The following is a 132005-nucleotide window of genomic DNA, read 5'->3' on the forward strand; positions in this document are numbered from 1 at the left end:
CTAACACCCTTTATACAATAGCAAACCTCTGGTGTGGCTTGAGATAGCAATTTTATCAGTGTTTGCCACGGGCATTTCTGCAGTACAGACGTTTGAGTAGGATCTTTCAGTGCTCACTACCTTTGATGTATTTCAGTGTGCTGACTTCCTTCTAACCTCCCATGGGTGTGGAGGGTAGTCAGCCTGCCCAGGCATCTGGTGTCCCATTGATACTGATGTTATGTACGAGCAGGCTGCAGACAACCTATTGTCTCCCCTTCCCAAGCTCCTTCTTCCTGATGAATTATGTCACCCATGTTTTACGGCTTGAAGGAAACCTAGGAGCCCTCAAGTTCAATTCTGGTATTTGAATAAACTGAGAAGATTCTGAGAGAATGGGTGCCTTAGTAAGCAGGTCAAAAGTCACTTAATAGAAGGATTTATTTTCCCTTTTTGGCAGCCAGGGAAGCTTAATAAGATCAGTGGTTGGGGGCAGGGAGCTATGAAATGTAAGCTAATCTACACCTAACACTTTGTAAAGACGGTTTGGGCTTGGTTCTCTCTATTTTGGATATCATTTTGTATCTAGCTAGTCACCTGTGCACATTTTCATGTGTTTATGACTGTGGCTAAAACAACACTCCTCTGTTAGTTAAACATAATATACCTCCCAAAATCTTCATGCAAAATTAATTTCAAAAGGACATCTTGTGTCTATTCTATAGTTACTGGTAATGAAGAGCAAACTATTGCAAACCCCAGTGGGTGGGGAATGAGAGAGTAGGGTGGGATGGTGGTACCCTCTAGTGAGTAGTGACATGGCAAAAATGACGAAGATTTGCGACAGGCAGGGACACCCAGCAGAGTGTGTACCTGTGTACACATGCGAGTGTGTGTCAGAGACGGGGTTAAAGTGAGGTTGGGCAAGATAGTGAAGACAAGACGCATCTCTCTCCATCTTTGACATTTCGCTAAGCTCTGGGCCTGGAATCCCAGAATAGATTGAGGCATGTCCTCATCTAGGTCACGGCTTCCCTCAGGGCCAAGACATATTGAGTGCAATTTGACCCAAGTGTGACTCAATAGCTAAATGATAATCATCAGCAACCTTGAAAGATTTCTATCTGTTCAAGAGCCAGAACAGAGAGTAGGGAAGAAGTGGGGCCATGAGAAAGATAAGAGCAGAGACTGGGAGGTAGCAGAAAGTTCAGATTGTCAGCCCCAGGCAAAAGTGGTCACCAGTATCCCTTCTCTCTCTGTCCACTCTTTGCGATAGACTCTCCCAAGTCCCAGCTGGCCACATGGCTACCCAGAATATAGCTGACATTCTCCCCTTCCCTTGCTGGCAGGTGGGGCTGTGTCATCAAGTTCTGACCAATGGGATGAAAGTAGAAATGTCGAATGACAGCTTCCGGGAACTTTCTTTAAGAAGCCCCAGTGCACACACCTTTCCTTTCCTCTTCTGTGCTAATGACCCATAAGGGGGAATGATGGCCAGAGTGAGAACTGCCGTGTGGGGCTATGAGGCAACCCTGGGAAGAGCAGGACGAAAAGAAATTACTGATCCCCGAGAACTCTGTAGAGCCAAGTCTACCATACCAGTCTCGAACCGCTTGTCTCACTTTTGTGTGCTAAAGTAATAAACTTACAGTTTATGTCCCTGTTATTTTGAATCTTTGTAGCTCATGGAAAACATGTTCCTCAGTGATGCGGTGGTTTCTTCAGGGTGGGCACATGACTCAAACTAAATCCATCACGATGGCTTGCCCTGCTGTGGATGCTCGCACGGACGGGGAAGAAATAAATGAGTTGCTCTCCCTTTAAGAGGTCAATCTATGGTCCACAGCCCTCATTGATTTCTTTCCTCAGAGATCTGTCTTGGAATGGAATAAACACAGAGAAGGAGAGGGAGAACCGGAGAACGCTGAGCTTCTGAACCAGCTGTACCTGAGGGTGGGCCAATCTAGTATCTTTTCCAATCACGTGAGCTGAGAAATGTCCATCCTTGCTTAAACTAGTTGGAGCTGTGGTTCTGTTCCCTGTAGCAGGGAGCCTTAACTGGGTCTACTGCTGCGGCACATCAGTGGCTCGTCTGCAGGGGAAATAATGAGATACATTTAAGGATGAAAGGATACTTTGTATTACATACGATTACCAAAGCTGAACTGAGATGCACACACTGGGGAGTTCGCCAGGCTCACTCATTTTTTAAAAGTGATTTATTGTCCCCTTCTGGCTCCTTTCAAAGACTCCTAACTTTGAATTGAATGCAAAAATGTGGGTGGTATACGTATTGTGATTCCGAATAGAGATTGTGTTTAAATCTGGATTCTGTGATAGAACATAATAATGGATAAGTTCATTCAATAATTATTGTGGGCTTTTATAAGGATAACTCTTCACAACAACCTATATCATTTTTATCCCCTTTTATGTTGTGGAAATTGAGTCACAAGAGAGTTACTTCATCCAAGGTCACAAAACAAGAAGTAGTGGACCAACAATTGGAAAGCACGAGGTCTGGCTCCAGAACCCACACTCCTAACCTCTTCTATAGCCTCACCAACTGGCTGTCAATCAATATTAAAGACAGCTCAATGAGCCCGCCCCTGCAAAGTGAAGCAGAGACTCCAAGCAATTCAAGTAGCCGATGAGCTGCTGCTTCAGTCCTCATATCACAAGAGAAATCACAAAGCAGCCAAGTTTATTGGCACAAACATCTCAATTCTCCACTTGTGTTTAAACATAGCCTTAGAAATACTTTGTTTCTGGGAAATCATATTTTCCTCCTTTGTGTCTAAATGACATCCAACAGTCTGAGAATACTTGCTAGATCTCTGGCAAGAACAATAATAACACTACCAGCGATTAGAACCTCATGGAAGCTCATTTGGATGAAGACTAAAGATGAAAATGACATGTACGACCAAGCTGCTCCATTTGGGGAGTCAAGTAGGTGGCCCATGTGAGGTCTGCTTTCCATAAAGCAACGCAGCAGGAGTCCTTTCATGCTCCATCAGAGACGAGAAAAGGAAGTGGGCTGACTCCACAGTTCGCCCAGAACACGGACCGTTATGTTCTGGGCTGCCCTAGGAGAAATTATAAAGCGAGGTTAAAATTGGAGATGATGTAACTTCTCCACCCTTTCTGTCACCACTGTTCTCCCTCTGTGATTTTGTGTACTTGGAACCCCACCCCTGCCCCCCAGGAGTCTCTATGCGTCAGGTGGCATAGAGAAGCCGTAGAGCGAGGTGGTGACGTGCACCTGTTCCTGGTCAGACACTCTGTGTTCAGCACCTGGCTCTACCACGCTGGAGCTGTGTGACCTTGGGCAAGTCATTCACTGCTCTGTGCTTAGTTTATTCATCTGTAAAATGAAGAGAAAAGGGAAATTTACTCAACCTGGGTTTGCTGTAAGGCTTAAACGAGATTATATACGTGAAGAGCTGAGGACAGTGTCAAGCATGAGGTAAGGACACTGTAAGTGGCAGTAAACATAGTTGGACAGTTATCAGCCATTTTCACTGGAGGGTCAATTGCATCTTATTTACCGTGTCCCTGTCCCAGAAGTTTTTGCATGTTAAGCCCCATCACACTTAGAGCTTTTATTTTCTATTTGAGCAGCAATTTTCAACCTTTTTTATCTGATGGCACACATTACCACGTTACTAAAGTTCTGTAGCACACTGAAAAATTTATATATTTTTTCCCAGTGTGACAAAACATAGGTATACTTTTGATTCATTTACACCAAACAGCTATTGTTGTGTTGGCTGTTGTTGGGTTTTTTTATTTGACACTCTAAAGGGAAAGAGGTCAGTGCCCCTGGCTAAATAGTCAGGTATTGCCTGTTTTAAAAATTCTTGCAGCACACTGGTGTGCCTCTCACGGCACATTAAAAAATCACTGTGTTAGAATGAATGTCCAACATAAGGCAAAAGGTGTGAGGGAGACTTTGCGGGCTGTGAGCAATGTCCTAAGGCACAAGACATTCTCCCACAGTGAGAAGCTGGCTGCATGCCACACATTACACAAGGCCAGGTCAGCTTGTGCCTCTGCCCGCTGGCCGGCCCTCCCCGCAGTTGGTGCTGTTTACTTCTCCTGGGGCTTCTTGGATCACACTTTGGTTGGCATGAGTGTCCCAAGGCCAGACTTAGCAGCTGGCCTCAGCTGCGAGCTGGTGTGTCAGATGCCCCGGGACAGCGGTGGATTCAACGCGGATTGCAAAAGAAAACCCAGCCCAGCAGTAGTTCTCTACGGGCGAATGGGAAAAGGAAGCAGGCCATCCTACTTGCTCCTTTCGAAGGTGCACTGAGGGATGGAAAAAGTGTGGAAGTCCTGTGAGACACAGAAGGCATCCGTTTCCTTAAACTACCTTCCTGACCCCTGTCTGGAAAGGGGGTCAGGTGATTTTCGCAGCTGCTTTTAGCTTTGCCTTTGGTTCCATTAATAAGACTCAGTCAGTGAGGGAGGAAAGAGACAGGGGGAGGGAGCTCGTGTGTCTGCTGTACCTCAGAAGTGGACACGTGCCTGGACATCTATCTTGTTCATGGAAACTGTGACTGAAATGCCTGCCTGCCCCATACCTCTAAACTCCCTTTCTGATTTCCTTTTCTCCTGCCAGGAACATAGTGTAAAAGGGTTAAGAGGTGGGGAGTGAGAGTGATTCTTTCATTCCTGGTTTTGATCATCTAAAGGCCTTGAGTCCACCTTCACTCTGTTCATGCCCCCGAAATTACTTCTCTGCACGTTTCCCATTGGGCAAGTCATCCTTGGGCCTAACGAACGCTGCTGTGTGCCTTTGAGGTTCTACCCAGGCTGACTCAAAGGAGGCGCCTCCTCTTAATGACCACTAGGTGGCGATCAAGCCTCAGGAGAAGCCAGAGGATGTCGAGTCTCAGCACCAGAGGCCAGCTGTCACTCATTAGCCCAGCTGGAGATTCCTGGCGAGGACCACTCTGACTAGGACAGCTGTGGCGGTGGGAAACGCTCTCAGTTCCAGAAGAGCAGTAAATGCATGTTCGATTTTCCTCGGTTAATCAAAATCAAACACTTCTTTCCACCACTACTGGGGGTGGGGGCTGTTTGGCAGGGTGGAGGACAGAGGATGGGACTAATCAAAACCGGTTACAAAAAAGGCCCAAGGTCATCCTTGGGTTCCGTTGTTGAACGTCGGAAGTGGGCTGTGACTGCAGTCTTCCCATGACTTCCCCAATCAGTTCCTGTTGCTTTTCATGCTGAGAAAAAGCCTTTTTTCTGGACTCCTGGCTTTGTCTGTTTAGATTTGAATCGTCACCAGCATAGTTGTTTGGGACTTGGCTCTGCATTAAAGAACAAAACCCTGGGGTGTGAAAGGGCTCACGTCTCCCGGCCCATGGCAGTTTGTGCAGAGGGCACACTCGTGACTTTTGAACTCTTCATCTCAAAGTGTTCGGGTAAAAGGGAACGGACAGACTCTAGAAAATCATGTTTAAAACACACAAGAGCACTGTATCTGAATCATAGGAGACCATGCCCAGCCCACACAGGAAAAGGGTATCTGGAGGTAAATTCCAGGGCTCTGGGCACAGGGCGGGCTCAGGCACTGTGCCCGTCTTCCTCCTTTCTTTCTGTCTGCTCCACGTGCACTGAAAGACTTAAGGGAATTGTTTCCTCTCTAGAGTGTGCTTCAGGACAAATTTAGATATCCATCCATATAGGACAGAAGGAAAGACTGGGGGAGGTGGAAGCCTAGCCTTTTGAGATTGGGGATGGGACGTCCCAAGTGTTTCATGGTGGCCTCCTGCCTTCGGTACCACTAACAGGCACAGAGGAAGGGTGGGTCCATCACCGCTCAGCCCAAGGGCCAATTTCACGCTCTTATTTGGGCCCACTGCCTGGCATCTGCAGGGATGAGTCTCCTGGGGGGCCGGGTGGGGTGTAAATGATGCTGCTGGCTGTCTCAGGAGGAAATGGGCCCCTGGGATCTGCCATGTGGACTCATTTGGTGCTGGGGAGGCATCACTCAGAGCAGACCTCCCCAGGAAACCCACTAATCCCAATTGTGAGACTTTCCCCCTCCCCCACACTTTCATCCTTTGTGGCCGTCTGTTCTCCAGGCATGAACTTGAAGGACGCTGAAGTAGTTGCAGCCAGAAGTTGATCTCCAGGGGCTCCCTGTCCTCAGACGGCTTCTGAAGGCACCTGGTGTGTGGGACCGGCCTGGGCCTCTGGCAGGCCTTCTTCTGTCATTGGGCAATCGGCATCTGATACGTGCCCCGGGGGCAGTGCAGCTAGAAGCTGAGTCATGCCCCATGACTCAGCATTCTGAGGCAAGGAAGAGGGGCTGGACTCTTCTGGGAAGCACCAAAGATCCGGGTGAAGGAGAGTCTTTGGGTCACAGTATTAAAACTCTGCCAATTTACAGATGTGCTTTGGGGCCTTGTAAGAAAAGTCATTTTGTCACATATAGAATTAGCTTGAAGGGCGTCTTCAAAGTCAACAATTTTTCCAGCGCTACCTCATTCCCTCGTGGATACCTGATGAATCATCCCACCCTCCCTGATCTAGGGCCCTACTGGAGACCCCAAGAGGCAGCAGTCCGGGGCTTAAAATGACCCCTGGAATCTTATTAGAGTCATGGGGGCTTAATGCCCCTTCCTCATAGCTCCCCCGGGGTCACCTCTCTGCTTTCAAAGAGATATGGAAATAAATTTTCATTTGCACACTATTTGATAGTTTACAAAACATGCTTGTATAAACTATGCGTATTGAGCTTGCCAACAGCCTTGAGGGTGAGTAGAACGATCCTCATTTTTCAGGTGAGCACACGGAGGGCCAGAGGAGCTTAGTGAAGGGCCCAGATGAGTGAGGAAAGGCATCTGCCCTGTCCAGGAGTCTTGCTCCTTCTGCCTCGCCACACGAATGACACAGCCAGTGGGCCCTCCAGGACAGAGAGTCTACAGGGATCCCCAGGCACCTCCTCCTTCCTGGGGAAGATGTGGGGCTGTGATTTTCTGGGGCCAGTGTGTGCCAGCAGTCTCTGAGGGGCGCCGCTATCAGTGCGCCTGCAGGCCCCTCAGAGGGCAGGGCTGCTGTGTACAGAGCCCCCACGCATCCCAGCCCAGATGGCGAGGGCTGCAAAGTAGAGCCCCCACGTACCCTAGCCCGGATGACGAGGTGCTGGCCTTGCTTTAACTTTATGTTCCTACCCTGCTGTCAGGGCAGAGAAGGCAGCAGAAGTGAGTAGCAGGGAGCCTTTGTCTCTGGTTCGTGCCCTAAGCTGTGTTGTCTGATGCACTGGCCTCTGCCTACCTGTGGCTATGAAGCAGTGGGAATGGGCGGTGACCACCGAGGTGTGCTGTAAGTGTGAAGTACACTCCAGATACACTACAAAACATGCAAAACATCTCACTAAGTGCACATGAATCACCTCTTGGCATAATGATTTGGGTATACTGGGTTGAATAAAATGCATTATTAAAATGAGTTTTACCTACTTTTTAAAACTGTGGCTACTAAAAAAATTAAAATACACGTGACTCACGTTATAGTTCTATTAGATAGGGCGGCTCTCCAGGCCTTCCCGAATAGTTCAAAGAAGGCTGCATTCACGTTCGTATAAAGTATCCATAGGAAGAAGGCTTTCCTCCCTGTTTATATACTTCAGGGGAAAATTTCTTCCCAAAACAAAAATACACATCTTCCTTAAGATATAAGATTATTACATAGAAAAAAAAAACAGCTCAAATGAGCAGAAAACTCCAGACAGGCAGCTGTGACCCAAGCAAACATAGGGTGGCAGAGGTTTAACCCCACGAGAGATCCATGGCCTACTGAGATATGAAGACTCTGCAGTTGTGGGCATGACATGCAGGCTGCAGGTGGCAGCATTTCAGGGAGAAGTGCCCGGTGTGAGAGGGGCATTTTGGCTTTGTTTTTAAGGACTGGTAGGTCAGATGCACAAAAGCTCAGAGGCCTGGCTGGCACCCAGGAGCTTGGGTCTCTAATCTGTTGGCCTCAGGGTCAAGGGCACATCATTAGGCCTTGGGCTCACTCTCCCTGGCACACCAGACACACGCCACCCTGGGGAAGGTTGTCAATCCGGAGCCACCGGTCTCTTTTCATCTGGGTGAATCGAACTTTTCCAAACAGCGCCCTCTCCCTGGATTTGCGCGCAGCGGGATGCCCTCCCCGGAAGACAGGCGACTTCCTTCCCATCTGCATGCTCAGCAGACAGAATATTCGCAGCAGGAGAGCTTGATTACGGACACTGCCAGAGGGACCCTTCTCAGTGTGATTACCACCACTGCACAGGAATATTTACCAGCCACATTGCCACAGCTAAGGCCTCGCCCAGATTCGGCAGAGCAGGGGTGGGCCCCTGCCTTTGCGCTTTGTTAAAACGCTGTGATGAACTCTCCTGTGTAATCTCCTCCCCTGGACTGTGGGCAGGACCGGGAACTCCTAGATCACTCCCAAGAGTAGATTACGTTAAATGGCACAGGTGAAGGGATTTTGCAGCTGTGATTAAGGTCCCTAATTACCTGACTTTGCATTAATCACAAGGGCCAGGTCCTTCCCTCGTAATTAAGGCAAAGTCAGGTAATTAGGGACCTTAATCCTTTCAAAGAGAGTCTAGAGATCAGAGACTGAGGAAGTCAGAGGGATTCCTATTGGCACAGTTCTCCTACTGACTTGAAAGAAGCAAATTGTCATATTGTGGGTGGGACCCATGGCAGGGGACAGCAAGACACCCCTGGGAGCTGAAGGCCTCAGTCCCACAACCACAAGGAATGAAATTCTGCCAAAAAACAGTGAGCTTGGAGAAGGACCCCCTGAGCAGATGATCCAGTTAAGCCATGCCCAGACTTCTGACCTACAGACACTGCGCAACAACAAGTGAGTGTTGTTTTAAGCCTCTAAGATTGTGGCCGTATCAGCAATAGAAAATGAATACAGGAGGTATGAGGCCGTGTTGCAGAAGTGTGTATGGCTAACAACTCCTGGGGTGCTGTTTTCCGCTGTCCGTAAGAATTCCAGCCAAGCCACGCACAGTGCCAGGACAAACATTTGTTGGTTTCCCAGAAAGTTAGGTCCTAAAAAGCTTTACTTCAAGGACCCCTGTTTAAACCCTCTGCAAGCTTCTGGGCTCCACATGCTGAGTGGGAATGTGGATGGCGTGAGGAGAGGCATCAGCGCTGTCGGTCACCTGAGTTCAGCTGTGAGCTTCTGGCACATCGCAACCCCCACACACACCCGCCCCACTGCGTGCCTGGAGAATGGAAGGGGTCATTCACTGTTTGGATCATGGAGTTAAATTGTGGTTGACATGGGGGAAGCCTGAGACAGCAATAGTAGCAGATTGCAAAAGAGCAGACAATTTATATATTTTACCAGATCTTATAAAATATTTTATTGTTATAAACATGAAAAAGAAACATAGTTGTACACTGGCATACTAAGACATGATTTTCAATCCTAAATTCTAATTTTAGAAACCTGTGGCATCTCATTTCAACGCCAACGTCTCTGAAATGATGACACACTATGTTCACTGACTTTTAAAAATACACAAGAAAGAAATATCTACCAGACGCCCCTCTTTTATTGTGCACCCTCAGGGAACCAAGCTCCCGTTGGCCTGAGCCACCGGCTTGCTTTCCGGGATGCAGCAGCCCCGTTTGACATTATCATCACCCGTCACAAGTAAAATGCATTCCTCTTCCATGGCATTCTACGGCCACCCTCACTTCCCCTTGTCTTCTCAGTGATTGTGGCTTCCCATTCCACTCCCCTCAGAATAATTCCACTCCCTGTTCTGCACTTACTGGTTGCTATAATCTCCCTCATCTCTATGTAACTTTTTCTTTAACCTTCCTAACACAGACCCCTCTGAAGTTTTCTACACAAACCACCAAACGCTGTGACTTCCCCCAGTGTTTCTTCATTTTTTGTCCTGAGCAACCTGCAGCCCCCAAAATCCGTGAATCTTTATTACCCGCTTTGTCCACACAAACAGTAAGACACAGGGAGGAGGATGGGAGACACAAGACCCACTGGGGAGCTGACGTGTCCCGCTGGACTCACAGTCTTCCCAGAGAACATTTCTGTAGTGCATATGAATTGCTCCCTTGTGGACACCTCGACCTCACAACCTCTGAAGCATTAGCGTGGGTGCCTTTGTAAGAAACTGACTTAATGGATGGTCCCTTCACGCAAGAAAATTTTATCCAATGGAACTGACTTTACCCACTGAGAGACGTGAGACCCATGGGGAAGCACGGGGCACTTTATGAGCGAAGCAGAAGACACATCTCACTTTGCACCGACCTGAGAGCCGACACTCCCCGTTCCTCCTCCTTCCCTCAGAAACCTGCCACTACAGCTGTGTAACCATGGCTGGTTGAGCACTGGTGGCCTCAGGGCCAGGAGAGGCTCCTGCTTTCACAACATTTACAGAGTCCTGGATGGTCTCCCTTACAGTTTTGAACTCTACTGCTTCATTTAGGAATATTCTTGGCAAGGAGCAGAGGTTGAACTATGTATCTTGTGGGTGGGCAGACAACCAACAAGTATTTCTTCAATTTTTTTTTGTTTTCATAGCTTTTCTGGAATTCGCATCCAGTGGTGTGGCTCATAAAGTGGGAGGCGCATGCGTGCCTCTGTGCATGTGTGTGTGCAGTGAGGGAACGTGCCCCCATTAACGGACGTGGGCAGAGGGCCAGGTCCACACTCTATGGAACTCTGCCGAAGGTTCCTGCCTTTGCAGGGGTTCCTTTCACAACGTCCAACACAATGATTCCCGAAGGACCCTTTCAGAAGTGAGTGGAAGTTTAGTGTTTTTTGTCCCATTGTGCTTTTGGACAGGAGAACCATAGCCTCCTCCTGAGTACTGTGCTTTCCTTGGCCAAGCTAACATTGTGCTGCAACCCTGCCTCCGTTCTTCCTGATACAAGCCCAGGAACCAGATCGGGCACAGCCAACCTGTCCCTGATGTCTAATTCTACTTCAGCGGGTTCTCCAAGTTCTCAGGACTAAGCTCTGCCCAAAGTGGTCATGCCCTGGAGAACTTCACAGCCCGATGACCATTTCCTTCAGGGACTTTAAACAATGGACTCTTCAGTGAGAATAGCGAAGTGACAATTTTCAGGCGAACGTGGGCATCTGTGTCTCTGTCTACATCATTCTGACTTTGCAGAAATAAAGAGTTCATTTACTTGACGCATTACCGATATTTCTATCTGCTCTACCTCCCCCACCTCCCCATGAAGAAAAGAAAGCCAGGGCAGAATTTAGAATTAAAAATAAAAGGAAGAGATTTTTAAAGATTTAAAATATTAAAAGAAAACCCCTCCGCATGTCAATAAATTAATGGTTGTTGAATTTCAGCCTCTTTTATCCTACTTTCTTGATGGGTCGGCTCTCCGCCCTTACAGAGCGTGCGGGGTGCACACTTCCCGAGTGGCCCCCCGTTTTTATTGTCTTGTTGACTTTGGTTTGGAACGTATGGCTGCTGGAGCTGCAGCACCTGGTCAACTTTAATATGGAGGCAATTTTAATAAATATTTGTATTTGTATGAAAGGCACACACACACATAAATCACAAATAATCAAAATCTTGGGAAAACCTCCACCATCTGTTCATCAAGAGAAAGTGTCACTGTGAGCAGAGACGAGCCAGCTGTGGCACTGCCTTCTGGGAGATCTCCAAGTGGCTGCAATCAACACAGGTTGGACTGTACAAAACTCTAATGTATATTGGTCTGGGAACTTACAGACAGAAAGAGCTGATACACAGAGAGCTCTACAACACACCGAGGCCCACTAACTCCACAGCAATAGACAATGCCATAAATTATTTAAGTCCATTCTATAATGCATAGAGAGGTACCTGGTTAAAGCTGTTACATATAATATAGATAGTTGGGGTCTGTTTTCAGTGCAATATATCACATTTGACAATGAATGGATATAAAAATATGTATTTTTTGCTTTTCAATGTAGAACAAACGAAAACGTAAGGCTTTTCTGATACACTCTCAAAACATAATCAGCGGTTGGGTTTGCTTGGATCTGATAAAGGATAGTGATCACACTTCCTCTGCATATTCACCCTGCTTAGCTCACACCTTATATGCAAAAAATGTGTGTGTGTGTTTAACGTCAGCAGAACCACGTCTCCTTCCATGCATTTCTTGTAAATATTATTACCCATTTTAAAGCATCCTGATGATGTTATTTTCTCCCTATTTTTTTTTCACAGACTTTTCCCGCTTTCTTTGCTGAGAAAATACCAGGAAGATATTGAACTTTCCCCATGGCTTGCTTTCAGTTTCTACTTTTGAGCCACTTTTTAATTCTCAATGTTGCATTATCTGAGTAGTTAGATCATGAATGTGGGAATCTTAAAATGTGGCCCTTAATACTGTTTACCTCTATTTTCCCCTTCCGTCCTCCCTTCCTTCCTTTCCTTCCTTCTTGAATTCACTGAAGTATTTCCTAGGTACTAGCCTTTTCCTTATTATTTTAATCAAAGCTTGTCCTTGTGCCCAACGTGTGAAAAGTGAAAATGTCTCTTTGGAATTCTATTTTACAATATAGACAGATAAGTTGGGCCTTGGGAAACGGGAGTTTCACTTAAATACTATACACATTTGGTATCACACAAAGGGTGGGGGTAGGGCAGCAAAATAAATGGAACAATAACTTTGAGTCTATCTTTACAAAAGAAAGCCTCTTTCCTAATGAAAAAGTCTCTTCAGCATCGCTCCCAGAAGGCTGCGGGAAGAAGTATTTTACCCAGGGCTTGGACGGGATCTCTTTTTCACAGCACATCCACTGCTCCCCAAGAGTCACACGGGTTGGGTTTTCCTGTTTTCAGTTGAGCAACGAATAAGCACTGGAAGTGTTTTCCATGGATGTGCTGGTTGTTTCTGGGGTAGACACATTGTACGTTCCTGAAAAACAGAAGCGCAGCTTAGCCTGAGGGACCAGCTCGCATGCTCACCGGGGTGGGAATCTCTCCTAAAGGTGTAGGGGGCGCTCTAGTCCAAGAGCCAGGTAAGCTTGCCATGCCCAGAGTCAAACCCACGCCCGCCCTCTGCCCGAGACCCACAGGTGCCGGAGAACAAACAGAGCTGTCCTCAAGCATGCGTGGCAGCCGACAAGACAAGCACTAACTACTTCCCATCAAACCAGCAGCCAGATTTCTACAAAGGACAGAGGGATCTCAACATGGACAGCACTCCACATGCCACCCCATGCATGGTCCTGGAGACATCCACACGAGGGAACCTCCCTGGTCCCCTTGGGTTGAGGTGACTTGGGGAAGCTCTTGGGAAGGGCCTGGAAGCTGAGCTGAAGGCGAGGAGGGAAACGGAGAGATGGAAAGAAAAGAGAAAACTACAGGGGAAGAAGAGGCCGAAGTGAAGCGGAAGTAAGGAGATGCCAACAAAAGTGCTGAGAGCTAGGGCGGTGGGAGGGCAGCCTCGGGGCCACCATACAGGCTGCGTCAGCAGGAAGGCGGGGACTGAGCACAGGCACCAGAGGGAATATGTGTCGAGCAAGGGAAGGGACACAGCGGCCGCCCTACCATCAGATTGGTGAACTGCCACTGCTAACAAGGTTTCCATCATGGCCTGGGGAGCCCTGGGGGGCTGCTGACAACACAAACCAAAGTTGCAGTGATTATGGAACCCTCGAATAGGCCAGCGTGGAGCTGCATTAATGAGCCTGAGAGGATACCAAGTGGCGATGACCGGGAATTTCAGGCCCTGGGACATCGGAAACAGAGCCCCAACTCCAACTTATATCTGATTCAGAAATGAGAAACACCTTTCCTTGGCTTTGCAAAATGTGTATAATCATTTCATACATTTTCCACTATTTTCGCTTTGACACAAGTGGCAAATACATCCCAGTGATAGTGATGGTCAAGTGTAATAGGTCTAATACACCCTGAAGATCTCATCGTTTCACAGCAGGTCCAATTAGTGACTTTCAAAATCAAAAGCCACGTCCTCCAGGGTAATGCATCAGACTGAAGCCCAGAACGCCAAGTCCTCTGGAGTTTTGATAACAAAGAGGCGTTTTTAAAACCTTTGGTCCAGAACATTGACATGTTTCTAGATTCCACATTTGTGAGATCTGTTTGGTTTCAAGAGGCTGAAAGGAATTGTGGAGTTTATTTTCCTGGAGCTGACAGTGGCATGGGACAGGGGTTTCGACCAGAATGGCTGGGACTCATTGCCCAAAGACATTAATGTTATTTATTTTGTATGCCCAAGGTAGACATTTTAACAGTCCGTGTTAATCATAGAATAGCTACGTGGGCAATCCCTCATATGTGTATGCGTAATTTTAGAAATGTCAACATGTAACACAAGCATGCTCCAAAAAATGAAAAAGGAAAGAAAAAAAGGGGAGGAAAACCCCCCAGACCATGGCTCCTAGAGCATGCTCTTTTAAAGATATTTTTTGCTGCACCATAACCCAAAAGTGTGACCCACCTAGTCACATTTCACATGAACAGAAAGAGCTCTGTGTTCAACAAGGCCAGCAGTTTACAGTTTCCGTTTTTATGGTTAACAGACAGCTCTCTGCAGGTTTTTCTAGATTCTCTAAATCTTCTTCTTCCTAAGTTATTAGTTGTCCACTGGAGGCAGTTACCCTCTGTACCAGCCTCTTGGTGGTTTGGGAAAATATAAGCAAGTTCCTGCATTTAACCTCTTCCCCCAATCAGGCCATCAAGTGGGGACTGACTGGGGAAAGTGGGGTTTTGAGACTCCCCATTAGAGCAATTTGCTTAGGTCAACACAGGGAGTGCCTGGTGGTCACTACGTACCTGTTTTTCCAAACAAATTGTTAAATCTTCTTGATATTGGAGAACTCATGGAAAATACGGGTGTAGATGAACCTAGGGATGTTGACTAGAAAAGAGGCAAAAAAGGACATTTAGGTGCTAAACTGTTAGACAAGGCCCTGCTTTATCTCTAGTAGGATTTTATTTGCCACCCCCTAGTGGTCATGGTCTGACTATTTCTCAATCACACTTCAAGGTGAGAGCCTGGCCAAGCAAGAATTTCTACTTCAAACAAATCAAGGAGGAGCACCTTGAAACACTGGAATCTCATCATCAGTATTAGGAAAATAACTTGCAAATATCTTTTTACTGTTATAGAGTTTAGTATCTTCCGACATGTGAAAACAGTGAAATATATTTGAGTGCAATAGTTATTTTCCAAAATAAACTACAGAAAATTGTATTCATAGTTATTTCTCAAATTGTGTTCTCTACTGCCTTGTGTTACATCAGAAAACTTCTGTTTATTTCTCACTGAAATTTTATCTTAACCTCCAGTTGACATTATCTGTGCTTTTTGACCCTGTTTAAAGATGTGGCGACAGCTCGTTTTTAAAAAAATTATATATTATTGATTATGTTATTACAGCTGTCCCCATTTTCCCTCTTTGCCCCCCTCCACCCAGTACCCCCTTTCCCTCCAGCAATCCCCTCCTTAGTCCATGAGCATGGATTGTGTATATAAGTTCTTTGGCTTCTCCATTTCCTATACTATTCTTAACCTCCCCCTGTCTATTTTGTACCTACCAATTATGCTTCTTATTCCCTATACCTTCCCCCCCATTCTCCTCCTTCTCCATCCCAGCTTACAACCCTCCAAATGATCTCCATACCTATGATTCTGTTCCTATTCTGGTTGTTTGCTTAGTGTTTTTTTTTTTTTAGATTCAGTTGTTGATAGTTATGAATTTGTTGCCCTTTTAATGTTCATAGTTTTGATCTTCTTTTTCTTAAATAAGTCCCTTTAACATTTCATATAATAATGGCTTGGTAGTGATGAACTCCTTTTATCTTGTCTGGGAAGCACTTTATCTGCCCTTTCCTTCTAAATGGTAGCTCTGCTGGATAGAGTTAAACTATGTTGTAGGTCCTTGCTTTTCATCACTATGAGTACTTCTCGCCAGTCCCTTCTAGCCTGCAAAGTTTCTTTTGAGAAATCAGCTGATAGTCTTACGGGAACTCCTTTGTAGGTAGCTCTCTGTTTTCTCTTACTGATTTGAGGATTCTCTCTTTTTCTTCAACCTTTGGCATTTTAATTATGATGTGTCTTGGTGTGGTCCTCTTTGGGTCCAACTTGCTTGGTACTATCTGTGCTTATTGGACTTGTACGTCTATTTCCTTTGCCAAATTAGGAAAGTTTTCTTTCATTATTTTTTCAAATAAGTTTTCAATTTCTTACTCTTACTCTTCTTTTTCTGGCATCCTTGATTCAGAGGTTGGCATGTTTGGAGATGCCCCAGAGGCTTCTTATACTATCCTCATTTTTTATTTTTATTTTTTAATTCTTATTTCTTCTTTCTGTTCTCTTTAAATGTTTATTTCTTCATCATGTTCCAAATCATTGATTTGAATCCCAGCTTTTTCCCCTTCACTGTTGGTTCCCTGTAGATTTTTCTTTATTTCACCTAGTGTAACCTTCATTTCTTCCTATACGCTGTTGCTCATACTTAGTGAGTTCTCTGAGCATCCTGATCACCAGTGTTTTGAACTCTGCATCTGATAGGTTGGCTATCTCCATTTCATTTAGGTTTTTTTCTGGGGTTTGTTCTGTTCTTTCATTTGGGCCATTTTTCTTTGTCTCCTCAATTTGACAGCCTCCCTGTGTTTCTTTCTGTGTCTTAGGTAGAGCTGCTTTGACTCCCTATTAAAGGCACCTGTAAATTTTGTGGGGCGGAGCCTCTGGTAATCTCGCGTGTAGGGCAACCTGCTTCACCAATTTGTGGCTCTGTGGTTCGGAGAGGGGACTGTGCTGCTTCCTGCCTTACGAGTGGTTGCTCAGCACTTGTCCTGTTTCCAGTCATTTCACCGACTCTCCATATGCAACTGGCACCCTTCCAGCTGTTGCCCTGGTGTTAAATCTTAGCATGGGTCGATTTGCATGTGTTTTAAGACTGTGTGGGCCCTTTAAGAGGAGTTGCCTGAAAATCCAGCAGTTTCTTCCACCACCCCAGCCCCCACTGGTTTTTACAGACAGAAGTTTTGGGAATTTATCTTCCCAGCACTGGTACCCTGGGTGGTATGGTCTAGCCTGGGGATTGGATTGCTCACTCCCAAGGTATCCCTCCTGATTTTTATCCACCACTTGTGTTGTGGGACCACCTGTGCCCATTCCACAGCTGCCACTGCTTCTCTGCACCACACCGAATTTCCTCACCTCTCTGCATCTCAACCCCTCCTACCCATCTGGATGAATGTAGCTTCTTTAAAGCCTTGTCTGTTGAACTTCCACATAGTTTGATTTTCTGACAGTTCTGGGTGTTATTTGTTTTGAGATTTGGTTGCAATTCTTTTTGTGGTTGTGCAAGGAGGCAAAGCGTGTCTATCGACACCTCCATCTTGACCAGCAGTGGGGACAGCATCTTAATAACAGTTCCATAACTGTGTTTAATAAGCCAGCTCATATGAGAAGCAAAAACACTGGAATAATCTATGCTAAAACTGGTATATAGAGAGAGGTTTTTCAAAAGTCTCTGCAAAGGGAATAGGTACCTTTGAGTGCTGCGAGGACCATCTTGACAGTGAAAACTTTTTCAGCAAAGCTTCCTGTACCTGCATTGTTTTAAAAAAAACATATAAATTCAACATGCTGCAAGCACTTCAGACTTTTCCAGGACCATAAAACTGTCATGTTCTTACCTTCTGATCCCAGAGGCATCCAAAGAGTAAAATGAATAATCCCTGGAAAAAAGAATGGGGAAGAGGTACATTTAACCATATTCTATTGTCCAGCAAAAAGGAAGTTTATTAACCTGTCATTGAATTTGTACTACCTCTTGCCACATCTGTGTTTATAGAATGAGTCCAGCAGATAATAATGTTAAAAGGGATGCAGTAGGTCCACACCAAGGACTTTAAATGTTGGAATGTTATAAGGATATTTTCTATTTCCCTATTTCCCTCCAGTTGTGAAGTGGAGGTCCTGCTGGTTGTGCTAATAGACATACCTCTTATGCCTACAGTAGCCCTCACATAGTTGTGATGAGGATCTGGGCCATGGGGTGGAATGATCAGTCCATTTTAGTCAAAGCATATTAAAAATGTCATAAGACATGGGCCCTCCTTATGATTTGGAGCCACATGGGCCCAATAGCAGAAATTAGAATTTGCATGGTCTGTGTGGGAGCATCCAGGGGGCTATGAATGTCTCAGCTTCACCTCTAGACCCCCTGCCTCCTCACCACCTCATGGGGAAGCCTGTGTTTTCTACCTACCCACCGGTTGAATCAAAATTAAGCATTTCCTTCCTGTGCTCCAAAGCCTTGTTGTCTGTACCTCGGCTGAAGCATTTCTAATGAATCAACTTATGTTATAATGAGTTATGTGCTGCAGGAGAGCAAGGAGGGTGTCTTTTCCATTTTAGTGTAATAATACATCAGAATGTGTACCTTACACAGGACATTCATGCTTTCATTCTTCAGCAAATGCTTTCAGAGAACATACTATGTGGTGCACAGCATTCATTTCATCCATCAATGGTTATTGAGCACCTACTGTGTGCCAAGGTTACATTTAGGCACTAGTGATAAATAAGACAGATGCTGTCCTTGACCTCTCAGAGACAGAGCTCATTTAATGCTTGTGGAAATTAACTGGAGAGATTACTTGGCTTAATAGGTGGCATCAAGATAATGTTGGGTACATAGCAAATTCAGTGTTGGGAAGGGACTTTCCTCCTACTTGGATTATCAGGGCATTTAGAAGGGAGTTGCATGTGCAATTAAATTATGGTGCAGGTGATAAGGGGAATGAGATTCCATGGGAGCAGAGGAAGGTGTCCTTTCTACCTCATTGAGTTACTGTGATTACTGCTGTTTAGGGCTAGGTCCTCCTCTGAACTAAAATCCTTCCCCATTCCCACTCCTGTTTGTGTTTCTATCATTAATTTGTCCCACCTGCGTAGATACTTCCTGCGAGACTGGCACTACAGAACTTACCTGGAAGGCATTAAGGAGGGTAAATACAATATGGAACACAGCATTGCTTCCCTGGAACACAGTGGCAAGACCAAAACCCCAGGTGAGCCCCAAGAGTGGTGTGAGGACCCCGATGCTCTTGCTAATCTGAAATAGGCTGCTCTTCTCCTGCTTATTGGGCTTGTCTCCAATGGAAGGTCTCAAGATCTTGGTGATGACCACAACTGTGATGGTCACATTCACCACCACGATGATCAATGCTGGGATGACGAAGGCTAGTAGGGCCTTGGTGTCCTCCCAGTTGAGCCAACAGGCATTCTTCCTTGTGTAGACTTCCCGGGGCTGGGTGACCCCCACTGTGATGACTGAGATGATGAGAGGGCAGCCATAGCCAAGGGAAAAAGCAATAGCCTTCTGAAAGGACTTGCTTGCATCATGCAGGATGAAAACCAGGCGGTAGAAGAGCATGAGACCCAGAGTCAGCATCCAGAAAAAGACACTGAGGTAGAAGAAGTGGATGAAGAAGGTGGCAGCCACGCAGGCTGTCTCATTGAGTACATAGTGATGGTCCCGGATGGTGGAGGCTACAATGAACCAAATGTCAGCAACCAGAAGGGAGGCAGCAATGTTCACTATGCAGATGTGACGCATATAGGAAGTCCGATTCTTGGTCACTGACTTCCATACCATAGCTTCCACAACTAGACAGGCTGCTAAACTCAGAATGGAAAAGCACAACCCAATGTAGGAAATGATATCCAGCAGTATTTTCAGGAGAGAATCAGGGTCTGGGGAGTCAGGAGACATGAGGATGGAGAATGACGTTAGGTGGTCACAGCTGCAAAAGACACTGTCCCCATCGACTTGTGTATAGCACCCACTACTATCCCACTCCCCTGTGTGGTTGGCAAGGCTGAAGTTCCAGAAGACACATTGTGGTTTCCCACCTAAGGACTTGTTGTTCTTAAAAACCATTGAAATCCTGAATGGCATGGTTATTTTGTGGCTGACAGTGGTTGTCATCACTAGGCTGTTTGCAAAATTCTTTCTGTGAGCATCCTGGGCAAGTATGGTTTTGAGAGTTGGGAATGCCATGGTGACGATAGATGCACCTGGCTGCAGGTGTCCCAGATGATACTCAGCAATAGTCACATTACCGCAGAGGTCAGAGTCTGAGAAAATGAAGATCTGCTTGTAGGGTTTTGGGGAGCCAGGTTTTATGACCATGGTCTTCATCTGTACATTAGTTTGGGAGAAGGACAGAACGGTGCTGTCTTCTGACTGTAATGCTCGGGAAAACCTTTCCACTGAATCCAGTAGCTGTGAGCTGTGATTGGCCTGTTGCTGTTGTAACACCTTCCACGTATTCAGGACAGGCTTGTCGAGGATGGCATTAACCGTAGAGAGAACGTTCTGTAATTGACATAACATGGGATCAATCCAAACAAATTCTTCTGATCATAAAAGAGAAAAAATAACAACTCCCTGGAAACTGGTTGAGTGGGTACAGGTAAGAGGAAAAGAGAAGAGAAAAAGGAGGCATCCCAGGCTGTGAGGACTTGGGACCCACCATCTTATGGCAGGGGGTTAGCAGAGGATGGGTTGGTCCCCAAGACAGTGAGACTTCGTTAAATGTTTAGCAATAGTGCCAATGAGAACCACTCACAATCACTCACTAAGGCCAACTCAGCAGGCTGGCCAAGATCTTCATCAATTGTTTTATTTTACTTTTAATCCCAAGCTTGTAAAGGCTTTTTGGTGGCTGGTACTTCAGCCACAAGGTAGCCACAGAAGGCCCTCTCACATACCGGACATCAAATGAGCAATGCCATTGTTGTCAGAAAGCATCTTTCTTTTTTGCTAACCATTTTGATTTTCTCTCTCACAAACTTGGGCTTGTCATTTTCCATTTTGGGTCTTTCATTGATATAATTTCTCTACCCTTTTTTGCCTTGTTTTGTTCTCTGAAACTATGAGCCCTGTAGTTCCTTGAATGGTGGCTCCCCAAAATGGCATGTTCTATACACAGACCCTGAGAATGTAACCTTACTTGGAGGAAGGGTTTTTGCAGGTGCAATTACGTTGAGGATCTGGAAGGGAAATCATCCCAGATCACCCAGGTGAGCCCTAAATCCAATGATAAGTATCCTTAAAAGATACAGAAAAAGAGAAGGTAAATGGAGCAGAGAAGGACTTGTGAAGACAAAGTCAGAGATTGGAATGAGGCAGCCACGAGCCAAAGAAAGCCTGGAGCTAACGGAATCCAGAAGAGGCAAGGAAAGTTTCTCCCCTGGAGCCTTCTGAGGAAAAATGGCCTGGCAGACACCTTGAGTCTGGACTCCTAGCCTTGAGAACTACGGAAAATACATTTCTCATTGTCAGCCACCCAGCCTATGGCAACTTGTTACAGCAGACCTAGGAAATCTATGTAACATCCTTAGACTCTTATTGCCCAAAGTTTTTGCCAGCTGGCCTCTGGTTGTGTTTGGCCAATGGAAGACATTGATAGGGGATGGGATGGTGGGAGAAGAAAAGAGCTGAAACGTACTGTTCTACTACCCACCATACCCCACTCCCTCCTCTACACTCTCGGAGTACATCTTTGGCAACAGCTATGATCCCTCTTCCAAGGATTCAGCTTCCAGTCAGCTGTGGGTACACGATTTCCTCTCCTTTTCCCTTTACTCCCAGGGGTAGTAATGGCTCTTAAATTTTCTGGTCTCTGAATGTCTCACCATATATATATATATTTTAATACCGGCTTTCTGTCTTTAAGCATCCTTTTAGTAAAGTCTCTTCCTCAGTATTCTTGCAGGTGAATTCTCTTTCCTTCCAGAACCCTGACTGCTTCACAGTTCATGTTTAGTGCCAGACCACTGAGAATCCTATTCTGAAAACCTTTAATTTCTATTTTTCCTAGAAAGAAGATAACAACTCATTGTACTTTGACAAAGAAACTAAAGCAGAGATTCACTAAAACAAACAAACAAACAAACAAACTCCTTAAGGCCCCAAAATGACTATTGGAAACACTCCCTGATATCCTAAAGGCCATAGATGGTGAGTCATGTTATGTGACTCATATACCTAGGGCATCGCTCTGAAAATGACAGAGAGGAAGCTATATCGGGGAGGCGCTATCTTCCTTGACCACAGGTCCTGAGGGATGAAGGGGCAAGATCCCCAAACTCCTGTGAGTCTTAAACAAACTCACCTTCATCATTTCTGGATTCACATGGTCTGGAATTGTTGAGAACAAATCAAGGATGTTAACAATGGCTCCCAGGTTCCCAGAAGATGAACTGCCTTCATGTACCACTTTCTCTGTGCTCTCAGAAAGATTCTTCAGGTATGTTGGCAGCTTCCTGTCCTGAGAGGGGCTCTTGATCAAAGCCTAGTAACACAAAAGCCAACACAAAGAAAAAACTCGCCGATCAGTCCAGTGATCAAATACTGCTGATCCATCCATGACAAAAACCTTTCATATCTGTAGTTTCCTGCCTTTATCCATTTCCATACGTATATCCCATAAAATAACTTACTTTTCTGTTAAACTGTGTATGCCCTTCAGAATGTAATATTACGCAATACCTCACCCACTGGAAAACAGGAAAACATATGTCAACCTAATGACTAATTTTTTTTTTTAAACAAAGGAAAAGTCGATGTGATTGCTGGAGAGCTAGATTGGAGTTGAGTAAAACTGACACTGGAATGGTCTGTATGGAAGCATATTTGCTCCTTTTTCCTTTTGATTATTTACTTTTTTGGGCATTAGGGTGACTGTCCCAATTTGATTTGATTGAAAATGATTTCCCAATTTTCCTGGGATAGTCCTGGCATATATCTGCTGTCCCTGTGCAATTAACTGTACCCTCTTTTATTGTCAAAAAGTACCCTGGCTTTGATGATAAATGATATTGTCATCCTATCTATAATGATCACACTTGTGTTTTCTAACTCATGGCTAAATTAAAGAATGAACTCTAGTTCGATCTTCTCTATGAAGAACTTTGATGAGTGTTCCAACCCAAGGGAATTTATCCCTCTGAATGCCTAAGTATTCATTTTACTTAGTATACTTCACATCTATAATATTTCTACCAATGTCATCTTGTGTCCTAATTTAAATGCCTCAAATTAAATTACAAGTTCCTTAGTAATGCGAACCATGTGTTATATTTCCTTCCATTTTCTCATATCCCATAGTACCTAACAGAGTACAAGTCATCTAACTTGGCACATAGTAAGTGTTGAACAGTATATGTTGAACGGATAAATCAAACAAGGCATAATAGGCCAGCATGCCTCTCTTCTATTGAAAATGTATATAGGTATCTAGCCCTAGCTTGTGTGGCTCAGTGGATTGAGTGCCAACCTGCGAACCAAAGGCTGCTGGTTTGATTCCCAGTCAGGGCACATGCCTTGGTTGCAGGCCAGGTCCCCAGTAAGGTCACATGGGAAGCAACCACACATTGATGTTTCTCTCCCTCCCTTCCCCTCTGTCTATAAATAAATAAATAAATAATTTTGTTTTTTAAAAAGAAAATGTATATAGATATTTAGACTTGGGACCATGACCCACCATTGAGTTAAATTATAATTTCTATCTTTCTCAATTAGGATAATTTATATCTTGAATGCTTTGTCCATTATGGTCCAACTCAGATGCCATATTTTTCAAGCAGAACTTCCTGATTATCCTAGCCAAAATTAAGGCATATTTAACATCTACATTTTCTATCAAATTGGATTTGGCCTCTTTACCCTGATAACACCTCTAATAATGCTTTGCACATAGTAGGTATTTTTAATGAATTTGGTATGAGACAAGAGGAGAGACAGGAGAAAACTAGGTAAGACACAAATTCAATATCACTCCTATTCCTCAGTTCTTTCTCCAAGGATGAGAGGATTTGGAGCCAGTTGTTCGAAGATGTCACCAGCTGCTTTAACCCCGTTAAGTTGCCTTATCGGTATTTACTTATTGTAACTCATGGAATTCTAGGAGTCTCTAACTGTATATGACTTAAGGATGAGATAGCATTTATTTATTTTGGTGGAAAGAAAGGAATTTTTCCTTACCACAAGGCGGTAACCTCGATTCTAGGTAAGAGAGGCAGCGAGTCCCTTCTTCCGTAAGGTTACCTCTAAGGATTGAGAAATCTCAGACTATAAAAGCATAAAGCCCAACTTTTTTTTGCACTGAACTTTATTTTTTATGTTGCTTCTTTTCCTGAAAAGATTAGAGCTATATGCTTGATATGAAAATTAGTCAAAGGAGAGCAGGTAGAGAGGGTGATACTACCTACCCCTTCTAAGGAATGGATACAAGATACTGAGAAGACAAAGTAAAGGTATACAGCTGGTTTTACAGCAGAACATGTATTTTGTTATCACCATATTTGTATTTGAGCAATTTTTAAAACATTTCTAGGACTGTATTCATTTTGGAAATAAACAAATAAAAGTAGTTTTGAGAGCAACACAAACCAGCTCAAGGCCCTTTCCTAAGTGCTGAGAAGTATGGTGAGCTAGACAGATTACCCCACCAAGAGCACAGAGTCGAAGGTTTAACAATCACCTTGGCCTGCTGGAGCAGATTGTTTATTGGTGCAGAGATGCAGTCATTTCTCTGCAGCTGCCATTGGGAGCCTACACATTTGTAAGTCATGATGCCGCCCATGGGACTTCCAGGGCTGCTGGGCAGGTGTGAGAACTGGCAGAGCTTCTGAATGACTTTTCCAGGCTCCCCAGCACCTATGATGGGATCTTGGCATGTGACGTTCTCTCCTGCATTGGAAACATGGGAACAAAAAGGATAAGTGAAAGGAGGAGAACAGGTAGTGGAAATGGGGTCTGGCTGAGGTAGAATTTTGATGTTTGAACTCATCTTTCCCTTTATTTTCAGTGACCATTCTGGAGGTAGCTGATTTCTTCATTTTTGCCCCTGGTTCTCCAAAGCCTCTTATTGCTTTTCATACATATATATTACTTTAATCTAGACTTGCTTTTTCTAACAGAATTTATATCCCACCTCCAAACCCCAGGAATCTTCTCTCTGCTGCCTGGAATATCTGAGCCATGGAAAATAATGAGCTTAATATGTGCTTGTCCAAAAAAGCGATATCCAGGTTTCCAGGAGTCTTAGGGACATAATGCTTCATTCAAGGGTTCTCAACTCTGGCCTGTGAGAATCACCTGGGGCGCTGGGACGAGACCCACGTCCAGGCTCACTCCAGCCCAAGTACATCTGAACCTCTTGGGCCAGAATTCAGGCATCAGCAGTTTTCAAAGCTTCCCCAGTGATTCCAATGTGCAGCCAAGGTTGGGGAGCATGTGCTTGATCCAAAGATACAGTTAGTAGCAAATGTTTCAGGCCCCACGGCCTGAATATTTTGGCAATATTTGTGAGCGTTTGTTTCTTCTGGTCTCCCGTAGGGTGACTCGATTTCACTTCTACTCAAGACCGGACGTGACTGGGAAAATGGCATTTGTCACAGAAGCTTTCATCTCCAGGGGACCCTGATTCTCTACTGAGCAGATCTTTGTCCCACCAACTTTTAAATTTATCATTAATGGAGTTTGCAACCATTGTATAAAATCATGAAATACATGAGTAATGTTCTACTCAAGAAAGAAAGTGATATCAGACTGGGTATGAAGAAGGAGGCAAAGAACAAAGATAAGTGGAGAAACCAGGGCGAGGTCTGGGCTAAGCTGGGAGCAGGGAAGAGACTTTGGATGCCCCTGGAAGAGGTGTGCTCGGAAGGGTCGGAGGACTGTGACTCAGAGAGATAGGGGACTCGAAGTTGCTTCCTGCTTTGGTTCCAGGGCTCAGTCAGCAACGCATGTGAGAATAACCACAAATCACTCACGGAACACAAATGAGCTTGGTAATAGAGACATGGAACCTTCTCCCGTTAGGGGTCCTGTTACAGAGGAGATTTCTGAGGAAGGGAATTTCTGGGGCAGGAAGCCCAGGACCATCAGTTATCCACTTGTTCCTCTGCCACTACAGAGGACAGCTCTTCGGCATGGGCTGTTATGAAGTGGTTCCACAAATCATGGCCTTTTACACTGCAAATATTAAGTGAGGGGGTACTGACCAAGTGAGGACAAAGGATGGGAAAGATAGTTACCTACCTATTTTCAATTGATTCTTTTCATGTAGCCCAGTCTTAGGGAGACAGTACTAGTATGGACACCTCTCCTTTGCTGAAACCTCAAGGGGGTCTTATCTCCACACAGACACTGCCCACTCTAGTCCACCTGGTGCAATTCGTAGCCTCTAGGACTCAGTTGAATGATGACTTCATCCACAAGGCTCTCTTGGTCCCTTCCTCCCCACCTATCTATACCCCTCAGGGTTAAACCAGGCAGCCTCTGCTGGCCACCCACAAAGTTTAGCACTGACACCATTGTATGTGATAACATTCTTTACCACACCTATCTCTTCCCTAGCCTGGAGACAGGAAACATGGCTTATTTCTTTTCAAATCCCCGTGCTTAGCCTAATGGATACCGCAGGAAGGTGCTGAATGTATATTATTGACTAGATGAATGAGGGAGTGAATGAATAAATAAATTCCTGCTCATGATTACAACATTTTTAAATAATTGAGAACACTCTCACCAGGCACCAGATGCAGCTTCATAGACGGACTGTGGACTGAATTATCAGCAGCGTTGGTAAAGCGACAGGACACGTCAACATTTTTTGGACACCAGGAAGCTGAGTTTGCTGTGTAATTGAATTTGTAGCACACTTGCTTTCCATTAACTTCCTTGGCTAAAACAAAATTATTGGGAGAATTGAGTCACAACATGAGTATCTGAAGCACAGATTTTGTTAAAATGATCCACTATGGATACCCTCGTCCAACCTTTCCCAGGAATATGCCACACTCATTTTTTAATGTGGTTTTAAAAATGCTTCCAGCCTAGTAGTAAGCCCACATTTGCATGCATCCTAGCCAAAACGTCACCATTCATGACTCCGAATCTTTGCCTACACAGGTTTGAACAATTAGGTCCTGTGCATTTATCCCGTATTGCCTTCACCACATTGTTTTGAGTCACCTTGTTATGGGTCTGTCCCTCCACTAGATCACAAGGTCTTGGAGAGAAGGTAGCCGGTCTCCTTTATCTTTCCATCACCCACTGTCTAACGCAGTGTTTGGCACATCGAGAGAGCACTGAATATATGCATGCTGGATACAGAATGTTGAAAGGTTTGAGTGTTTCAATATCCAGACTGATACCATGCAATTCTCTCTAAACTTTCCAGACTTTCTGGGTCCCTACTTTTCTGACTTTCATGTTCTTTTGAACTGTATCGCTCATTTTGGATATTTAATGTTATATGCAGCATCTTTTATGACATGAGCCCATCTACCTATTAATATATGTGCCCTACTTCCTTTTTCTCCTTTTCATTACCTACTTCTGGTGTTTTGCATTGAGTAGGTCCTCAAGAATAGTTCATGAAAAAAATGAATAAGCATGTAAATTGCTTATGACTGTGTCTGTGTTTTGACATTTGGGGATGTGAGCTCATATTTGGTTGACCTTATTCTGTAGGAACCTGAAGAATCTGGACTGATGCTACATTCTACCAGAGAGGAGTTGATTTTTTTCTTTTTCACCAACTGCCATAAGGTGCTACCAATGGACCACTTTACCTCTCAGTTTGAAGTTCCTGGACCACGTAAGTAGTACAAATTCAAACCCCAAACCTGAGTGAGGACAGGACAGTTATAATTCTTAGGGAAAATTTTTGCCCACCCAGAGTCAAGGCCAAGCTCCTAACCTGGCAGGTTAGGTGAATTTTGCTTTTCTAGTCTATTTTTAAAATGAGCATTCCACCTTTCGAGAATCCTGACAGTGTGCTGGTGGGTGGGGTTGCCTTGGCTACTGCATAGGAGGCAAGATGTTTACCTCCATGGACTTCAGCTCCTTAAAACCCAAGGGTTTGGGTTCCTTATATTGGCAGGTGGCCTCAAAGAAGCCCTAGCATTAGCTAAAACATTATGTCTATTTTTCTTTTCCTCTATGTTTGGTGCTTGGTTATTTCTCTTACTTTCTTGCATGTTCAGCTGTTAATTTAAGAGGATTTTTGTGGTACTTTCATAGTATGTTGATTCATAGCTTGGAGGGAGGGCCTATCAGAATATGTAGTCAACTACACTGAGGAAGTGGAAGGCCTGTAAAGGTATCTTAACACTGTCTTCATCAGCGCCCACCAAAACCAATGGGCTCCACCCTCACAGACTCTCAAGATTTTGCCACAAGCCAAATAACGTAAAATAGAAGGTAATAATGGCTTATGGGATTCACTCTGTTATGCTCTGTCTCTGATTAAATCTCTATGTGTACTTTAAGAGCAAATTTTTAGACTCATAGTATTTCTACATGTAGGAAATACCATGTCCTATCGATTCAGCACTTGGCATCTTACCAGCAGGAAAGGACAGGGAATCCACTTGGAAAGTTACTCTGTAGTCTTCGTCTTCCTCGATGCAGCACTTGAGGGGGTGGGAACCTTCGCATGGAATCGCAGCTTCCAAAGGATCGACCATGATGTTCGGCTCTAGAGGCAGCGGGTGGACAGTGACGTCTTTGGTTGCGACACTGTACGAATCCTTATATCTAAACATGCAGTGATACGTTCCTGAGTGGAAGGAAGCAAAAAATGAAATAGAATTAAATCATCATGCCACAAAGGCATTTGCTGGGAAGGTTAAGAAGAGGCTCAGTTGTCCCTGTTAAGCTTTCACAAGGGCACACCTGATCTTCCTGGACAGTAGGTGAGATAATGCTTGATGATTCCCCTCCCAGGTGTTCTACATATTAAAGAGACTAACCAAGAGCCACCTACATACTCACTTACTTTCAGATAAAATTAAGTGGATTACCCAAAGTCATGCAGTCTGTTAGGGTGGAATCGGGTTTCAAAACAGTTTTCCAATACCTGCTCTAAGGCCCTTCCATTAACCAGGGTAGAAATGGGAACCTTTCAGTGTGTGCTGGGATGGCAAGTTCTTTGAAGAGCGTTGTCACCCAGGTGGAACATTGTAATGCTGTGATGTCCCCTCTTTCCATCTCTAAGTGAGTAGGCTCCTCACTTTCCAGGACACCATGGCACCAGAAAGGAGTGTATGGGGGGAGGGAGAGAGAGAGACACAGAGAGAGAGGACCCTTGGGAGAGCTCGACCTGTGGACCCTGGAATTAGATGTCTGATGTCTCACTCTTATCTAGAAAAGTCTAAAGAGGCTGACCGATCTTGCTGGAGTAGGAGGGAAGGCAGCAGCAGGGGTAGCCCACGTGCCCAGCGCTGGGTGAGGTGGAGTGGACTATGGAAAGTCCTTGAGCTGAGCTTCTTGAAAGGACCTTTTCTGAATGAGTGTGATGCCAGGGCCCATCAGAGAGTGAGCCACCATTTGAGCCCCTGCCATGGGGACAGTGTAGGAATTCCTGCCACATAGGAATATGATAACAGCACCTACAATTTATTAAGACACTTTGATTGTTGGGAGGTTTTTTGGGGTTTTTTTTTTCACATTTCTTTTCTTTGCCCTGAATCCGGAAAAGCCAGAGCAGCAGCTAGCCAAAGGAAAATCAGGGAAAACAAAGGAAAATCAGGAAACAAAAACAGAGAAGAGACTCCTTTCAATTCTGTTGGGAGGGAAGAAAAATTTAAATTTAACACAAAGTCAAAGTGTAGTTGATTTAGATGAGATTCTAGTACGTGGGTAGGAGAATGTTTAGTAGGTGAATGTGATGGGAAAAGCTATGGCTCCTCCTAAGTTGCTGCCCAGTGGAAGGAAAGGGCAATTTGGACAGAGCTACGTGTGATTTCAGCACGGGAGAAAATACTCTCATTTCTTGAGTTTTTACTACCAAGGCCAGCCAAACAGTGACTAGTTCTTTCTACAACGTTGCCTGGTCTTCTTATGAAAAAAGGAAGAAGACCTGGGCCTCACAGAATCTGGACTGATTAACCTTACAGCTAATGAGAGACCTCAGGGTGGAGTGGGTCAGGGGTGTCCACAGAGCCAGGCAGGCTCAGTTGCACCCTGCCGCTGTCATTTATAAGATGTACAATCTTGGGAAATGTACTTAACCTCCCTGAGCCTCAGCTTCCTCATCTGCAAAATGGGAATGATAATAGCATTATCCTCTCATTTATTTTTTTCAAATGAATTAACGAACAATACTTAACACAGCGTCTATCACATAGGAAAGGCTCAAGAAATGTCAGCTATTATTGCAGTGGTCCAATCAAACTCTCCTCCCCAAAAAGATCTGTATTTCTTCCAAACATGGATAACATACAGAAATAAATACAAAGTAAAAATGTTTCTTTCTTTGGAACCAGGCACATAAACCCTTTACCTAGTTTACCTTGATACTACAATTGGGCGAAACACTCCCAAAGGTCTGGTAAAAGTACCTTTAATAAAAATCCTCTTAAATTCCTGGCAAGAACACAGGCTCTGGAATAAGAGAGACAAGGTCCAGTTCTGCAACTCAAGGTGTAGAAGCTTAGGTGTATTTATTATGCTCTCGGAGCCTCAGTTTCCACACCTATAAAATGGGTGTAATGACATCTTGCCTGAAAGGGCTGTTGCATGAAACGGGATGACATATTAAATGTAAAGTGGCTGGCACAGACAGGTCCCAGGACAGGCCTGCCATGGATGGTAATGGCAGGTGTTTCCAGGGCTCCGGACAGCAGGGAAGGGTACTGGCCTTTCACTCACCATTCCACTCCCTCGTCGAGGTCCTCACTGTCAGCACCGACTCTGCTCCGTCAGGATACCTCCTTGTGGTGTAAAACCTTTGGTATATTTTAATTCCAGCAGAAGTTTTCCAATACACCTCATCATAGTTACTCACATCACTGATGCACTTTATAGAAAAGTTTTGTCCCTCAGAAACAGAAATTGGGTCCGGGGTTATTGTTAGGTTGGCTGAAAGAATGCAAACAAAACAGACAAAAGAAAACCGACAACAAGTACAGCGTTTAGTCTTTCTGGTGCCATCGACACACGAGGGAAATTTAAGACAGAGACAGAAAGTGTGCGCCATCCTGACTGCTTGTGTCAACACGGGATTGGTACCTTGCTGCTCCTGGGCTTTACTTGTTTCTAGGCTGTTCCCGGTGGTGCTCTGAACTGTACTCATTTCCATCACATGCCTTAGGAGCTCGTGCGCTTCCCCTTTGTGGCTGGGTTTATGTCCTGATGATCAGCAGAGCAAGAGGTTGCAAACTTAGGGATGTCGACTTAACCCAAGCTCCCCTCCAACCTCTCCTGTGACACCTCGGGGGACACTAAGTGGCTCAGTTTTTAGAACACTTCGTTCTTTAGTTTTTGAAAATACTTTTTAAAAATCACACCACATTGTATTTTAATTTCTCTCTTTCTATATGTCTCCTCCATAAAAATGTGAGCCCCTCAAGCACAGGGCTCTCTCTTCTGTGGCTTTGCATCCCCAGAACTTAGCACCAGGGTGTGGAACCCAGTCAGTGCTTACTAGGCAGGAGTGATTTCTGGAGCTACATTTGACGTCGGGGGATCACAGAGTTTACTGCTCAAATACGGACTGGGCCGTAGAGGCACCCCAGCTATGTCTCCCTATGTTTACTCATCTTTCTGAGAGTTTCCACATGGGTTCACGAGGACGTATTCACCGAGAATGTTAACAAGCCCTCTACAGATATAAAAACTTAGATGAACGTGCCACTATTTTTGCCTCTAGATCTTGGAGCATGTCTTTCACACAGCTGACATTTCAAAATGCCATTCACTTGTGTCTTCTACCAGGGAACGCGTTCATGCCTTGAGCCACTGAGGCTGGCCTGCTCCTCCAATCAGTGTAAAATCTTATCTTTGGTCATAACCAGAAAAAATCAGGGTTTTCCATAGTGCCCTGGGAGGGCAGAAGCTGGGATTCAAATGCTCACATCCAGCTCCAAAGTCACACAAGCATGGATTACAGCACCCCTTGCGTCGCCCTTACTGGCTGCAGGGACCGTGAGCTGGCGATCGAAGGTTTAGTGAATTCTGAGAGAGAAAAGGAAAAGGCTCCTGGACTCACGAATCCTGTTCTTTTGCTTCTCGGATGAGGTCCAAACTACCAAGAAAGCTACACATGTCCCTAAGACAACTGAAGGCCCATAAGGGACACAGCTCTTGAGTAAGGACGTGCCGTGTACAACTGCGTTCACTACTGTCAGCTGTGAGCTCCTCAAAAGATCTGTGGTCCTTCGATCAGAGTGTTTGCAGATAAACCTACTTGCTCTTGGTAAAAATGCCAAGTCCCGAGAATATAAAATGTGAGTAAGAGCAAAGAGTATATTTATATCAGTCTTTTCTCAAAATTGTTTAGGTGATGGGGGGTCTTATGACTTATTGTAACAGTTCATTTTTGTAAGATAGGTGGAAAAACAAGTTTGACTGCTCTGTTTGCAGATAGAGTTGAAGCTATAACACCTTACGATATGAGAAGAAATGCTATTTTTAAGGGGCATAAATAAGCTGAATGAATGGAAATATTTAAAAAACTTGTTATAACTGTAAAATAACCACAAAGTATCAGATTGCTAGAGCTTTCTGCAGCATTCTTCCTAGAATAGGTGAAAGGGGAGAGGAGGGATGGCAGGGAGGGGTGAAGGGTGATGAGGACTGAGCTACTGTAATTCAAGGGAGAAAGAATAAAATTATGGGAGGAAAGGGGGAAAATTAGGAGCATTGCTCTCATTGTAAACTCATGATTAAATAGGGCTAATCTGAGTGTGAAACTTCTCCCCGTCCACTTCCTGCCTCACAGCACAGGCCGGCTGTTCCTTTCCTGAAGTCAGATTCCCATCCCACCCCTCCCCTATTTTAAAGACTTCATTTGAACTTACATGGCACAGAGGGAAATCCTCTACTGTTTCCCCTTTTGTGACTCACCCCAACCACACTCCCACCGCCAGGGAAGGCCCTGCTTGATCGGCTCATGGATACTCCCTATTGACTGGCAGCCCTTGGTTTGAGGTGCAATGCTGAAAACCCTAGTGAGAGTCCTTACCCACAGAGGTGAATGTCACTTCTATGTCCTTACTGCCTCGAGCTCCGTGGGCGCTGATGAACTCACACGTGTAGACAACTGTCTTTCCGGCTGACCCGCTGGGACACTGGGTTCCATCGGCCTTGAGGGTGTACCTGCTACAGCTGGAATCTGATTCTGTTTCAGAGCTTCCTGCAGAGACACAGCAGTTCTTTTGCTGTCACAGTTGGCTGACTCTCTGAGTTAGTGGCAGAGAGGCCAAATTATGGAACACTAATGAAATTAGTTTTCTTCTCTTTGAAAGAAGAGGTGGCGGGATGTGTAGTGGTTAGGTCTGCGGACTCAGGAGCCAGGTTTCCTGGCCCCAAACTCGAACAATAGCTGGCAGGGCATTGTTGAGAAAGTCACCAACCTGCTCTGTGCTTCAGTTTCTTCAGATGTAAAATAAGGAGAAATAACAGTAACTACAGCCCAGGACTATAGTCAGGCAAAACGGGTTGCTACATAAAAACACTTAAGACAGCACCTGGCCGGGCCCTGCCCCATTAGTGATGGTCACTAGAACGTAGAAAATAAAGAAAGAGAAGCCAGGTCTTTGGACATGATTTCCACTAGATAGAAAAAAATGTTAGGTGATTTAGACTATTATTATTATTATTGAAAGGAGAAAGAAACAAGACTGAACATCTGACATTCATGTCATTTGAGAAATGTTTGCATAACTTGTTCCCTCTTATTAGCCCATATGATTTTTTTTGGAAGCTTCAACTTCATGCGTTCTCAGGCTACCAGCTGTTTCCCCTTCAAAATAGCTCCTCTTCAACACCTTGCTTCTCAGTTCCCAGATGCCATGCCCTCCAAGCCATCTTTACTTCTTGCCTATGGCTCTGTACCACCTACCTGGTGAGTGTTTTCTACTCCGGTCCATTAACAATAAAATATTTTTTAATAATAAAATAATAAAAATAAATCTTACCCTTGCCTTCAAAATAAACTAAAATCTCCTTAGTGGGGTATATGCAACTATTCACAATATGATTTCAATCTGCTTCTGTACTCTTTATCTCATTCTCTATCATTCTTAAAAACTAGGTCAAGTCCTTCAACGTGCCTTGTAGCTTCATACCCTGTGCCTGTGTTCACACCTGGAATATTCTCCTTCCCTCCTGTAGACTCCTGCTCATCCTTCAAGTCCCTTTCTCACCAAATGCATGTGCAGGACAATGAGCTATGCAAGATGGGGCATATAAAGACACGTACAGAAATAATGATATTATATAGTAGATAGGTTTCATAATAGAGGAATACACATAGTGTGGGGATTAAAGGAGGGAAGTTTTAGTTAGGAGGTTTCAGAGAAGAGGGGAGGTTTGCTCGATGCCTGGAAAGACACAGATAGAAAAGGTGGCTGTGGTGCTCTGGTGTGAAGTTGTGGTTGGGTTGTGTGTGTGGATCGGTACTCTTTGGGGAATGTGGTGTTCTATAAACCTGCTTCAGGAACAGGGGCTCAGCTGGGGGACAGAAGGGCAATAAGACAAGTGGGCTCTAACCTCCCCATCCTTTTTCTAACTCAAGCAGCTCCACTCTGGTCTGCTTTACACACCAGACATGAGGTTCTCTGACGGGGGCAATGTGGCCTCTTTGGGGGGAATTTGGCAATATTTGGGGACACTTTTGGCTGTCATAACTGGGGGTGCTACTGACATTCAGTGAGTAGAGGCCAGGGCTGAGGATAAACACCCTGCAAGGCACAGGACAGCTCCCCTCAGCAGAGACTAATTTGGCCCCAAATGTCACTAGTGCCAAGGTTGGGAGACCCCACATTAGACACATACATGGATTGTGCTTGAAGGAAAAATTCTACAGGTAAATCAGAAGCCACTGGTGGAAACCACAGCACAGAAGCCGCTGCATGCTGGTCATGTCTGGGGGGAACCAGCAGTTCTGTGAGGCTGAAACCTGCAGGGAAAGAGTGGAGATGAGGCTCCCCAGAGATGGCCAAGCCAGAAAATGGAAGTGGGAAGTGCGAATTGGTAGGGCTCACACTGTGTTTCATACAGCACCCCCAGGGCGGTGCACCTCGAGGTCCTGCCCAGATGCTGCTGAATGCCGCTAATAAGCTGGTGCTGTGTTCTCTGAAGAAGAGATGCTGTGCAATTACGAGTTTGCCACTCAAGGTTAGATCACATCCAGTGAAAATTTTTCATCAGCCACAGTGAGGAACAGTGAGGGGCTGGCTTTTAAAGTTATTGCCACTATCAGAAAATAGTTACTATGGCAGATTCAATGTATTCAGGCCTGTTTTAAATACTTATATTGATCATCTCAGTGTTCATCCCTGCAAAGTCTTGCAAAGGAGAGGTACCATTATCACTATTTGATGGATGAGGGTCTGGGAGTCAGTGAGGTGCCGCATCCTGCTCTGTGTCAGGACAAGGGTGCGTGGCTGGGCTGGGCTGATAGCTCTCCAGGACTGGGTACCGTCTACTGCAAAGCACAGGGTGTGAGGCTAATATTTCCAGGACAGAGGACTTGGCTCAAGGTCTTTCTTTTTCTTTTTCTTTTTTTAAATCCAATTTTGTGGGCATCCCTTCAAGTAGAGGGCTCACTTTTTAAAATCAAATTTGTTTATGGTGTCGCTGGGAACCCAGAGAGAGACAGGGGGGAGGAGGAAGATCGGGGCTGTGGAGGGGAGCCCTTTGCCACAGTCATGGAGACACGTCCCCACGTAGAAATGAGCTATTGGACTAAGTCCAGGGCTCTCACTCCCCTCTGCCCAACAAGGTCTCCTGTGACATTTGGCACATATGCCACTGCCTAGAGCCCAAACCTGGACATTCGGATTTAGTTGCAAGAGTGAAGCCCTGACATCTGTTCTTCTTTAAAAAACAAAAAGTGTGACCCCCACGTGCAGCCAGGATGCACAGTGCTGCTCTGGCAATGCTACTTGCTACTGCAAGTCGCTGTTCTACTTTGTCCTCCCTCAGTCCCCGAGGCAGGCTGGTTTCTAGTAGCACTTTATAAAGTGTAGCTGAATGGATAAGAAAAAAAGAGCCAAGTGTATGTGTGTGTGTGTGTGTGTGTGTGTGTGTGTGTGTATAGTCTATAAGAGACCCACCTCAGAACAAAAGACACACACAGAAGGGGCTGACGCCCTCTTGTAAAGATTCAAGGGTTTTATGAATAATCTGCATGACGACGGGCAAGGAAACGCGAACTTTACGAACTCATTAGGGAACTGTTCTAGCCTGTGGGCAGGAAGGGAATTAAGACCTCATTATTTTTTACCCTCATGCCACATCAGAAGGGCTATGGTGACACTGGAAACTCTGTAGCCTTTAAATGCCCCCACGTGTCAACGCGTCCCTACGCAGTCCAAGCTAGTATTAGATACAGAAACATGAGGAACCGCACTAATAATAACAATTACTGGTCCCTCTACCGTTACTACCAGTAGTAGCGCTAATGCTACAGTAGTCCCTCTTTATCCGCAGTTTGGCTGCCGGCTACTTCAGTTACCCACAGTCCACCGTGGTCTGAAAATATTAAAAAGAAAATTCTGGAAATAATTCATAAGCTTTGAATTGCGTTCTGCCTAGAACCCTCATTCTCAATAGCGTGATGAACTCTTATGCCATCTCTCTCTCTGTCCCACCCTGGATGTGAATCATCCTTTCGTCCAGCACATCTCCACTGTATACACAGTGCAATTAGATATTTTGAGAGACCACGTTCACATAACTTTTATTGCAATATATCGTTATCACTGTTCTATTTTATTGTTAGTTAGTATTGCTAATCTCTTACTGTGCCTAATTTATAAATCAAACTTTATCATAAATATGCATGTACAGGAAAAAACAGTGTATCGAGGGTTTGGTACTATCCACGGTTTCAGGCATCCTGTCCCTGGGTCTTGGAACATATACCCTGTGGATAAGGGGGGACTCCTGTATTACCTCTGCTACCATTATCATTAATATCATAGTTAGTGCCTGTTGATTTGAAAAACTGCAGAAATCCCACTATATGCAAGAGACCTCCCCCACTCCTTAAAGCTAGAAAGTTCATTATTGCCGATTACTTCTTTCTGTCTTACCTCTTGCCACCGTGTTTTGAAAACGAAATGCATCTGTTTCTGAGGTGAGGTAACATACTCAGTTCCACCTGTTTTGGTGAATTATTTAGCTAGATTGTTTCTTACTGACCTAGAAAAATGGGTGCTGAAGCATCTGGGGAGTCTGGAGAAAGGTTGCTGCAGAGAGCGGGCAGCAAGGGAGCGTGAGGGAGGGCAGGGTGCCCAGAGCAGAGGCTAAATTCATCAGAGAACTGATTTCTGCAGGAGGCCAGCCCTGTGACAGGAAACCCATTGTTCTGAGGAAGGTTCAGCCTGCACGGGGCATCAGGCCTGTCCGAAGACGAGGTGGCCATAGAGGTCTCTGAGCATCTGTACGGCAGACTTCCTGGTTTCTCTGCCAGAGGGCCAGCTTTTTCACCCCTCCGAGCTGAAAGCTTAAGGGCTTTCAGGGGAACTTTGCAAGGTCTTTCTCCCATCTGGCAGTTCCTTCAGGATGCTTACACCTCCTCTTCCTCAAAAATCAAGGAAGTGACTAAATGTACCATGTGTCAACACATTCAGCAGTTACCACATGCCTTTCCCATTCTCCTGGGTGCTTTAAGGTCCAATACAAATGCTGCAGCTGAAATGTGTTTTGCAAAACAGATCGGCTCAGGAAAAGGTGCATGGAAATTGTTCATTATTTTGTTTTTTATAATTTAATATATTCTGATAGGAAAGGCTTTGTAAAATAAAGTGTCTTAAGGTATTTCATGGGGAAAGCCATATTTTATTTGAATGGTTTTTTTAAGGTAAAGATAAACATAATACTGTCAGTTTTTAAGGGAAGGATTGGATGTTGTTATATGAGGGCTCTAGGCAGAAAGCCGTCTTTTGCTTCTGAATAATCGCTGCCAGACCAGCTCATCCCAGTGCTGGCTTGCCAGGCATGGTGAGGGAGTTCGGCCAAGATAAGCACTGGTTTTAGGACACAAGGCTTGAATTGAGTCCCAATTCTTTTTCTTTTCCTATTGTGACAACCTTGAATAAGTCATTTAATTTGGACCTCAATTTCTTTTTGAAAATTAGATGGAAAAAACCGCCAGCTTCAAACCTGGGGTCAAGTTTAAATGTGATTAAAAGTAATAACATGTTCTTTAAAAAATTAGTAATCACAAAATGGTATACCAAGCAGAGTTAGTATTGCTATTTTAATTTTGTATTGTTGTTGTTGTTATTATTATTATCATTCATCAGTATAAACTGTGGGGTGGGGAACTTCAAGTAAGATCTCGGTTCTAAAATGAAAGCAAGTTGGATCAGAAATTGACCTGAGAGAATTGAGAAGCAAACAGGTTTACTCAGGGAGATTTAAGAAAAAAAAGCCCAGAGACACAGAATTAGATAACATAGAAGAAAGTGTGGATACAAAGGCACAGAAGTGACAAAGACAGACAGCAAGAGAAGAGACACAGAAACGAGAAGTTCCAAGCCAGACTCCAAAGCAAAGGCAATGACTTCATCCTTAACTCGGTGCTGAACATGGAGAGGACAGGAAGTTGGGGATGAGCTTTTCTGTGGGCTAAGGACACGATGTCCCTAAGTCATCAGGTCACTCCCTCTTGGATCTTCTCTGCTAGGATCTTGTCTACAATCCAGGTGTACTGCTTGTATGCATTCATTTTTGGAATTTTTTTCTAGAATGGCTAAGCTGGAGCTGGCATCAAACCTGTACTTTTTCATAGTCTGAAGTCTAGGGAAAAAAACAGCCATCTGACACTGTCTTCCACCCACAGCATCTCCCATCTTTACGTAGCCAGGGGACAAAAACCAGTTTGTGAAACCAGTTTGCCATCTAACATTCTTACCTGGAATGCTTATTTCTCCCTCCTGCTTCCACTCCACTCGACTCCAGTTAACGTTGATCTCACTGCAGCAGTTCAAAGACACAGGATTGTTGTCACACGTCACCTTCACGTCTTCACTTGAGAAAATTTGGATGGGTGTGACATTAATTTTTTTTCTGGACTCATATTCAAAAATATCTAATGTCAGCTTGCAAATATATTCACCTGTATAGAATACACAAAAGCATTTATTACTACTACAGGTGTGTATCACCTTAGAAGAACGATAGCTTCGTCTTGTGTCCCCACAGTGCTTCAAGAAACATCTTTTTCAAAAGCATCGGAGACTTGGTCTAAACAGCCCTAAAGGAACATTCAGGGAGTGAGACAGTCTGTGCAGATCTTTCTAAAGACACAAGGTAAAGAGTAGACAGATGTTCTAAGGAAATAGCAGAAATCTCAGAGTCTTGACTGGTAAGTAAAGTGTGTAAAGATGAAAGAGGGAGACGGAAAAATTGTAAAGCCTTGGAGAATTAGAAGATTGTGGATAACTTTAGCATTCTACTTAACTCTGGGGCAAAATCAGAATCAACAAAGATGTGATAGGACCTATGTGTCTGCAACCCAACTTCATTCAGAGAAAAAGATGCCTCTGTTGACCTCTGGATTATAATGGGGTTATTAAATTCTAGAATGTCAGGTTTAAGACTTGTGGTTCTGTGGTTGCTGGGGGAGAGGAGCAAGGAGGGGCAGGGAGAAGGGATTACAATGGAGTACAAGAAAATTGGGGGAAGGGGATGGAAATGTTTACCATCCTGATTGATTAGGGTGACAGTTTCAGACATATACCTAAACTCATTAAACTGTACACTTTAAACATGCACAGCTTATTACATGTCTATTCTATCTCCACAAAGCTGTTTTAAAATTACAAAATAATTAAAGGCATGAGTTGCTTTTTGTCTCAGGTCACAACTCATAAGCTTCAGTAAATGTGGAAAACCGTATTTGTCCCCCAAGACTAACTTGCTTGGCTGATATGCCATGGGACTAATTTTCAACGTGGAAAAGTTGAGCCTGGTGACTTCTCTTTGAAGGTGAAATGCTATACACACTTCCTGTACTCTGCTTCTCTACGAGTTCTTCACTCCTCTCCTCCCACCAGTTATTGGCTGGAAACCCACCGGCGTCCCCCTGAGTGATGTTGTAAATGGTGAGGCGGGACACTGAGGTCATGTTGTTGAGCACGGTGGTGTCAATCCAGAATCTGCTGCTGTTCTGGATGTCAGAGCGCCTTCCCACATGGTGCCAGGACACGTTGGAGGATGGAAGTTCAGTTTCACAGACCAGAGTGACCGTATCCCCTTCAAAGATGATTTCGGGTGTGACAGAGAACTTAGTTTCATCTGGAAACCCAAAGAAAAGAATTATTGCGATTCTGAAGCAAAGAAATGCAACTGATGCTACTCACCAGACGCTGTGACCACAAGGGTTGTCACATGGTCACCACAGCATCTGTGGTGCTCTCAGGAATGCGGCAGCCCGGCTTCCTCCCTCCATCCCTTGGTGTCTGGGGTCCAGAGTCAGAGCCAGCCAGGTACTAGGGACATGGTTTCCAGTCTGGGAGCTTTGCCCACTTAAGAGTCCTCAATGGTAGTAATCTGGATCCCAAAGCTACTTTTAATATTTCCAATAGTCTGGCAGAAAATTGCACATTTGTTTATGAAAAAGCACACCAGCCAACTTAAACATCGAGTTTCTTTGCTGTCCACTCAGATAACATCACCTGCTTCTCACTGATAACTGATATCTCATACTGACTGGAAGCTCTGTCCTGTGTCTTTGATGAGTTAGAAATGGGAAAACAATTGTTTTAAATAATCAGGTCTGGGAAATAACTTTTTTAACACCAAATTCCCATGGGTCCTTAAGTGTGGGAGCCTTATAGACACTCAGGTGTGGCTCAGAATCCTGGTTCTGTGCCTCAGGCAGCTGTGTGGCCCTGGAGAACCTGCCGGGCTGCTCCGAGCCTCAGCTCCCTTGTCGGGAGAGCAGGGCAAGCTGCCTTGGGAGGTGCTCTAGGGGAAGGGTAGCTGTTATTATTGTTTTCACAGTAAAATTCTGGAGAACCACTGCACTGAGTAATCTCACAGATAGAAATAAAAACACAGTACTTGTCCTTTTTGCATGTCTTTTTAAGGTTGCTCTTTGCTTACACACCAGGCAGTTTCCCCTTCAGCTGTGCCTCGTGCTACATCCCTCACGAGGTCCATGTGGCGAGGGGATTCGGGAGCTGGGTGAGGGGCCTGGGAGGCCTCTTTTGCGTGGGGCTTCGTGGTCAGGCCAGCCCTCTCCATGGGGTAAACATGGAACTAAAACACCATAACATTAATTTGGGGTGATTATGTTCTGGCCAAAATATCAAGGCATCTAAATATTTCTTATCCCTCTTTATTAGGTTCCTGAGTAAACTAAGATTTTTAAAAATCACATTCAACAGTTAGGAACCAAGGCCACCCATGAGTATTTAATATAGTGAACTGGCTTGAAGTCCCACAAACTTGTGTTGCTTACTATGTGTCCCTGAACAAACTAGTTACCCTCTCTAAGCCTTCATTTCCTCACCTGTAAAATGAAGATTATATCTACCTCCCAGATTCCGTGAAGACGAAATGTGACGAAGACACTGGGTTACACATAGAAAGATACATTAACAGCACCCTCTTTTCATTACTATTGTTGCTAATTACTGTGACTAGTAAAACTGCCAGTATCGTAGGGCTGTATGGAAGGGATCATACATTTATTGGCAGTGGTTAAAGAAAGGGTGTTCTAGTTAAGGGGCCCTGACCATTGATCGAGCATCACCAGAGGATTGACACGACAAAGTCAGTGCACCTGTTCCGAAGAGCGCCATGTGCCCCCGTGCTTCATAAAGAAGGTTTCAAACTAAGTTCCTGATACCGACTCATTCATTCAGCATTTTTCTCTCTTGTGCTCTTCCTCTCCCCTGCCCTTCAAAGATAATTTTTAAAAAGCACCCAGTCAGGTGAAGTTTTTGAATATCTGTATTCTGGATAAACACTGCCAACACCACAGCGAGCAGGGTGGCGTCTGAGTCCCCCCCCCCCCCCCCCCCCGGAACTGCACGAGTTCGTGTTTGTGCTCTAAGGCTGAGGATATCACGGAGCCACACAGGCCGTTGGAGGAGGACGGAGAAGAGCGTACATCCTCTGCGGAAAGGGGGATAGAGGGCCGTTCACCATGACTTTGGAAGAGTCAGCCGCAGACACCAAAGCACTTTTGTGAAGCACAGTGTCAGCACCACGGTTTCTGGACTGACAGCCGCTGGTCAGTGAAACTGCTGGGCACTTCCTCATTTCACTGTCTGACTGTCCTCAGCGCAACTGAAATTTTGGGGAAAGAGGAATCATAACGGAAGCTTACCTGTGCTAGAAACTACTGCTCTTCTGTGCCCTCAGAGTGATTTTTAAAAAAGAAAGAATTTTTCAGGGCAAAGCATCGTTGGTTGGTGGGGTGCTGTTAGGGTGGTGTGGCATCGCTAAAGTTGCTTCTGTGTGAGGCCACTTATTCTCTTTTCTTTACAGTTCTCATCAGTTTGTTGCTACCTTATTTACTCTGATTTTTTCTTTTACTCTTTTATCTTGATTTTGTTGTAGCGCTTTCTTACCATTGTGTCTCTCTCTTTCAATATTTTATTTTTAAAAAGTTCTGCTGTCTAAAAATACCAGCAGAGACTGTAAAGGGAAAGAGCATAAATCCGCTGTGAGGATGGCCCAACCGCTGAGAAGGGTGCCCTCTCTCCAGTTGTGCCCACGACAGTCCCTGCCCTGTCCTCCCACACTGTGACCACGTTGCTCTGAAGAGGAACCGTCTTTACTTGGGAACCACAGGACTGAGCTACCCAGACATCTGCGGGCCAAACTCCAGCCCAGCAAATCTCTGCCCTGCGGGGTCCCCATGTATTCCACAAGCAGCGTTATAGGTCCACCCACCTACTAACACGACAGAGCCCAACTCTGTGCCCCACTTGTAAAATGGGGGAGAACATCTAGAATCCCAGGATCCGTACAACTGTTAGATGTGATCCAAAGCAGTGGTTCTGAAACTTGCCTGTGCATCACGTCACTGCAGGGCTTGTTAAAACACAAATTGGCCCCCTTTGGTCTAGGGGGGCCCCAAGACTTAGCATTTCTACCAGTCCCCAGGTGGTAATGACACTGTTGCGGGGGGGGGGCACCCTCTGAGAACTATTGCTCTAAAATAACAGTGGCCCCCTGTTTAATATCACTGCATTCCACAAAGTTGTGGTCCCAACCTGAACCACAACGCTGGCTTTACTTTTTTGGATATTTTGGCCCTATTAATTTTTTAAAAATCTGTAAACCCAGATGGCTCTGTGGCCCCCTTGCAAACTCTCTCCCCTTGCAACCCCTCCCCCAACCGCAGTGACATTAGTTTTGTGGGGAGAACTAAGATGGGGGAGATGGCACAAAATCCCATGCTGTGGACTGGAGACTCTCCACAGGGGACATGGTAACAGAATTTCTTAGGTTTAAACATAACGATAAACACCACTGCCATATCCAAATGGAATCTCTGCATAGGAAAAATGTAGCAGTGTTCTACTTACTACTAGCAACTGCTTGAAAGGAATTGTAGTCCATTTTGTAGGTCTGATTGAGGCTCTGTGCTACTAGATCATTCGCTTTCCGCATTAATTCGGGCGATGGTGTTGTAGTCTTGACTGCATATGTCACGACCACACTTCCGGGCCTGGACAGAGACCACTCAGTTCAGTAAAGCAGGAATTGACCTGGAAGAGTCTAGATCCTTATGGCTAATTTGTGTGGGAAAACAAATGGCAGAAGGGCTCACCGCAATCAACGTGTTTTCAACCTCTAGTTGAAAGCCTGAGGCAGGGCTTGCACACTCAGAGGTGTGCAGACAGCTAACATAAATGAATGAAATAGCCAGACAGGGATGAGGGAACAAATCACACGAGCTGGCCATAGGTGGCAGCCACAATGCAGAGACTTGTCATACAGCCGGGCTGACCCAGTGTTACCAGCGAAGCTTAGTATCAAGGGAAGCCAAACTCCTGACTGTTTCTGTAAACATTCTTAATTTTTAACATTGGCAACCAGCTTTTTGAAAAACTGTGCAAACCGACTTGTGTCTGCCAGGGTCCCCAACTTCCGGGAGAGCCACCCCTATTGCAGCCTGCATCTGAGGCCCTGGCGGGCCAACTTTTCTTGAATAAAGGCATCATTGCATGACATTATTTCACTTTTCTATTTCTGAACTCCCTAAACTACACACTTATCCAATATCTTTGCAAAATCCTTGTGTGTGTAGAATGAACACAAATCTTTTTCTCACTTTCCTCTAAGTAGGTACCTCTGTAAGGAGTAAACTACAATTCTCAGTATTTTAGCCGCTTTAAGCCCCAGCAATCTGCCCCCACTGAGCATCCCAGATGTCACCCCTCTGACAGGCTTTTCCTCCTTCACTAATGTGGTCTGTGCCATTAGATAGAAATGACCCAACTATGGCATTCTTACCTGAACCCCGTCACAGTCACCAAAATGAAGCCTGGTAAAATACTGTAACCTTTCCAGAACTGGAAAATAAAGTAAGACAAGTGTCCTGAATCAAGGTCCAGTGAGAGAGATGACAAAGATTAGAAACCAAGTAAAAAGCACGTATCACTTATCACTCTGAGTAAAATTTTGTCCTGCATATTTTATTAGCATTGGCATCAGCGGATCTTTGAAGAAGTCCTTCCTATCTACCTGTGAAAGTGTGGGTTCTCTAAAAGCAAACACCAGATTAAATGTGTAAGAAATTTGCTCAGGAAATAGCTAGGAAAGAATATGGAGGAAGCTGCAGGAAGCCATCTGACCCCAAGTGGAAGAGAGCAGGAATGAGGTTGGATGAAATCACCCTACACTACACTGAGCCTGGGAAGCTTCGACAAGGCCTTCAAAGGGGTCTCGCGTCTGGCAGACACAGACCTGTCGAGCTCATTCTTTGGCAGCCAGCAGCAATCACTGTCAGGGCTCTCAGAGGCAGCTGCAGCTGGGGCCCTCGGTCAATTTCGGCGCCTGTGGTTGGAGAACCACTGGTGCACTCGTGTGGCCGCCACACTGCCTAACACACTGCACTTAACATAATGCAGCACTGGTTGAGCGAATGTGGGTTTTGATGATGTTTTTACTCCAGATTGTTTCTCTGAATACCAACCCTACGAGAAATTCAATTTGATTCAAGTCACATTTACAAGGCAGATGCCATATGCAAAGAAAGCACTGTGTACCAGCTACCTGGGTGGATGGGATCCAGAGATTACTGTATTTTGCTGTGCATAATGTACACTTTTTCACCCAAATTTTTGAGGGAAAAATAAGGATGTGCATTATACATGCGTAGTACCTGAAATACCCTATATCTGTTTTTGTGTTTTGTAATTGTTACATAAAATTTCTTATGCTATAATATGTTCAAAAATAAATGCTAAAGTTCTTTTATAATACAAAAAACATGTATCTAAATATACATAAATAAATAATTGAACTAAAAAATTAAAACAAAAGGTTTTTTTTCCTGAAAGTTTGGGCCAAAAGATGGGTGTGCATTATACATGGCAAAATACAATAATATGTCATTCTCTTTCCTCAAAAGGACATGATTTTGTGTGTGGTTGTGTGTATGAGGAAGGTTCTCATGCTGTGCAGAACCTGCTACATGCCAGATATGTAAATCAGGTGCCCAAGAGCCCTACTGAGTCAGCGCTTCATCATGGCACCCTTGGAGAATGTTGATGTGGTGTGGCACACTCAGGAAGTGTGCCTGCTCCTGCCCGCAGAGTTAAGGAAGTCATTATCTCAGTGTCCCTGTAATATGTGCACGCCAGTTGGGAAAGTCTATTCCAAATAGGTCAATTCAAGGAAAGCATTTCGGTTTAGATGAATCAATCCAATGTACAGCACTTACAATAGTGTCTGGCACACAGTTAACTAACACGCAGAGAATATTCTCCGTTTTTACCTAAGTAAATTTAAATCTGTCTTAAATGTAAATTTAAATCTGTCCTCGGGACCGCTAGTGCAGAGTGATTTGGAACCCTCTGTGCCACCCTTGGGCTGGCCCACCCGAAAGATGTAAGGGTTTCATCCATGTGCTGTGTGGAGACAAGTAGAAGTGTACATCTGGTACTTCTAGATCAAGTTCTTGGGCCTCTGAATAGGTTTCAGTGAGTTCATGTCACCAAGTCTTATCTGAATCAATTCTATCCTGGGAAGAAGTCCCACCTACAGGTCAAGATGATGTCAAATCACCCCCTGAACGCTGTTTGATTTGAGCACTTTTTAATTCATTATCCCAGAACTATAGGAATAATTTTCACGTCCACATTCATAAATTCTGACCGATCCAAGCAAACTATCCATTGTTAATGCAACGGATTCAGTTCAGCCCAAAGAGTGTTTGGTTAGGAGGTTCCTGAGGCCAAAACCTACCGCTGTCTCCAAGTCAGTCTTGTAGGACCTGTAGAGGGCCGAGGAAGTGTTCCTGAGCTCTTCTTGAAAGCCCACATTGAGTCTGACGGACATCCTCAGGGTTACAGCTGAAAAAAGGAGGCGATATTTTAAAATCTCCTGTTAGCATTTACGCACACCCAGGGCAGAGAAACATTTACTTGATCTGATATGAAATAGCCACTCAAAAAATGAACATTTCATGAGCAATTACTTACCTCCCTGGAGCTGGCAAAAAGGCCCTTTGGGGGGCAGTCCTTTAAGGCAATTGCAATGATGCCCTGCAGGGGAGTTGTCGTGGTCTTGACAAGTGAGGTTGGGAAGGCACTGCTCTTGAGGCCACCGGTAGCCTGTCTCACAGGAGCACCAGACGTCATTTCCAGTAGGTCTGCAGACTAGCATAAACCCGAACAGTGAGGAAAGAGAAGGGGGTCACCACGTTTGCGTTTACAGACTACAAGTACTATTTATAGGCTAACTTGATTCCATATTGCCCTCTGGGAAGTCAACAGTACTGCATGAGATTCCCATGATTCCTGTATGTATCACCATGCTATTTGGCATGGGCATCTAAAAGATGATCCCTCCAACTCACCCATGGGATGTCTCAAATGATATTGCGATAAACAGATTTCTGGACATAGAGTGTATGATCGCTAGCCTCCAAGATGGCCCCTGACCACCCCTGCATCTGGGAGTATGCACACCCTTTTGGAGCACCCTCTCATATTGTACTGGGGTTGGTCTGGGTGACCAGTAGACTATAACGGAAGTGATTTCAGGCCCTCAGAAACTGTGTGGCATAATAAATGTCTGTTGTTTGAATGCTAAGTTTTGGGGTCATTTGTTACACAGCAACAGATAACAAATACAGAGTACAAGTAAAATTGTGCCTTTTATATTTCATGTCAAATGTGATCAGCCCAAACAGACTCTGCTCCCACACACAGGGACATTGAAAAATGCTCTGAAAACAGAGAGCTCTGAATTTATTTCTAAAACTGGACCAAAGTGATATCACTGGATGCTGTTTCTTCTGCACATGGGCACCTGGGCAAAGGCTCAACAGAGTGACTATCCGAAGGAAAGCCATCTAGTAATTGTTCCTGAAGTAGGAGTAACAACTGAGCTCCAGTGAACCCTTGGACATGGATGCAATCCTGTGCTCCGGAGGTCGTGGGAGCTGAGTACAGGCATAAGAAACAGAGGAAACCCAGGCTGCTGGTGACGGTGGTGGATTGGCAGGGGAATTTGAAGGGAGCCAGTAAGACCCTCTTTGTCAAAATTTCCTACTGACCGGAAGTCACACCGGTAACGTGTGCTTTGTTTTGTTTTGCTGTCATTTGTTCATTTTTTGAGAGAGGAGTGGAGGTAGCTTTTGAAGAACTTTTAACTCCCATGTAAAATAAGAGGGCGCTTTAAGAGGGTGACAAAAGCTACCATCACCAGACCACCTACTGCATTCCAGGTATATTTGGTGCTTTACATACGCTGCCTGGCCTTAGTTTTGTTTGCTATTATTATACAATGTCTTTCTTGAGAGGATCATAAAGTAAGCTGTTGAAAGAATGGGCAGGGAGAGGCAGGGGAAGAGGGGAATGGAGAAAATTTGGGGGTGCTTAGACATTAGTATCATGGTCAGAAAGTCTAATCTTCATTACCCACCCATCACATCCCACCCGTTCCTCTCCCAGGTCAGCTCTCCCCAGCCTGCCCTGCTAGTTCTCAGGTTCATGAGCCTGAGGTTCTCTCAGTCTGCTATCAGGAAGGTTTCAGTCCTTCAACATGTGAATGGCCAGTCTTGCTGGCCAGATAAATTAAACTTTCCCAGAGCGTGTGCATCTTAAAAGAGAAATGGCATAAACAGTGGAGCCCCTGGAATCGTACCTCCTTCAGAAGAACAAAATAAACCAGGAAGAATGTGTTCATATGTCTATATCAAGTGTACATAGCATTATTAGCTCACAACTCAAGCTTGTGTTAACACTCACACGCTATTCAACACAAACAAAACTTATTTATGTGATACTTATTGGTTTATTTTGTTTATTAAATTTGCTTTCTAGTATCCAAATAGATACCAAAGGTTTCCATTAAAAGTATTGGAAAGCAAAACAAAATTGACTAAAAATCTATCAAATTATTTTTTTCCCAAAAATAGGGGAAATAATTTTAGATGCAGATCTATGCTGAGTGGAGGCACAGAAAGGTGTTTCCTATGTTGTTCCAACATAACTGTTTTGTGAAACATTCTACGGAAGAGTCCTGTGCACAAATCATTTGAGAAACATTGTAGGTGACTCACAATGCACATTGGCATTGGATCAGAGAAGCTCATGGTAACTCCAGGAGATCAAGGCTAATGTAGCATTTGGTGGGGAATGGAATCCAAAGGGAGCTATAAGGCAGTGATTTCAGATTCAGGCGGAACTAAAGAACTATCTTAAGAACTAAAAATGAAGATGCATAGACTGACATTGTGTAGACTATTTAAAATACGAGAATTCAAAAGGATTTTGAAAAATATGAATTTTTATTCTTGCCACCATTTTAGAACAGTAAAGCCTAACATCTTAAAGCTTTGCAATGTACAAAGCAGTAACTTTTTATAAGACAAGGGATTGCCCTATCTTACAGCTGCTATGGCATAGAGGTGAAGGTCCCCTGAGACATAGGAGAGCTACCTAGCATGACCTCGAAAAGGAGCCAGTGACCCGAAAGCCTAACCCTATAGTCTGGGAGGTTCTTCTCCATGACTTGCTTCTGATCCAGGCATATACCTGGTTCCTATTTCCTGACCCATGATTCTAAAAAGAAGGGAACTTGCTACTTATTAACATCCTGAACCAGTACTTTCTATATCTACTGATTGCCTAGGGGAAGAGAAGCCAGTAGTTTGGCATGGCCATATCTTGGAGCCACTTTGTAACAACCAAACAAACAAACCACCAAATAAATATTTGGTCACATTTAAAATAAGCAAACCGGCTGCAGAGTTTATCAATACGGACTTCATCGGGAAGGCTATGAAGTCGTAAAATCACATATCAGGCCCATTGGGTCTTTTCACTAGCCTACTAGGTATACTTTTTTTTACGTGTAAGGAGCTCAGACGGCCTTTCTCCGGATGTGCCCAATCCTCCATTCTAAAGCAAAAGGGTCTTTCACTCACCCGTTGTCACCTCTATGCTTAAAATGTTGGCAGCTGGGTCAGTGTCATTGCCTTGAATTGGAAAACTGAGGCTGCTCAAGTAAGCTCTGATAGGCGCCAGGAAGGAGGCATTTTCCAAACTGATCTCAATGTCCACAGTGTACTCGTCCGCTGCAGGACGACTCGTAGCGACTGAAATGAAAGCACACGAAGGCTGTGAGAACTTACCATCGGCGGCGGAGGGAGAACACGCTAGACGTTTAAGTACTAAAGGTAATGACAAGAACATGTGGATGCTGGACACACCACTCCCTAACAGTGTCTAACAAAACTTTTTAGAGAGAAAAAGGAGTTTGTGACTGACCACCACTAAGTCCCCCTTCCTGATGCTTCCTCTCTACCACTTTACTATTTAAAGGAGCAAGGCAACTGACCTGCCTGGGCTCCTCGCAGTGGTTGTCGGCTATTTGAGAGACTCACAGGCTAAGCTCAGGACTTGTCCTTCCTGTCCATTCCCACACCCTTCTTGGTGTCCAAGGCCAAGAACCTCCATGTGGAGAATGGACTATAATGAGACAAGAATAGAAGCAGAGAGACCTAGGAGGAAGGTTTTGGCAACAGTCTAGACAATAAATGCCAATAAACGTCTTGACTCACCAGGATGGCCGATATGTTTCAAACACCATTGACTGACATGCACGTATTTTGAGAGTTGGACTATCTACACCTGAAGACATCCGGGAAAAGTCATCGGATTAATTCCCTCTGCTCCTAGCCTGTGCACACGGCACGGTTCTCTGTTTTTACTCTGCATCTCCAGTGTCCAGAACCTGCTAGGCACTCAACAAAAGTGAACTGGCAAGTGGGAAAGGAAAATAAAAGAGATCTTTAGCTCTTCATTGCTTTTCCAAAATATCTCCAGGCTGGCTGGCTGCTATCCTTCTAGATGAATCTGCTCCCCAACCCATGCCCACTGCAGGCAGGGCAGACCATATTAAATATACATATATTTGCATATAAATATGTTCACATATAAGTATATTTTATATAAATATATATCTGATAAATATATTTTATAATAAATATACATAATTTATTATATGTAAATATATAATTCATTATATATTATAAAATATATAATTCGTTATACATGAATATGTATTTATATATAAATATATGTATTTAAAACATATTTAAATGAATTTTTATGGTTCCATATATTACACTGTGTCTGGCCCACTATTAGCTGTAAGCTTCTCAAGGGCAGGAACTGTTTCTTTCATTCCTCATGGCCTTGCTCACTCTGTCTGGCATGGAGCTCACACCACATAATAAGTGGGTGTCCAATCAATTCTTGTAAAACCTATGACTCGCTGAATTGAGTCACAGCTTCACCTCTCTGTCACTGCCAAAAATTTTGGCTCATTCTTGGCTGAAAATATATAACTGGAGCAGAAGCCATGGACAACCTTAAAAAGTCAGGAAAATTTTTTACACAGACACATTGAGAAGGCAAGTGGTGGCCTATTTTATGTTGTCAGTTCCATACAGAAAAGATAAGTGACTACCTACAAAACCATCACCTTCAACTAAGTACAATCTGGACCTATGATGCCTATTTTATCAAACAATTAAAATTCTAGGTCTATTTTCTAAAAGGGCAAAGAATGTCTCCCATAATATTGCAAGACTTGTTCTAAATGTTCCAAGGATTATTTATGTGAAACACTAAAACAGAGTAAGTTTACTCCGGGAAATTCTGATTGATAAATTCTTGTGGGAGAAAACTGTAATGTTTGTTCACTTAGAGTTGCAAACTATGTTCGTCTTAGGATGTTGGTTTAACTCATTTACCTTGTTGAGAATTATTTCATTTTTTAGCATCATTCAGCTTAATGTAAACTGTAAAAAAGTCTGTGCAGATTTTCTTAAAATTAAAAATGCACTTAATGTATGTTTTCTCCTTATAAAAATATATTTACTGTAGAACAAGTGACTTTCAAGACCCAATGCAGAATCTCAGTCTGTCAAGATATTATGCCATTGCCTCAAATTTCCTGTTTGTTTGTTTTTCCCCCTGATTCTCAAATGGCTTTGTGATGAAAACAAGCTGCCTGGGGGGAGGAGGTGGAACTGCTTATCTTAATTTGTGTGATCCAAACCCTGGGAACTTGCCCACCGGGAACATTTGCAAAGGGGCAGCTGCCTGGTATTTACAAGGTCTGCCTTAGGGCACATTCTTTTTCCTGAAAAGTAATGTTTATACTCTCCAGAGGATTCCTCTTTGCTGCAACAGTCTCCTCTCCTCCCAAGGATGTAAACAGGATTTCCTTGACGTGAGCAGCTTTTGAGATCAGTGAGGTCTGTGATAATCGAATATCACCCAAGGGTCTGATAGCAGCAAACTATTGATGCCTGCCTGAGGGCCATGTCTACCACCCGTCCCTGAGCCCACCACTCTGTGCTCCTTACAGACAAAACTGTAGAACAAGCCTGTGCCTGGAACGCACATGGTGATTCGTGGACGTCGTCATTCCCCACTGAAGCCTAGGCAGTGAGGAAGATCTCCTCCGCTGAGGTCTTTGGAGGAGTTGAGCCAAAAGCTTAAAATACTAAGAAGGAAGTTCCTGTGACTTTAGCGAGTTCCAGTCTATGGGATTTGTGCAACTGTTAATAAATGCACCAGCCTCTAAGTCTCTCTGTTCCTTATTCACCTTTTCTGTTCCCCAATAACTTCTATAGGAGTTACAAAGTAACCTTCATCCTGAGCACCAGTTCTCCCCAGAGCTGGAGAAAAGTGTGGGAATCTCTAATAGAGAAGGAAATGTCTTCTTAAAAATGGCTCTTTCAAAGAGGCTCAACGCCCCCCCCCCAAAAAAAACCCACCACAGTAACTCAGAAGGTTATGGGCTTGTGATAGGGAATCACCTACTCCATGGGTGCCCACACCTGACTGATGATTATGCACACCTAGGGAATTTACACACACAGGTGTTTTAGAACTTCAACCGATGTAAGCCAAAGTAGAGTCTTCATGGGTTAGGCCCAGAAATCTGTATTTTTTTTCAGTTCCCACTGGTGCTTCTGGTCATCGAGCACAATTGGGGTCTAAGATTCTAATCCAAATGAGGAAACTGAGAAGGTAATCTTGGGGAACCAATATTAGCTCCTAACCTTGTTTCTGGCTTTAGCTTTGCTTTTTGTTTTCAGCGCCATCTGCTGGTGCTCCTATGGGCACAAACAATCATGCAATCTCCAAGCATATTTGCTTACTCTTATCTTTCCTCTTTTGCCTTGAGAGAGCTGATACTTGCTCACCTCTTTCTTCAGGGACACAGAATGGATCCCAGGTGATCATAATGAAAATAACAGTAATAAGAGCAGCTGCCATTTATCCATTACCTGCTAGGTTCCAGGGCCATGAGGACAGTATACAGACCCCCATTTTGCAGATGACAAAACTGAGGTCTAAAGGGTTGAAGCCACATGAACAGCAAATGTCAGAGCTAAGATTTGAAACCACATTTTGCTGACTCCAAAGTTCCTTTTATTTTAACCATACCCTGCGGCGACTCAAACCGAAGAAGATAATGGGAGTGACCACTCTGCAAATCCTAAAGTACCGCAAAAATATACGGTGTTATTGTTAGATGTGTCTTTGGAACATGGTGTGCAATTCTTAAAGTACATTTTAAAATAAAATTACATCGAAAGACAAAATTATTAATGATAAATGGGACAATTGTCTAAAACTTTGTTCAGTTTGATCCAACATAATAAATGACTCAGAAATCCACAGTGAGGAAAAACGCAGTGACCGTTTGCCATTGACACTCATGGATTTTGACACCAGCCTTTGCTGAGATTGTTCCTTGGTTTACTGATCTATAAGTAACTTTACTGTTTACTGAGTGCCCACTTCCCAGGCACAGGGGCGCATACTGTGCTCGCAGCCTCAGACGGGCCTACCGCTTACAATAAAAATGACAAACCTACCCTGTCATCTCTCTCAAACCTGAGGACTTCGGAGCTTGGGAAAGTGATACTCCTGTCCTGCCTCAGGTGACAAGGGGCCCAGGAGGAACAGAGGACTGTTCCCCCACCTCTGTGTGTGTGTGTATTTCACAGGCCTCCCACACTCCTCTGCTGCCTCTGGACCATCCGATTCCAGTTTAATGTGTTTTCTTTGTCCCGGGCTCCTTCGCGCTGGTGTTGTTTTGTCTGAATTTTTCTGACTCACCGATGCCCCAGTGGAAGGTAGCACGTTCCAGGTGTCATCCTGCCACAGACGGCAGGCCCAGGAGGCACGAGCCAAACAGGCTTTCCCCTCTCCTTTCTCATAAATCACTGCCGCCACACAGCACTTATCTTAAAGAGACATTTCTGGAAAGTTGGACACAAACTGCAACAAGCAGGTTTGTCTTAATCACAGCTGTTAAAGCGAACAATACCATTTTGCCCAACAACTCTAGTAGGAATTATGGCTTCTCAAAAGTCAGAGCCTAAGTAGACCCATCATTAATTTCCCACCCGCAAGAGAATGAAAGCTGCTAACTTCACCCGGGAGAAATGAAGTGGGGTGTGGCTTTCTCTTGTCCAGCGGGGACAATGTTTCTTTATCACTGGACTTGGCTTTCATTTCTCCCCCACAGTTCTGTAGCAGGTAAATATTAAGGCTGTTCTTACGCTTGTTTTTCTGTTTTGTTGGCATGTTCTAGTAAGTAGCAAATCGGGAGCATCATAACTGAAGGATCCTCTTGTCCTTTAAGGTGATACAAAGGTTTGTTCACACAGGAGTAAGCTCCAGAACCCCTGGCTGGGGCTTACCTGGCAGGTGTGCATGAGGGCAGTGGGGAAGCGCTGTGTCAGGAAACCCTGGGGAGTGAAGTCTGGGGAAAAGCGTCAGTCCTGCTGACCCTTCCTGACCCAAAGTATCAAAGTCAGCCTCACATAAAGTTCTTTTCCGAGTCCAGCAAAGACATCGGTGCCCACCCTCCTTGATGTACAAAGCCGCTCCGAGAGCCATGGGGTGCGATCTCACGGGCCAGACACACACGTTGGGGACTATGACTCTTCACTGTGGGCATAGCCTTTGACTCAGGGGGAGCTGGGTGACTGCATTCTTACCTTGCAGACCTTGCAGACCCCTGTGAACCACGCAACTGACTTTGTTGTCAGTAAAAAATTATTAAACAAACAAAAAACACATAACCTCAATAACATTTAAAAAGTAATTTGTACATATTATTTAATCCTCCCAACAAACCTGTAATGTAATAACGTGTGTGTGATATATGTGACATGTACATATATATGTACTATATATGCAATACATTATTTGGTAACATATATTTATATGTATATGTGTGGTTGTGTGGGATAGAAGTGATATATGTATACAAACATGCATGCACGTGGTTGTGTGTGATGGACACGATATACGTGTGCCTGTATACATGCATACATGTGTGGGGACATGTGTGTGTGCATGCATACACATGGTTGTATGTGATAGATGTGTATGTGTGTGTATATATATATATGTGTGTGTGTGTATATATATATATATACAGACACAAATATATGTCAAGGGCACAAGGAGCCATATAACTGAGCAAAGAGGCTTAGGAAGAAGTCCATAGTGCTCTGAGAATACATATGATTACTGATCCTACCTTTAAAGGCAAATCTATCCCAAGCCCTAAAAACTTGGTCCAGTGTCTCAGAAGAAAATCCCCTTTGAGAATTCTCTTTTTCTCGGAACCACTGTTTGACGCTTTCTGGTGTTGAGACTCCAGAAAGGGAGCCGCACGAGTACGTGAAAGAGAATACCACTCTAAAAATCAGAGCCCAGAGCTGTCACCCCACTTACTTAACACACCAAGCCCAACACAGGCCCCTCCGTGTGGCCTCTGTTGCATGTCACCCTCCTATTGCTTCCTCTCATAGTTTTCCTGGAGAACGACCACTCTTATTACAACGCACATTCCCGGTACCTGCGGCCTAGTGCCCAGGCCTTTCCACAGCCACTTCTTACTTCAGAAATCTTGTAAAAGTACCAAGGCCAGTCCATCTCCTGCAGATGGTGAGTTGAGTGATTAACATCCAGAATGACTGTGGAGGCGCAACAGCCCGGAGGGCCACACATAATAAACGGAAAGCAGGTTTTCATGGTGATTTATCATCATCATGAATGTTTTTAATGAAAGCACGTCTGGAAAAATTTTGAAATATCAAATTCTCAAATGTGGAAGAGGTTTCCTCCCCTGCCATTGCCATGGGTCACAAACAGCCCTCTCGGAAGTGCAGGAAGACGGTACTTTTATGGCTGTCTGGTCACCAACTGCCCCTGAGGAAGTGGGCAGCCTGAGCCCTAGAAGAAGCTGGCAGAAACCTGGAGCTAAAACTCACCCATCAAGAGTTTGACTTTAAAAAGAAAAGTCTTTCAAAATACTGCATGGGGACGCCCGGGCCCTGTTCCTCTCACAGGGTGCAGGGAAGGGATGGGGAAGAAACAATGGTGCTTGTTTCAAAGCTCAGTGGTCTGTGCTCCAGACCACTTCAAGCAAGGAGGGAAGTGAAGGGGAGTGAGGGTCCCTTGGGGATAGAGAATGAGGCTAAAACAGAAGCAGAAAGAGAAGAAATGAGAAAAGAAAGGGGAAAAGAAGGAAAGGAAAAGAAAATAATCAGTGGTAGGACCTTTCAATGAGGATTTCGAGAGCTTGATAAAATGTGGTCAAGTTCTCATTTCCCAACAGTGGGTCTGGTTGCTGTGCGGTGAGGGGCTCTAACAGGTACTGCTCCCTGGACCTCGGGCTAAGCCTACTCCCTTTGGCAGCCCGGCCTCTCTTTCAGACCACAAGACAGAGTAGACCAAGTCACGGCATGTCTGGAAAATGATTCAGTCACAATGCTATAGCTAAAAAGTTTTACCTTCTACACAGTTGGTACAGCCGCGAGGCCAGCAGACTGAACAGTAGGAATGTGTCCTCTGAACTCACAAAGGGGCAGCTATGACAGAGACATGCACTCTCTTCATTTGCTCACTCACTTATTGAGAAACTGGGCCAGAAGCCAGGCTAGAGAGAGGAAGAGAGTTCAAGGGAGCTCATGTCTACTGAGGATGACAAACAGGAAGTGAAATAATTACAATGCATTGGGACACTCTTGTGCTATGGGAATGTATCAAGGGCAATGAGAACCCAGAAAAGCAGCCCCACCCTGTCTGCGGATTTGATGGAAGGCCTTACATGGGCAGGAGCCCGTGTGAATTGAGACTTAAGTCAAAGTCCCTCGGACAAGCAAAGGGTGGGAGACGGTGGGCGGGGCACTGACTGTGTGAAAGGGAACAGGAAGAGAACAGGAGGGGAAAGCAGGCAAGGTCAGGTAGGACTCAAGCAGGTGATTAGATTGCATTTTCAAGACAACTGAAAGCACGTGGATTTTATCCAGGGAAATAAAAGCATCAGATGGATGCTTTTGAAAGATTCTTATGAGGGAAGTAGGAGAATCTGATCCTGGGAAAAACCAGCCAGCAGGTGTACACCAACACCTGCCCAGGTCCTGCACCTGGGCCAGGGCACCAAGGGTTATTGTGCACACGAGTGTCCGCAGCTCTCTCCTGCCCTCAACCTTCCAAAAGTCAGAGTCCTATATTTTCCAGACTATCTTTTGCAATTTAGTGGGAAAATTAAAGTGGGAGACAGAGGAGAAGGACTTGAGTCTAAGCGGTTAAGTTGATCCACCATATAAAGTGATAAGTGAGAACAGAAGAGGTCAAAAAAGGCCAAAGGAAAGGCTGCTGGGTGGAGGGTGGTAGGTGGAGGGCAGCAGAGGAGACAGGCACAGGCTATGGGAGAGGAAAGGGGGATTACGACGTTGCTAAGATTCGTTTAATGCCATTTGACAGAGTAGAGAATGGAGTTCCTTTGTAATTACTTCTAGATATTGAACCCTGATGTGTTTGGAGACTGAATTATGTGGATCACAGTGTTTTGAAAAGCCAGAGCAAATGTCATTTAATCGGACTCACTAGAAGAGATTGCCAAGCAAAGAGTTTACATACCCGCTCGTTTTTGCCTTAGCGGCTCCTCCCCTGCAAGTTCATGTTCACGGAGATTCTGAAAGAACATTACAGAAAATCGTCAGTTAGTGGCAGAGATGTCTTTTCACTACGACTTTCTGATCACACTCCCCAAATGTTAGAACTGAGTTTAGGGCTGCAGATTCGGGGTCAGCCCCTTGTGTCCAGTGGGTGCCAGGGAAGCAGCGACCCAGGGATGGGGAAAATGACACGAAGTTGACTCTGTACTGTGACCTGGGAACTCACTTTTTCTAGACAGGTCTCGAGATCCAGGAGTGGAAGACCTCTCACCGTATCTGAGTTTCTCAGAGTTCCTGCCGTGTGAGTCCTGCCAAGAAGTGTAAATTATGGCGTTCTCAACTTGTGCACTCTGCCTAAAACTTGAACCCTGAGTCAGTCCAGCGACCTTTCCGACAAGTCTCACGACCTGTTGTTGGCACTCAGCCTGACCCCACACCAGTATTTCTGCGGCATTAGGGTGACTTAGATTGTCTAGGCCTAGGAATTATTTTCTCTTTCCCTGGTCCTTTCTCTCCCGGATGGTTTCCACCTATGGCAGGGATCATGCCAGCCAGCTCTGGAGCCAGACTGCCTGGGTACAAGTCTGCACCACTCAGTAGCTACGTGACCTTGAGGAAGTTAGTTATCCTCTCTGAGCCTCAGTGCTCTTTTCTCTGAAATGGAATAATAATGGTACTGACTTTACAAAATTGCTATGAGAATTAAGCAAACTCAATGTGGCACAGAGTATGTGCTTAACAAATGTTAGTTATAGCATATAGAACGATAGCTAATAACAAGGACTCTGCAGACACTGAATTCAAATTTGAGCTCCGCTGTGAAATGGCTGTGTGACTTTGGGCAAGTGGCTGAATCTCTCTCTGTCTCAGTACTCACTTATAACACAGGAACAAAAACAGCTTGCCTTGGGAGGGTGTCAAATGCTTAACAAATGTAAAGCCCTGAAACTAGTTTTGGTGACGAGACAGGGCTTCACATTGTTCTGGGAGCACCATTCCCACGGACCCCCCTTTCTGCACACCGCCTCTTGCTTCAGCTCTGTAAAGCTTTATCTGCCGTCATCACCTGGCTTCTTGTTTAAGAACTGATATTGATTGGCTTTGCCGTGGGGATCCAGCTCCAAAGCTGGTAACCACACCTTGATCTGACACGTGCCTCCTAGCTCATCCCTGCCTCCAGGTGGGCTTTCCTCTGAGGTACTTCCCAATCCATACTCCCTTGAAGGTTCAATAGGAGAGCCCGACCTTTATGAAGTCTCCCCAGATACTCCTGCCCATGGACGAGTGTCCTTTACCTTGAACTCTACACACCCATGAACCTCACCCGAGGCAAAGCTCATTCCACTATCTGTGGTGTCTACTATTATTTCCTAGTTATCTCACATCGTAATGAAAACAGAAACAATAATTACTAAGATGTATTCAACACCCTGTGTCAGACACTGTTAAGCATTTGATATATGCTAACTTATTTAATTCTCACGACAGCCTAAGATGAGGATACTGCTATTATCCACATCTCACTGACGAGAAAACACAGGCACAATGAGGTCAAAAACTTGGCGAAGGTCACACAGCCTTTAAATAGCAGAGCCAGGATTTGAACCCAGCTTGCCTGGCTCCAAAGTCTGCAGTTGTCCACACGAGCATTGCATCATTAAGTCAGAAGATACCGCAGGAAACTGCGGTTTGTCTCAGGGACCCAGTCTCTCTTTATCTAGTACTTTTTCTCTTTCTTTCTTTACTGCCTTCTCCTATCCCCTCCTTTTCAATGACTAGTATTAATATCCATAGTTACTGGGGAGAAACTATGCATCTGATAGTTCATTAATGTTCTTGAAGAAATGAATAGAGCAGTGATGGATGATGATTGAAACTTCAAAAGCCCAGTTGCTACTTCATTTGCAGTGAGGCTGTTTCAGCTGTACTGAAATATGCAGGAACCAAACCAAGAAGGAGCAGAGTGAACACACAGGGCTGGTTCTGTTCAGCTTGCCCAGGGGCCTGCTTTGGCTTAGCGCCAGGTGGAGGGGAAGGGTCTTCTGCTACATTCCTGCCTCCATCCTCCCTGGGGCCTGGGGGTGGGGAGTGGGGAGCCACTGGAAGCCTTCTCAGTCCACTCTTCATGGACTGCATTTGGGGGACTGAGCCCCAGAGAAGGTGACCACTGGCAGTCACCTCTGGTCAGCTCTCTCAGGTCCAGTTTTATTGTTTCCTTTTCCCAGTGGGGCTAAAGAATTGAGGACTTGCTGATGGCAGCTGTACACTGAAATTAAGATACATTACAATTCTCTCGTGTAAAGTGTTATATTTGAAATCGTGGCCATAAAGGTAACTCACCTCTCCTCCCAGCAATCTGGTTTAGCAGGTCTGGTGGGGGGGTCTGTGTGAAGAAAACTGACTTTTGAACCAGCACTCCCCTTAATGTGAGGCCACCTTTTGAGTAATGCTGCTTCTTAACTCTTCCCTTAGTCTTGATGGTGATTATCTGGAACTTTCAAGGAACATCTTTGCAAAGGGCTGCTCTACAACTGTCCCGACCGCCTCTCTATTGTCCAATGAGGATTCACAACTTTTTGGGAGAACAACCTACATTTTATTTTTAGCCCTGCAATCACTGGGGAGAATGAAGGGAAAACCTACTGAGAGCAGTAAGACCTCTGAGGAGTTCCCCAGTGGTGGTGTGACTCTCCCAGAATTGAGAAGGGACAAGGAGCCAAAGCATGGGGCCTGAACTTCAATAAGGCAAGTGCTAGAGTCACACCAAGAACCGAGTGCCACAGCCCCTGGCTCTTCCTGGCTGGAAAAGTCGTGCACTCACTCCAAGCCTCAGTTTCTTACATTGTGAAAAATAATGTACTGAGACACACCAAATGCTCGTGCACTCTGTAGCAGCGGAGTGTGCCCATGTGTCCGACTGGCCTGGGACTCATGGGGGGCTACCTTTGCCCTCCTGAGTCCTCATGTTACCCAGTTCTGAGGTCTCTGAGACTCAAGAGCTTGCCTTTTTTCTTCAATTCTGGGTGCTGAGGAGAACTCAGGAGGGAACACAGATCCTGCCAAGGGCTCTCAATACTCGGCTAAATATTTACTTTAGACAAGACAACAGAACCTCCCGCTGGGCCTCCCTCAGCTGGCCCTCGCAGAAGTGCCCAGATGAGCGTCTGAGCAACAATGGCCAGCTCTGTCCGCAAGGAATTTCCTGATGGCCAGGCTTCAGCCGGAAGCCACGAGGTCACCAATTCCAGGAAACGCCCCACCTGTTGGACATGATGACTTTACAAATAACCATGGAGGTGGGGGCAGTGACCTGAAGTGAGCCTGGAAAATCAGTCAGGAATGAGAGGTGACGTTTTACATGGAGAAAAGAAAACGCCCATGGAACCTGACTGCAAGGTGGTCCTCCAACATCCCAACTGTCACCACATATCACCCCTCCTCTGCAGGCCCTGTATTCACTCCTCTCCATCTTGACCTGGAGTCCCCGATTTAAGACCTTTGCCTCCACGTTAAATAATTGTCTCAGCGAGGGTCCTGTTGGAGTCTCCTCACATAGGCATGTTAACTAGCACAGGTTTATTAGTACCAGAATAGTACAAACAACTACCAAATCTTACCTACATGCTCTGTGCTAGTCATTGTGCTGGGGGCATGCATGTATGAGAATGTTTCATCCTCCCAATAAACTAATGAGGAGATACTATTTATTCCCATGTTATGTAGAGGGAAGGGGCTAAGGGAGATAAGGAAACGTGACTAAGTTTCCAAAGCGAGTGAGGGTCAGAGCTGGGCTTTGGACTCAGGGCTGAGGCCAATGTGGTCCTTGCTGCTGAAAGTGTGGTCTTCGGAACAGGGGTAAAGGCAGCTTGTCAGAGACGCAGCATTGGAGCCCACCCCAGACGTCCTGAGATGAAATCTGCACTTCAAGAAGGTCCCCAGGTGGATTCACGCACCCACTGAAGTCTGAGAAGCTGCAGCATCAGCCTTGAAAAGCCCATCGCCCCCTATTTGCACAGCCACGTTCACAGCAGCTTTATTCACAATAACCGAGAGGAAGAAACAACCCAACCGGCCACTGATGGATTAATGAGTATAGAAAACGTAGGATATACATACAATGGGTCATTATTTAGTCTTAAGAAAGGAAGGAAATTCTGATGCATATTACCACATAGATACATTTTTAGGACATTATGCTAAGTGAAAGAAGCCAGTCCCCAAAAGACAAATACCGAGCGATTTCATTTATATGAATTACTTAGAATAGTCAAAATTAGAGAGACAGGAAGTAGATTGGTGGTTGCTGGTGCTGGGGGAGGGGGCAGTGGGAAGTTGCTATTTAATAGATACAGATTTTCAGTTTTGCAAGACGAAAAATTCTGCAGATCGGTTGCATGACCCTGAATATATTTAACACTACTTAGAAATTGTCAAAATGCTAAATTTTATTTAAAAAGCTACAATTAAAAAAAGAAGCTCATCACCATGTACTGTATTTAACAGGGTAGAAGGTCAGCCGTGGGAGCTGGGTGGTAGCTTAGGGCAATGTAAGCTGATCGAGCAGGCTCAAGTGCACCGCTCCAATGGGGGTCTTTGGCCTTTGGACTGTATCTTCATACATTATATATATACAATATCATATCTTGCAAATCTAGGGAGGAAAAGGGGGCCCTTTTGGGGTGGTGGTGGGACCTTCCAGAAAGATCAAGTTCAAATTCTGCTAGCAGTTCTGGGAGGTGAGTGGCTTGTCTCCTGACAGCCTGTGCCACCAGGCAGATGGAGAGGATTTGTCAGGGTCACTGTGCTGAGGGCCAGCCTGGCACCGCGGGAGGGTGTGGCTACAGCCATGACACGAGGGCGCTCTGGAGCACAGGTGAAGCTAACCCCATTGCTGAGGTCACCTCACCCTCTGGCTTCCTCCCCACGTGCCTGGGGTAACTAGAGCTCTGCACTGACCCTGTGAATCCACAGGAAACCTAAGCATCTGCCCATATATGGATATATGGCCAAGTTGCTGCACCTGACTGTATGGGTGACACCCTGCACACTGGAGTTTGGGGGACACACAAAGTGTACCACCGAAGTCATGAGAGATATAACAAAAAAGCCAGAGGAAACCTAGGTACAACTGTGAAAGACACGAAAACAGAAAATAGGAAGTGCATAAAGTCATACAACAAAATCCTGAAAGTAGGATCAAACATTTGAAATATGAATAAATTACACTCCACAATCGGTCAGGTTTACTGAGATTTGATTTCAAAGGGAAAAAAAAGGCCTTAAACACATGTTGTTTATATAAGAACTATTAAAGCAAAGCGATATATTAAAGGCCAAACAAAAAATAAAAGACAAAGATAGGAAAAGACAAATCGAAAACAGCGTTGACAATTGGAATAGAAGACAATGAATTAAAATTTAAAAGTACCAAGCGCAGCAAAAAGAGACATTTTACAATGCAAAAAATGAATAAACGGAGCTGTTAACAACGGTGACAGACTAAGTAACACAGCACTGAAATACTTTTTAAAAAATCAGCAGGAAAGAAAACATTACAGGAAGAGAAACAATAATAGCAAACAGTGATACAACGTTCAATGGATGCCAGGGCCTGTTCTAGTCTGCTTATAATATTAATTAATTTAATTATCATAGCAATCATAGGAAATCAGTACTATTAAATCATTGTTTTACAGAGGAAGAAACTGAGACACAAAGAGAATTATTACATAAGTCTCCCAAGATTTCATAACCCCTGACACACTTTGTTTCTGCTACATGGAGTAAGCTAAGGGAGAAATAAGTCCATAATACATGAAAAAATAAAAATAATAAAATAATAGTAATGGAGTACTCATCACCCCTGTAGTTAAGGTAAACTCCTATTAAATTACCAAAGGCAAAATGGCCTGGATATTTGTCAGCAAAAAGCTTTGCTGATATCTACAGCTCTTTCAGTTATATCAATCTATCATCACCCACACAATTAACACCTTTTGAAATGTGTTCCTGTCTGATGCTCAAGATAAAATGCATCCTTTGAGAGCATCTGTCCTTCTCAGTCTTCAAAACCTGCCTTACAGTCACTATTGTCAGTTTCACAGAGTAGAGCGTCAGGCCTCCAGGGGCACCGTAGTTAAGGAGGGAAGCCTGGGGGGTGTTCCCTTGATTTCAGACAAGCTGTGACCCAGTAGATACACTAAAATCCATTCATGTTTACCACTCCCTACCCCCATTTGTAACATTTTCTCAAAGACCCTAAAAAAATTTTTTTACGCAATTTCCCTCTGTGACATTCCCAGGAAATCAGAAAAATGTGACAGGGAAAAATATCAGAGATGTGGATTTACTCACCAAAGGATGAACAATAGCCTCTGAATGCAAGGTCTTTGTAACTGGGGAAGAATAAATCACAATGATCATGAAGCACAATGTGGTTCTCCTGGGATATTTCATTTCTTCAAGTTTGAGTTGCTTTGCCTGAAATGGAAATATGATGGTTTAGAGAGAGAACAAGTTATTTGTAAAATGTAGAGAGAACTTGCAAAACCCTATCTCAAAAGTCACACTGCAAAAGGATGTTTCCGACAGAGAAAATAAGGAGCATAAACGTATCAATTCTAGAGTTCCTGCTCCAGACCCTCGGGTGAGGAAATGTCAGGAAGGATGGGGGGTGGTCCCTGTAAATAGGACAAAGGTGGCTGACTTTGAGGTTCATTTCCTATTTACACGGAGGAGAGAGAGAGGGAATGACAAAAGAGAAAGAGAAAAGAGAGGGAAAGCAAGAAAAAGAGAAAGACTATTCAGTAAGAAATACTTTTAACATTGGGATCCAGAACACATAATTATGAACAAAAGGATTTAGAGGTTAATACTTACCTTTGCTACATACAACACACTCTGGTATTTTCAATTCTAGTCTATCCTATCTTACCCTATATATATTTTTAACTCTGGTAGCAACCCAACAAATTGACTCCATGACCCATATTAACGGGTTACAACCCATAAGTATGGAAAATCCTGGACTTAAATCATAAAATTGTAAGTTGTATTTTGTGGTCTTTTTATAGTCAAAAAGGAATTAATTTGTATTATGTAATGTACAACATTAATATCATAATGCATTTCATCCTATGTATTGATCTTTGATAGCTATCTTTTTATCATGTGGCATTTAAAAAGTAGAGTACCAGATGGAAGACTCCCAACCCTCATGGGTCTGGGGACCAGGACAAACTACCTTCTTGAAACTCCTTTCCTTACTCACTTTTCCATGTCAGGTAGGTATTAGGACCCAGGATCACTATAAACTGTGTTTCCTTGAATAAGTCAATTCTCTGAGTCCAAGTCCCCCAATCAATGAAATGGGGATAATTATATAGTACCTCGTCTAATTTTCTTACAGACTTTTCTGAGACTCAACCACAATTCAAAGCTGTGAAGAGGTCCAGATATGCAGTCTGCTATGGGTTTCACCCTGATTGTTAGTGGAATCCAGAGGGCAACCATCAGGAAGGGCAGTCCTTGGCTCAGGCACTGCAGAGAGGCCAGGACAACACCGAAATGACAGCCAAGACTTACATGTTGGTGAGAACTGTGTTTCAATCGCCAGCTGCCAGCCACCTCCTTTTCCTCTTCCCCGTTGAAAAGGGGGAAATATAAGGCCCTGGAAAACTGACCTAATTGGCAAACCTGGCAATCAAATACACTTTTAAAATTCTACAACTTGATTTTTCTTTGGAAAATGCTTTGCAATTAGGTTACAGGAATTTATATTTAAGACCAGATGAATTTACTGTAGGGAAATCATAGCAACTCATTGCTTAGTTCACTATTGGAGGATTTTTCTCCCTTGTTGAAAGGGAGTGGGCTTTTGTGGATATTGGGCAGGCTGATTTAGCCTGGTGATAGCAGCTGTTCCTGGGATGGGTTGAGCATGTAGGAGGCAACCTAATTTTTTCAGGCCCCAACTTAGTGCACTGTACTAGCTGATTCCATAGTGAGGCAGTTAATCAAGGGATGAGACGTATCAACTGACTGGTTAGTAACCATCCTTTAGTATGTGACTCCCAGGGAGGGACTCATTCAGGTATTGGAGGGACTCAGTTATTAGAGGGACTCAGGCTGACTCCATATCTTTCCACCATCTCCCAATGTTGGCCTTTTGTTGAGTTAGCAAGAACTATAATATCCCTAAATTATTGTGCCTGCTCCTTTTGTAAAGGCCACCAGCCACGTCCCCTGTCCCCATTTTCCTTCCTCCAGTCTCCCCCAGGTCAGTTCCTGATTAAATCAACATTCTTTTTATCCATGGATATATTTGGTGACTACAAAATCACAAGTCAATAGAAATAAAGATGAGGGAGCCCCTCCTCCCCACTGTGGGGTGGGGTTCTCTGGATGCAGAAGAATGGCAATAGCTACATATAGTCATCAGTTGCACACAAGGGTAAGGGGTTCACCGCCTGAAAGGAGAATGCCACTACTTTGAGAGAGAGGTAATTTCAAAATATCTGACAACCAGTATGCCACGAACCTGACCAGTTTGGACAGTGATACCAGTTGAAGATCAGTAGAGCTTTTGAGGTTGCTACTACATTTAGAGGGAAAGCTGAAGACAAACTTTTCTTACCTAACCCTCCAGCTCACAGCTGTTCTTGTCCATGAGGAAGCCAGTAGAAGCTGTTTAACTTGGCTAATGGAGGCAAAAATCCTCATTTGTCCAGTTAAAAGCAAGGAGCATTACTCCACATTCAAGGCAATGTGTCTTCAGTTGGGCTCCCTTAATCATAAATCCCCTAGAAGTTCATTTTTATTACAAAGTCCTGGAGTAAGGGACAGACAATCACTATGAGACACACAGACAAACAGAGGCAGAGAGAGAGAGAGAGAAGATGATCCGATGTCATTCCCAGTTTCTTTCTCTTGTAAAATGGTAAGTCCTGAGCACTCCGTACTAACACTCACGAATCTGTGCGAGACGGCTGTATCTTAGAAAAAGCTGGGAAATGTGATCTCATGGCCAGTCCTAACCCCGGGGTGATGACCGACTTCCTGGTCTCCTCTGACTCTATTTTCCTGTCTGTGAAGTTAGAAGAGGGGCAGAGGGAAGTCTAGCCGCCTGACATCATATGCCAAGAATAGGCCGTCGGGATTCTCAGAAGCACAGCATTTGGAGGATGAGGGTCTAGGTTCCTTGAAACAGTCTATTATGACATTCTCCTGCAGAGCGGTTATGTGTCAGGAGCATTATTGTGAAATGGGCATGAAACATATCAGGAAACTGTTCTCCCAAATCTTACAAATAACCAGCGCTTAAGATCAGCTACTCTTTTGGAAACACTTCGTCAACCTTGACCTACCCAGGCTTGCAGTAGGAAAAGGAGTAAATGGGCTGTGTACCTTGCAAGTTCAAAGCATGTTCATCAAATGACCACATCTGTGAGGTCATCATCAAATTGTGATTCCAAGCTCATTTTAAATAGGGCACTAGTAGGATTCTTTCTGGAAATAATTTATTTCCTAAACTATACACAACTCTTCCTTCCTGTGCTCTCCTGGAATCCTGGCCCCTCTCCCCTGGGGAGCCCAGCCTTGATATTCTCCTTGGCTCCTCTTGGGGACTAGCAAAGTGAGAGGTGAAAGTGAGCCCATATTTGATCAGCATCTGACCAGCTGTCTTCTCCTTCCTTCAGCCTGGACCTCTGCTCCTGGCTCTAGCCTAGCACACGGCCCCTCCCCAGCATTGCCAGGGACTGCCACCTAAGGCAGTTTCCTGGAGCATTTGTGTAACATATGCTTCAGTGGTTTTTATCCCTGGCTGTGCATCAGAACCATCACTCAGGGAGTTTCTTTTGTTTGTTGTTACAATATCATCCCAGAGCAATTAAGTCAGAATTTCTGGGGGATAGGAGCTGAGAGTCTGTACCTACCCCAGCTGCTTCTGATGCATAGCAGGGTTGAGGTCTCCAGATCCACATCTTCAGCATTCCATTGCACTTTCTGTATTGCCCTGCATACTCAACCCTAGTCCCTCCCATCACCAGCCTATAGCTCTCCTTCTACTAAAGAAACTATGTAGAAATAGAATCTTCAAGGGGATGCATTTAGGAGGCAATCGATCAATGGTGGATGAATGAATGGATTCATGTGAGCATGGACTCAGAGGTGATCAATCCAATAGTTTTGATGCAATTCAATAGCCAACATGAGATATATAACAGAAACCACAAGTGGTCACGGAACTACTAAACATCACCCTTTGGACTGCTTTGTGCCCTTTGAAACAGAGGCAGCTGCCTCTGCTTACACCACTCTCGTTCGCCTGAAATTCTCTTTTGTGAGATTGTGTGATACACTATCTCATATAGTATCAAATGTGCACTTACTGGCCAACAAATATAGGCTACTTTTTACTGGCCCGAAGTTGTGCTATACATTCACAAACTGAAATGAGTCATGGCCTTCTTCCCAACAAGAAGCTCTCAATCTTGTTGGGAAGGCATGAAACATACATTTAGGAAATACAGACTACAAGGAAAACACAGGCTTGAAAGACACATTAAATGCCTGGTATGTACCAGACACAGTGCTAAGGACAATAAATGTTAATTCACTTATTTACCTCTCACAGTAACTCTATGGGGTAGGTATTTTAATCCTAATTCATAGATGAGAAAATAAAGGCCCAAAGAGGCTACAGAACTTACCCAGGCCACCCAGCTAGTAGGTAGCCAGGTCAGATCTGCATCCAAGTTTCCCTGTGGCCAAAGTGAGTTGGAGTGTGCAAGCAATAAGCATCCCTGGGTTGAGGAGAGGGGGAATTTGTGTGAGCTTTGGAGTAACCGGGGTCACTGCACAGGCCGTGAAGGAGGATGGGCAATGTTTTGATGTCTAACGGAGAAAGAAAAGACAGTTTCAGGCAAAGGAGGAAGCGTAAGCAGAGGCAGCTGTCTCTGGTCCAAAGGGAGTAAAGCCCCCCACAGCGTGCTTTGTGGAAGCAGTGAGCCACCTGAGGAAGATCCCTTAAGGAGCTTCTCCAGCCACCGAGATACTGGCTCAGCCATGGTGCTCGGGAGGGCATTGTTCTCTTGAACAATCACTGTCACCAAAGAAGACAGAGCTATGTTTAACTCTAACTCGGAAAGAGAATGAATGTGATGGCCTTAGGCTCAGGTGATTCCCTCCTTCCTGTAGAACAGAGAACAGCAAGCAACTTTGAAGCAAAACAGGCTTGTGCTCTGATTCCACCTCCACTACTAATAATATGAGCGAGACATTTAACACTGCTGAGCCTCAGTTTCCTGACAGTTTCCTGTGAATAACGAGGGCGCAGTAGCCGTCTTGCAGCATTGTCTTAAACATTAGAGGTCATGCCCAGGAAGCACAAAGGGGCTTGGTCAGAGCTGGAATTTGTTATGGGCTGAGTTGTGTCTGCCCAAAATTGATATGTTGAAATCCTAACCCCCGATACCTCAGAATGTGACCTTATTCAGTGACAAGATATTTAAAGAGGTAATTAAGTTATAATTAGGTCACTAGGGTAGACCCTAATCCAGTATGACCAGTGACCTTATAAGAAGAGGAGACTAAGACACAGACATGCACAGAGGAAGGACCATGTGAAGACACCAGAGGAAGACGACCATCAACAGGCCAAAGACAGAGGCCTCCGGAGAAGCCAACCCTGCCAACACCTTGATTTTAGAATTCTAACCCCCAGAATGGCGTGAAAGTTGACTTCTGCTATTTAAGCTTCCCAACCTATGGGACTTCGTTATGGCAGTCTAGCAAACTTATATAGAATTTTTAAAAAATATTACCTCTTTTAACTTTTTATGCTTTACAAGGGCTAAATGCGGCCCTCTGGTCAGCTGCTCAGTATTTATTGTTTATTCTGGGTATGTTTTATGAAAATCGAAAAATGGATTCTTGTTACATCTGGATAGAGCATAAAAACATACAGTCTGAGCTGGAAGACAAGTTGGAGTTCATCTCTAGTTCAAGCTCCCCAACGCCCTGACTCACATACACACTTCGGCTTTTCAGATGAGAAAACTGAGGACTAGCGAGGTCTTTTTGCCTCTTAAACGCAGCTGGGGATTGAGTCAGTCAGGACTGAAGGGATCAACCAAGGATTCTTAAAATTCTAGACAATACTATTACCCTACAGCCAGGCAAGCCATTTATGATAGGCTTGTGCATAGTAATTGTCAGTGATGATGATGATGGTGATGATGACGATGATGACAATGATGAGAATGATGATGATGATGGATGTGATGATGATGATGATGGTCCGTGTCATTTACTGGGTGCTCACTATACTTCATGGTGCCAAGCTCTCTCCAAGGTTTATGTCATTAACCCTCTCAATGACCACATGGTACCACTAAATTATCACTACTTTTCAGATATGGAAATAAAAGGTTAGAAGAAAGAATGAGTGTTCAAGGCCACACAGCTGATACATGGTAGTAGCAAAATTATAAAGCAAGCAGTCTATTCTACTGGGGTTAATGTACCATTTGGGCTATGAGATCTTCTTGGTGGGATATTAATAAGAATAAAGAAAAACTTTCTCTGTATAGACACTAGACCAGGCAATTGGAAACACGATTTCTTGCCACTAATTAGCTGTGTGACTTAGGGCAAGTCACCTTACTTCTCTGAGTCTGTTTTCTTATGTGCAAAGCCAGGGAGTGGACTTCACTCAGTGATTTCAAAATGGGGGTGTAGTAGTTGGCCTCTAAAGGTGCCATTACTGTTCAAAGAGTCTAAAACGCCTCACAATTTTTCAAATCCAATGTAACTTCACGTAGGCTTCTGAGTCTAATCAAAGCTATTGCTTTATCCGGCTCACCTGACAGCATCACTTACTACACAGTTCAGGCCTTCACTGCCTATCATGTGCACCATTGTGTTGGCTTCCATTCTGCTCCTCTCTGCCCCGTTGTCTACATGACTGCAAGGTTGATCTTCCAGAAACACTCTTCTCACGTGTTAGCCCCTGTTTATTTTCTGCTTTCAGAATAAACCAGTCACTGATACTCAAGGTCCTGAATGACCTGAATTTTATTTTTCAGAGCTGGTATATTTAATAAGCATCTATAATATTTTCATTACTGAAGCTGCTTGCTTTTTCATAATTGAAAATAGTGCAAGAAAAAGAAGAAAATTCGCCCTTTGCAATAGCTTGGATGGACCTGGAGAACATTTTGCTAAGTGAGATAAGCCAGTCAGAGAAAGACAAATACCGTGTGATTTCACTCATATGTGGAATCTAATGAACAAACTAAACTAACAGGAAAAATAGAGACAGACTCATAGATGGAGAGCAGGATGACAGCTCTGGGCGTGGGGGCTGCAGGTGGAGGGATTGAGCTGAAAATAAAACAGACTCATGGACATGGACAACAGTGTGGTAATTATGGGGGAGTGGAGGTGGGTGGAGGTGGAAGAGGGTATAATGGGGATGAAAGGTAATGGAAAAAATATGCAATAATAAAATAAAATAGTGCAAGAGATTTTCCAGTGTTCATGCAAAACTAAAAATACAAAAACTAATACTTAAGGATTATTTTGGTTAGAGTGGACAGGGAGTAATTATTATTGCTAAACTATTTTTCAGTGTGTGGCAAAACCAAAACAATCCTGCCATTTACATGATTTGTTAGTCTCCACCTCTTCCTGCCCCTTAGCCCCAGGATAGCCACTGAATATTCAAATTCTATACACCCTTCAATGCCCAGGCTGAAGGTTCTCTGATCTGCTCAGCCACAAACAGTACCCACTACCTCTAAGCACCCACACTTAATCTAGGCCCTTAGCCTTCTGCCTTATATGTATTGTTGCAAGTATTATATGAAGCAAATCTGTTTGTCCCCTCACCCAAGTATTGATTTGTGTACTCACTCACTGGACAAACATTTATCGAGTCCTGCTGAGTGCCAATGTGCTCTGCTAGGTGCATGGGAAATAGCAGAAAACAGGAGAATGGCCCCTGTCCCCATGGACCTCAGAGACTAATGGAGTAGATGAGATGATGGCTCAGTGTCACAGGGGCTTTATTAGAGACCAGAGAGCCACACTATCAATTACTCAATTTATTGTTTAGCTACGATTGTGAAAGTGCTACCAAGGAGAAAAATCATAATACTAATATTTGTTTCACATTTACTACGAGCCAGGCACCCATCTAAGCACGGACTGTATTAAAAGTTTTCATCCTCACAACTCCAAGGAAGTGGTTCTAGGATGATACCTAGTTAATCGTATGATATCAAATTCACTGAGCTACAGAGTGGTTAAATAACTTGCCCCGAATCTCACAGCTGGTAAGTGGCAAAGCCAGAATTTGAAACTTGGAAATTTAACTCAAGAAGCCATCATTTTAACCACTGTGCTGAACTGTCTAATAATGCCCATTAAGAGAAAAATATGACATAGTCTAGGGAATTTGTGGAAGGAGTCCCAGAGGAAGTATTAATATTTAATTGAGCTGAAACCTGAAGCAAGAGTTGGAATTAGCTAAAAACAAAAGAGGGGGTAGGAGGGAGAGGAGGAGGAGGGTTCCAAGCAGAAAGAAGATCATGTGCAAAGGCCCTGAGATGGGAAAACACACAGCACAGTCAAGGAACTTCACGCAAGCCAGAGTGTCTGAGACACCTAAAGGAAGCAGGACGCAGTGTGAGATGGGGCTGGCGAGGGAAGCAGAAACCAGACAGACAAGCCTTGTAATTGCAATCACGGGAGTGGGTAAGATTGATTAGGAAGACAGCAGACAGAGCAGGGAAGACCAATAACCAAGGCCCACAGAATTTCAAAAATTGAAGGTCTATTCAAAAAAGACAATAGAGTCCTGAGTGGTGTAGCTTAGGGGGCTGGGCATCATCCCGCAGACCAGAAGGTCATCAGTTCAATTCCTGGTCAGGGCACATGCCTGGGTTGCAGATCAGATCCCCAGTTGGGGGTGTGGGAGAGGCATCTGATCAGTGTTTCTCTTGTACATTGACGTTTCTCTCCCTCCCTTCCCCTCTCTCTAAAAATAAATAAATACAATCTTTTTTTTTTAAATGGAAAGACAATTGAGCCAAGATATTTGGGAATGAGAGACCAGAGAGGCAGGGGGGAAACAAGGGTAAAAGAGAGTCTGGGACCAAGGAAGGTCAAGTTTCAAGGAGCATAGTGTGGTCAACTTTGTCCAAAGTCCTGAGAGGTTCTGCTGAGGGGAGGGTTGAGACTGCCCATTGGATCTGGAGACATGATATGTTCTCAGCAAGGGGGATCTCTTTGGGGTGGTGGGGAAGGCAATGATATTGGGAAGAGTTGTATAGTATGAGCGGTGAGAATTTAAAGACGGTGAGCACACAAAACTTAAGGACTTTGGTTGCGAGGTGAAAGAGAGAGAGCGAGGATTCATCCTACATATAAACTGCTTAACTTTGATGTCACACAGTTATATGCATGGCTTTCTTTTTAAGAGAAGAACTAACTGCATTGCATGCTAGGACAATATCAAAAGAAGCCATGCCTCTTACTGAACCTTGGCCTGTGGCTGGCTAACTAGACAAGTTATTGCATTCTTTGAAACAGGCAGAGGGCGTATTTCCAACTCTCCATGTGCTAGGGGATAGACTATATACTCAAGTGGCTATATTTGAAACATACACTTCTGAATCAAAATAGAGATTAATGGAGAGACTGAAAATAGATACGCACGTATACCATTCTACCACTAGAGAATAATTCAAAGCAGAGATCCTCTTGATGGCAAATGGTGGGTATAAATACTGAATTCCAGAGGACTTTCACTGCAAATTTTAGTGTGATTATTACCCTCTGCTCATCTCCATGAGGCATAGGGTTGCAATAAGGAGAGAATGTCGTCAGTACCCCCCTTTCTGAATTGTAGATGTGCAGATCAAAAATCCTCGAGCATAACTTTAAGAACCTGCCTTCACAGGTCTGTATTTTCAACAGCAGAGGTGATAAGACTTATCTCTGCCGACCTTATTTAATTAGATGATTCATCCCTCACACATGCAGAATTACAAACTAAATATTTATTTAACACAAACACGAAATACAATACCGATTAAAGACCTGCCTTGAAACCTTTTTTCTGTTTCATGTTCCTTTGCCTTGAAGTGAGGCCCTGCAGCAGCATTGTGTCCTGGCTCAGGGCTATCAGATCACAGAGGAACGTCTGTTTGTACACAATGGGGTCGAGTATTCCAAAACACTGCGCACATGTGCGCGGCGTTGATAACCTTTTATCCTACTTTCCTTGTTGTAAATTTCTGGAAGATTTTAACCTTCAAGCAAGAGATTGCCATCTTTACGAAAACATTAAGTTCCTACCTCTGCTGTTATCTCATCTATCTTGGGACTTTCCTTTAGCACTCGGAGGGGTCTCCCTAAGCCCTGGTGAAACAATGCTGGGGTGCGTTCCAGGCGCTGTGGAGGGGAGCCCCGTGGGCAGCTGCCCTGCTGCAGAGAGCACGGGCGTGGGTGTGATCCACGCCTTAACAGTTTCATGGCTGTATCCTTTATTACATGAGATTCAAAACAGCCCTGGAGTATTTTCATAATAATCACAACGGACCAGTCAGATCCATCGCTGTGCGGGAGCAGGGGCCTGGAGACCCTCATTGCTAGATAGTGGGGAGGTCTGTGGTGGCTGAGACAGGTATGGGGGGCACTCTGCGCACTCGAGGGGCTTGGGACAGCAGTCGCCACGTGGTTGAAAATATCCCGGCATTTTACTAATGAGCAGCCATCTGAGCCCTCTGTTTCTCCCTTTCATGGCCCTCACCCCCTCCATCCCCCTGGGGACCAGGCATGGGTGACCTGGCCATTGACCTCACTTTGAAATTTTCATTTCCCTCTCTAGGGATTTTGTTTGACTTTGAGAATGATGTGTGTGCACTACTCAAAATGAAAAAAGTTACTACTTCTTCTTTCCTCAAAATATAGTACCCTGAGAAATCATGGCCATTCCAAGATTTCCTTAATCTGGACAGACTGACTTTAGTCCTCACCTCATATAATATTATGAAAAATATTTTATAAAGACAAATTCCATGACATTTTCACTGGTTCTCAGTCTCCCTGGTTTCCCGTTGGTATCTGACACCTTTTAGCACCTCCTCCTTTGTGTTGTCCCGCTTTCTCTTCTTTCCTGGGTCTCTTATCGCTCCACTTTCTGCTCCTTCCCCCTTCCTTCTGTGATCCATCCTCCTCATTTTACCTCCGCTTCACTGTGGGCCTGCCAAGACCTGTCCTGGATCCTTGCTTTATCTCTCCTGACACCCTTCCTCTCAGGGAGCTTGTCTACTTCTACCATATTCGTTACTGGTTTATGTGACAATTCCCAAATCTGTATTTCCACCCTGTCTCTTTGCTAAATATTAGGAGCTTCTCTCCAACTGTGCTATTTCCAGGTGGGCCTAACTTCAGCTCGTCTAGCACTAAACATGTCTCCTTCTCTCCCACTGCCATCTCCGAACCCAGCTCTCCTTGGATTCGCCCACAGCTGGCTTCACTCTCCAGTTTCCTGGCTCACGACCCCACAGGTGTTCTAGGACACAAGAATTGGGGGCTCATGTGGGGACAGTAAGTCCCCCAGTCACTAAGCCCTGTTCATGACTCCACTGCCGATGTGTTCTTTTCCTCGGCCACAGCATTGGTTTGGACATGGTCGTCTCACACCTGGACAATTGCAGGGACCTCCTCAATGGACTCTCCCCCTCCTTTCTTTCCTGCCCGATACCCAACATACTACCAGCTGATTAGCTTGTCTAGAGCACTGTTTTTCATAGATTACTACTATTCCATATTCAGATACTTTAGATCTTCTCAAATGGCCATAGTTATTTGGGCTATTTCCCCTGGCAAGCAAGACCACCACAACCTAATACAAACCCAGGTGTGCCGCATGGTTTTTGCAAAACACTGGGGTACAGAGCAGACTCACCTGCTCACAAGTCTACATTGTACCTTCCTTTGCAAAATACGTCATAAATTCTAATAATAAATAGTGGTGGATGGATTGCTGCATCTCAGCTTCTTCTCATACTCTTCTTGGCAACTGGAATGCTCTGTTCCTCCTTGTTGAGCCTCACCTGACTTATCATTTCAGGTTCTGCTCACGCAGTAACAACAATTACTATCACTTATCAAGCCCTTGCTGTGTGTCGGGCATTAGGCTCAGCGCTCTGCCTGCTGAGCCTAGGGGCTCATTTAATCCTGACAATCCTGTATTGTTAGAGCTATCATCCCCACTTTACAGAGGAAGAAACTGAGGTTTGGGTAAATTAAATAAGATATGCAGGTCACACTGTAAGTGGCTGAGTCTGCTGCCAAGGCCTGAACTCTCCACCTTTATAGCATGCTGCCCCTTTTCCTCTCTTCCCCAGAGATACATCCTTCCCCTGAATACAACGCATTTCTCTCCTCCCTGCCATGTGTGGGTCTCTCTGCAGTACTCTTGTAGTTTTTATGACACAGTGTGGTAATTAGGTACACGGACTCAAATCAGACTGTCTGAGCTGGAATCCTGACCCTACTATTTGCTAGCATTGTGTGTCTCAGGCAACTTAAAATAGTGCCCCTGCATCTCTAAAACGGGGACTGTAACAGCACCTGAGACATAAGATGACCGGAATATTGAAATGAGTTAACCTTTGTAGAGCACTGAGCACAGAATAAACACTCAATAATTATTACCTGTTATTAAAATGTTCAATGCCTATGCCTTGCCTCCTATTAAGAGTATAAGCTAATTAAAGGAAAGGATTCTTTGCCTTTTTAATTCTACAGCCCTTAGCAAGTCTCTCCAGTGAAGGTACCTCCACTAAGCTGTGATTTTAAAGGTTTCACTGTTGTATTTACCTTTTAGAAAATAGGCAAGATTCCAATTATTTTAACCATCATGGCCAGAGTCATACAATGTGGGCTGAAATGCTGAGCTGGTAAATGACCCGTGAATTCATACGTAGCCAGAGCAACACAGATATTTAACTCAACAAGCCTTTCTTGCAGCACCTATTCTGTGCCAAAACTCACAGGCACTGGGGGAAACGTGGAGAGGCCAAGAGAGTCCCTCCTGGTGCTTCTACAAAGGAGGCAAAATTTATACCAATGAACCGTACTAACTTTAAACTATATCAAGAAATGTTGGGGTGGAAAGATTCTAGGGGCACATTTTATGATTAAAAAACAGCCCTGATTGATTGTCCGCCCATATTTAGCTCAATCCAGAAAGTGGCAGATCAGCAAAGCATAATTAGTATTTCTTTTCCCCTTTTTTCTTGGAACTGGGACAAAACATGTTAAAGTGACATTGAGTAAAATCTATAACCTCCATAGTCATTTGGCACTAGAAAAGCATATCCTGTTTACCTAGAACATTTGATCTGATTTCGTAAAATACGCAAGTAGCAGGAGCCAAAGCCTCTGCAGTGAAGTCAGTGCGATTGTTCCAATTTAAACTCGAAAGGCAGGACCATCCACGGTCGGGGGAGCTGGGAAATTCATTCTCACATGCAGTTGTGAGGAGTGTCTGCTCCTTTTGTAAACAGCAGCAGCCAGAATCCTATCACATGATGCTCACATCTGCTGGCCCTAACTGTAGGCCACATGAACAGGTACTGTTTCTGCTTCTCCGTTGAGCCATTTGATCTCCTACAGTTTGGACTCAGTGGTTCTCAACCCCAGATGCAGAAAAGAATCTGTTCAGAGATTAAAATAAGTAAGTCCCTTCCCATGCCCTTTCCTAGATAGTCTGATTCAATTGCTCCAGGAAAGTGTCTGGGCATTGGTCTTTTGGGGGGTTAAATTTCTGCACTGTTATGTATAGATAGCAGGTGTTAAAATCTGCTACAACATGGACCAGGCAATAGCTTGATCTAGCCACAGTTTCCCAGCAACACTGGATTCGGTGTTGCTATAAAGCTGCCAGAATCCAGCCAATCACATTAATTTTCTATTCCACTGGACTTGTATCCTCATATTGCTGCCCAAGAATGGGGCTGCAAAGCCAGAGATCTGGGTTTCTTCTCATCTCAAGTTCCCCAGAAAGATTCCTTGTATGTTACTGGGCAAATAACCTCTGAATCCCTCATGTTTTTACTGCATAAAATGGGAACAAGATACCTGCTATACCTGCGATGTGGTGGAAGAAGAGGAAGTCCCTGTCTGGGGCTAGACCTCCGCAGTAAGGTGCAGTGATTAATCATATTAGCCAGCGACTGGGAGAAGCATTGGGTAGGCGAGTTTAACAGGATGGTTCAGAAATCACCACCGATTGTCCCAAACCAGCAGGGACAAGTGACCCTTGAGCTTGGGGTAGAGAAAGCTTGATAAGGACAAGAAAATACCAAATGGCAACTGAAAGTATTTTGTAATCATTCTTGGATTTGGCATTGCTTATTTGTACTTTCTTTCCATGAGGCATATCAACTTGTTACTAGGGATTTTTTTTTTATTTACTTGTCTCACAACAATGTATGGGGGAAAGAGGGATAAAAGGCCACCTTTTTACAGAAGACGAAAAGAGATAAAAATAAACCCATCTGTAAATAAACCCATCTGTTAAACACGTTTATAATCCATTAAGTGAAATAGGAGTGTCTCTCACCTTCACCTTATCTTCCCTGAGCCACCCACCTAAGATCTACCAATCTATCTATCCATTAATTTTCTTTTCTTTTTTTTCCTCCCCCCACCCAGAACAAGGCTGTCCTTGATAGTCTTCAAGAGAGAAGCCCAAACCTCAAGTTGCCAAAGCTAGAGTTTAATCTGTGGGAAGTTGTTATGAACATGGTTAATTGCCAAAGCCAAAGTCGACACAAAATAATAATAGTAAGACTGAGTAAAACTCTTTCAGGCTTTTTGAAGTGGTAAAGGAGTTGTTCATACTCCTCATGTTTCAGCTTATCTTTCCGGTGAAAAGGGGTTGTTACAGATCAATACATAAATTTGACAGTGAAAATTTAGTGCACTCCTATGTGCCCTGGCTTGTCCTAAACGCTGGGAAGAGAGAGAAAGTCATTTAACTGGCAAGATACACAGCAAACTATTGATGGATTAATTTGGGGGCCAGGGAAAAACAATGCATATGGGGGGGGACTTGAAAAACTGTTGGAGATATTCTGTTAGAGAACAGATACATTCGTGTGTTACTTGTACAACTCAAAAATGAAAGACCAAAAACATTAGCCGTTTATGAAAAGAAAAACTGAGCTGCAGTGAAGCGGCACAGCCTGGCTTTCTACAATGTATAAGAAAACACGGTTTAAGCAAGCCACACATCAGAGACCTTTTCCTCCCTTCTGGAACGCTCCAGGCAGGCATGCCCAGCTCTTAACCCCAGCACTCCTCCTGATTTCTTCCCCATGCCTACTGTGAACTCCCGTCCCCTCAGGCAATGGGTGAGAGACGGCGGATGACATTTTACATTTCAGAGATCGTCCCTTGCCCTGGGATGAGCGGGCGGAATATTCCAAGCTCTGGCTACAACACTGGTGCAGCGCCCCCTTCATCAGCGCCACCGCGACTTGGCTGCCTGGCCATGGAGACTCTCACGGAGCGATTCATGAATGCTCTGGTCTTTATGCTATTTTCTGGCTCAGAGACAGGAAAATACTTTAACAGAAAAAAAGAGGGGAAGGAGAAAACTCTACTCTCTAAAAAGATCCCAGTTAACACCTGACACTCCATCTCCCTAACCACAGTCTCAATGAAACCAATGGGCCAAGCAACGCTCTTGACCGCACATGATTCACGCTCCCAACATTCATGGCACATGCACATATGCTATAAAACAGAAAATCAGACAAAGAGGTAAATGGCTTTAGGAAGATGCCTTAAAAAGGAGTGTCAAAGTGACTGAGGTCTTGCTGCAAAGGGAGACCAACCACAGGAGGAGAAACGCCTGTTACCTGTCCAGCACCGAAGTCCTCAGACGGGCTCCTGCTGTCCTCAGACAGGCTCCTGCTATAACCAGATGCCTAAAAGCTTCCAGGTTTCTGTTAGGAGGCCATTTGCGCTTCGGTTTCCTCTAAGGCCTCACACCCGCTGAAGAAAGAGCCAAGCAGGACTCATTGCGAGGCTTGGGCAGCTCCCCTCTAAGCTCTACCTCCCTCCTGACTGGTGCCTCCCTGCCCTGGTCCTCCGAGCCTCACAGAGCCATTTCTGAGGGCCTGCTGCTGTTTGGAAAACAAGAAGTGATTTCCTGGTCTTCTTCCCCGGATGGCGTGTGCGATTTCCCTCACGCCCATGGGAAGTCCTTCAGATCCTTCTTATCTGGAAACCTCTCTGCTGAGTGGCCGGACTTGTTTGGCCAATGCCCCTAGTTCTTGCTTTCCTTTCTCCAAAGAAAAACATCAGAAAACTGAAACCAAAGCAACCCCAAATGGGCTAGAGGTAATGACGGATGTAGGATGCTGGGTTGAAACCTTGGAAAGATGTCCGCCTAATTAGATTGTGATTTCAGAGGGGAAAGAAAATTAAAATTATCGATGAGTTCCTTATCCCTAGAAGTGCCTAAAAATCAGAGAATAAAAAACTCCCAAGAATATGAGAAGACCTAAAGAAGTGGTTTAGTCCCAGCCCAGGGCTTTAGGGACGGCTGATCTTGCAATATGCCACAGGAAAGGACACTAGTTTTTCCAGATTTCCAGAGGAACTCTATGAAAATTTGTGTATCAAATTATAAATTGTGTGACACTTAAAATATCATCTTGATAATATTAATATTAAAGATAAGAAGATCCATGGAAAAAGGCCAATTGGTAAGGTACAGTCAGGGGATTTGGTCAAGGGTACAATTTGGGATTAAAGATGAATTCTAATTGGACTTTTTGAACTGGAAGGGACCTAACCATCCTCATTTCACAAGTGAGGAAACTGAGGCCCAAGGAGAAACACGGGCTTACCCAAAGTCAGAACACAGATGGGAAGTAGTAGACTGTCATCCACTCATTCTTGAACTTCAGTATGGGGAATGCTCTTCAATTGCCTGCCCTTGAGCCTTGTCCACAGAAAGTTTGATGAATGAGGTCTGACCTGGAGCTGGGAATCTGCATTGTAAGTAAGTGTTCCAGGTAGGTCTGATGCAGAGAGTGTCACATTTAGAGAAACCATCATAGTGATAAAGCAAGGACACCAGAATCACACTTTGGGGAATCAAACCATAGTCCCACCCCTTCCCCTCACTGAGGCTCAGTTTTACTATGTCTGAAAGTGGATAATAATACTGCTGAGCTTACAGGCACCAGAGAGAGCCTGACGCAGAGGAGGAGCGCAAGATCTGTCCGTTCCTCTCTGGAGACCTGGGTTCGACTCCTCTAAGCTCATAAGTCTTCCCTATCCCATCTGTCTCCTTCTCTCCCTCCCTGTCTTCCCTTCTGACGAAAGCTATAAGCTCCCTGGGACATGTCAGCAACCACCAACAGAACTCAGGCTTGAGACAAAAGTTGAGTATTTTGATAAAAAGAAGATGAACCTTCAAAATACTCTTTTACTTCTTGGTACTGACTAGCCCTTTATGAGAGAAAAAACTGAGCTGCAGTGCAGTGGCGTGGCCTACTCCATGCACTTATTGGGAGGGAGACGGTGGTTATCGTCCACCCACAGGTGACCCTCTTCGCTGTTGGCCCAGGTGTGGCTGGGAAACCCACGTGTCACTGGTCTGTGAGCTCAGGGGGTGAATGCAGACCGGTCTAAAGCATGGTGATCTCATTCTCCTTGGGGGGCACCGGGGTAACTTTAGACACGTGGCTGATTGTGGACGCACATTACCTCTGGATTTACTGTTAGTGGCACAATAAAGGTTCTTGTCATTATTCCAACTCCAATTGGGTTTTCTGTTATTTGTAGCAAAAAGCACCATAACAAAGTGGTGAATCACTATAAAAAATAAATATGTTATTCTATGTAAGATACTACCCTTGGCCTAAAAAAAGGAAAAAGTCAAAACACGTACACACAGAGCTAAATAACTGAAGTCATATTCTAAAATATCCCAGATTAATTTCTTAAGCTAAATATGTGTGGTATTGACTTGTTCTATAGGACATGGACTAAGATACTCCAGATATTTTCTTACACAAAAAATCCATAACATTAAATATAAGTACTGGCAAAGCACCTGGGGCCTGAAAACCCAGAGTAGCCATAGACTCCACATGTACCAAATGGTAGCTCTGTGGAAACTTAGATTATTTCATCTTTCTGGACCTCAGTTTCCTTATCCATGAAACAATAATAATACCTACCCCAAGGTTGTCTTAAAGATTAAATGCTTTAAATACATGTAGAAATGCTTAGAACAGTGCTCGGCACGTAGTAAGCATGTGTGTTAGCTGTTATTTTTGCAAAGAAACTTCTGTTGTAATAATAGTTGCATTTGGTTTTGGTATTATCTTTGCTTTTTTTTTTTTTTTTTTTTTTGGTGCTAGCTTTGCCTCAGGTGCAGTGCGGATTGACTGGCACTTTGCAGATGCTTCCGAAATATATCTTATTGTCTCTGTTGTGAGATTTGGTTCCTTTGAAGGTACCTTCAGAGGATTGGCATAAATGCAGATAAGTGATGGCAGCCCTGTTGGGGAGGAATGAAGAAAACGTAGGAAGACACTGGCATTGACCATCATGGTCAAGGACACAAAAAGAAGTTTGCAGGCTGACAGCTTTGGGAAGTAAATGTCTGGAAGCTGAGTTAGCCCACAACTGGAGAAAGGGAAGCTGCAGACCTTGATACTTAGAAAAAAATAAACAAGTGGAGGAACTTGACTTGGACACATCTATCCTTAAGAAACACCCTGCTGGCCTTGGCTGGTATGGCTCAGTGCACTGAGTGCTGGCCTACGAACAAAAGGGTCACTGGGGTTCGATTCCCAGTCAGGACACATGCCTAGGTTGTGGGCCAGGTCCTTAGTAGGGGGCGCGTGAGAGGCAACCACACATTGATCTTTCTTTTCCTCTCTTTCTCCTTCCCTTCCCGTCTCTAAAAATAAATAAAATCTTTTTAAAAAAGGACAGAGAAAAGAAACACCCTGTTGTCACAATGAGCTCCTGGGTAAAGCCTTCTTTTACAACGGCACTTTTTTTCTGTCTTGCTTTGGGCTGTTGAGTGCAGTTGGCTCTCTGACATGGAAAGGGGCGTTGTCAAGGTGGCTGCCCCTCTGCTTCCCTGAGGAGCAATTCCTCTCAGTCACAGTCCAATTTGTTGCTAGGAACACCCTGTGCTTGTCACACTCACTTTACAATGAAAACAAAGACCAATAAAAAATGGAACCACCATATGGTCTCGGCTGCAACCCAGAATTAACTGCTGATGGGGAGACTGTGTACTGTCACAGCCATGGACGCACAGTCTGTGACAGAGGCCCTGCCCTTGTATTTTAAGATGTTGAGGTTGGTAGCAAGTTGACCCCAAACTTCTTCAACCAGACTGCAGCGGGGTAGCCAGAGTAACTGATTTGTCAACTGTGTTATCTATGTTTGTGTTAGTATGAAGCCTCTCTTAGGACTTGAGGGCAGAGTTAGTTACTTTCATAGGCAGAGATGTCAGCACCAAATAAATGTGTATGTCTCAGCATGTTCCAGACTGTTTTACCCTTGTGTCTTACCCCCTTCTGCAACTAGCTAGCTTTGGGTGACTCCTTAAGTTGCAGGTTTTATTTCTTCCAAGGACCCTCGTATCCCTCCCAGCCTGGGAGTTCCTTCTCCCTAGTTCCACACTACCAGGTGCGCATTTTTTCACAGTTACCACACTGCATTCAAGTGATTCTTTTAATGCATTGACTGTGAGCTCCTAGAGGGCAGGGACTGGTCTCGTTTGTTGTAAGCCCAGCTTGTAGCCTAATGCTGACATATGGCAGGTCATCAATAAAAACAGACAAAATGAAATTGATCCATCTTACTCCATTGCTTGTTCCTCCTCTCAAAGTCAGATTGCCCCATAGCTCAGTCATTGGGACTCTTCTCTATTGACACTTATTCCCCAGGTGATCTCCACGAGTTTCATGGTTTAAACCCAGGGCTGGCGAGCCCCCAATGTATATCTCTATCATGGACCTGAATTCCTGACCCATGCAGCCAACGGCCTACTTAATATCTCCACCTAGATGCTCAATATGATCTCACACTGGTCATGTTCAAAACTAAACCTCTAATTTTCCCTCCCAAACTATCCCAACAGTCTATCCCATCTTAGTAAAGGGTATATTCATCTTTCCAGGTTACTCAGACCAAACCCTAACAGTCATTCTGAGTCTTCTCTTGTATACTTTATGGTTAATTTGCATAAAGTCCTGTTAGTTCAAAATATATGCATATTTAGGCATCTCTCACCTCTTCCCTTGCCATCATTCTCATTCAAGCCTCCATGATCTTTTAACTGGATTATTAATATTGCCTCTACTTGGTCTCTGGGCAAGACTGAAGCTGGATGGTCTTCACAAAATATGTTATATAATGTCCACCACCTATGCTCAGCCCTCTGGCACTCCCATCTCACACAGTCAAGGTGAAGCCCTTTCAATAACCTGTAAACCCTGCACAATCCCATTGGCATCCCTGCTCCTCCTACCATTTCTTCCTTTAATTCCTCTCCTGCTTCCCTTCTCCTCACTCACATCGTCCCAGCATGCTGACCTCCGGTAAGCTAAGCACAGTTTCAGCTCAAAGGCTTCACACTTTGCTTTCCTCTCTGCCTGGAATGCTCTTTTCCTAGATATCCTTGTGTCTCACTATCTACCTCCCTCCCACCTTTGCCAAAATATCACTTTCTTAGTAAGGACTTAGCTGACCGTCATATTTCACATTTCAGCTCTCCCACTCCCCTTTCCTTGATTATTTTTTCCATACCACATACCACCTCTAATATACTATAATGTACTGATCTATTTTGTTTATTGACTATCTCCACCTTCCACCCCCCACTAGCATATAAGCCCTTTGAGGGCAGAGATGCCTATTTGATTCCCTAATGAAGAGTATTTGGGGGTTCAACACACAGCAAAGCTGTGGATGCGTAGCATATACAGGGCAGAAGTGCATTAGCATATACACAGCAGAGGTGCATCAGCATATACAGGGCAGAAGTACATTAGCATATACACAGCAGAGGTGCATCAGCATATACAGGGCAGAAGTGCATTAGCATATACACAGCAGAGGTGTATACAAAAGTACACAATGGTTCAACTTTTAAAGCACTCTGACCTCCATGCATCCAAAGGTTGAGTCCTGTTTTGTTTTTTTCAATCCACAACCAGATGTTGGTAACCCTTTTGACCCAATGTGGCCCAGGGTCAGCTCTCTTTTGGTATTTCTGTTTCGAGGCCAGCAAAATTACCCTCTGGCACTGACCAGTCCTTATGCAAGGAAGGAACCGACAAATAATTGGGCAGTTTTATAGTATACAAATGGTCTTATTCTTATCTTTTGTGTGTATATCTTGGCAGGGTCTCTACTAGTTGGAGTTGGTCACACTTGTGCTCAGCTGCAGCCTCTCTAGTGTTGTTTGCACTTGCTGTTACTGGACTCATTCCACCCACAGGCAGAGTCATTACACCTTCTTCGTGTACATATCTTTCAGATAATTATGTTAGTTTGCTATGGAAGATCCCAAAGCTTCCATCATTTGAACCAACTGGATACATTTGACAGCCGCATTCTACCTACCTTCTTACGCCTCCAGTGGCGGTCGCAGCTTTGGGCAGAAACCCAAAGCACCCCCCTCACCCCCATGCGGAATTCTGCCTGTTTGGACTCTACTCCCAGCACTATCTTCCCCGCCTCTTCCAGGAGCGTGGAAGCAGAGTGTAGGGGAGAAATGGAGGCAGGTCTAGGACATGGTTCCATGGAGGTTTGCATCAGTAGCTCTTTCTTGACCTTTGTTGATCCTTTATTGAGGAGGACTGACCATCAGCAGCCCGTGAGCAAACCCCAGCCTGCAGGTTCCACCTTTAGTTCTTACAGGTGACATGCCATCCAAGTAGCAGAAGTGCTTACTAATGCCCCTAGTATAATATAAGCCACCCGCAGGCTGCAGCGTGATGACCCATGTGATGTCAGGGTTATTGATTGATGAAATATGTCACTGACTTCTCCTCCTCCCCTCCCCACCCCCATTAGTATTATGGAGAAGAGCGGGATATTTGAATACATGGGCGTTCTTCTTGTCTTCATCTGGGAAGGACTCTATTTAGAATGAAGCTGCGTTTCCTCTAAAGTACACGTGTTCTTTTGTCAATGAACCCTGGACAGTCACTCCTACTCTAATCTCTGCTCCCTTGTTGTTCACCCTGGGTGCAGGTGCTCTGTGATGGCAGGTGTTGTATACCTCAGGTGAAAGGGAGTGGGACCCGAAAACATCTGGCAGATGCTAGTTTGGGCCTACAAAACCCTATCCCCATGAAGGCACCTCTCATTGACATCCCATTGTTCTCTACTGTTTTGAGGTCCTCAGCATTTCCTTTGACCTCAAAAGAAAGTCGCCCATTTTTGCTTCTGAGTATAGTGATAACTTTATCAGAATTTATCAAGTCAACTAGTGAACAACCAGGATGCCAAAACCACTAGGCAAATATGAGCAGAAGAGTGATCCATGCCAGGAGAAATCAGAGTCAAAGAGAATGAAGAGGGCCTCCACTCATTCATGCCAGATGCCTTGTCTTAGAGGGAATTGTGAGGCTTAACCAAGGTCACCACACCCACTAGTGTCAGAGGCAGAATTAGAATTTAGATCTTCTGTCTTCCCCTGAAGTACTTTTAACATCGTGCTCTGGTGCCTGGCCCCTGCCCCCCACAGGCAGGATGCTGGTAGGATACTTGTCCTTTTACCTCTAAACTGGGACAATTCCACAGGTACAGATGAGGGGTTTATCTCTATACCTAATGTCTAAGATGGAGTGACGATTTCTCAGTAGAGAAAGAGACAATGTTAAACTTGTCTTTTTTTTTTTTAATTATGCTTGGTTCATGACTTAATTAGTGCCAGAAATGATGCATTCAATGAATTAGCCTGATAGTTCCTGCACCCAAACTCTTTCATGGAAGAATGTGAAATAATTCTTTCTAACATATTAGAATACAGCCATGTGGATGGCAACGTGGTGGTCTGAAAAATATGGTGCCAGGTGACATCAGTAGTACATGCTGTCACCCCTGAGGCAGGATTTGAGAAGCAGCAATAACAACACCATGTCTACCCGCCACTACTCGCCAAAATTACATATTTTTACAAAATTACATATTCTGAAAAGAAAGTAAGGGAAGGAACAGCCTCTATTCTGACTCAAATACCTTTGAAATGTTGACATATTGTCCATCTCCAATGAGCTGTGTATAAGCGTGATTTAGTTTAAGTCATCCAGGAGGCTGTTTATTGGAGAGAGTAGAGATAACAGAAGTACAGTGAGGTTCGAGAGAAGTGGGGAATAATAGAGAGGGGTTAGTATTGCAGAGAGCAGTTCTTAACTCTGTCTGCGGGCAGACATACAGCTTATTCATTAAAATCACCCTGCTAATTGTTGGTGGAATTGCGGCAATCACATAGCCTGACAATCCCTTTTAGTTTTCTCACTCCTCAGAATGACCACTTCACACCTTCTCTTCCCTCCCCAGTTTTAGCAGCAGCCTTGCCACATAATTCATTGAGAAAACAGAATCAGCCAAACAGAAACATTCATGCTCCTATACATGAACTTCCAACCCTCTTCCACCTGCACTGCCCCTTCTGCCTTCCCTCCAGTTTGAGGGGATGGCATGTCCCTGCAGCTCCTGACAGCTTGTCTCTTCCTCCACTTGGCTCTGGGTCTCATTTCCTCTTATTTCCTCAGCATTAGATCAGTCCCATCAGCACAAAAACATATTCTAGAATGTCTCTTTACAAGCCTTTCTTTGACAAATGCCTTTCTCACTCCCCATTGACTGCAACAGTCTTCTCCTCTTCCCAACAAATCCTGAACAAACAGCTGGAGACATTTGTCCCCGCTTTCTCAGCCCTCCTCTCTGGCTCCAGAGGCAGTCAGATTGGTGTTCCTTCCCTAGTATTGCACAAAGCGGCTCTCGTGTGGTCACCACGGTTTCCATGTGACCATCGCCACTGGTGCATCTTGTCTTCCTTGATCCTGCAGCACCATTGCACAGAGGTGGCCACTCCCTCCTTCCTGAAACCTCATATTCTTCTGATTCTGTGGCACCACCTCCTCTGTCGTCCCTCCTTCCCCACCAGCCCCCCTCTTAGTCTTCTCCATGCCCTTTCTGCCTCTACGTCTGCCTCTACATGTTGGTGTGCCTCAAGCTTGGTCCATGGTCCCACTGTCTTTTTCACCTGCTTTATTCCAGGGTGACTTCATCTGGTTCCACACTTGGAAGAACATTCATGGATGAGAGCAAAACAAAGGTATTTTTAGACATATAAAGACTGAGAAGGCTTTTCTCTCACTGGCTCCGGCTTTGTGCCATGGACTCCATTGGCCATCTGGTGGAGCCTACCAACTCCTCAGAATAGCGTTTTTAATGCATAAAACAAAATACATAGAATTACACTCTATTGAAATATAGTTACTGAAATATTAACACATGATGTGATTTAGTATGTGCTTCTTTATCAATCTATTCAACTAAAAGATTCAATGAGGCAGGTTTAATAATTACCACAAGTTTTAAGAGGTGATGGAATAAACTAGATTTCTGAGGCTCTGCAACACGGTAATGTGATAGAAAAACATCTGTGGTTTCTCTTGGTAACGAAGCATAGGTACCGCTAACACTGTGTGGTTCATCACCTCTGTTCCTAACGAAAGGAAATCCAACACCCCACTTAGATCTCACTGAAATAAAGGTGTACGTTTTCCAACTTAAATTCATGAACCCACTGAATTTCATTCATATGGTGGCCATTAACCTAGGTTAAAAGTACATTTTTAAAAGAAGGAAACTTGAGAACTGACCATTTAAAAACTGTTAACTATTAATTTTTAGATTATCAGTTTTTTAAATTATTTGTTAAAAATGACTAATTTGGAGGTGCAATTATAGAAGAAAATATGAACTAAAATACTAAGTAACTATGGAAAGGAACATAGTAGCTGTTCAATGAATACTTTTGGAAAAATATTTTATTCATTTATTTTTAAAGAGAGGGGAAGGGAGGGAAAAGAAGAGGGAGAGCAACATCCATGTGAGAGAGAAACATTGACTGGTTGCCTCTCACATGTGCCCCACCTGGGGGACTAAACCTGCTACCCAAGCCTGTGTCCTGACTGGGAATTGAACCAGCAACCTTTCGTTTTGCAGGATGACGCTCAACCAACTGAGCCATACCAGTCAGGCCAATAGATACTTTTTAAATGAATAAATGAATTAGGGGGAGATTTTGCTTTACCTTTCCTATCTTTTTCAGCTGGCGAGGGTATATACACCATCAGATGAGCCCAGTACTTCGCAAAGCACAGACACAGCATGATTGCCAACATACTATGCACACAAATGTCCCCTGCACTCTTGTTAATGACAGGGTTGCAGAAGCCCCCACCAACCCCGCTACATGTATGGGAGGTACCCCATCGTCTTAGCCAAAGAGTAGAAGTAATTTCTGAGGTAGAGCTTGATATCCCCAGGACATAATAGATGCTCTATAATTTTCCAAGACCTACAAGGTGAAGGTAGTACTCATGGGTCAATATCACCTTCTGATCACCCAGAGAAGGCCATCCCTGTGATAGAAATTGACACCCTCAAGTATGCATCCCACCTCCCTCTGGAGTCGTTGCTCTTTGGTTTCTGCTATATGTCTAACAGTTATGTCCCTGTACTCCCACTGCTCTCAGTTCTTTGGAGGAATGATGTAGTCTTTTTTCAATGCCCTTTCAAGAACATACAATATGTCAGGCACAACGATAATGTTTGCTTGAGAAAAAAGTCGGGAAAAGGCCAGCTGACAGCTGTGGCTATGAGGAACAACAATGGCTCTGAAGTTTAGCTCCAAGAAGGCACCTGAAGTTAGCTCTTTGAGGACAAGCATCAAGTTGGGGGCTGTGGTGGTGAGAATGGAAAATGAAGCACAAGTGAAAATGAATCAAAATTTCTGAAGTTCAACTCCTTGGGGACAAGGAAGAATGTGCCTTTTAAAAGCATAGAGATATGGAATGTCGAAAAACAACAGAGCTTGGAACTTAGCTTTGGGGAAATTAAATATTTGACAGCAAGATCTTGTTAGACCACAAACACCACTTTCCATTTTACCCGCAATCAGTCACTTTTAAAGAAAATGGAAGGGCACAAAATTTCTGAATATTACACATATTACTTGGTAAACTAGCTCTTGTTCAAAACAAGTTGCCTGTTTTATTATTGGGGACAAGCATTAATTGTTCACTTCAAGTGGCTTACCTGTAGGTTTATGGATTCCCCATCCCCCCGAATCTGGGCAGTGGATAAGCCGTTGTTCTGGCACCCTCTTTACTCACTGGTCTGTTCTGTTTCATACTTGACTGCCCTGAGAGTCTGTCTGACCATCTAGTCGGCCTGGTGACCAAACTGGTAAACCCAAAGGCTAGCTGCTCTGGGTTCTGTACTTTTTGAGTTTTTCAGAAACAAATGGAGTGAGAGAGGAAGGGAAGCGTGTTCACAGGGGCTGCCACTGCCCTTTGAAAGAGCACAGCATCCTGAAGTCTGTGACTTGGTGTATGGAAGTTGCCCGGCCCTCCACAGCTCCCTCCAATCGCCTATCCCCGGACAATGACAGGCCCATTTTCCAAGTTCAAGAACATTTCAAATGACATTGCCTTCTATAATTCAAAGTTTGCCTCCCAGGACCTCGAAACTATTTTTAGACCTGAGACATAGTACACAAAACACAGCAACGTATCAACAATACATGATTATTCCAGGCCCACACCCCTTGAGTTCGCCTCATCTGACCTGAAACACTGAGAGGAAAAACCACATATATTTTTAGTCTCTTCCTGAATTCCTCAAATGTCATTCCATTTGCCATTTTATTTAGGGCTGTTATGATCTCGCCTTTGTGTTTTACATGGCAGTATGGGCACAGTCTGAGTGTGTACCTCTGCCCGGGACCCTTTATTTGAACCTGCAGGGCTGTCACTAAACATGGGCACCTTTATGAATGACCTCTGGCCCTTGGATTACTTACTAGTCTAAATTTAAAACGCTTTCATACCATGCCTTCTTAAGTGCCACAATCACCATTCGCATCAGGTGCCCAAAGATTATTTATATGAACTAACAAGAGCGATATATAAGTGTACTTCTAGGTTTAAAATTATCGAATTTTCCAGAAATTGTATAATATCTTAAAGAGAGAAAACCAGGTCGGCTTTAGCTCAAGTGGTCACTTCGTCATGACAGATGCTTAAAAGAGAAAACTGGGTTCTTGAGCCCACTAATACACACTCACACGTGTCCGCCTGTAACACACGCACACCCACCCACCTGTATTTCTCTGCATTCCAAACTAGAGGAGTAAATGAGGCGGCAACCACACACGTCATTCTGGACCCTGGAAGCAAGTAACATTTTTGACATCCGGACTATGTCTTTTATTACCTTCCTTCTCTTCTCTATGAGAATAGTATTTTTACTAATAATCCTTATTTTCTTAATTAGTTTTTACCTTTAAAACAACTCAAAAATAAAACATTTCTCTTTGAAATAGTATTAAAATTCAGTAAAACATTTCACTGCAAACTAAAATGTGTCCTAGTCACGGAAACAGAGCGCACATTGAAGTGTGTTGCACCATTTTAAATTTCAAACACAAACAAAATCTCTATGTGGTCCCACAGAATGACAGAATCGAAGCAACTCCTGTTTGGTTTCTTTTTCTTTACAGTCATGTGCTAACATTGCTTCTTATTAATCTACTGCTCAAGGCCAAGGACATGTCATCATACCCAGAGGCCAGAGACACTTAAAACAAGCTCAAATATTTGCAAGCCAGTAGGAGCTTATTCTTAAAGTCAGCACATACAGCTGAGTCCCTCTGTGTCAGGAACCCGTGTACAAATGAGTTTTGTGATTTAACACCTATGTAGAGTACATATTCATTGAAAGATAAGTAATAAAAATATTAATTATGAGCTTCTGTTGTATTACTGAAACTCACCAGTGAGGGCAACAGTGGTTTAGAACTTAGATCAACAAAGCTATTTTTAGGAAGAGTATGTTATCATGAACATTGTTTGGAATTGCCACGGCATGATAATTTTTTTAAGTACTTTTAGTTGTTTTCATTATTGATTTTAAGTTCTCTACAGACAAGTACAACTTATTGCCTGTACCTAGGGGGGCCTCTCCTCACACCCCTCCCTTGGTGCCACCAATTCCAGAGTGTCTCTGCTAAGCTTGTCACTCACGCATGGGAGAACCTTGTGTTGGAGGGTCACCCCATTCCTCTCAGAGCAGCCCTTTAGGGATACAGACGGAACAGCAGGGAGGAAGGACTTGCCACTGGCATGTTGAAGTGGAGGTGAGCCCTTGGAAGAGGCAGCCACGTGAATGCCAAGACTCACTAATGCATTTCCCATCGTCACCAAGGGAAGCTAATCTTGCCTTCCCTTTCCCCAGGTTCCCACCTGCTCCTCAGGCTTCTTTGGAAACATGCCCCTGACCAGAGGAAGGAATTACTGCACAGCTCTCTCTCTCTCTCTCCCTCTCTCTCTCTCTCTCTCTCTCTCTCTGGATACTTCTAGGCCCACCAGGCCACCTGAAAGAGAAATAATAAGTGTGTGTGGCGCTGACCGGGGATTACAAGGGAAACCAGCTTTCCCTCCGCTTGACCCTGGAGGAAGGAAGCAGGAAGCCCTGCTTGGGGACGGGCTGTGCTATTACCTCCTGACCCTCTCCCTAATTGAGAACACAGAGCGAATGGCAGAAAGCGGGGCCTCTGCAGCACTTTCCACACCTCTCTCAAGATCAGAGACCTCGTCTTGGACAAGAAACAGTCCTGATGGCTACTACTAAGTGCGTACACCACACCAGGCTGTGGGTCAGTCCCGACTGAGCCTCCTCACAACTGCAAGGAGAAGCATTGTCATCTTCACCTTACAGACAGGAAACCGTGTCATGGAGCAGCTGATGTGAGGAGGATGGAACCCAGGACTGCCTCATATCGGAGGCCTTCTGTCCTGCCCGGGTGGGAGTGGCTGGAGCACCTGTAGATACCCCAGGCGTTAACCTTCGGACCACTGTGGTCATGCTGTTGGATGTACAGCACTGGGGTCCATCTACTGCTAAGCAAGTCTAGCTGCTCATAGAGCAAGAATCAGAAATGTGTAAACTGGGTGTCCAACATGCTGCCCGCGGGCCGCATGCAGCTCAGGGTAGCTATGAATGTGGCCCAACACAAAATCGTAAATTTACTTAAAACATTTGGAGACTTTTTTGTGATTACATGTTGCAATGTATTTCATGTGTGACCCAGAGATGCCAAAAACTTGGAGACCCCTGGCTGTAGGGAAAGTCGACGTCTAGATAACTTACATGGATAAAATGGGAGTAATCAGGTCCAGGTATCTTCTCGTTGCTTTCACCCAGTTCTGCCTGCTGTGCCTGCCCTTCAAAATAATCCCTTGTCATGAAAGCATCATGAGAAGGATGAATTTAGTTAAATACAATAACAGGGACAGGGGGTGGGTTTGCATCATCACCTACCTAACTGTTGAAATCCTCTTTTAATATGTCTGTTCATCCTAGTCATGTGTCATTCATTTTTTTCACCAAATATTTTTTGAAAATCTATGTACCAGGCACTAATCTAGACCCTGGAGACAAGCAGGAATGAAAACAACTGTCCCCGACATTTACATTCTAGGATGGGCTGGCAGGTCTCCAGGCCCATCTCTACCCTTGTCTACCCCGCTCTGTGCCCTGGGAGGTCAACCCCACACCCCACATCCTCACCATCTGGGAGGCAATTGGGAAGTAAGGGCAGGTGGAAGATCCCAGCAAGAGACAAGGATGAAGGAAAGGGGGGCCCAGCATTTATCCCCCACTCCTCTTTGCCAGGCTACAGTCTAGGCAATGACTGTGTTCCTCTACCCTCAGCCACAGACTCTGGGGAGCCCCCTCTCCCACACTCACACACCGTTCCAGGCTCCTCTGACACCCCATCCACACTTTTTGCCCCGTTCTGCCCTAGGGAAGGCTTCTGGATGCTGCCAATCTCCTGTTCACTTGACTGTCTACGCCCTCTCAGCGAACCTTTCAGAGTGCGGTGGAGGACTCCAGCTAAAATCCCCATGTGGAAATTAAGCAAATGAGGGGAAAGAGCAAGTTAATAAAAGTGGATTGTTTCTTGGGCTCAATGAAAGTAGTTTTCTGCTTATTTCCTTTTTATACAATCACTGTTACTTCCAATTATTTTTAGTAACTTCCCTTCGAACTCATTGTTTCAAAACTCAAGTCACTTTCAGTAAAGGTTGAATTTTGTTGTGAGGGTACAGAATGGGGAGCTCCAATAATTAATTTCACTGATAAAGTAAGGTGAAAAATTGTGTAGTATCAAAAACTCCTAAAACATATATTTAGCTCATTTCTTCTACATGAAACAGATAGTTGATAGAATTGAATCTACTTTGGATGAATGAGGATCTCCAGGTTCATCTGGATATTCAGAATGGCATTTCTATTTCAGTGCTACAGACATGGGAGTTTAAGTTTCCCTCACAGGAACTTGGGGTTTTTGTGATTATTTCTGCTCCTAGAAGCCTCACTTCCACCCATCACTTCCCGTGTTAAAGAATGTTAATTTGGCCACTTGCTGTGTTTCACATAAATCTTTTTCTTCTGAATCTTTGTTGTGAGAAATTTAATGTGTGAGCATGACAGTAAAAAGGTAGATTATTTTTAAGCAAAAAGAAAGATTAAGCACCCAGGATCTTTTCTTTCCTTCCCATCCATCCTTTCATTCCTCCCTTCTTCAGGGCGCCTTTGGATTTCCAGCTTCTTCCTGCTTTATCTGTCAAAGAGGAAAAAACAGCCCTAGGGCTACAGTTCGGCCTTCACCACTTGGTCATGCTCAAAGACAACGACCTCATATTTCCACATTCACAGGCCATTCTCTAAAGGCTCACACTCAAATTGTTCCAAAACGGAGAGAAACTTGCTCAAAAGCCACAGCTCTCATGCCCTCCGAAGGGGCAAACCCTTGACTCAAGTGTTTGCTCTGGGTAACAAGTGACTTCCTGCTTCACAAACAAAAATTTCAAATGGCTGATTTTTAAAATTCCGAAGAACCTCACGAGTCCATATTTTGACCTCGTATAGGCCAAAGTGAAACAGAATATCAGGAATATTTGGGTTAGACTTTCTTAAACCACATAAATATTTAAAAATTGAAGGAGCATTACAGCAAAGAAGGCAAGAGATTTAGTCATTCTTCTTCCCAAGAATTTTCAAACTGCAGTGCAGCCCAAGAATTACAAGTGATTTTGGCTACGTTCCTGGCTTCACACCCAGAGTCCTACTCTGTAGAGGGCTGCAGACCAGCACTAGCACCACCTGGGAACTTGTTAAAAATCCAAATTCCTGAGCCCACCCAATGAGCTCTAGAATCAAACACTCTGGAGGTTGAGCCCATTAATCTATGTTTAAATAAGCTCTCCCAGAGGTGATTATGATGCACACAAAAGCTTAATAACCACTGAGATATATACAGCATGATCAGTTTTTAACATAAGGTTCTCACTTTGAAAAACCACCAGCTGAATCAGAAGCTCTGCATACATTTAGAGGAACACTGGCAGATAGATAAGCTGCTTGCTGGGTTAGTCCACCGGGAGTCCGTCCTCTCTCCAAAATGGCTCAGTTATCTTCAGCTAACACCCTTAATCATTAGGGCTTCTGCCTACACATCCAGCTTCACTTCTGTCTCCCACTTTTTTTTCATCTTACTCTTCCCTCTGTGAATCCCCTAGTGCCCTGAAGACACCAGGTTCTTCAGCCTTTGCCTGGAACTGCCTGCTTCCTCCATTGTCATGTGTCTAACTCCCATTGTCTTTCAGGGTCCAACTCAAGGTCAAAGCCGCCTTTAACTCACTCTAGTTGTGTGTGCACTTCCACCCCTCACTTCCCTCTGCCAAAGCATTTACTGAACTGTATTATAATGGTTTATTTGTGAGCTCTTCTGCCATCCTATGATCCCCCCACTCTCCACCCTCACCCCCCAGGGCAGGACCTTGTTTGTATATTCTTCTGTGCCCTGTACCTAGCCCCATGCCAGGCATAGGTGCTCAATCAATGTTCGTTATGAATAAACCCTGGAGGTGGCACATTACTAGAGCTCTTATAAGAGGTGAAGGACATGAGCTACGGCACCAGATTGCCTGGCTTCAAGTCTTAGTTCTACCATTTGCTAGCTATACATGTGTGAGCAAGTTACTTAATCTCTGCTCTTCAATTTTCTCATATATAAAAATTGAGATAGTGGTACAATTATGTCACAGAATTGTTTCAAGTGCTTAGAGCAGGATCCAATGAGTATTAAAGCCTCAGGGCCTCAATACTAGCAACAAAAAGGATCAAAGAGGGTCCCAAGATACTTCTGTACTTAGAAAGGAACGCCCCCCTTCTTTCTCCAAATGTCCTTCTTTTTTTCTCTAGGCTGCCACTATTTGTTTCTCCTTTCTCCTCTTCTTTCAATACAGTACTCCGTAAGTCTATAAGAACATCCCACATTTATAACCATTGGGAGCACATATGTGTGTATGTGTAGATGTAGTTCATTAGTTTCGTTTCTGGGGTTAGAAACAGAATTAAGTCACATCAGGAAATAGTAAACAAGGATTAGCCTCTAACCTTGAAGTTAGAAGTCTTATTTTTGAAGCATAATTTATAACAATAAATAAAACCCACATGCTCTTCTTGAAAGTTGTCATTTATGAAATTACTGACTTAAGATGGATCTCAAGTAAAAAGAGAAAAACAAACCAGATTTACTGTTTATAGCAGATATTAAACGTAAACATACAAGCAATAGGCAGAATTGCCTGGTAAATTAAGGAGAATTTATAAAAAGCAGATTTATTTTTGCACAAAATTATTCACGTTTTATCAAGCGTTTGATCTCTAGTCACAGGTCTAGGTACATTAGCAGTTTGCTTACATGTTTACATTTTTTAAATTCTATTTTTACCAATCAATTACAACATATTCATTTACTGGCCAAATGTTTCTGAGCTCCTTGTGTACAGAATACTGCAGACACTACGCTAGGGGCAGAAATACAAAGAAGAAGAAGACGGCATCCCTATATCCTAGGAAAGGCGTGCATGTGAACAATTGCTGAGAATATAAATGCAAGAGGCACGCTAGCAGAGGCTGGAAAAAGTGCTGTGAGGACCTAGATGAGAGATCAGTTCCGCACTAGGATGAGGAGACACGTAAAAGGGAAGTCATCTGCTGGCATTTAAAATGGGCTTTGGGAGATCGATACTTCACTTGGCAGAGAAGGGAGAAAGAAGGACTCTACACAGAGGAACAACCTGCAGCAGGGAGATGCTACAGATGGAGAGGGAGGGTCGGCCAGGTGGCGGCCATCAGAAAGGAAAGGGAAGAGCAGAGGGAAGGAGCCTGCAAAGAAAACTGAGAAGGTGCAGTGAGAGGATGGGAGAAAAACCTGCAAAGTGTGGTGTCCCAGGAGGCAGGGAGAAGGCCAGAGGAGGTAAGAGGTCAACAATATCAAATGCTGTAGACAACAAAGTGAGATGTATTTAAACACATTGAGGTCATGGAGAAATTTGTCAAGAACATTCACTCGGGTGCACTGGAGGGTAGGACAGACAGGGGGACAAAGCAGAGTGGTTTGCAGGGTGAATGGTTGGTGAACATCCATAATTCTTCCAAAAATTTCTCCGTGAGGAGGAAGAGGAGCTGTGGGGTCGGAAAAGAGTTGCCGCTCCTATTGTTTGAGATGAGAAGGACCTAAGCCAAATTAAATAATAATGGGAAAGAGCCAATCAGAGAGGAGAGTACAGAGACAGGAGGGAGGGAGGAGGTGGGAGCTGAGCTCTGGATGCAGGGAAAGGCCATCTCTTCCTCGGAGACAGGAAAGGAGGAGAGAGATGATTGTTGAAGCACGTGCTTTCACGGAACTGGTGGTGAGAGGCCAAGAGAGCTATTTCCTCCGAGAAGGCAAAGGTGTCTCCTGAGATGAGGTGTGTGTGCACATGTGTACCTGTATATGTCCATGTGCATGCATGCACTTGGCCACACTAGTGCTTGGACCTTTAAGGACACGACATGGAAATGTCTCTGGGTATGATTAGTCTCCGGTTGGGTGAGTATTACTTCACCTCTTCTGATCTTCATGGAATTAAAGCACAGCATTGTCTGGCTTCTTTGCACTCTCATTTACAATGCATGAGTGTGTGCATGTGTTTATAAATATATCATCTGTTCTTAAAGTTTCTTGCAGGCTTTACCTTAGTGCCTAGTAGACCATATGTAGCATATCCTCAATAAAGAACTTCGCTGATTGAAAGATCTTTCAACCCCTTGTGCCCTGCTTAGCTAATAAAAGCAGACTCCATTGGAGAAAAGCAACTGTCATTCTAGGTGTGTCCTGCCCTGGGGCCAGGGCACTGAAACTGGACCAGTATTTGTAGTAGGAAACCATAGTATGCTAAAGAATGCAGAAATTTTACCTGGTCTGAACAGTGACTGGGCACATGTTATGATATTTAACTTACGTTTCATTACCTATTTCCTCTCCACTCACACACACGCTCACTCCCACACCCACACAGACTTGTACACACCACCCAAGTCTGAAATCTTTCTACTTCTAAGAAGGCCAGAAGCAGGATTTTTCTGTGCTGTGCGTACACAGGAGCACTGGCCAGGAGAAAGGGTTAACTAAGGATCCCTAGTAATGCTTCCACTTGTTCTCTGAGGAGTAACAAAGAGAGGAAGCACAGCCTTTGTGGAAGGAAATTCCCAGGCCCCATTTCGGACATTTGCAACCTGCCCTGTGAACCCCTGAGCAGTTTCTGATGATAAACACATGCAAACATAACAATCCATAGAGGCATTTTTACTAACATTCCTGCATTTTCACCAAAGGGCGAGAGCACATTTTCCTGCATCTGCAGACCTGGAGGGGGCCTGAACGTCCGCCTGCTGGCAGAGCCCACCAATCCTGTCCCAGCCCTGGGCTGGCTGTGGTTTGTACGTGCAGGTCCCCTTGGCTCTTGGGTCTTTGATTGTGCAGGGGCCCCATGCTCATGTGGGGCTGCAGGAATGGAGATTGCAGGTCCTTTATGGGAGTGAGGGGAGGGAGAGTGAACCGCCAGTGGTGTGCAGACCTGAGACTCACATTTGCACGTTTGGAAGTGACTCCCAGACACAACCACGAGCTTTCCAACCTTAAGCAACAAGGCAGTAATGTTCCCCAGGAGTGGGAGGGCTTGACAACGACAGGGGAAGCTCTGCTAATAAAGTGTGCCAATTAAGTAACAAATTAGGCCTCTTTCTCTGCAGGGGCAAACACATGCACACAAACCCCAAAGCAAAAAGAAAACAGCAAACCCAAACAACAACAACAACAGAAATCTCTGGAGTCTTGCTAAATATTTTTACAGTAATTTCTCATAAGGAATTGAAAGCATTCTAGGACCAAAATGCAAAATCTTAATAAAAAATCTAGTGTGGATCAGTTTCTTGGTAATAATGTACCTTACTTATCCCCCAACTAATGGGATGTGAGGTTTGTTACATCCATTCTGTAGATGAAAAAAGTCAAGAATCAGAAACTGGCCTAGGAAATGTTAACAGTGAAGATCTGGGTGATTCAGGGGTGTGCTGCCTGCCTGTGGTTGTGTGTGTGGTGTGTGTTTGTGTGTGGTGTGGTGTGTGTGCAGTGTGGTGTGTGTGGTAGGTGGTGTGTGCCTGGTGTGTGGTGTGAGCATAGGGGCTTTATGCATGTACATGTATGCTTTTATTACTATAATATGCTTAACAACCCTTTACTAATTACAGTCTAACCCGGGATCTTCAAATGACACTCCTATTTCTAGGCTAGACCAGAATCCACTTCACAGCACGGGTGAGGGCTAGACACGCAACTATCAATAGAAAGCTGACTTTATTTCTGAAATGCCATCACAGGTGTCTGGGATATTTTTAGATGAAATCATCATCCATGTCTACTCATTTGCATCTGCCCAGAGCTGGTGGGTGACCTCCATCTTGACCCCAGTACTCAGGACCCTGCAGGCTGAGGGAATGACAGGTTCCAGATTTCGCTCTAGGCGGGGTTGCCGAGAGCCTTGCACCCAGCCCTCCTTCTGCTCTTTGTACTGCAACAATGAACGGAAACACAGGCTTGTTAGAGGAAATTCCCAGGGCCAGGGTTTGGACGTTAGGAGTTGCTTTGCTCGGTTGGGCAGGCTGATGTGCACCTAAAAATAAACACGCAGGTCTGCATGGGGTCCTATGAATCTGCCCTGCACAGTGGATTATATTTCAAAGGGAGGTGTTTTTTTTTAATGTTTTTAAGAAAGCAAGTCGAGGTAAATGTGAAGAATAAACTCTATCTTGGTTTTGGTTCGATCTGACAAAATGTACCATTTGTTGACACCCATTTCTTTGAAAGAGCAACTGTTTTTTTCTTTTTTGCCTTAGGATTTCAAAACAGGATTAAAGAAAACAAAGGCATGCCGAGATGTTGCCCAAGAAACTGAAGAAAGATGTGAGCGTTCAAAACCACAAGACCAGCCAGTTCTTCCCAGTGCAGGAAGGTAAAGTATTAGCAAAGAACCCTGGGGCAGCCTGGAGCAGGGGGCGACATGTGTGGGACCCACTGTAACAGAATTCTCCCTGCCCTAAATTCTGCCCCCGTTAGCTGGCAGACAGGCTGTTATTAATGTGGCTCACTTAACAGAAAAGGAAAGGGGAGTGAACAGTGGCTGATGAACTTGACTCAGAGCAGGCAGACAGCTCCAATCAGCTCTCTTCTCTCCCCCCAAATCAAATATCTCACTCACAGTCCCTGCAATTTAGAAGATGATAGAACCCTTTACTCTGTACTTTTTAAAATTGGATTTTTGAATGGCTAGGAGACCATATCCATATAGTAGTGTTTCCATTTTATAAATAGAACAGAAATCAGGGACATCGCTCTGAGTCTTGCTGTTACTGGCCTTGACCCTGGTTGGGCTGAAAATGTGCCAAATTGTGGCAATTTTCCATCAAATAGGAATGTGTTTGCAGCACAACAAGGAACCCACAATCTAGTTAAAGGGTAACCTAAGAAGAGCGGTTTGGAGTGAACTCTTCCTGCCTCACTGTTCTCATTTCTTCTTCGCTTTTTCCTGGAAGTCCCACCTAACTCTATTGTCTTTGCAAAGTCCCCCATTTTAAAATGGTCTAAGCAGAGAGGCAGGGCTAATTAGTAAAAAGGCAGCTACGGTCACCCTCTAGCCTGATTTTTTTTGCAGACCTTCATTTGGTGGCTTGGATTGGGGGTCTGACATCACAAGACTCTTGGTGGCTTTGAGCAGGAAGGCCCTCAAGGTCGTCACCCGAACCCCACCCATTGCGGGCATTCCTTTAGGAACAACCCGGCCGCGCTCGTCCAGGCTGCTGGCTCGCTGCCCAGGACAGGACGTTCACCACACCGCAAGGCTGTGGCAGACAATTCTGACAGTGGGTAACTCTGTTAAACACATTGAGCTAAAGCCCGTTACCCTATCATTTCCACTCATTGGTCCATTGTTGACCGCTTTTCTCACACAGAGCGATCTTTACATATTTGAGGGTAATCTTCACGTGCCACACAACCAACTTCTTACTTCAAATGTCCTCTGGTCCCTTCGACTATTCTGCAAAGGACAATTTTCTTATTTTCACCATGTTGGCCAGTCTCCTCTTTTAAGATCTGATGCATTTATTGAGGCAACATATTAAGTACTTTAGCCAATTAATCTTCTCCATACCTTGTAAGTTCAATAATATCTGCGTTTAAAGGAACAAAACTATGACTTGGCAAGATGCAGTTACTTATTCAAAGATGTGGCAGATGGGGGATTCAAAACCAGGTCTGCCTCTTTCTAGCCCACCACACGCCTCTGATTGAAAAAGAAATGTTGAACCAGGTATCACCAGGTGGATCTCAGATACATTCTGAGATCTGTGGTTGCTAGAAACCTCCCATGCATGTTAACATTCCTTTTTTGCTACTACTTGTGCTTACTAATAGAGATTCACGGACTTTTAAAATTCTTATTGAGGTATAAATGACATGTAACATTGTATCAGTTTCAAGTGTATGACATAACGATTTGATATTTGTATGCACCGAGGCATCATCACCTCAGTAAGGCTAGTTACCGTCCCTTACCATACAAAATAACAAAACTCTTTTTTTTTTCTTGTGTTGAGAACTTCTAGGATTTACTTTCTGGAACTTTGATTACAATATTAATAATTATAGTCACTGTGCTGTACATTACTTCTCCAGAACTTATTTGTTTTATAATTGGAAGTTTATACCTCTTGGCTGCCGTCACCTATTTCTCCCAACCCTCAAATCCCCTCCCCTCTAGCAACCACTGTTCTGTTCTCGCTATCTAAAAGATTTTTTATAGAGTCCACAAATAAGTGAAATCATATGGTATTGTCTGTCTCTGTCTGCCTTAGTTCACTTAGCATAATGCCCTCAAGGTCCATCCATGTTGTCCCAAATGGCAAGATTTCATTCTTTTTTTTTAATCCTCACCCAAGGATGTGTTCATTGATTTTTAGAGAGAGAGAGAGAGAGATACATCTATATGAGAGAGAAACAAACATTTTTCTGTTGCCTCCCGTAATGCCCTGACCAGGAATCAAACCCAGGGTACGGGATGACACTCCAACTAACTGAGCCACCCAGCCAGGGCGAGATGGCGTCCTTTTTCATGGTTGAGTAATATTCCATTGTATATGTGTACTACATATTCTTTATCCATTCATCGATTGATGAATACCTAAGTTGCTTCCGTAGCTTGGCTATGATAAATTATGCTGCAATGAATGTAGGGGTGCATATATATTTTTTGAAGCAGTGTTTTTCTTGTCTTTGGATAAACATCTAATAGTAGAATTGCCAGATCACATGGTAATTTTATTTTTAGTTGTTTGAGGAACCTCCATACTGTTTCCATAGTGGCTGCACCAATTTACATTCCCACCAACAGTGCACAAGGGTTCCCTCTCCTCCACATCCTCACCAACACTTGCAATTTTTTGTCTCTTTGATAAAAGCCAGAAATAAATGTTAATTTGAGCAGTTAGGAAGTAACCATAAAAAAACTACTTAGGCTGCTGAAGGGCAGCTATAAACAAGGTGGGTGTGCAGAAGGTGTGGAGGTTAAGAGACACGTGAGCAACAGGAAGCAAGAAGTTCAGGAGACGCAGGAGCATCTTGTTATGGAAACTTCAGGTTCTAGGGGATCAAGGCAGTAATGCTCAAAGAGGGGAAGCATTTGCATAGAGCGCCTACACAGTTTGCTTTAGCCTGAGCCCTGTGGTTATGTCTGTAGAATAAGTGGAAAATATTGATTTTCTCCCCGCTGACACTGTGCCCCAGGAGAGTGCAAAGTGTGGGGACAAAGGGTGCTATGCCCTGCCCCAACATCTGCTTCCAGGTGAAATCTGGTTAGGCCACCCATCTTTAGGTGGGAAAAGAAAAAGCCACCATGGTGTAAGAAACAGGGTCCTTGCAACTCCACCACAGTGAGGGTGAGGGATTGACTATATGTCTACAGGCTTCTAAATCTTCCCTGCATCACTTGGTGTAGCTATTTCCTTCTCTCCTCCTGGCTGCTTTCCAATAGCAGAGATTACCTGAGGACGACAGAGTCTTGTCCTCACCTGTCCCATGTCAAAGCAGCTCTACACCCAACAACTAATGCCAAGTGGATTGAAGTGAGCTGTAGGGCACTGCCTCCTACAAGCCACTGCCACACTGTGCTCGATGGAAGGTACCAAAGGACAACATTAATGCCTGTGGCTGAGCACATGGGCATAGTAATGAAATGACTCCCCTAAGATGCCTTTGCCAGTTTGAGTCAACAAACTGCAGAATGATGCCCTTCAAATAATCATGCAGAGTGAAAGCCAGTGAGTTGCAGAGGCTCCCTGGATGTTGCCCTCTCTGTGCACTTACAGAGGCGGAGCCTCCTCTTCCTTGTAGCTCTCTGTCTTCTCTACCACTTAAGAAAAATCAAGGTTTAGAGGATGGATGTGGATTCACCCAAGTTCACAGGGTAAGTGAATGACAGGTGCGGGACTAAGACAGGGCCCCAAAGCACAGCCCAACTTGCTTTTCACTAAATCACACTTCGAGCTCCTGATATCTGTACTTGGATGTGCCAACATGTATTAGAGATCACACTTTCAGTGTTCTTTAATGCTTTTTAGGGAGAAGCAGGACAAAAGATAAAAAAAGGTACATCCTCTCTGTGGGGACTTGCATGGAGGCAAGACTCACATCCGTGTCATTTGCCATTGTATCCCTATCATGTAGCACAGAAGCTGGTGTGTGGAAGGTGCTCAGTATGTATTCGCTTAAAAAAACGCATAAGTCTCTGGCTTGGAGGGGTAGAACATGAGGGGCACGGATAGAGAAGCACCTAATAGAAGAGGTTCTCCCCAGACACATAAAGAAATTGATTCTAAAAGGTGTGACAACACTGGTGTGGCTCAGTGGATTGAGTACCAGCCTGCAAATCAAAGGGTTGCTGGTTTGATTCCCAGTCAGGGCACATGCCTGGGTTGCAAGCCAGGTCCCCAGTAGGGGGTGCTCAAGAGGCAACCACAGATTGATGTATCTCTCCCTCCCTCCCTCCCTTCCCTTCTCTCTAAAAATAAATAAGTGAAAGGTATGACACATGGTAGGTACTCAAAATATTTGGTGCAAACAATGAATCTATCCAAGCCTCATAAAGGAGAGCGTGGGAAAATGTCATAGGGATTGGCAATCACCTTGGAACGTTTCAAACTGTAGTTCTCAATCTGGTAATAAATTTGGATTCTTCAGATGATGGATCCATTCATTTGTTCATTCATTTGTTCATAAATTCAATAAACATTGATTGAGCACTACCTGTGCACCTGGTGTTGTTTCAAGTGCTGTGGATTCAGAAATCAAAGAGTGATAACTGCTCAAGGATGAAAATAAATATAGTAACTATCATTTAATGTGCTAAGGGCTATGACAAAGCACCTCGTGAAGAGCTGTTAAATCACAGACCACTTAGTATGTGGTGGAATGGATGAGGGGGAGGTGGGGGAAGAAATCAGGCTGCAGTGAGTAGTTGGGAGGAAAAGATGACCAGAATTATCCCAGACAGGGAGAACAGCACTCATGGACATAGGTAGGCAAAGAGTTCCCCTGTCCTGGGGAAATAAAGGGATTCAGTAGAGCTGGAAATGCCAGGGGGGAGAGGAGGCTGTATAGGATGATATGGAGCAGACTTTGAAGGTCTTGTTTACCTTCCTTAAGTGGGGCTTCTCAGAGCTTAACGTGCAGGTAAATCACCCAGGGGCCTGGTTAAAATGCAGATTTGTGAAGTCTGAGAAGGGAATGGAGAATCTGAGCCTCTAACTGCTCCCAAGTGATGCCTGATGCAGCTGATTCCAGACTACCCTGCAGGCAGTGAGGCTATAACAATGGCCCTTGATGTGATGCAAACAGTTCACTGAGGAGGGTGATGTTATCAGAATTGCATTTTCCCAAGAACCCTGCTGCAGGATATGGAGGATGAAACGAAGGGAGACTGTGTTGAGCTAAAATACATCAGTGGCAAGATGTTTTAAACACCTGACCTAAATAAGCTGGAGAAGAATAGGCTATGTTCAATAAACAGGTGTAAATTGGCTAATATTCTATGAAGTTGCTAAAAAATATTACTCCCAGAGGGAAGACTGATTGTGAGGACAAAAATTAAACAAGCTAACCAAAACACTTAAGAGAGAAAAGAAAAGAATCCCAGGAAAATCTGTAATACTATTTGAACGTCTCGACCCCGCGCCAGGTCTCAGCCAACACATTATCTTGAGCCCCCATAGTGGCCCCAAGCGGCAGCCAGCTAAGGCGTGAACACACTGCCTGCAGACAATGGTCAAAGCGATAAACAAAACCATTCTCCTCGGACACCACTTGATATGTGTCGTCAGTACTTGCATTTAATGTCAGGAAACCTCAGAAAGAGCAATTGTTTCATAGCAAATGCTGGAAAGCAAACTGGAAGTCCACTGGATCCTGAGCAAAGCGCTTGCTCATTTATTTAGAACGCGCAGGTATCCTAACTTAGAAACACCCATTTCTACCCCTATTAGAAAATCCTGTCAGCTTGAATATACCTTTAACTCAAAGGAAAAACTCAGAAAGGAGTCAAAACAAAAATCGAGGGAGGGGTCTACATTGTTGAAAAGAAAAGGTAGGTGGTAAACTTTTATTCCCTTATGCAGAAGCAAAAAAAAAAACCCCAAAAAACAAAAAAATTCAACCTTTAATGAGATTTGCCCTTCAAAGAGGATGGATAATAATCAGCTTCATGTTCTATATACAGTGGTTGGCACTCTTTATCCAAAGATGTAGAAATCCAAAACACCCAAATGTCATCTCCCCTCTCCCTATTTTCCTCACAGTCCTGTAAATCAGTGAGTCTCAGTACGACGCAGGTTGAAAACACGCAGCCAACCCAAAGAGCCCTGTGGACAGACACATCTACTTCAGAACAGCCCAAGTCACCTTCAACAAGACAAAACACACTCAGGCAGCGACCTACCTTTCTCTTTTGCGGTGTGCAGTCTCCTGAAAGTGAATCCTGTCCTGGAGATCTTCCTAAGACCCTCTTATGTGCGATGAAACTTCAGGGCCCTCATTCAATCACGCAGCCACAGGAGGGGAGGGTTTCATAAAACCAGACTTCAGGTCCTCAGGGTGTCCACAGACGTCAGGGAGCAGAGGTGAACTGCCTCCCGTTCTCTGCTGCAGGAAAAAGCTGGGAGACACAGTGTGGCTGGAGGTGGGGGCGGAGGCTGGGGGAAGGGAAGTAATATGGGAACTGTAATAAATAAGAGATCCTCTCCACATGATTTCCTGTATTTGGTGCCTGTTGCCTCTCTCCAGGCTCCCTAGAGGAAATAAGAAATTTAAACTTGTCCTGTGGCCACTGGAAAGAAGAGTATAAACATGCTAAGAACCATGAAAATGAGAATGAGCAGCTCAGCAGACAGGGAGCTGACCGCCAGTTAGTGTTACCTTTTACCAAGTGCTTTCTTCCTGAAGTTTCTCCAAGTGTTTAACTCTGCAAGAGTCAAGAACACCCTTACCCTCTTCCACTGAGCTGAAGCATTGTCTGGCCCCTGTCCAGATGTCCTGCTGGTGAGAGGCAAGTCAGAACAGGTCTGAGAAAAGTCGCTTTGCCAGCCTTGGGCAAGACCCTCTGGGTTCTGTCTTTGGAACCGCTGATGACCTTCTGTGTCTGATCTTGGAACAGCTTCTAAAGTCCTCCATCCATTTTGCCCTAGAGTTTAAAGAATTACTTAAAAGTGCGAAATGAAAAATACGAGATCACTCATTCAAACATCAAGGACTTCAAGATGGGGACAACTGAACATTAAATCAAGAGTGGGGGTCCTTCCTCCTTCTGTACGGGACTATATGCAGCTGTTGAATTTGTACCTCCCTGAAGCCAGTCCTGGCTAGAGGAAGGATGGATCGATCTATGGGTGTGTCAGACTATCGCCAGTTTGCTCTGCTGGGTGACAGTCTGCCCTTGAACAGCAGTGTACTCTGATGCCGGTGCACGAGGGGGTAATGCTGGTTTGGGGGTGTAAGCAGGCACAGACCTCAACGGTATCACTGACTGAAAACCCCACCAGAGGTCTCCTTGCTGATCTTCCGCTCACCTCCAATTCATTCTTGTTCCCACCGTCAGGGCAATTGCTATTAAATGCAACCATCATGGTATGATTCGCATGCTTAAAATCTTCCAGTAACATAAGAATAAAAGCCAAAAACTTTGACGTGGCTTCCAGCCCCTTCAGGACCTAGCACTGGCTTACCTCTCCCACCTGACCTCAAAGCCCACCTCCACCTGCTGTCTCCTCACCCCCTCCTCATTCCCTCCTTCCCCACCTTTCTCACTCCTGGGAATCACTCTGTGAACGGTGCACTCCTTCAACCCCCAATCCTTCAAATCTCAAATCCCCCAGAAGATATTTTTCAGATTCCGGGGTCCCTTTGGTGTGTCTCCTTAACAAACCATGTTTATCATCTCTCTTAACCCTCATTAACTCAAGGCACTGGACACCAGTCCACTTGTCCTGGTCTTCTGCCAGGCTACAGACTCTGAAAAGGCATGGACTGTGTCTGTTTCAGCATGACGTCCCTTGGTCTAGGGCCCAGGAGGGGGTGACCTGTGTCAGGTTAGTATTAGGAGCGGGAGCACTAATGACAGGTATCCCCTTTTGGGGAAAGGGAGAACACATGACTCAGAGCAAAACATAAAATTGTTGTTACAGTTTTACAGTTTAAACTCTGGCAGACGGAGTGGAGCAATTACACAGGCAATATTGCAAATGATTCTTATCCACAGAAATACAAATTAATTTTCCTCGGGAGAGACGCACAATTGATTTCCACCCTGTAGAAATGATTCCCCCAAGTGCTACATTTCAGAGCTCTATATGACATACATATTTGCATATTAACAAATTCAATTCAGTGTTCCTTATTGCCTGCCTAATGTCTACTCTTGAGATTTTCCTTTGAACTAGTTTTAACGTCTTACTGTCCCTTCATTAATTAATGAGTTAAATAAGGTCTTCATCCTTGTTCATTTTATATTTTTATGAGAGTGATGATTTCATATTTCTAAGATGATTTTTAAACAGAAGTCAGGTGATAAGCAGTGAATATAGAAAGTTCTGGTAGGAATTTGCAGTGGCAGAATCGTTTTCTTCAATATTTTGCTTAGTTTTTTTAAGTCCCCTGAGTATGCAAAGTAAAAAGAGGAAATGAATGAAGCATGGTGACTATCAAAGTCAATGACAAAACTGCCTGTGCTGTACAATTAGGAAGGTACAGGTTTCAGTCAGGCAGAAGTACAGGCAAAGCCCAAAGTGTACAAAACCATAGCTGGACAGGTGGTTACCAGGTGAGCAAATGCCAAGGCTCGGCCTCACTGACACAGGCATCTTGGAGGTAAGAAGAGCTTGATAAGCAGAAGGCACATATTTCAGGTGTTCAGTGTTTCTTTCAAGCAGTATTTGTGGGAATCCCAGTTGCACAGACAGCCTTCTAGAAATACCTTACTATCAATTAGCAATAGCAAACCCTTCCACAAAGGGGCCAGTGACACTTCATCAAGAAAAACTCAGATTCTATCAATATATTTGTATAGTTTTGTTTCTCTCTTTTTTCTTTTTTAATTGTATTTTATAGATTGTGCTATTATAGGGTCCCAATTTTTCCCCTTTGGCACCCCTCCACCCAGTACACTCCATTCCCTTAGGCAATGTCCAGACCATTGTCATGTCCACGGGTCATGCGCATAAGCTCTTTGGCTACTCCATTTCCTATACTGTACTGTACATCCTCATGGCTATTCTGTAACTACCTGTTTGTACTTTCTAATCCCCTCACCTTTTCACCCATTCACCACGCTCCCCTCCCATCTGACAACCATCAAAACACTGTCTGTATCCATGATTCTATCCTTGTTCTGCAGTTTGCTTAGTTTGTTTTTTAGATTCAATTGCTGATATGTATACTTATTGCCATTTTGTTGTTCACAGTTTTGATCTTCTTTTCTTAAATAAATCACTTTAACATTTCATATAATAATGGTTTTGTGATGATGAATTCCTTTAGGTTTTTCTTGTCTAGGAAGCTCTCTATCTGCCCTGGGATCCTAAATAATACCTTTGCTGGGTAGAACAATCTTGGCTATAGGTCCCCGCTTTTCATGACTTTGAATATTTCTCACCAATCCTTTCTAGCCTGCAAAGTTTCTTTTGAGAAATAAGCTGACAGTCTTATGAAAACTCCCCTGTAGGTAACTTACTGCTTTTCTCTTCCTGTTTTTAAGATTCTCTCTTTATCTTTAACCTTTGGCATTTGAATTATGATGTGTCTTGGAGTGGGCCTCTTCATATCCATCCTGTTTGGGACTCTCTGTGCTTTCTGGACTTGCATGTCTATTTCCTTCACCAAATTAGGGATTTCTTTCATTATTTTTTCAAATATTCTCAAATTCTTTGTTCTTTCTTTTTCTCCTTCTGGCACCCCTATGATGGAAATGTTGGACTTCTTGAAGTTGTCCCAGAGGCTGCTTATACTACCCTCATTTTTTTGGATTCTTTTGTCTTTTTGTTGTTTTCATTGGCTGTTTTTTGCTTCCTTATGTTATACATCATTGATTTGATTCTCGCTTTCATCTATTCTACTGTTGATTCCTGGTAAACTGTTCTGATTTCAATTAGTGTATCCTTTGTTTCTACTGGATCTTTTCTATGCTGTTGAGGTCCTCACTAAGTTCTTTGAGCATCCGTATAACCAGTGTTTTGAACTCTGCATCTGATAGATTGCTTATCTCCATTTCATTTAGGTCTTTTTCTGGAGTTTTGATCTATTCTTTCAGCTGGGCCATGTTTCTTTGTCTCCTCCTTTTGGAACCTCCCTGGGTTTGTTTCTATGTATTAGGTAGGGATTCTATAACTCCGTGTCCTGGCAGTATGGCCTAATGTAATAGGTGTCCTCAGAGTCCAGTGGCACAGCCTCCCTTATCACCCAAGCTGGGTACTTGAGATGTGCCCTTCATGTGAGCTGAGTACACTCTCCTCTTATAATTGAGCTTTGGTTGCTGTTGGTAGATCAAATGGAGGGATTTACCCAGGCAGTCAGCTGCAAGGATTGGCTGTGACCACCAACCACCAACCTCAGACCTCCATGGAGGATCAGCAGTGCAGGGGCAGTGTGGTGATCTGTCTGTAGCTATGTAGCTGGGTATACAGTCCCTGAGGTTTCCCGGGTGGTACAGGCCAAGGCCAGACCCCACCTGTGTTTTGCCCAGGGCCAGCCTGCCAGAGATATAGAGCAATCTGAGATGGCTGTTTCTTATTTGGCTTTGGAGATTTCCATGTGAAGCCAAGTGGTGAATCTCAGCTGGCTGCTGCTAGTGCTATGCCTGGGCCACTTAGCAAGTGGTAAGGAGGCTGGGGGCTCACTCAAGACAGCTGTTGCTTGCTTGAAAGGATTTAGGAAGTTGTGAAGCTTGAGTCAAGACCATCCATTCATATGGAAAAGCTACTGTTAACAGCTATAAGTTGGGTGGGATGGAGCCTCAGGGGATCTCTAGAGCAGGGGCAAACGGTGTTAACCAGGTTGATGAAGTCTCAGATATGGCACCTGCCTGTCAGCTCTGTGGCTCTGCCTGCCTTTCTGTCTGAGAGAAAGCTGTCCCCCAGCTCTTGCCCTGAGGCCAAACACTTCATTTCCTCCCTGTATGCCACTGGTGCCTTTTAAGCGGCTACCTCAGTGCTGGAGCCCAGGAGTGAGTCAGAGTAAGTTTGTGTGTGGGTTCTTTAAGAGGAACAGCTTGGGACCCTAGAAGTTTCTTCCACTGACCCAATCCTTGCTGGTTTTTGCAGCCAGAAGTTATGGGGACTTATCTTCCTGGCACTGGAACCCTGGGCTGGGCGGCCTGGTGTGGGGCTGGGACCCCTCACTCCTGAGATATCCCTCTCAAATTTTTATCCACCACACATGAGTGAGGGACCAGCCCATTCAGTATCTGCACCCCTCGTACCATTCTGGATGAATGTGGTTTCTTTAATTTGGTGGTTGTCAGACTTCCATGCCATTCAATTTCTGCTGGCTCTGAGTTGATGGTTGTCCTATGATTTAATTGTAATTCTGATGTGGTCGTGTTTTTGGAGGCAAGCTGTGTTTAACTCTGCCACCAACTTGACCATTGGTTTCCCTTTAAAGTTGATATATTTTCTATTTTTGATTGATGTAACTTGAAGTCATTTTTTTTAATATCAGAAACATAAAATGAGTTATCCTTAAGGAGTGTGGTCTGGTCAACCAGTGCAATATGTTTCCTAAAGCTCTTTGTACCAGACAAGAAAAAGATTTTTTGGGTTTTTGTTTGTTTGTTTGTTTTCCTGGTTTTGAAATAAAATTTGTAATTAATTCCAGTAGAAGGAGAAAAGTAACATACCTAACAGTTCAATGTGGAATTTGGATGTTTTCCTGAGAAGAGTGATTCCTGATTTTGAAGGAATTGTGAGAAGTATAAATGATCATGGCAAGTAACCGCACAAATGAGATCTGTTAGATGCTCAGAGATCACTTAGCACACACATAGTACTTAGCACAGACATGCAGCACTTGCTGCAAACGTGGAGCCCTGCTGCACAACGGGGCAGTGCCTCAGGAAGGGAGAGTCAGCCTCACCAGCCTGGCTCCACCTGCATCAGAAGTGAGGCTAGTCTTGTCCCTTGGGCCATTTTTGTCTTTACCAACTACTAATATCACATTAGTCATTAGAGAGAGAACACTAAGAGGGGACTACTAACGAGGTCCTTATTTTATTGAGAGATAAAGAAACTGTGTAATCCACAATATCAAATCTGCCAAAGAGGAAGTATGTGCAAGAAATGTCAGTAGGGTTGTTCTTGGAAAGAAATGTTCACATTAAGTAAGACCACTATCCTACGCTTCCTTGGAAAATGAAGGTGTTAGAAAAAACAAGAAAGAAGGCTTGAGAGAGAGAGAGAAGAGGGAGGGAGGGAAGGGAGGAAGGAAGGAAAAAAAGAGAGAAAGAAAGACCTAAGTCCGAGTATTTGGGGAACTAGGAATTCTCATACATGGGTAAGTACTTTGGAGGGAATTAGGAAGTCACACTGCTGAGCGAGTGTTACTTGTTTAATCACGTTGGAGAGCCATTTAGCAGCATCCAGGATAGTTTAAAATCTGGTCACTGTATATATTCTAGAGAAACTCCTGCTTACATATACAATGAGAAAATACAAACGTGTTCATATGCATTACTTTGTTATTAACTAGAACCTGAAGAAAATACATATGCATTAGTAGGGAAGTGAATAAAAGAATATAGCATTATCACAGAAATAGTGAACTAGATCTTTACGTATCAACATGGATGGACAATATTTTTTTTGTGGGAAAAAAAAAGCCAGAGTGAGGAATGACAGTTGCAGAAAAATATGTACACAATGAAAAAAATACAGAATGCAGCCCAGGAGAAGAAGATATGAAATGGGACTAAGCAGGGAATAAAAGAGATTTTCCATTTTATTCTAGGTCTGTGGTATTTAAAAAAAGAATAAAAAATGACAAAATATCAATACTTCAGTTTCGTATGGCATGTAATAATACAGATACTTTTATATCTCTATAGTTTTTTTTAAAGCAAAGTCATGAAAATATTATTTTAAAAAATAGAGACATTTTGAGTCAGAGATTAAACACATTCTTTTTTTATTCTCCACCTGCAATGATGGCAGAAAAAAATAGTTATCAGGAAAAGAACTGTAGGGAAAACCCTAATTATCTTCAATCCTTGATAAAACAGCAGTACTATTTTTGGATCCACCTCAGATTTGCTCACTTCTTCCAAGTGAAGCGAAGCCTGGGTCCTCAGGCCCGTTCAGGGGCCGTATTTCTCCCCATGTCCTGCATGTGTACTGACTGTCCGACACCCTCTGCTCCACGTGTTCACGGGTACACTTCACAAGAGAAGTTGTAAAACCCTGCTGAATCCAGCTGAACACTTCCCAAAGACAACTGCCTTTGAAACTGTGTGTCTTTTCAGAAGTTCGAGAAATAAATTGCTTCATTTAGGTGATGTAAAGAGAAACTTGTTTTTAAAAATTAAACTTAGGCATCTGAGTGCCAATCTTGTTTTGTTGGGTTGGTAGAGTTTTAGTGACAAAGGACTGTAGGTTGACAACACATTGGTGGACATTTTGTTTGTTTGTTTTTGTTATAGTAGAAAGAGAGGAAGAAGCTGTGGCTTTGCTAGAAATGTACTAAATTTCTCTGACCTGGCTTCCTATTAGCTCAGACTCACTCCCAGCCTTGACATTCAATATCTAATATGGAACAGTGATTAAATAGAGGTCATCCAGTGTGGGGGGAATAGATTTTTTTTCTGAGGTCTGAGAAAAGGAAGAGGGTAATTGCATTAAAGCTCAAAAAACAACTTATATTGATCACTGAAATCATTGTCCTTATGTCTCCCTGCCACCACTCCCCAGGGAATTTTTCCAACCACTGTTCCCTTGAAGCTTCCACCTAGGTCACATGCTTGGTCTCTACCTCCTTCCCAGAGCCCCACTTCCCCTCTCCCTCACTTCCAGGTCCCATCTTCTCACTGATGTGTACATTCCTAATTCTTCTCACTTCTGGATGCAGAGAAATTCATCTCTTTTCTTGTTTTGTACCCACTCATCCAAATGGCCAGGAGGTTTCAGCTTCCACCTCCAAAATGACGCAAGTGAGGTATCTTTTTAATAAGGATCCATCTTTATGCTACTCACTTTAAATAGCAGTATTTTATTTTTCTTCCTCATATGTGTATATCTTAGCTTCCTGATAGATGCATGTTTTATTTTTATACTATGTTCCAAGCATCTCAGCTTTGTATCTCTCTTTGCCACATACTTGTTGGATAAATAAATGAATGAAAGAATGATAAAAGGCAAGAGGACAAGGACTTTTAGGGTGGATAAAAAGAAGGGAAGACTGATTTCTGCCAATGACTGGGAAAACTTAGAAGGCCTCTTATCCATTGTTGCAGATGCCCTACAGCTGGGAGATAGAAAAGGGCACTGCAGTGAAATTAGGCAAGATCTTGAAAGCTCTGTGCTAGTATTTCCAAAATGCACTGCCTGTTACTAGGACCTAGATTACAAAATGTATTATGTAAATATTAACATCTTAGGAAATGACGTGAAGTATCTCTCCCAACTCCTTTTTTCTAGAATGAGAAATGTAGGAAAAATAAGCTGCCATCGATGTCTCCCTGGACTGAAGTCTCACACCAGGGCGTGGGCAGCACTGAGTTGAAACCACTTCCTCTGATTTATCATTGTTCCTTCCCAGGGGATGACTTCCATTCTCTCTGTGTCAATAAGCTGTCACTTCTTCTCTCTCAGAAACAGTCATTTTCCCAGCTATTAATTCTTCAAATCAACTGGAATTTATTAATAAAAACATGTTCTTTAGTCCTCACTGACAATCACAAAGAACCTCCTGCATTTGCCATGCTTTGTCCCTAACCATCCGCAGCCACCTCGGGAAGGAAGTCTGCCAACACCACCCACGACGTGACCGTCCTCTCCCAGTTGGCATCTCAGGTTTGTTCCACACTGAGACCCAAGCAGCTCACAGTTTCAGCACTTCATAATTGCATAACTATTTAAGTTTAGAAACACTCAGAATGTTGACCTCCTTGAGAGTTTGCATACGACTTTAATGTAATTTGAAAAGAATTACTACCTACTGTTATCTCAACCGTCCTCCCCATACTGCCATATCGGATAGAAATAGGATAGACATGGGGATCAGGCGGAAATCACAATAAAGCCCTATTCCAAAACACAGTCATTTATTTGAGAATGCAGTATTTCTATAAGAATAACAAAATTCCTAAAATAATAACATTTGCTATCACTCATAGAGGACTGGGTATGTACTAGATACAAAGCTAAGTTGAATGGTATTGTGATAACAACTCTGAAAGGTGAGTATGAGGACTTCTATCTTTCATTAAAAAAAAAAAAAACCCTAAAGTTCAGAGAGGTTATGTAACTCTGTCATGGTCACTTACCTGTGTTTTAAAAATATAAACACAGGTAAGTCATAATAAATGTCTGTCATAATAAATACTAAATAATGAATTACAGAAACAATGACTCAATATATGAACCAGTAGCTTCCTGAAACAATCCACTCTGCCTATGTAATTTGTTCAAAGCAAAGTAAGCACAAAAAATAATTACAATCTTAATAAAAATTATGGAGAAAATTCAATAATTTTGGACTAAAAAAGTTTTTTACACTGAAGTCTGATATTTGTTTTAAACAAAGGGAGGGTATGAACATTTTTGAGAGATAAATCTAGTTGATAGGGGAACTCAAGAGTTAAAAATTGAGAGGTGTCCATCAAGATGGCGGCAGAGGCAGACATGGCTCACCACTTTGCACAACCATGTCAAAATCACAACTAAAATATAGAACAACCCTCACTCAGAACCAGCAGCAATAGACTTGAGTGGAAGTCTGACAACTACGGAATTAAAGAAACCACATCCATCCAGACCGGTAGGAGGGGCACAAGTGTAAATGGGTTGTGCCTCACCCACATGTGGTGGATAAAAATTCGAGAGGGATATCACAAGAGCAAGGACTCCAGACCCACACCAGGCCCTCCAGTCCAGGCTTCCAGTGCCAGGAAGATAAGTCCCCACAACTTCTGGCTACAAAAATCACTAGGGACTGAGTCAGTGGAAGAAACTTTTGGACCCCCAAGCAGTTCCTCTTAAAGAACCCACACACAGACTCACCTACTCAGACTCACTCCCTCTGAGCACCAGCACTGGGGTACCAGCTTGAAAAGGCACCAGTGGTATACAGGGAGAAACTGAAGTGTCTGGCATCAAGGCAAACAGAGGCCATTGTCCCTCTCCTGAACACTGCACCCACAGAGTCAGCAAGCTGGTGCCGTATCTGAGACTCCATCAAACTGGCTAATGCTATTCGACTTGCTTTGGAGATCCCCAGAGACTCCACCCCACCCAACTTATGGGCCCACCCAACCTGCTTTTCCATATGAATGGCTGGTCTTGATTCATGCTTCACAATTTCCTAAATCCTATCAAACAAGCAACAGCTATCCACAGTGTGCCCCAGGCCTGGCACTAGCAGCAGCCAGCTTAGATTCACAGTTTTGCATTGCCTGGGAATCTCCAAGCCCAGCACAAATATCAGCCATCTCAGATTGCTTTATAGCTCAGGCAGGGTGGCCCTGGGCAAAACACAGGTAGGGGTTGACCTTGGCCTCAAATACCTGGGAAACTCCAGGGCCAGCAAACCCAAATGACAGCTACAGACCACATCAGAGCACCGCCACCCTGCCACTGCATAGGTGATCTTCCACAGATGGTGGAGGTTGGTGGTCAGTGGTCACAGCCAGTCCTTGCAGCTGATTGGCCTGGGTAAATCCCTCCATTTGATCTGCAAACAGTAACCAAGGCTCAACTACAACTGGAGGGTGTCCTCAGCCCACATAAAGGGCACAGCTTGAGTACCCAGCTTGGGTGATGGGGGAGGCTGTGCCATGGGACCCTTCAGGATTCCTACTACATTAGGCCACACTATCAAGACACAGAGTCAAAGCAGCTCTACCTCATACACAGAAACAAACATAGGGAGGCTCTAAAATGAGGAGACAAAGAAACATGGCCCAGATGAAAGAAGAGATCAAAACTCCAAAAAAAGAGCTAAATGAATTGGAGATAAGCCATCTGTCAGATGCACAGTTCAAAACACTGGTTATAAGGATGCTCAAGGAACTTAGTGAGGACCTCAACAGCATAATAAAGATCCAGTCAGAAATGACAGATACACTAATCGAAATAAAGAACAATATACAAGGAATCAAAAGTAGAGTAGATAAAGCCAAGAATCAAATCAATGATATGGAAGACAAGGAAGCAAAAAACAGCCAATGAGAACAAGAAGAGAAAAAGAATCCAAAAAACTGAGGATAGTATTAGTAGCCTCTGGGACAACTTCAAGAAGTCCAACATTTGCATCATAGAGATGCCAGAAGGAGAAAAGGTAGAACAAGAAATTTGAGAATATTTGAAAAACTAATGAAAGAAAACTTCCCTAATTTGGGAAGTTTTCTTAATTTAAGAAAAGAAGATTAAAACTATGAACAATGAAATGGCAATAAGTACATATCTATCAGCAATTGAATCTAAAAACAAACTAAGCAAACAAGAAGAACAGAGACAGAGTCATGGATACGGAGAGCGTTTTGATGGTTGCCAGATGGGAGGGAGGTGTGGGAGAGTGGGTGAGGAGGTGAGGGGATTAAGAAGTACAAATAGTTACCATATTTTTTCAGACTATAAGGCACACCTTTTCCCCCCAGATTTGGGAGAAAAGTGGGGGTGCGTCTTATACTCTGAATGTAGCTTACATTTACATTGGTGAAATATTATGTTATTTATGTTATTAAATATTTTACCACATTTTTTGCTTCAAATTTTTTTTCCTATTTTCCTCCTCTAAAACCTAGGTGCATCTTATAGTCTGAAAAATACTGTAGTTACAGAATAGCCATGGGGATGTAAAGTACAGTTTAAAAAAGGGAGTAGCCAAAGAACTTATATGCATGACCCACGGACATGAACAATGGTGGGGGGATTGTCTGAGGGAGGGGGGTTGCTGCGTATAGGGGGAATAAAGGGAGACAAGATCAGGACAATTGTAATAGCATAATCAATAAAATACAATTAAAGAATAAAAATAAAAATCAATGAAAATAAAGAGTTAAAGCTTTTAGCCTTAGTTACAGTTGATAGGCTTAAGTCAGGGGTGTCAAACTCATTTTCACCGGGGGCCACATCAGCCTTGAGGTTGCCTTCAAAGGGCCGAATGTAATTTTAGGACTGTATAATGTAACTGCTCCTTAATAGTTAAGGGAGAGCTAGGTGCTGCCGCCAGATAGAAACAAGGTGCCGGGCCAGATAAAACAAGGTGGAGGGCCAGATTCAGCCCATGGGCCTTGTGTTTGCCACCTGTGGCTTAAGTGATTAATGTATGTGGAAAGATGTTATTCCAAGAACTGGAATGCACGGGTTGTGTGACTCCAGGAGGTCAACATGCAATTCAATCTTTGTGCTGTTGTGTTCCAGGGAGGGAATGTCCTTGAGGCAGATAAATAATTGTTGATCAGCAGATAAAGAAGTACTGGGAAAAAACCACCACACTGCAACTCTTATCTGATGAAACTTTTCCCAAACCCTTTACTTCTCCTTATAAAAAAGGTCAGCTTGAAATAAAAGGTTAAAACAGGTTTTAGAATACATAACTTGCCATCATCTTACATCACCGGCATCTAAACAAAGCACCCACAAAGACTCAATCCTTCTCTCTACTTATTGGCTGGGTAGCGACAGGCAGCAGTAATGCCAATTTTCCGGTTTCATAGTCACTTTGGAATTTTACTCAAGAACTTTTGGCTTCACTATTCCTTCGTAGTAGTAGTTCTCTTCACTACTTTTATTTTTACCATCACAATAACTTTCGTCTGCCATATGGAACAAAATGACTTAAAGTAATTATTATTGCCCATTTCTGGGTGTTATCTTGACCAGTCAGTAAAGTTGGGATGATTAACGAAATAAAGAAACACGTGTTTTGTAAATTGTGTATTTCATAAAATTTCGTTTTCTTGCCTTCATTTGTACAAAATTAGTAATTACGTTGTTACAACCAAGACTTGTTCTGTTGATGTACTGTCAGCTTAGACAACCTTCCTAAGTCAGCGTTCATGCTGCCAGTCACTACGAGAACCAAGAAGTAGAGAAAAGGATTGCATCTTTATAGGTGCTGTATTCAGACGCTGGCGATCTGAAAAGACTGGTTATGTATCGTCAAAAACCGTCTTAACATCTCATCTTAAGTCGACCTTTTTATAAGGAGAAGGAAAGGGTAGGTAAGGAGTTTGGAAGAAAAGTAATTGGATAAGAATTGCAGTCCTGCAGTTTTCCTAATATTTCTTTATCTGCCGATCAACAATTCTTTATCTGCATCACCAGTGTTTCCTCCCTGGAACACAATGGCTCAGATACCATCTCCAGGGCTTGCGGAATCCCTAGGGCACAAACATTGAATTGCTTGTCAACCTCCTGGAGTCACGTGACTCCGTTCCTGAAATAACCTCTTTCCACAGGTATTAATCACTTAACCCTATCAACTGAAGATAAAACCTTTCATTCTTGAGTTCCCTATCCATTTTATAAATTAATTTAAATTAGGAGAAATTTTGCTCTGTAGTGGAAGTAGCAACTACAATTATCAATAAATGTTTAAAGGCATATTTAGACTGAGAAGTAAGCATGAATTTTACATATCTTGTTCAAATATTATATCACATAATAAATTTATCATAGAAAATACTATGATATTTTAATCTTATCTATATGTTATCATATATTGTGATTTTTAACTGTCACTTAAAGCAAAACTTAGATCCACATGATATTTTTAAGTTTCCTTTTAAGTTTTTCAAAGCTGAGGTTGTATAAAGAAAATTGAAAATAGCACCATGTTGCTGTATTTTTCAAGTCTCTCTTTAATAGAGACCATACCACGATTCATAACAACCAGAAAATCACCCTTAAAGAAATTTATTTTAGACTTATTTGTGCATGAATCTTGTTTATATTATGTACACATTTTTGTTTCCTTGTCCTAATTAACTTATATTTTCTGGAATGTCACTTTGTCGTACAAGTCACATGCAGTTTCTGTTGATTTACAAAAACACTTTTAAAAAAAATTCTAAAAACATTTGTGACCATTTATAAATGAAATGGCCAAAGTCTGATCTTTTCTTTTTATATTTTGCCTGTGTATATGAAATAAACATTGGGCATTCCAAATAGCAAAATAACACGGGCAAGTCATGTTCAAATTTAATTTCTCTGCTGAACACCATAGTTTGTTGTTTTTTTGAAGCTCATTTGTTGTTTCACTTAACTCTCATTGTCTTGTCTGAATTAAATCCTACTGCTTTCCACAACATTCAGTCAGCATCGCTGTGACATGTATAAGAATGGTCACATGGCCAAACTCAATGTTGGTTTCTTCAGCTTTCCATCTTTTGGTAGAGACAAACAATAACATATAATTTTTAAATTGTTCCACAGAATGCCATTGTTTTCTACAAGTTCTCACCTTGTCACCTGCTAAGAAAATCAAACTCCAGGGTCTGGCACAAATAACGCCCCTTTTTAATGACAAAATCATAAGCATGTAATTCTGTAACATAACAATATCACACTCAAGCACACCATATGACATATTAGGTGAGATGTTCAAGTTAAAACTATAAATTATTACACCCATATCATTATTCTACAAACCACACTCAAATAGGCGTTACTTCTGCCAGACCCTGTATGTTGAGCTGTCTGGCGTGTGTGTGTGTGTGTGTGTGTGTGTGTGTGTTAACTTGAGTACATCCTTAACAAAATTTTAAATCAGTGCCTAAAATTGGAGTTTGTTCTTCAGCTTTTCATAAAATTCAAAACTCTTACATTTTGCAAAAGATGTTAAAAATTATAAAACATTTGTAAATCTTGACTTCTTTCTTCATCTAGTAGTTTTTAATAATTTGTGTGATAAATTCAGGTTTACAAGGACACATTATCACTAGTATAATCCAGTTGACCTAAGATATGCACATTTAAAGATATTATGTATTAAATATCCTCATTTTGTTACTCATAATTTAAAACCCCTTTTAAATGTTTCCATTCTAGACAGTAATCATTTGTTTCATTATTTTTATCTGTGTTTTTTAATGTGTTTGGCCATTTTAGCATCAAATTTCAAAACTTGTCTTCTTAACGTAGAAATTTTCCATTGTTTTCTATAAATATTGTTCTGTTATTGCTACAACATTATTATGCTCAGATAATTAATGGATACAATATTGTTCTTTTAATAATATTACCCAATGCCCAATGTTCTATTTCTGCGATTAAATATTATCAATTGTTTTCCATTTACTCAGCCTTTTTTTTTCAGTTCTAATAGCTGCTATTTATGGCTTACTCTTTTTGGTGCATCATTTATGCTCTTTTTACTGAGCACCTGAGAGTTTCCAGTCACAAATATCTTCATTAACCAAACTTGATCTTGAAAATGGGTTGTACAATAAAACACACATCAGCAATATCAAGACACTTTGTCTTTGAACTTATGATTTAAAAACCAATTAGATAGTTAGAAGGCAAAGGTTTTATTTGCTTTTTTTTTAAATACCCAGAAACATTCATGCAAAGGTGGCTGTAAATAAAAATTTAAAGGGCATTTCTAGTTGGATAAGTTGGGATCCAGCCCAATGTTTAGATATGCAAATAACTATATTTGGAAGATAGAAGCCATTTTATCATACTATTCAAGTTATCATGGACTAAGGCAAAAGTTACAAGGTTTTGCAGTGGTAGTTCTGTTTATGCTCAAAGATCAGAGCTCCTTTTTAAAAATTATTTTGCCTGAGATGCTGGAATTTCAGCCGATTTCAAATGTGTAAATGAAGCCACCTGCTCTGGGTTTAGCTCTGGGAAGAATATTCTTGCTTTGTTGTTGTCTGATTACTTCTCCTATTCCCTTTACTAAACTGTGAGCTTCTTGTAGGCCGTTTTGTTCTCTCTATTCTTTATCTCCCTTTTATCCCTAACACGATACTGTACACACAGACGGTATCACTAAACTTCTGCTGAACTATATTACACAAGGATATATGGACACCTCCTCTCTAAATAAGCCACTCTAATACCTCTGCCGATTGAGCTTTTCATTTAAAGTTTTCTTTGTCTTGACTATCCAGCCATTTATGGTTCCAATAGAACTTCCTCTGCAGAATTAAAGGCAATCTTTTTGTACAGTTCCCCATTGTATGAGTAATGACTCAAATTCCAGATCTGTGCACAAACTCTTTTTATCCGAATGTAGCAGGGTAGTTGTAAGGGTTAGGAAGCAACAGACAGCAGATGACCTGAATTGTCTTTCCTTCAGCATTACAGAAAGGGAAAAGAAACAAATAACATATTCCTGATTTGCCCTGACACTGTTTATCAGTCTTCCAAATGTAAGGACATTGGCAAGATAACAGTAATACCTTATAATTCTATCTCATTTACCAGCTCCCAAGTATTTCCATGTACATAGGATGCTCAGAGCATCTGTAAGTTAATCAAGCGAGGTATTATTAAACTAATTTCCAGAGAACAAAATTGATTGGTAGATGGAAAAGTGAGAATTCTACCCATCCATCCACTGAGTAAATATATATTTTTTAGTTTTTTATTTATTTATTTTCAGAGAGCTGAAAGGAGGGAGAAAGAGAGGGAGAGAAACATCAATGTGTGGTTGCCTCCCGAGTGCCCCCTACTAGGGACCTGGCCCACAACCCAGGCATGTGCCCTGATTGGAAATCAACCATCTCTTTGGTATGTAAGCCAGCACTCAGTCCACTGAGCCACACCAGCCGGGGCAAAGTTAACATTTTTTACTGCCTGCTCTTTTTGTACTATTGCCTCAGTTGGCAATAGCTGCCTAAACAATTTAATTGAGAAAGGTTGTAATAAAAATTCAGGTGTAAATAAGAGCGAGATCAGTGATGGATTGATTAGCTACATCTACCAAGCATTTAGAAGAAGGAAGGACAGCACATGTACAAAATACTTGATGAGCCTAATCTAGTTCAACTTCTCTTGCCTCATAGGTGGGGAAACCGGGCCTCAGAAAGTGGGAATGACTGGTTTTAAGACACATAGCTCACTGAGGATGGAAATTGCACAATAATCCAGAATTTTAGATATACAGACAAGTTCCACGTCTCTTCAAGGAGTTCATATTGATGTACACAGTTATGCCTGGCACCACATTGGGGAGACAATGACTCTGAAAGAATACACACACGGGTAACAATCTGACTGCCGATTCAGGAAAACATCTTTCAGTTTTCATGAGTGAAAAACACCTGCAGAGAAATGAACGGCTACTGCCGTTTCAGGGGTGGGAGATTGTGGAACCTATCTGTTTTCAAACCTTCTGTTTGAAAAATCTCAACCAGAACCACAGCACCAAACAGGAGAAACTCTCTCTAAACATGTTTGTTCCTGTTTGTTTAAATGAGGATGTTCTCAGATACTTGGCTACCTGGTCTGCTTGTTTCCATGCTGAGGGACATTCTGTCCCCTGGAAGGAGAAAGGAAAGCACAGAGCTTGACCCTGGGAAAAGTGGAAGTATCTTTTTCCCTAAAGCTAATCTTCTGGCCACTCCATAAGTATGACATGTTAATGGAAGATAATGAGTTCCTCATAAAATCGTTCTTATTTCGCCAACGTGGGTATTTCCTCCATTGCTTTTATTTGCCCCCAAAGTACAGACACCTCCTGAGAAGGTGTGGATTACCTGACAAAACTCAGAGGTACCTGCCTCGAGAAAGCAAACATTTTGAGATTTGCTAGGACAATTCACACTGAAGATAAACGATACATTTATTTCAACACTTTGCTCCTATTCTTCTGAAACATTAAGGCAAATATTTACCCAAGCCATCGGGAAATATGAATGTGACCCACACCAAATTGATTTTTCACATATGCATCCATCTCAGAAAGGGAAGTTGTGAGAGTAAGTTCATGGGTACATTGGGATCTCTAAAACTTTGGAAAGGAAAGCTATTTTTTCTTATTTAACATTCTTAGTTTGAGGGAAGGGGGTTTTCAAACAGCATGGCGTATAATTTTAAGTATAAAATGAAAAACTAAAATGTCTACAGTCAATTATTGTCTTGTGTGAGTTACACTTGACCACATCACACACAGTTCTGACATAATCCAAAATATTTGCAGAAACAACAGTATAACACACCTGTGAAAAGCAATGGAACAAAGCAAGAGCATTATAACCTTGAACTGTTCTAACTCTTTGACATCCTTGGGAATTACTGGTAACCACTAGCCCTTGGTGCAAGAACCTTGGCCTTAAACTATGGCAGGCTTTATACTATTAACCTCTAATGTCCTTCTCTGAACTGGGGATAAGGAGGAGGGAGGAGATGTAAGAAATATTTAGGAGGTAAAAAAGATCTATTAGTAGACTGGTTGGGAGAAAGCATGTGTAGAAGAGGAAGAAGTTGAAGACAATGCCCCAGCTGTCTAGAGGGACTGAAAAGGTAAATGATGGGAACATTTGCTGAGACAGGGAATGTAAAAGGGGGATCCCGTTTGGTGTTTAAGATCAGAAAGGAATCACAGATGCCTCCACTCACTACTAAAGCCTTCCTCCATAGGGTGTGAGGGTGGAAAACATTCCACCTTCAGAATCTGGAAATGAGTTGAGATCTCTCCCTTTCGTTACACCCCAGACTCCACCTACCCCACTTCTTTTGCCCTCAACCTAGTCATACCACATTGAACTGCTAAAATTAAGCTCACTCAGCTATACACAACAGCAGAGGAATTAAGAGAGAGAAAAACTTAAACGGTTGGGATTTTGCCTGCCACCTTACTCAATCAACATAGGTCTCCTACTAAGTCAGAGATGGGCAGGACCACAGCTGGATCTGAGCGAGATGAGCCTTGCCCAACCTCCCACATTAGATGTAGCTACTCCTGGCCCCCTCCTGCACCACAAGGGGTCTCATGCATAGGGGTATGGACATCCTTATGGGAGGGTCAGTACATCTAAATTCTACCCACAAGGCCTACAAACAACCACCCTTTGGGGTTAGAGGTGTGCATACCAGTGGTACAGTCCATTCCAAGGACAAAGCCTACACAGTCCAGAAAACTAGATTAGGGTCTCTGGCAGGGAGTTGTTAGGTAAAGTCTAGAGGGAGATGGGGCATGGGCTCTGAATGGACTTGCCCCTTTGGCCCTCTGAGGAGAGGTGGAGGTGGAGGGTGACCTCTCTTGGCACTGCCACATTCTGGCACAAAATTGCAAGGAGTCTGAAAAATTCATAATTTGAAACTGTTCTTCCAGGCCACTATGAAAGTCTATTGATCAAGAAAAAAAGGATGAAATGCATTTTATTTAACAGTTTACTTACTTGACTTATAATTTCAAAATCTATAGACTATGTGAGGCTTTATCTGTATTTGTGTCCCAGTTTCCACAAATACTCAGGGTATGGCTGGAGAAGGGAGGTTTGAATCAGTTATTTGCTCACCTGCCACACCCGGTGTGTTTTTAGGATTGAGATGCACCAGACTCATATTGCATAGCCCCTAAATGCAAATCAGCTTCGTCATCTGATACCAACCAGGATGCTTCCAACCCGAGAAACCATGGCCGTGTTGGACTTATTAAGGGACAATATGTCATGTCTGTCTCAAGTCCGACCCGTCAGTATGGTGCTTACATAGCTATCTATAGCTTCCTAGGGGATTTTTCAAAGTTAATTTTGACTCTTACTTATTTTCATTCCACTCACATGTACATGTTGATGAACATGACTGGCATTCTGGTGAAGGTAGTCCTCCTGCTAGTCATTGAACTGTGAAGGGGAAAAAGGCAAGTGCGATGATTTTGGCATGATTTCAATTGGAAGAAAAGTAAAAGACCAGGGATAATTTAGGCATTTTATTCCTTTGCCTGCTTAAAGACAAATCGGCTGGTAACACACTCTTTTGAGAATGACGAAGTCATCCAATATCAACTCTCTCATTTACCTAATTTCAAATTGATTGATTAGAGCAGACAAGCAAGTGCTTTGAGTCCAGGATAAATAATGCTACTTACAGAGAAGGAGAAGAAAATACAACAAAAAGTCAAGTCCTAAAATCCCATTGTAAAAACTGGGTCCTCTTCTGTTTGATTAAAAAGTCACAAAAGAACCTTCATACTCAGCCTTAATCCCAGCAATATGGCCCCTGTGCCCCAGACCAAAGGCTCCCATAGGAGGCTGTGCCACTTCTGATGAAACTGGATTATTCTGATGCTTCATAGCCAGCATCCTGGGACCTTGCTGTTACAGGAAGCTAGTGTCACCAAGTCTCATGGCCTAATTTTCAAGGACTAGGAAAAGCAAAATTACTTTAAGGAGGACACGACCAGTCATTCAGATTTTCTGGGGGGTATTTGAAAAGAAATAGGGCAGCAAACAAAGAGAACTAGGTCTTCATTTTTAAGACTAGTCACATGCAATTGAAAACATAAGAACCGTCCTTTCTGTCTGAAGGATAGATTCAGATGCTTTTATTTCAGAAGAAATGTCAGCTGTTGTTTGGATGCTGGTGATTATTTGGTTCAACAGACATAGAAAAACCAAAGTTAATAGGAAATGAGCCCATGAAAAAAATCATTGAAAAAGAGAGGACTGTGCCTCGTGGTGGTAAGTAACTTTCAAGGGTGGAATAAACTCGAAGTACAATAAAGTGGGGAGGGTTGTGGGAAGGATATGAACAAAGTATGGGGGAAAACTTATAAGATTTTCAAACTTAGGCTACATCATCATTTATTGGGACTACTGAACATATTTCTTCAAAAGTCAAAATTTTCTCCTAAACTAAAATCTGAACTTAGCATCAAGATAGAGCCAATTATTCGAGAACAAATAGTGTCCACTACACCTTCACATAAGGCACAGGCCCTGACCTCAGAAAGCCTTTTCTACCTGGGAAGAAAGTAAAACCAACATTGTAGACTGAATTGTGTAGACAGAAACAAAGTAGGGGGCCTACTAGGTGAACCCCACTTCTGCATGTGATCTATTGGGCAAGTTTCTCAACCTTTCCATGCCTCAGTTGCCTCTTCTATAAAATGAGGATAAGTATTGTACACCTCCTCTGGAGCTATTGTGAGGATTAAGTGAGTTAATATATGTAAAGTGCTTAGATCATTTTTTAGCACATAGTAAGTGCTCTATATTTTTAGTATTGTTATTACATTTATTATTTACTTTTTAAATAGATTTAGAGGCGTAATACTTAGTTCAGTTTTTTTGAAACAGGCTAAGAATATGTTTCCTGCAGGTTGGAATGACATACTTTTGAACAAAAATTGAAAAATGTTGCTCTATGTATTCTTTAAATATTAATTGTTATGATTTAATGGTTCTAATATAGTGTGTACCAGCCACTGTGATTAAGTACTTCACATACATTTTCTTATTTTGTGTTCACAATGACTTTTTAAGATGGGTGTGAATATGCACATTTTAATTGCATCTTAGAGAAGTTAAATACCGCCCAAAGTCAGCACATGCGCAGTTAGTAAGTGACAGAACTCATGTTTGAACCATGCTGTTGCTCTTAATGGAAATCGAGAACCATGAGGCTATGAAACTTTCTTATACGAGGCAGTTGTGGTCTGCACACAGCACTGATTTGGCTATCAACACTCAAATCCTCTGAAATGAATTCAAGTGAGAGACAGCTGATCGTGAAGACAAGAGAGGAGACTGAGATCTTGGTGAGGGGCACCATGCTTGAGGAGAGAATGTGTTTCACCCTGGTTACTTAGGAGCACAAAGTAGAAGCATTTTAAACTTGTCCTGGGTTCCAAATGTTCTCCCAGCCGTTTCAACATCCAGGAAGAGTGTAGTTTGCTGATGACATTTTTATTGTCTGTCCCATCAAGTGGGGAAGTATTTAATAAGTCACTGTTCTGGAAAACTCAATTAAATGAGATTTTCCCCCCATACTGCTAACAGTGCAAAAAAAAAAAAAAAAGTCTATCAATCCAAATAATACAATGTTATAAAATGCATTTTCTCCTAGTAAGTTTTGCACAAAACATTTCTTTTGTTGACATTAGTGTTTCTCACACTTGTTAGTCTCAGGAACTCTTTATTCTTTGTGTTTATGTTATATTATTACACTGTTAACATTTGCAAATATTAGCCATATCAGGAATTAAGTTAGACATTTTTAAAACTATATTTAATAATCCATTTTAAATGGCAATAATAAACCTATTATATGTTAATAAAAATAACATTTTTATAAAAAATAATTATGCTTTCCAAAACAAAAACAAATTGAGTGACCAGGGTGGCAGCATTTTACATTTTTGCAAACCTCTGTATTATCTGTAATAGAAGACACCTAGACAGCTGGACCCTCATAGTTGCTTCCCCATTCCATCCGTGCTGCTCTCACACATGCCACGCAGCCTAGGGAAAGCCGCACTGTACACACGTGCAAAAACAAGAATAAAAATGGCAACTTACATCTTAATATTATTTTGAAAATGGTGTGGGCCTTATGGAATTCCCAGGGACTCTAATAACTGGACTGTGCTTTGAGAATCTCTGGCTTACACCGCCAGCCCTTGTACATTTGTCTCTGGGGTCCTTCTCCCAACGGGTTCTAGTCTGTCCTGGGGTAGACTGAATTCTAAGGTGGCCACTATGATCTCTACTCCCTCGTGTTAACTCCTGTGATTAGGTTATTTTACACAGACCAAGCTTAAGAGAAAGATTTTCTAGTGCACCTAACCTAATGCGTGAATCCCTTGAAAACAGAGAGATTTCTTCAGCTGGGAAGAGAAGATAAAGCCAGACAGAGTTGAATGTAAGATGGAGGGAGCCTGCCAGCAAGGAACTGAGATAGCTTCTGGTATTGAGTCGTCCCCAGACACCAGCCAGCAGAAAAATTGTAACTTTTCCTTCAAAGAACATGAGGCTGAATGCAACTGACACCTTGATCTTGGTATCAGCCTGAGTAGAGAAACCTGCCTTGCCAAGCCAGACTTCTGACATCGAGAATATGAGTTAATAAATGGGTATTGGTTTAATCCGCTAAATTTGTGGTACTGTGTTTTGAAGTGATAGAACACTGATACGTATCTAAGAACCCATTCTTTATGTATCTCTCTTTCTGAAAGAGGTAAGATATGAACCAATATACAAAGAGACAATATACATGTATTTCCCCTAACAAATATATTCCTCTAGAAAAGTCTGTATTTAGGGGTCTAAAATGAAACATCTTTTTTAAGAATTATGAGATTGTCTAGCTTGGCTTTCAATATTTATTGTTGTTTATGTTTGCTTATTTTTGTGTTTCTTTTCTTTTAGTTCAGGTCCCAAATTTAAGGGAAAAAAATTTTAGCTGAGTGTCATATGATAACATATTATAATTAAAGTTTTTGTGGAATCATAAAAATATAGAATACTAACTTTCTTATTTAAAAAATAAAATGAGAACCCTGGCTGGGTGGGTCAGTTGGTTACAGCATCATCCCATACACCAAAAGTTTGCAGGTTCAATCCTCGGTCAGGGCACATACCTAGGTTGTGGGTTCAATCCCCAGTTGGGGTACATGTGGGAGACAACCAACTAATGTTTCTATCTCTCTCTTTCTAAAATTCAATAAAATCATCCTCAAGTGAGGAATAAATAAATAAATATTAATACTTTCTTCTAATAAATTCAAATTTAGAATTAAATACAACTTTTATCACTATAGTAAAGACAAGAGTGAATTCTGAAAGCAGAAAAATAGAGAAGAGGAAAAGAAAAGTAAAAGAGCTCAGGACTTACAGCCAAGATGGAGGCATAGATAGATATACTTTGCCTCTTCGCACAACCAAAAGAAGGACAACAACAAATTTAAAAACAAAAACAACGAGAACTGCCAGAAAATCAAACTGTATGGAGGTCCGACAACCAAGGAGGTAAAGAAGAAACATCCATCCAGACTGGTAGGAGGGGCGGAGATGGGTAGCTGGGGTGGAGAAGACTCGTGGCAAGGTGGTAGCTGGCAGACCAGGAGAGGTGGCAGCTGGTAGAGCAGGTGGTCCAACATTTGTGTGCTGATAAACCGGGAGGAACAACTGGGGAGCGAGACAGAAACTGCAACCCAGGGTTCCAGTGCAAGGAGATAAAGCCTCAAAACCTCTGACTGAAAAAGCCCATGGGGACTGAGTCAGCAGGAGAAACTCCCAGCCTCACAGGAAAGTTCATTGGAAAGACCCACAGGGTCCTAGAAAGTACACAAACCCACCCACCTGGGAATCAGCACCAGAAGGACCCAATTTGCTTGTGGGTAGCAGAGGAAGTGACTGAAATCCAGCTGAGAGCTGAGCCAGCATTGTTACCTCTCTGACCCCTTCCCCACATATGGGGCCACAACGCAGTGACCTGGGTTGCCCCACCCTGGTGAATACCTAAGGCTCCACCCCTTACTACATAACAGGCACAATGAGACAAACATATATATATATATATATATATATATATATATATATATATATATATATATACATTATATAATATATAATATATATATGGCCCAAATGAAAGAACAGATCAAAGCTCCAGAAAAAATACAACTAAGTGATGAAGAGATACCCAACCTATCAGGTACAGAGTTCAAAACACTGGTAATCAGGATGCTCACAGAAATGGTTGAGTATGGTTGCAAAATAGAGGAAAAAGTGAAGGCTATGAAAAGTTAAATAAAGGAAAATGTACAGGGAACCCACACTGAAGGGAAGAAAACCGGGACTCAAATCAATAGTTTGGACCAGAAGGAAGAAATAAACTTTCAACCACAATGGAATGAAGAAACAAAAATTCAAAAACATGAGGAGAGGCTTAGGAACCTCTGGGACGACTTTAAATGTTCCCACATCCGAATCATAGGGGTGCCACAAGGAAAAGAAGAGCAAGAAATTGAAAACTTATTTGAAAAAATAAACGAAGGAGAACTTCCCCAATCTGGCCAAGGAAATAGACTTCTAGGAAGTCCAGGAAGCTCAGAGAGTCCCAAAGAAGTTGGACCCAAGGAAGCACACACCAAGGCACATCATCATTAAGTTACCCAAGATTAAAGATAAGGAGAGAATCTTAAAAGCAGCAAGAGAAAAGGAGAAAGTTACCTACCAAGGAGTTCCCATATGACTCTCAGCTGATTTCTCAAAAGAAACCTTGCAGGCAAGACGGGCCTGGAAAGAGGTATTCAAAGTCATGAAAGGCAAGGACTTACATCCAAGATAACTATCCAGCAAAGCTCTCATTTAGAATGGAAGGGCAGATAAAGTGCTTCCCAGATAAGGCCAAGTTCAAGGAGTTCATCATCACCAAGCCCTTATTATGTGAAATGTTAAAGGGACTTATCTAAGAAATTGAAGAAGATAAAAAATATGAACAGTAACATGATGAGGTCACAGCTATCAAGAACCAAACCTAAAAAAACAAAAACAAAAATGAACTCAGCAAACAACGAGTACAGTAGCACATTCACAGAAATAAAGATCACATGGAGGGCTATCAGTGAGGAGGGGGAGGGGGAGAATGGGGGAAAAGGTACAGGGAATAACAAGCATTAATGGTAGGTACAAAGTAGACAGGCGGAGGTTAAGAATAGTATAGGAAATGGAGAAGCCAAAGAACTTATATGTATGACCCATGGACATGAATAAGGTTAGGGAATGCTGATGGG

The 132005-nt window shown here is 43.5% G+C and overlaps 1 protein-coding gene across 4 annotated transcripts; it reads right to left on the reverse strand.

The window, feature by feature from the left end:
- Positions 1–9923: 9923 nt before the first annotated feature.
- On the reverse strand, positions 9924–106863 carry ADGRF5 (adhesion G protein-coupled receptor F5). 4 transcript variants are annotated; one of them, XM_045193070.3, is made up of 23 exons: positions 79678–80061; positions 64085–64210; positions 57693–57747; positions 49649–49819; positions 46695–46871; positions 46459–46565; positions 44503–44561; positions 43572–43714; positions 40102–40323; positions 38939–39142; positions 33035–33205; positions 31081–31200; positions 30721–30930; positions 28415–28627; positions 26591–26746; positions 24539–24747; positions 22169–22348; positions 18976–20367; positions 17678–17719; positions 17531–17590; positions 14804–14888; positions 13553–13619; positions 9924–12917 (listed from the first exon to the last, which is right to left on the reverse strand). In XM_045193070.3, the coding sequence occupies exons 2-22, from the start codon at positions 64184–64186 to the stop codon at positions 13555–13557; spliced, it is 4143 nt and encodes a 1380-aa protein (XP_045049005.2). In that variant the 5' UTR covers positions 64187–64210; positions 79678–80061; the 3' UTR covers positions 9924–12917; positions 13553–13554. The 4 variants fall into 4 exon arrangements, with proteins under 4 accessions (XP_045049005.2, XP_045049003.2, XP_045049002.2 ...); XM_045193068.3 differs by lacking the exons at positions 13553–13619; positions 79678–80061 and adding an exon at positions 106546–106863; XM_045193067.3 differs by lacking the exon at positions 13553–13619 and having other exon boundaries at positions 79678–80060.
- Between the last annotated feature and the right edge of the window lie 25142 nt (positions 106864–132005).

This window comes from Desmodus rotundus, chromosome 11 (genome assembly GCF_022682495.2).
Source record: "Desmodus rotundus isolate HL8 chromosome 11, HLdesRot8A.1, whole genome shotgun sequence".
In the NCBI taxonomy this organism is placed as follows: Eukaryota; Metazoa; Chordata; class Mammalia; order Chiroptera; family Phyllostomidae; genus Desmodus; species Desmodus rotundus.

Coding starts and splice junctions, on each gene's coding strand:
- ADGRF5 (XM_045193068.3), bottom strand. CDS start 64,186: ATGAAATATCCCAGGAGAACCACATTGTGCTTCATGATCATTGTGATT. Junction 57,748..64,084: donor AGGCTATTGTTCATCCTTTG/GTGAGTAAATCC, acceptor ATGTTCTTTCAG/AATCTCCGTGAACATGAACT. Junction 31,201..33,034: donor AGTGACATTCACCTCTGTGG/GTAAGGACTCTC, acceptor GCTGATCATCAG/GACATAAACCCAGCCACAAA.